The sequence below is a fragment of the Salmo salar genome, chromosome ssa20, assembly GCF_905237065.1.
Source record: "Salmo salar chromosome ssa20, Ssal_v3.1, whole genome shotgun sequence".
Lineage (NCBI taxonomy): Eukaryota > Metazoa > Chordata > Actinopteri > Salmoniformes > Salmonidae > Salmo > Salmo salar.
In genome coordinates, this window is record NC_059461.1 from 13,734,411 (window position 1) to 13,850,938 (window position 116,528).

General features: G+C 43.4%; 1 protein-coding gene across 7 annotated transcripts; it reads left to right on the forward strand.

Annotated features, from left to right (window-relative positions):
* Window positions 1-25,140: 25,140 nt before the first annotated feature.
* Window positions 25,141-76,498, forward strand: LOC106580123 (rap guanine nucleotide exchange factor 1). 7 transcript variants are annotated; one of them, XM_014160818.2, is made up of 26 exons: window positions 25,141-25,364; window positions 48,207-48,352; window positions 48,566-48,744; window positions 48,962-49,118; window positions 49,305-49,393; window positions 49,518-49,673; window positions 53,921-54,047; window positions 54,174-54,351; window positions 55,274-55,828; window positions 62,135-62,337; window positions 64,110-64,268; window positions 65,402-65,656; window positions 66,016-66,108; window positions 68,452-68,528; window positions 68,718-68,823; window positions 69,311-69,386; window positions 69,735-69,819; window positions 70,705-70,797; window positions 71,082-71,267; window positions 71,491-71,575; window positions 71,667-71,761; window positions 71,912-71,990; window positions 72,112-72,213; window positions 72,362-72,459; window positions 72,617-72,745; window positions 74,310-76,498. In XM_014160818.2, the coding sequence occupies exons 1-26, from the start codon at window positions 25,337-25,339 to the stop codon at window positions 74,458-74,460; spliced, it is 3,687 nt and encodes a 1,228-aa protein (XP_014016293.2). In that variant the 5' UTR covers window positions 25,141-25,336; the 3' UTR covers window positions 74,461-76,498. The 7 variants fall into 7 exon arrangements, with proteins under 7 accessions (XP_014016293.2, XP_014016295.2, XP_014016294.2 ...); XM_014160820.2 differs by having other exon boundaries at window positions 25,142-25,364; window positions 65,516-65,656; XM_014160819.2 differs by lacking the exon at window positions 66,016-66,108 and having other exon boundaries at window positions 25,142-25,364.
* The last annotated feature ends 40,030 nt before the right edge of the window (window positions 76,499-116,528 follow it).

The window sequence follows — 116,528 nt, forward strand, 5'->3', positions numbered from 1 at the left end:
TTCCTTTACTTTAGAATGTGTGTATTGTTAGATATTACTTGTTATATATTACTGCACTGTTGAAGCTAGAAACACAAGCATTTTGCTACACCCACAAAAACATCTGCTAAACACGTGTATGTGACAAATAAAATATGATTTTGATTTGATTTGTTGATGAGCCCATGGATGTGTAGCAAAAAGCAGGACCCACAGGGAAACCCACCCATTGGTCATTCCACACCCAGAAAACCTTCCCTATAAACCAGTCACCCGTTCCCTTTTCCCCTTCCTTAACTCCACCCACCCCCCTTCCCTAGCCCCCAGTCCACCCTGCAGGGTTGCAGCATAACGACAAGTGGCCTTACACTTGGAGTCTCTTAAGCAGCATATTTTTTAGGTCTTTAAGCTAGTAAAAAATTAAGTAAAACATAAAATAAGCAACCATTTCCAGACCATTTTCAGACCTTTACAGTTTAGTTAGCAGACTTGTTGAGTTAGGGTGGGTAGTGAATGAAGACATTTTTTTAAAGTAAATATAACAACAGATATGCAAGCCTAAAGAGTTGGATGGCTGTGTGAGCAATAGCTCTTGATTAATTATTATTAGCAATATGGTTTAATTGACCGTAAACGTAAATTGACCCTCAATTTGTATTCAGCATTTAAGTGCGCTTATACTATGTACAAAAAATAAGAAAAAAGAAGATAGTATGTGTAAGAAATGCAGTCTATAATCCAGATCTTCACAATAATTAATCATGGCCTGTAGGCCAAGTCCCTGGAATATAAATTCAGTATGGTAAATGGAGCGGGGCAGCCATCAAAATAAATTTAAAAAACAAACCAAAATAAATTGTGTGGTAGCCCATAAGGGACTGGCCATCTATCCTAATCAGTAATACTATAAAAAATAGTAGGGGAATAGCTTCCAATTTATATTGCCATATTTAGCCCACAAGGATGCAATGTGCTATAGCCTCACAAGGAAGCAACCCCAGTCTGTATAATGTGGCGTGGTGTCATCATTGTCTAAATTCCCTGGACCATAGGCAATACAATAAGTCCAATGTTCCCCAATAATAATAATAATAATAATAATAATAATAATAATAATAATAATAGTGTTCCTTTTACCCAATTGAGGTGGTGTCCTCATCATTGTCTTATGCTGAGGGCAGCATCATAGTCATAGGCCAGGCTGCGTTATTATGCATGGGTAGCATACCTGAACATTGAGCCAGTCAAATTGGAGTTAGTGTCACAGCATGATCTGTTTCACCAGTCTTTGTGCTTGTCTCCACACCCCTCCAGGTGTCACCAATCTTCCCCATTATCCTCAGTGTATTTATACCTGTGTTTGTCTGTTGCCAGTTCGCTTTGTTTCGTGAAACCGGCTAGAGTTTTTTCCCTTGCTCCTGTCTGTTCTAGTTCGTTTTCTAGTTTTTCCCAGTTTTGACCATTCTGCCTGACTCGACCCTGACCCTGACCCTGAGCCTGTATGCTGTTCTATACCTTGCCACACCACACTGGATTATTGACCCCTGCCTGCTCTGACCCTGAGATTGCCTGCCGTTCTGGATCTTTTGCACCCTATCTGGATTATCGACCTCTGCCTGCCCTTGACCTGTCGTTTTGCCTGCCCCTGTACCAGTAAACTTTTGTTACTTCGATACTGTCTGCATCTGGGTCTTATCCAGTCTGCATCACATCCGGTCGTGATGGGTAGTCCCATAGGGCGGTGCACAATTGGCCCAGCGTCATCCAGGTTTGGCCGGGGTAGGCCGTCATTGTAAATAAGAATTTGTTCTGACTTGCCTAGTTAAATGAAGGTTAAATTAAAAAAAAAAAAATACCTGAAACATGATAGTAGCAACTGGCCATGACTGACCCAGCAGACTCGGACCAGCTCCGCAACGCCATCTCCTCCCAAGGAGTCACTATTGGAAGGCACGAGGAGTTGTTTCTTGGTCTTACGGAAGGGTTCCAAACCTTGCCCGAACGCCATGACCAAGCATTGAACACATTGCTGGAGCAATTTCGAGGGTCGTCTGTTAGGCAGCCTACCACGACGGTAACCTCCCAGCCCCTCAGTAACCTGGCTGTTAGCAGCGCCGCCTCCCCGGTTTCCCGGGAACCTTGCTTACAACCCCGTACCTCATCACACTGATGTCCGGGAGGGCTCTCACCTGGGCTGGGCCAGTATGCTTCATTCTGAAGGAGATCGTGGCAGAGGTAAAGAACGTTTTCAATGCTCCATTGTCCAGGAGAGAGGCTGCCCGGAAGTTACTCCAGCTTCGGCAAGACTCTCTGTGTTGCAGACTATGCGATGGATTTCCGCACATTGGCAGCTGAGAGTGCCTGTAACCCGGAAGCCCCGTTCGACATGTTCCTGCACGGAGTATCGGAGGAAGTAAAGGACGAGCTTGCAGACCGGGAACTACCGACGGATCTCGATTTGCTCATTGCCTTGACCATTTGGATCGATGGGCGACTACAGGAATGAAGGAAGGAGAGGAGATTCGATTTCACACGCCCGTCCAAGGATTCCACCTCGCCTCCGCGGTATCCCGGAAGTCCCCGACGGCTCCATTGCCGAGAGAACCGGAGGCTACCCGAGTTCCCCCAAGAGTCTCCGAAGACTGCCGATTCACCTCTTCCCAAGCCTATGCAACTAGGCAGAGCTAGTCTCCAGCTGAATGGCTATACAGGCTTCACACTAAGAGCTGCCTGTATTTCAGGACTACTGGTCATTTCGTCTCCACCTGTCCACTGAAAGACCAGGCTCACTGTAGGAGTGAGTACTCTGATGGGCCATACGGAGAACTTATCTTCTCCACTTACTCGCACCCCTTTTCATGCCATTTTTCTGTGGGGGAGCCAGTCGAAATCTGTCCGGGTATTCATTGACTCTGGGGCTGATGAGAGCTTTATGGATGCTACCCTGGCTTCCGAGCTGGACATCCCCACTCAGCACCTCTCCATTCCCATGTTAGAGCACCGGTCGGGCGCTCTATAGGCCAGGTCACCCACAATACCACCCCCATCAACCTACCTGTGTCAGGGAACCACAGCGAGATGATCCAATTCCTGCTCATTAAGTCTTCTCAGGTTCCCATGGTATTGGGATTCTCCTGGCTCCAGCGACACAATCCCTTCATTGACTGGTCTGCTGGTGCTATCATGGGCTGGAGTCCGTTCTGCTACGCCCATTGCCTGAAGTTAGCACGGCCTGCCCGGGGATGTCTTCCTGGGGGCTTGGAAGTTGCCCCAGACCTCTCCTCCATTCCTGCGCAGTACCATGACCTCCGGGAGGTGTTCAGTAAGGCCCATGTGACTGCGGGATTGGCCTTCTCCCAGGCACCACTCCACCCCAGGGATGACTGTACTCTCTGTCGGGTCCGGATAACCAAATCAAATCAAATCAAATGTATTTATATAGCCCTTCTTACATCAGCTGATCTCTCAAAGTGCTGTACAGAAACCCAGCCTAAAACCCCAAACAGCAAGCAATGCAGGTGTAGAAGCACGGTGGCTAGGAAAAACTCCCTAGAAAGGCCAAAACCTAGGAAGAAACCTAGAGAGGAACCAGGCTATGAGGGGTGGCCAGTCCTCTTCTGGCTGTGCCGGGTGGAGATTCTAATAGCACATGGCCAAGATGTTCAAATGTTCATAAATGACCAGCATGGTCAAATAATAATAATCATAGTAGTTGTCGAGGTTGCAACAAGTCAGCAACTCAAGAATAAGTGTCAGTTGGCTTTTTCATAGCCGATCTTTGAGAGTATCTCTACCACTCCTGCTGTCTCTAGAGAGTTGAAAACAGCAGGTCTGGGACAGGTAGCACGTCCGGTGAACAGGTCAGGGTTCCAGCAGGTCTGGGACAGCAGGTCTGGAACAGGTAGCACGTCCGGTGAACAGGTCAGGGTTCCAGCAGGTCTGGGACAGCAGGTCTGGGACAGGTAGCACGTCCGGTGAACAGGTCAGGGTTCCATAGCTGCAGGCAGAACAGTTGGAACTGGAGCAGCAGCACGGCCAGGTGAACTGGGGACAGCAAGGAGTCATCAAGCCAGGTAGTCCTGAGGCATGGTCCTAAGGCTCAGGTCCTCCGAGAGAGAGAAAGAAAGAAAGAAAGAAAGAAAGAAAGAAAGAAAGAAAGAAAGAAAGAGAAAGAGAGAGAGAATTAGAGAGAGCATATTTAAATTCACACAAGACACAGGAAATGACAAGAGAAATACTCCAGATGTGACAGACTGACCCTAGCCCCCCGACACATAAACTACTGCAGCATAAATACTGGAGGCTTAGACAGGAGGGGTCAGGAGACACTGTGGCCCCATATATGTCACAAGTAAAAGACAACCTCAGATTTAGGAAGATGTAAAACGTTCCTTTTTATTCTGAGTTTTATTTGCACATATAAAGTCTTATGACTGTGTATACTTTTTATAAAGAATGTCTTTGGTGGGGTAATATTACCGAGAATAAGTATAAAAACTTTGTGAGCCATGCCATTTTGAGAGGTTTATTCTACCTGTTGGAACATAAATCTATTTAATTAGGTCTGCTTTCATATTGTTGAGTAATGGGATGAAGTTGTCTTTATATACTACTCAAAAAAATAAAGGAAACACTTAAACAACACATCCTAGATCTGAATGAAAGAAATAATCTTATTAAATACTTTTTTCTTTACATAGTTGAATCGGCTGACAACAAAATCACACAAAAATAATCAATGGAAATCCAATTTATCAACCCATGGAGGTCTGGATTTGGAGTCACACTCAAAATTAAAGTGGAAAACCACACTATAGGCTGATCCAACTTTGATGTAATGTCCTTAAAACAAGTCAAAATGAGGCTCAGTAGTGTGTGTGGCCTCCAGGTGCCTGTATGACCTCCCTACAACACCTGGGCATGCTCCTGATGAGGTGGTGGATGGTCTCCTGAGGGATCTCCTCCCAGACCTGGACTAAAGCATCCGCCAACTCCTGGACAGTCTGAGGTCTAGCATGAGGTCTAGCATTGTCTTGCATTAGGAGGAACCCAGGGCCAACCGCACCAGCATATGGTCTCACAAGGGGTCTGAGGATCTCATCTCGGTACCTAATGGCAGTCAGGCTACCTCTGGCGAGCACCTGGAGGGCTGTGCGGCCCCCCCAAAGAAATGCCACCCCACACCATGACTGACCCAACGCCAAACCGGTCATGCTGGAGGATGTTGCAGGCAGCAGAACGTTCTCCACGGAGTCTCCAGACTCTGTCACGTCTGTCACGTGCTCAGTGTGAACCTGCTTTCATCTGTGAAGAGCACAGGGCGCCAGTGGCGAATTTGCCAATCTTGATGTTCTCTGGCAAATGCCAAACGTCCTGCACGGTGTTGGGCTGTAAGCACAACCCCAACCTGTGGACGTCGGGCCCTCATACCACCCTCATGGAGTCTGTTTCTGACCGTTTGAGCAGACACATGCACATTTGTGGCCTGCTGGAGGTCATTTTGCAGGGCTCTGGCAGTGCTTCTCCTGCTCCTCCTTGCACAAAGGCAGAGGTAGCGGTCCTGCTGCTGGGTTATTGCCCTCCTACGGCCCCCTCCACGTCTCCTGATGTACTGGCCTGTCTCCTGGTAGCGCCTCCATGCTCTGGACACTACGCTGACAGACACAGCAAACCTTCTTGCCACAGCTCGCATTGATGTGCCATCCTAGATGAGCTGCACTACCTGAGCCACTTGTGTGGGTTGTAGACTCCGTCTCATGCTACCACTAGTGTGAAAGCACCGCCAGCATTCAAAAGTGACCAAAACATCAGCCAGGAAGCATAGGAACTGAGAAGTGGTCTGTGGTCCCCACCTGCAGAACCACTCCTTTATTGGGGGTGTCTTGCTAATTGCCTATAATTTCCACCTGTTGTCTATTCCATTTGCACAACAGCATGTGAAATTTATTGTCAATCAGTGTTGCTTCCTAAGTGGACAGTTTGATTTCACAGAAGTGTGATTGACTTGGAGTTACATTGTGTTGTTTAAGTGTTCCCTTTATTTTTTTGAGCAGTGTATATATACTGTACAGAAATATAAACACAACGTGTAAAGTGTTGGTCCAAAGTTTCATGAGCTGAAATAAAAGATCCCAGAAATGTTCCACATGCACAAAAAGCTAATTTGTCTAAAATGTTTTGCAAAATTTGTTTATATCCCTGTTTGTGTGTCACGGCTGTTTAAATGATCGGACCAAAATGCAGCATCTGTTTCGTTCCACATATTTATTAGACTGTGACACTTAATGCAATACCAAAATAAACTGAAGGACAAAACAACAAACCGTGACGCAGGAGGAACAAACACTACTCACAAAATATAATCACCCACAAAAACAGGTGGGACAAACATCAACTTAAATATGACCTCCAATTAGAGACAACAACAACCGGCTGCCTCTAATTGGAGGTCATGCCAAACAAAAACCAACATAGAAATACAAAACTAGAAACTGAATATAGAAATACAAAAACAGACAAACACCCCCTGTCACGCCCTGACCTACTCTACCATAGAAAATAACAACTTACTATGGTCAGGACATGACAGTACCCCCCCCCCAAAGGTGCGGACTCCGACCGAACCTACAAAAAACAACAACAGAACCCCCCCAAACAACCCCCCCCAAAAAAAAACACAAAGGGAGGGTAGGGTGGGTGACTAATGTCTATGGCGACGGCTCTGGTTCCGGGCGTAGTACCCCCACCGCCCGCTGATCCCCCCGCTTCTGTGTGTCTAGAGGAACCAGGCCATGGATTATCGCTGGAGGCTTCGGACCGCCAACCGCCACTGAAGACTCTGGGCTGCAGACCGCCGTTGAAGACTACGGGCTGCAGACCGCCGTTGATGACTCTGGGCTAAAGGCTGCCTTTGAAGACTCCGGGCTAAAGGCTGCCGTTGAAGACTCCGGGCTGCGGACCGCCGCTGGAGGCTCCGGGCTGCGGACCGTCGCTGGAGGCTCCGGGCTGAGGAGCGTCGCTGGAGGCTCCGGGCTGGGGAGCGTCGCTGGAGGCTCCGGACTGGGGAGCGTCGCTGGAGGCTCCGGACTGGGGAGCGTCGCTGGAGGCTCTGGACTGGGGAGCGTCGCTGGAGGCCTGATGTGTGGGACTGGCATAGGAGGCGCCAGACTAGTAACACGCACCTCAGGGCGAGTGCGGGGAGCAGGAACAGGACACCCCTGACTGGGTAGGCGCACTGGAGGCCTGATGCGTGGAGCTGGCATAGGAGGAGCTAGACTAGTAACACGCACCTCAGGGCGAGTGTGAGGAGGAGGCACAGGACGTACTGGGCTCCGGAGGCGCACTGGAGGTCTGGAGCTTAGAGCTGGCACACCCCGTCCTGGCTGGATGGTTATTTGAGCCAAGCAAGGGCGGAGCGCCGGCACAGGACGAACTGGGCTGTGCTGGTGAACAGGGGGGTACCGTGCGTAGAGCAGGCGCAGGATAACCTGGACCAAAGAGACGCACTGGAGACCAGATACGCTGAGCCGGCGCACTTCTTCCTGGCTAACAGCCAACTCTAGCATGGCAACGGTGAGGAGCTTGCACCGAGCGCACCGGGCTGTAAGTGCGCACTGGCGACACAGTGCGCATCACTGCATAACACGGTGCTTGCTCGGTCACTCGCTCCCCACGATAAGCACGGGGGGTTGGCTCAGGTCTTAAAACCGCCTCAGCCAATCTGCCCGTGTGCCCCCCCCTCAAAATTTATTTTTTTAGGGTGCTGCCTCTCGTCCTTGCCTCTTGGTGGATATAGCGCCTCATAGTATCGCCGCTCCGCTCTTGCTGCCTCGATCTCCTCCTTCGGACGGCGATACTCCCCAGCCTGCCTCCAGGGTCCTTTCTCATCCAATATCTCCTCCCAAGTCCATTTGTCCCGCTGCTCCATTCCACGCTGCTTGGTCCTTTGGCGGTGGGGGATTCTGTCACGGCTGTTTAAATGATCGGACCAAAATGCAGCGTCTGTTTCGTTCCACATATTTATTAGACTGTGAAACTTAATGCAATACCAAAATAAACTGAAGGACAAAACAACAATCCGTGACACAGGAAGAACAAACACTACTCACAAAATATAATCACCCACAAAAACAGGTGGGACAAACATCAACTTAAATATGACCTCCAATTAGAGACAACGACAACCGGCTGCCTCTAATTGGAGGTCATGCCAAACAAAAACCAACATAGAAATACAAAACTAGAAACTGAACATAGAAATACAAAAACAGACAAACACCCCCGTCACGCCATGACCTACTCTACCATAGAAAATAATAACTTACTATGGTCAGGATGTGACATTGTGAGCATTTCTCCTTTGCCAAGATAATCCATCCACCTAACAGGTGTGACATATCAAGAAGCTGATTAAACAGCATGATCATTACACATGTGCACCTTGTACTGGGAAAAATAAAGGCCACTCAAAAATGTGCAGTTTTGTCACCCACACAATGCCACAGATGTCTCAAGTTTTGAGGGCGTGTGCAATTGGCATGCTGACTGCAGGAATGTTAAATTCTTTACCACAAGCAGCCTCCAATGTCGTTTGAGAGAATTTGGCAGTATGTTCAACCGGCCTCACAACCACAGACCATGTGTTTGGCATCGTGTAGGCGAGCGGTTTGCTGATGTCGTTGTGAACAGAGTACCCCATGGAGGCGGTGGGGTTATGGTAAGCTATGGAAAATGAACACAATTGCATTTTATTAATGGCAATTTGAATGCACAGAGATACCTTGACGATATCCTAACGCCCATTGTCATGTCATTCATCCGCCGCCATCACCTCATATTTCAGCATGATAATGCACGGCCCCATGTCACAAGGATCTGTACACATTTCCTGGAAGCTGAAAATGTCCCAGTTCTTCTGTGGCCTGTATACTCACCAGACATGTCACCCATTGAGCATGTTTGGGATGCTCTGGATCAACGTGTACGACAGCATGTTCCAGTTCCCGCCAATATCCAGAAACTTCGCACAGCCATTGAAGAGGAGTGGGACAACATTCCACAAGCCACAATCAACAGCCTGATCAAAGGAGATGTGTCGCTCTGCATGAGGCAAATGGTGGTCACATCAATACTGATTGGTTTTCTAATCCACTCCCTTACCTTTTTTAAGGTATCTGTGACCAACAGATACATATCTGTATTCCCAGTCATGTGAAATCCATAGATTAGGGCCATTTGAATTTATTTAAATTGACTGCCCTCCTTATATGAACTGTAACTCTATGAAATTGTTGCATGTAGCCGCTGGGCCAGATGGATTACGAGGACGTGTACTCAAAGCATGCGCGGACCAACTGGCAAGTGTCTTCACTGACATTTTCAACCTCTCCCTGAACAAGTCTGTAATACCTACATGTTTCAGGCAGACCACCATAGTCCCTGTACCCAAGGAAGCGAAGGTAACTTGCCTAAATGATTACAGCCCCGTGGCACTCACGTCGGTAGCCATGAAGTGCTTTGAAAGGCTGGTCATGGCTCACATCAACAGAATTCTCCCGGACACCTTAGACCCACTCTTATTCGCATACCGCCGCAACAGATCCACAGATGACGCAATCTCAATCGCACTCCACATTGCCCTTTCTCACCTGGACAAAAGGAACACCTATGTGAGAATGATATTCATTGACTACAGCTCAGTGTTCAACACCATAGTGTCCACGAAGCTCATCACTAAGCTAAGGAACCTGGGACTAAACACCTCCCTCGACAACTGGATCCTGGACTTTTTGACAGGCCGCCCCCAGGTGGTAAGAGTAAGCAACAACATGTCTGCCACGCTGATCCTTAACACAGGGGCCCCTCAGGGGTGTGTGCTTAGTCCCCTCCTGTATTCCCTGTTCATTCTCGACTGAGCGACTAAACACGACTCCAACACCATCATTAAGTTTGCTGACGACACAACAGTGGTAGGCCTGATCACCAACAATGATGAGACAGCCTGTACGGAGGAGGTCAGAGAACTGTCAGTGTGGTGCCAGTAAAACAACCTCTCCCTCAATGTGAGCAAGACTAAGGAGCTGATCGTGGACTACAGGAAAAGGTGGGCCGTATGTGTTTGTAAGTGTTTATTTCTAATAAACCCTGTTTGATATTTATCAAGTCTGGTAAAACTTTTGCTATTCTATTGCTTATGTGCTTTGTTATTATTTTATTGTTGCAATTTATTAAACGTATGGGTCCGTAATCAGCAGGTGACTCTCCAGATTTTCCTGGTTTTAATATAACTGAAATAACTGTTTGATACATGCAACTAGGAAGCACTGAATTGAGTGACCTGTGTGTTGTCTTTTGTGTAAATAGGGGTGCTACTTTGTCTAAAAATGTTAAATAGAATTCTGTGGGAAAGCTGTCCATTCCTGGTGCTAGTCGTCTGTAGAAGAAGGGGACCAAAGCACAGTGAGTGTTCATATTAATGATTTAATAATAAGAAACACTTCAAACAAGAAAATGAACAACAGCCAACAGTTCTGTCAGGTCACAAAATGTACAAAACAGAAAATAAATACCCACAAACCCCAAAGGAAAACAGGCTGCCTAAGTATGACTCCCAATCAGCGACAACAATGTACAGCTGTCCCTGATTGAGAGCCATACCAGGCCAAAACAAATAAATACAAGGCATAGAAAAAAGGACATAGAATGCCCACCCAAATCACACCCTGACCAAACCTAAATAGAGACATAAAAAAGGCTCTCTCAGGTCAGGGCGTGACAGTGCTTTTCTCCCCGTGAATGTTTTAACAGTGTCTAATATTTATTTTTGGGAAATCTCAGTTTTAAGTGATAATTTTTTGTCTGCTGATAATTGCTTCAGAGTTCTTGGGTCTAGGAAGGCTGTAGGATCAGTCCCACTGTTGTTTAATTCAGATTTATATAGATTTTCATAGAAGCTTTTAAAATGATCATTAATCACATTGTTGTTTCTAATCAATGCATTTGTATCTTCTAAGATTATAACTGGTTTGGCGTGTATTCGTTTTGTGAGAGCTGAGAGCTGTTTACCAGGTAATTTGCCATTAAGTAGTGTAGTTTATTTCAGTTTAACCTGTAGTTGTTGGCTCTCTTCAAAAGTAAAAAATCATATTCCTGCTTAAGTTTAGAAATAAAATGTTCTTCTTTACCTTGTAAACATTTTTTGTTGCCTTTTACCAAGATAGTGATATATTTTTCTTACATTTTTATTTCTAACTCAGATTTAACTTTTGCAAAGTGTGAGATTATCATTCCGCTAATGCACACCTTAAAAGCATCCCAAATGGCACATTTCAAGTAATACGTTGGATTTTAAGGTCATTTCCTCACAAACAATCTCTTGGGTAGTAGCAGCCAACTCTTTCTGTTGTTGGGTGTTGAGAGGCTTCCCACAGGTGAATTGTGAACGGACAGATTATGCTAGCTACTGGAGAAAAATAGACCTGCTAGTTGTTCCTTGTAATACAGTGAATGTCACACACATTCATGTGGTGTTATATGATGACAATTATTTGAAGTCTGTTTCATAGCTATTTTGCCAAAGAAAGCCATGAGAAAGCCACGCGTTTCAATGCATGCCACCGGAACCAGAAGTTCTCCTGCAGTATTCATTTTTATATGCAATTGGTTTTGTGATACAGACACAATTTCAATCAATTAATCAATGTCTTCTTAAGAATGCTTGCTGTTTCTGAAACCAATCTAATATAAAGCATAATCACATGATCACACACTTGTTTGGATGTATTGGTAAATTATAATTCAACATTGTTGTAATACTATAATTTTAATATTTAGAAAACAGAGTCATTTATAAGAGGCGGCTATTTACTGAACAACAGATGGACAACCAATTATAAAGATGTGCTTTTAAACTGTTGCATTCTGCAATTTGAACTCAGAGCAGGGAACTTATGGCGTATCCTTGGTGCGATTTATTTCTGATCTAGGTCCTCTAACAGGAGCATAGCTTCTTTCATTTGCATGAAAGTCTAACCTTCATTAGAGATGAGCAGATCACTCCAGAAACCGTTCTTTAATGATGCCTAAATGTGTTTGATTTGAGATTTCTCCACTGTTTGAAGGCCCCATACCAAAAGTGGGGGAACGTGTCATAAAGTAGCCCAATGAATGTGCCTGTTCACAAAATAAATTGATTGACCTCGATTCAAAGAGGAGCAAGATTACCATGAAAGTTTCGATGTCCTGAAGGTTCGCGCATCATTAAGCATTAAGAAAAAGTTTATAACTTTGAATCATTATCAATTCATACCTTGGGGTATGAAACCATTTAAACTACAGCGATGAAATAAATGTCAACACTGCTAATTTCTGATACCACCCAGTTGATTTTAGTTTATGTAAGAACATATGCATCTAAATTCATTTGGAGGAAAATGCTTCATCATATTTTTTTAATGTGTGAATATTTATCCCGGCTTTTCTCATTAGTTTGGGAGCAATGTGCTAGCTGTCATATTCCCACAAAATATGTACGCAGAGAGAAAATACAGAGCACTACACCATGCATTCCAATGAGGTAGGAATAAAAATTCCTTTTGAAGGGAAATCTATTTGAATATCTTTCAAGCTGTTTTTCTTTAAAAGATACCTCATACAATATATTTTTAACATCAGTACTGCCGTATACTGCCAAAGGTAGTTTGGAACGTTCTAAATATTATTGTGAAATATTCCCAAGCATTTCTCTGTAAATAATCCTTTAACTGGAAATGTTTTAATTATCTTCAAGGAAAGGTTTACAAAATAATCAAAGTGCTAAAATAAGAAAAAAGGTGAATCGTCCACACAAGCTTTCAGTCATCTTGAAATGAATCAATTCATATAATTCTATGACTTTGAGCGCACACTCTTTCAGCCAGGTATGGCTGGTCGTTACTGCAAGTAGCCTACACTCGTAGTATCTCTCCTTTCATAAGTATGTTATCATAACTAGTTTGTTAACGTATTATTGTATTGTATTACTGATGAGAAAATTGACCAAGCCATTGACCATGGCTTTTCAGCCTCTAAATAGCTCCTTTATCCCTTGTTGCATAAGTATCTCCATCAGCCTCCACTACTTTTTAAATCACCTGCTGCCACTGCTGCACTGTAGACATCCCTCACCACTCATCAGATCATGTCTCGTCAAGTTCTTCATTCTTAAAATAAGTCTGCTCTACCATGACAGTGCAACAATCCAAATAATGTTTGATGTAAGGTATGTTTTTTAGTGTAGGGATACATTCTGCTTGTAATATGGACATGGATATATAATGGATGTTTGAGGGGCCTCTCTCAAAGGCCTTCATTATGATCAATTTATCAGGAGCCAAAAAATTAAAGAGCTGCCTTTGAACACCACGCCACACTCCAGCTCCACAGGCTCGCTCTAAATTGCAGACGTGCTACTCCCATGTCCCTGTCATACTGCTTCCATCTTTCTCCTGTATCGCTAAAAGGACCTGCTCCACTTTGCCTATCGAACACTATTTAATCACTGTTTAAGCACACTGTCTTTTATCTTTTCCTTTACCTCGGGGGGGAAAAGCCTGTTTAGAACCGTGGCCTCTGCTGTTTGCTTGGACAAGGTCACGGAGAGACTACCGCTGCACGTCCTTCCCTGCAGACTACAGTAATGAGTGATGTGTTCTTCTTGTTCCAGGATAGACTGCATTTCCTCAAGGGTACACAGTCAAAGTGCATACAGATTGAAGCATCAAGCGAGGGTAGGCAATAGGCAAAGAATAGTTTCGGGAATGGACCAGCAACCTGAAGAATCAAAACCCTGTAAATTTCACTGCACTGTTATACAATACACAATGTAAAAGGCGCGTGTGTGCATGTGTGTTGGGGGGGGGGTAGCAGCTCAGAGACCAGAGATGTAGAGGGGATAGGGGGTAGCAGCTCAGAGACCAGAGATGTAGAGAGGATAGTAGCTCAGAGACCAGAGATCGGAGATGTGGAGGGGATAGCAGCTCAGAGACCAGAGATCAGAGATGTGGAGGGGATAGCCGCTCAGAGACCAGAGATAAGAGATGTGGAGGGGATAGCCGCTCAGAGCCCAGAGATGTGGAGGGGATAGCCGCTCAGAGCCCAGAGATCAGAGATGTGGAGGGGATAGCAGCTCAGAGACCAGAGATCAGAGATGTGGAGGGGATAGCAGCTCAGAGACCAGAGATCAGAGATGTGGAGGGGATAGCCGCTCAGAGACCAGAGATCAGAGATGTGGAGGGGATAGCCGCTCAGAGCCCAGAGATGTGGAGGGGATAGCCGCTCAGAGCCCAGAGATGTGGAGGGGATAGCCGCTCAGAGCCCAGAGAGCAGACATGTGGAGGGGATAGCAGCTCAGAGACCAGAGATCAGAGATGTGGAGGGGATAGCAGCTCAGAGACCAGAGATCAGAGATGTGGAGGGGATAGCCGCTCAGAGCCCAGAGATGTGGAGGGGATAGCCGCTCAGAGTCCAGAGAGCAGACATGTGGAGGGGATAGCAGCTCAGAGACCAGAGATCAGAGATGTGGAGGGGATAGCAGCTCAGAGACCAGAGATCAGAGATGTGGAGGGGATAGCAGCTCAGAGACCAGAGATCAGAGATGTGGAGGGGATAGCAGCTCAGACACCAGAGATCAGAGATGTGGAGGGGATAGCCGCTCAGAGACCAGAGATCAGAGATGTGGAGGGGATAGTAGCTCAGAGACCAGAGATCACCATCAAGAAGTATTTATTTAAGTATTTATTTTATCACCTGGAATATAACAATGTGACTCTGCTAACAGGGGCCTGGGATGAGATGCCTTCTTCCTTCCTCTTCTCTTTTATGGAACACTTGTCAAGGCCTGTATTGATAATAGATGGGAACGGTGCATCTCTCAGGCCTGGGTGTGGTTTTACATTTTACAGAATTTTTTTAAGCAAAATTTGTCAGCAATCACCATGTGCACACAGAAAGTGTGAGAGTGTGTGTGTGGGGGCGAGGGGGGTGAGAGAACGAGAGACAGGGAAATAGAGAATGAGAGAGAGAGAGGAAGAGAAAGAGAAAAGGGGAAGAGGGGCAGAAAGAGAGACGGGTAAGCGAGAGTGAGACAGAGAATGAGAGAGAGAGGTGGGGGGATGGGGTGGGGGGGATACTCATTGATTTTCATCACTAATCTGCATGCTGCCTCCTAAATAATGTATTGATCTCTGGACTTGTCCTTAATTCCCCTGTTATTGGGGTGTGTGGCAGCTCGTGATGGATGAGTGGTTTGGCCCAGCTGTCTATGTACTTCGACAGCCATAGTCCCACTGCAGTGTGTTGGAAGTGACCTTTGCCGAGGATGGAAGAGTGGGCATCTTTTTCAAACCTCTTGCAGTAGCACAGCTAATGTCACTTTTCCATTGAACAACTACACTCTTAGAAAAAAAGGGTTCCAAAAGGGTCCTTTGGCTCTCCACATAGGAGAACCCTTTTTGGTTCCAGGGATAACCCTTTTTGGTTCCACAGAGAACTCTTTTGGAAAGGGTCCTACATGGAACCCAAAAGGGTTTCTTCAAAGGGTTCTCCTATTGAGACAGCCAAAGAACACTTTCTGGTTTCTAGATAGCTTGTTTTTTTCTAAGGGTGTTTTCACACTCTGTCCCTTTCAGACAATTTTTTCGAACTGAGTGCGGTTCGCTTAATTTTTTTGTGCAGTGTGAACACTCCAAAGGAACTCAGACCCCTCAATAGAGCCCCCAAAGCGAACCAAACTGAGACCATCTCAAGAAGTGGCCTGAGTTCAGTTCGCTTCAATTAAGCAGTCCGGTTCCCGTTTTTAGGGCAGTATGAACACAAAGCTCCCCAGGTTCACTTGTCGTTATTCCCGCACCACACACTAGACTACTGAAACACCGTTTCCCCTGCCATAACACCTCACACTGGTGCCACAAACGAGAGAAGACGATGATGTGCAGGTTCGGAGCAAAAAAGTTGTGCCGTTTTTGGATATTGAGTAGCGATTGCCAAGGATGCACAGAAATTCCAAAATATGTGTGGAGTTTTCAATTCAGATAGTTTGTTTTCATTATGTGGTCTTTTGGCTAAGAGAGTTTCATATATTCTTTAATAGATTGAGGGGTTTGAATAGTGTGAGAAGATAACAACATATTTGGTGAGAATCACAACATAAGGTACAAAATCTATTCTAGCTCAAAATGTAAGCACTGTAGGTACTTAGCTGTCTGATAACATGTTCTGATATAATGGATTGTCCTGCACTTTGTAAAAACCAAGAGTGCATTGAGTGAATGTTGGAAAAAGATCTTGTTACTTTTCTAAACATTGCAATGTTAATTCAAGGAGGACTCGGATCACAAAATAGACGAAGTAAACTGGCAAAAGAGTTGAGTCCTCGCTCAAAGGCAAGGGCGGTGTGAAAACAAAGAGAACTGGGTTATTTCTCTTTTTTTTACCCCAGAGTTCCCTTTAAAGAGGACTGAGATCAGTTATTTTAAAGAGGACTATATGTGAAAACACCCTAAGAGTGTACCACTGACAAAACTTGAATATAGTGACCCCAGCATAAATGATCCAACTGAGATCATTCATGTGGTATGATAGAGGATATTGGCGGGTAATGTGTCAATGTATAGGTAACATGAAGATGCATTACCTTCACAAAAAAAGTTGTGTTTGTGTAGAGCCGCAAAGACGCCGTTGTTGCACACACAACGGTGCAGCGGGTTGGGTTTACATGGCCCGTCAGAATGTGTTTATTGAGGAAGTCATTCTGGACAGAAAGTTCTGCATGTCACATTTTAAGCCACTCCTTATCCCCTCCCTCCCGCCCCTCTCTCTCAGGAATGTACATTTGGTCTTGGATAATAAATAGACTGAGGCGGTGAGAAGTGCATAGACTGAGTATACTACTATTTCATTTTCAGCTGAACACGTACAACAGATACTGAGTGCCTGATGCTGACTGTATTTGTTCACAGGGGATGATGGAGAGGGTACAACAGTGTTTATTATTCACAGAGCTAATAGAGAAACTGTTCATGAATTAGACCACTCGCTTAATGCTGGGTATAGCTTTTTGTGTGCCTTTTTTTACTATTAACTAATTGCCCATAGACGTAATGGTAACCAGGGGACTTTTCATAAAAAATATGGAAAAGAAAAAAGGAAAACAGCAGACAAAACTGCAACTGAAAAAAAATTATTGAGATGAATAATGAATTACTTATATCTTAGGTAACCTCCTGGGCTCCTAAACAAATTGTGATACTAGTGTGCTAAAATGTCAAAACTTTTGCTGTAGTTTTATTGATGAGATGGATATGGAGCCACGGCAAACCCACTTTGATGTGTGGGTCTTTAGGTTTTCTGTTTTACCCCGTCCAGTAACTCATTGCCAGCGGTTGGGCCTAATTAGCAACTACACCCTATGGCAGATACAGTGCCTCCCTCTAAAACAGATCAATACATTTAAACAAGCCTTCTCTGCACTATGTAGGAATGCTGTTCACAACCCATCAACCAAAATGTATAGTGAACAAAAATATAAACTCAACATGTAAAGTGTTGGTCCCATGTTTCATGTGCTGATATAAAAGAGCCCAGAAATGTTCAATACGCACAAAAAGCTTTTTTTCTCTCAAATGTTGTGCACAAATTTGTTTACATCCCTCTTAATGAGCATTTCTCTTTTGCCAAGATAATTAATCCACTGGACAGGTGTGACATATCAAGAAGCTGTTTAAACAGCATTATCATTACAGCACCTTGTGCTGGGGACAATAAAATGGCACTCTAAAATGTGCAGTTTTGTCACACAACACAATGCCACAGATGTCTGAAGTTTTGAAGGAGCGTGCAATTGGCATGCTGTGTGCAGGAATGTCCAACAGAGTTGTTGCCAGAGAATTGAATGTTCTTTTCTCTACCATAAGCCACGACCAATGTTGTTTTAGAGAATTTGGCAGTACGTCCAAACGGCCTCACAACCGCAGACACGTGCTACCATGCCAGCTCAGGACCTCCACATCCAGCTTCTTCACCTGAGGGAGGTCTGAGGAGTATTTATGTCTGTAATAAAACCCTTTTGTGGAGAAAAACTCATTCTGATTGGCTGGGCCTGGCTCTCCAGTGGGTGGACCTATGCCCTCCCAGGCCCACACCCCTGCCCATTCATGTGAAATCCATAGATTAGAGCCTAATTTATCTATTTACATTTTAGTCATTTAGCAGACACTCTTATCCAGAGCAACTTACAGTAGTGAATGCATACATTTCATACATTTTCTTTCTCCGTACTGGTCCCCCGTGGGAATCGAACCCACAACCCTGCCGTTGCAAACACCATGCTCTACCAACTGAGCTATTTAAATTGACAGATTTCCTTCTATGAACTGTAATTGCTGCATGTTGCATTTTTATTTTTGTTCAGTATAGTTGTAATCGTTACAGCAGAAATATAAGATAAACCAATGGGAAGGCTAGACTACTCATAACCAGAAGCAGCAGAGTTTTCATAAGTATTGTAATATTAATGATTGAAAAAGGAAAGTCCTCATCAATCTATTAAAACTGTTGTGCCACCCTTAGCCTATTAAGCCTACTGTGGAGGTGTGTATTTACTACAATAATGTACAGTAAGAGTCACATAATTAAAATATAAAATATTTTTGTCAAGTCAATGCATGATAAATGACCAATAAGTCATTATTGGTCACCTTTTAAGATGGACATAATGGAGTACAATCTATGGGCTTTAAATGCATTGTGTATTTATATGCTGCTTTTCTTGACAATGGTTCACTTAAAGAGAATGTCAATCTTGAAGTAACTTTCCTGGTTCAATAAAAGATAGATAAATATAATTAGGTTGCAGAAGAAAACTCACCTGCTCCTAAGCATTAAATCAATCACCTTGTTGAGCAACTAGTTGATGAAAGATGATAGAGATAGATGGCCATCTAGTGGCCACCAATAAACCAAGTGGATATAACAAAAGGAATATTCATAGGTTGTGGTAGAGTTGCTATGGAGATAACTTCAAATGGGTATAATAGATACAGTACATACAGTTGAAGTCAGAAGTTTACATACACTAAGTGGACTGTGCCTTTAAACAGCTTGGAAAATTCCAGAAAATTATGTCATGGCTTTAGAAGCTTCTGATAGGCTAATTGACATCATTTGAGTGAATTGGAGGTGTACCTGTGGATGTATTTCAAGGCCTACCTTCAAACTCAGTGCCTCTTTGCTTGACATCATGGGAAAATCAAAAGAAATCAGCCAAGACATCAGAAATTGTAGACCACAAGTCTGGTACATCCTTGGGAGAAATTTCCAAACGTCTGAAGGTACCATGTTCGTCTGTACAAACAATAGTACGCAAGTATAAACACCATGGGACCACGCAGCCGTCATACCGCTCAGGAAGGAGACGCGTTCTGTCTCCTAGAGATGAATGTACTTGGTGCGAAAAGTGCAAATCAATCCCAGAACAACAGCAAAGGACCTAGTGAAGATGCTGGAGGAAACAGGTACAAAAGTGTCTATATCCACAGTAAAACGAGTCCTATATTGACACAACCTGAAAGGCCGCTCAGCAAGGAAGAAGCCACTGCTCCAAAACCGCCATAAAAAACCCAGACTACGGTTTGCAACTGCGCATGGGGACAAAGACTGTACTTTTTGGAGAAATGTCCTCTGGTCTGATGAAACAAAAATAGAACTGTTTGGCCATAATGACCATCGTTATGTTTGGAGGAAAAAGGGGGAGGCTTGCAAGTTGAAGAACATCATCCCAACCGTGAAGCACAGGGGTGGCAGCATCATGTTGTGGGGGTGCTTTTCTGCAGGAGGGCCTGGTGCACTTCACAAAATAGATGGCATCATGAGGAATGGGAAATTATGTGGATATATTGAAGCAACATCTCAAGACATCAGTCAGGAAGTTAAAGCTTGGTCGCAAATGGGTCTTCCAAATGGACAATGACCCCAAGCATACTTCCAAAGTTGTGGCAAAATGGCTTAAGGACAATAATGTCAAGGTATTGGAGTGGCCATCTCAAAGCCCTGACCTCAATCCTATAGAAAATGTGTGGGCAGAACTGAAAAAGCGTGTGCGAGCAAGGAGGCCTACAAACCTGACTCAGTTACACCAGCTCTGTCAGGAGGACTGGGCCAAAATTCACCCAACTTATTGTGGGAAGCTTGTGGAAGGCTACACAAAACGTTTGACCCAAGTTAAACAATTTAAAGGCATGGTACCAAATACTAATTGAGTGTATGTAAACTTCTGACCCACTGGGAATGTGATGAAAGAAATAAAAGCTGAATTTTTTTTTTTTTTTTAAATCGTTTTTTTTTCTTCCTCTCTACTATTTTTCTCTCTACTATTTTTCTCTCTACTATTATTCTGACATTTCACATTCTTAAAATAAAGTGATGATCCTAACTGACCTAAGACAGGGAATTTTTACTAGGATTAAACGTCAGGAATTGTGACAAACTGAGTTTAAATGTATTTGGCTAAGGTGTATGTAAACCTCCGACTTCAACTGTATGTTTCCCTGAGCAGAAGTAGTGCATCCCTAGTCTGGCTAACACCTAACTCTTGAAGTCCTCCTGACTTCAGAGTCTGGTATGGCTCTTTGATGTTGTTGGCACAACACGTCGATAATGAAGCGGCTGTGCTTTTACTGGTTGATTCTCATCTGTATCTTTCTCACTCAAACACCCACATACATAGCCACACACTGCCCCCGAGCGCCACCCCCTTCCATTACAATGGTCGTTTTTCAAATCCAAACAATGAGAGGTCTCAACCCCCGAAGGAAAAAAAACATTTGAGAAACCAATCAAACGCGTCGCACAATTTCTGAGCGAATATTGCATTAACGAACAGCCTCCTTTCCAGATCAGTGTGGTCACAGCTCTCCCTGCGCTGTGAGGCACGTGGGTCGCGTCAGCCATGCTAGTGCATCTCTGCCCAACCATCCTGAAGTCTCTCTAAGAATTAATTTTATTGAAAGGCACAATCTGTCAGATTTCCTGCTGACTTCATTTTAAATCAAATCAAAACAAATTTTATTTGTCACATGCGCCGAATACAACAGCTGTAGACCCTACAGTGAAATGCTTACTTACAAGCCCTTAACCAGCAATGCCGTTTTAAGAAAATACCTATGAAAATGTAAAACAAAAATAAAAGTAAGAGATAAGAATAACAAATAATTAAAGAGCAGCAGTAAATAACAATAGCGGGGCTATATACAGGGGGCACCGGTGTCGAGGTAATTGAGGTAACGGCCTGATCTGTTTCACCTACCACGCCCTGATCTGTTTCACCTGTCCTTGTGCTTGTCTCCACCCCCTCCAGGTTTCACCCATCTTCCCTATTATTCCCCTGTGTTTTTATACCTGTGTTCTCTGTCTGTTTGTTGCCAGTTCGTCTTGTTCGTTCAACTAACCAGCGTTTTTTCCTGTCAGCTCCTATCGTTTCCCAGCTTCTCTTTCCTTGTCCTCCTGTTTTCTGACCTTTGCCTGTCTTGACCCTGTACCCACTCGCCTGACCTCTTTGCCTGACCCTGAGCCTGCCTGCCGTCCTGTATCTTTGCACCACCTCTGGATTACTGAACTCTGCCTGTCCCTGACCCTGAGTCTACCTGCCGTCCTGTACCTTTGCCTTACCCTGGCTTTTCGACCCCTGCCTGCCTTGACCTGTCTTTGCCTGCCCCTGTTGCCACAATAAACAGTGTTACTTTGACAGTCTGCATCTGGGTCTTACATTGATTCCTGATAGGAATATGTACATGTAGGTAGAGTTATATAGGTAGAGGGGTGCAATGCAAATAGACGCCAAAGAACTTGAAGCTCTCAACCTGCTCCACTACAGCCCCATCAATGAGAATGGGGGCATGCTCGGTTCTCCTTTTCCTGTAGTCCACAATCCTCTCCTTTGTCTTGATTGCGTTGAGGGAGAGGTTGTTGTCCTTGCACCACACGATCAGGTCTCTGACCTTCTCCCTATAGGCTGTCTTATCATTGTCTGTGATCAGGCCTAACACTTTTGTGTCATCAGCAAACTTAATGATGGTGTTGGAGTCGTGCCCAGCCGTGCAGTCATGAGTGAACAGGGAGAACAGGAGGGGACTGAGCACCCACCCCTGAGGGGCCCCCGTGTTGAGGATCAGGGTGGTGGATGTGTTGTCACCTACCTACTCATACCACCTGTGGGTGGCCTGTCAGGAAGTCCCGGATCCAGTTGCAGAGGGAGGTGTTTAGTTCAAGGGTCCTTAGCTTAGTGATGAGCTTTGAGGGTACTGTGGTGTTGAACGCTGAGCTGTAGTCAATGAATAGCGTTCTCACATAGGTGTTCCTTTTGTCCAGGTGTGAAAGGGCAGTGTGGAGTGCAATACAGATTGCATCATCTGTGGATCTGTTGGTGTGGTATGCAAATTGGAGTGGGTCTAGGGTTTCTGGGATAATGGTGTTGATGTGAGCCATGACCAGCCTTTCAAAGCATTTCATAGCTACAGACATGAGTGCTACGGGTCGGTAGTCATTTAAGCAGGTTACCTTAGTGTCCTTGAGCACAGGGACTATGGCGGCCTGCTTGAAACATGTTGGTATTACAGACTCAGACAGGTAGAGGTTGAAAATGTCAGTGAAGACACTTGCCAGTTGGTCAGCGCATTTCAATTAATAATGTGCTCTGTGATTTTTAAGGTTTTTATTTGATCACAAAAATGTATTAGTAATGTGTTTCCTTTTCTTATACCAAAATCTAAAGTTATGTAACCATGATTTCTAGATTTATTACTCACCTCTTCTGTAGGACCTGTAGGAATTCGATGATAAAGAATAGGGTTACAATGGAGTTCATTTTCTCATAGTTTAAGGCTACTAAAAAGCAGCAGCACAAGTAGGAGCGCAAATACAATACAATACTTTATTAATCCAAATGTATTATTAATCCAACTCTGGCTACAGTTGTATTAATCACTTTATTATTCCAAATGTATTATTAATCCAACTCTGGCTACAGTTGTATTCATCTGTATTAATTTTTTACTTCATATGTCCCTGTGGCTGTCAGTTAACCCAAGAGGTCATAACCTCTTGATGAGGTTGCTAGGTGTTGTACCAAGGTCACTGCTCTACCCCCTTCCATTGGAGAGTGCATCCCACACTCTTGAGACCCTCACACTCTCGATGGCCTCCCCAGGGTGCCATGCCACTTCAGGCACCAATGTAGCAAGTTTAGGGATAGCTCCGGCCTTGAGTTTGTTACTGCTGCTGTCAGCCCAACACCTTAACCATTACACCAAGAGGTCTGAACCTTTGGACAAGGTTGCTAGCTGTTGTACAAAGGTCGCAACAATATCATCAATTGAAATGACCATTGAAGAGCAGGACATACCCCAGATTTTGTCTTAACTAATTGCTCTTGTCTCTTAAATATCAATTCATATTTTCTGAATAATCATTTTTTCTATTATGGTCGACTTGCCTGACGACTCAAACGGAATACTTCTGCTGCTCTACACTGAGTGTACAAAACATTAGGAACACCTAATATAGAGTTGCACTCCCTTTTGCCCGTTTGTCTTGCCCATTCATAATCCATGTCTCAAGGCTTAAAAATTATTATTTAACCTGTCTCCTACCCTTCATCGACAATGATTGAAGTGGATTTAACAGGTGACGTCAATAAGGGATTCAATAAGGGATTCACCTGGTCAATCTACTATATGTCATGGGAAGATCATGTTTTGTAAACTCAGTGTATGTTCACTACATACTTTATTAAGGAGGCAAGGGGTTCACTGCAACATTTAGCCAGTAGCGGTGCATGGATAAAATCACTATTGTGATAATTGCTTTGTTTGCACTATAACCTGTTAGTTCATATGCCTTGCGACCATGATATACACCTTCGTTTCATCACAAAACCGGAGTGCAACGTCTGTCCGATGAAGTCCACAAACCATATTGCATGTAACAAACATTTACATGACCAACAGTCATGCAAGTTAATGGTTCCTACATTTTCAGACTACTAAAGAGTTACCGCAAGTCGCAAAGAAAACAGGAGCTGCCTCCAATATTCCAACACAATTTCAAATTCAACATTTCAACAGCATCAACTCACCTATGCTTAGTCTAATACAGTTACAACTAAAAGATACCAAAAACAATTTAGTCCAATCAACGTAAGCTACAGTGCCTTGCGAAAGTATTCGGCCCCCTTGAACTTTTCGACCTTTTGCCACATTTCAGGCTTCAAAGGGGCACAAAGTATGAATTTATGGTTGGATCAGAACCACCATTATAATCATTGGCCAGTACGGAGATAAGTAAAACCACAAGTCCAAATCCCTATCTCCATCCATGGCTAATTTAGGAAACAGACAATTTTAGCTTGCTAGTTAGCCACCGTAGGACAACAACACAACAAGATGCAACAATTCAAGTTGTTTCTGTCAATGACATATTCCTCTTGATGCGATGTGATGGAGTGAAGCCTAATCCAAACTGGCTTTCCTTAAACACAGTTGAGCTGAATCATTTTAGCTCAATGCTGATTGGGTATTACTTTATACTTTTTTTCTCAAGGGAGACCAAATGCTCGCTGGCTTCCCTTGCATTCAATGCTATTGGCGCAACAATGTCTGTTTATGACCAGACAGCATCAGGCCTACACATACAGAAACAGAGGAGCGCTGTTTCGCTCGGTTTGATGGTTTTTCCAGTGAGATACATTCAGCCTCATGCAAATTGAAGGAAACTTATGAAAACACAGAGACCAAAGATCAATTATTTAATACTTTTTTTCATTTGTTTTTGGGGGGAGGCCTGGCACCCCTTGGCATCCATGAATACATGCCACTGCAATTAGCTACTGTTTTTGATTTCCATTCGGAATAATATGAGCTGTATACTCCACTAAAACCATAATATGTACTATTTTATTTTCTCTCCTATTTCCTATACTGAACCATGTATAAGTAAAAAAGAGTCTATAACGTCTTTCCCTCTCTCTCTTGAATCTGATTAGTCTAGCTAAATCCATCACCTGAGGGCACACCTTTCCGTTCCGTGCGCTCACATTTCTTAATTCCAGCCGCAAGAGGGAGGTGTTGATTGTGATACAGAACCGAGTTGTCTGCTGCTAGTCTGCCCATCATCATCATCATCATCATCGGGGTCTGGCTGGCTGTTGTATTTGTGTCGGAACGGTCCGAGCTAAAGTGCTTTGGCTAAAGGATGTGGGATTAAAAGAGAATCAACGGACAACATACCTCCCTGGATTTCATTTGTTTAACGTTACCGTCTCTGCTTCGAAATGTCGGGGAAAATAGAGAGTAAGCAAGGTAAGCTCGTCTAGACTAGCTAGATAAATAGCTAACGTTAGCTAGCTGTTAGTCTGGGGTTTGTCTGACTCTTGTAGCCAGAAATGCGGCCAGCCAGTGTGGTTTGGTCTAGCTGTGGATCAAAGGCCGATTCTAACACCAAACTTCCACATTTTTGCCGTAACAGTAGCTAGCTGGCTATCTACTACATAGTCAACATTTGCTAAACATTCAATCACTGTTTAACCACCTAGCGAGTTGTTATTGTTGTTGTTAGTTAGCGAGCCAGATAATTCTTGATTTCTAGCTAGAGTGCGCTAGAATTGGATAGATTTGCTATCTACATGCTAGGCTAACTAGCTAACGTTATTGAAATGGAAAACATTAGGTAACTAACTGACGTCAGCTAGCGATTTTCCTAACTTGTGTTCTAGCTAGCTACAATGTATATTCGAGTAAAATCAGTCAAGTTAGCTAGCTAACGTTAGCTGCCTTTTTTTAATGAAAAGATGGTGACGAATTTAACGTTATAGAATATGACTAACTACTGTAGGTAGCCACAGTACAGTCAGCTGTAGTCCGAATAGAATGTTGTCTTGACCGTAACAGTACTAAACTATCGTTAAGTAGCTAACTACTTTAGCTACATCCTAACCTAGTTTGTGAATCCATGTTACTTTTAAGATGCACGGTGACAGTAGTCGTCATTCATTCTAGGATACGTGGTGGGGGTCTAGCTAGGTACTGTAAATTAGTAGGCTAACGTTAGTACAGTAACCTTAGTGTTTTTTTCCATCCCTATGATTTTTATAGGCAATAATGGTAACGTACTAATCTGGGTTGGTAATATTACAGTACCTCATGCACCACCTGCACTGACTTTACTAATCAGGCACCAGCTATTCGAGGAGAATGACAAGTACTTTGTCTAATTCACTGTGTTTGAGTTTCCCCCTTAGCTTGGGTTCTCGAACTATTCTGAGTCATGGCTAGTTCTCTATATCACGGAACACTGAAAACCTCCTTTGACTGGAGAGTCTCTTCCTCTTCAGTCAAGTGTCCCCATCTGTTGCCACTTGTACCATGTATGTGTTCTAGCTATGTATTTTGTGAGTTGTCACTAGAGAGCTAGTTGAGTCAAGCAAAGCCATCTTTTTTTGCGACCTTGGAATGAATTTGGTATGTTTGTTACTCATACCTGATTTGTCCAAGTACAGTGTATTCGAAAAGTATTCAGACCCCTTGACTTTTCCCCATATTTGTTACGTTATAGCCTTATTCTAAAATTGATTAAATTGTTTTTTCCCCCTCAATCTACACTCAATACCCCATAATGACAAAGACAAAACGGGTTATTAGACATTTTTGCACATTTATAAAAAATTTATGGAAATATCACATTCACATAAGTATTCAGACCCTTTACTCAGTACTTTGTTGAAGCACTTTTGGCAGTGATTACAGCCTTGAGTCTTCTTGGGTATGATGGTATAAGCTTGGCACACCTGTATTTGGGGAGTTTCTCCCATTCTTCTCTGCAGATCCTCTCAAGCGCTGTCATGTTTGAAAGGACAGCTATTTTCAGTTTTTTCCAGAGTTGTTTGATCGGGTTCAAGTCCGGGCTTTGGCTAGGCCATTCAAGGGCATTCAGAGACTTGTCCTGAAGTCACTCCTGCGTTGTCTTGGCTGTGTGCTTAGGGTTGTTGTCCTGTTAGGTGAACATTGGCCCAAGCTTTGGAGAAGGTTTTCATCAAGGATCTCTCTGTACTTTGCGCTGTTCATTTTCCCCTCTATCCTGACTAGTCTCCCAGCCCCTGCTGCTGAAAAACATCCCCACAGCATGATGCTGCCACCACAATGCTTCACAGTAGGGATGGTGCCAGGTTTCCTCCAGACGTGAAGCTTGGCATTCAGGCCAAAGAGTTTTGGCTCTGAGGTGCACAGTCAACTGTGGGACCTTATATAGACAGGTGTGTGCCTTTCCAAATCATGTCCAATCCATTGGATTTACCACAGGTGGAATCCAATCAAGTTGTAGGAACATCTCAAGGATGATCAATGGAAACAGGATGCACCTGAACTCAATTTCGAGTCTCATAGCAAAGGGTCTGAATACTTATGTAAATAAGGTATTTTTGTTTTGCAAACATTCCTAAAAACCTGTTTTCGCTTTGTCATTTTGGGGTATTGTGTGTTGATTGATGAGGGAAAACTTTAGAATAAGGCTAATGTAACAATGTGGAAAAAGTCAAGGGGTCTGAATACTTTACGAATGCACTGTATGTCCAACCCCTAAGTATGTCCAATTTACAGTATACCCTACTCAGTCTATTTCCCTGGTTTGTTTTTGCACTAAAATGTCTGTCTCTGGTTATGAATGGATTGAAAATATGCTCCTGGTGTATCTTTTCCGTAATGGTTTAGTAGTGAGACTGAGAAGCCTTCATGCAGCAATATGCCCAAGTCGAGCCATGGCCTCCCAATCAAAAGAGATTCTGCTACTACTCTCATTGGAAGCTCGGATTCCACACTATGCTATAATTTGTGGTTTTGTGGAAACAAGCAAGTAGCATTATGGAATTCTAGAGACGTTGTCCCAAAAAGAGTTTCAAAGGTGTTGTAGCCTAATTAAAACAAACTCTGTGGTGTAGCCTACAGATGGGGTCTGATTTAAAGAGCTGGGAGTTTGCCCAATGGCGGTTGTAACTCATGAGCCATGGGAAAAGGGTTAGGCTTGTGTAAGCAAGTGGAGCAGCAAGTGTCTTTTCTCCCCTACAAGTAGCCAGCAGATCCGACCCGCTTGCTTACAGCTCCAAAATGGCAGTAGCCATTTTGGAATGGCAGTGTGCGCCAATCAGCTTCTTTGTTGTTCAACGTGACATTCCATAATGGCTACTGCTAGCTAGCATGAGGATGAAAAGGATGAAAAATTAGAATGAAAAATTTACAAAAACTAATTTGGTGAAAGAACTGTGCAGATGCATACTTTGGTAACAGAATTACTGTAAAATCTCCCACAGATTTTTATGTGGCCACGTTTTCCAATAACTCTGTTAAATACACTACTTACAAAAAGTATGTGGACACCTGCTCGTCGAAAAAAAATCTCATTTCAAAATCATGGGCATTAATATGGAGTTGGTCCCCTGTTTGCTGCCACAACACCCTCCACTCTTCTGGGAAGGCTTCCATTCAGCGACGAGCATTAGTGAGGTCGGGCATTGATGTTGGGGGATTAGGCCTGGCTCGCAGTCGGTGTTCCAATTAATCCCAAAGGTGTTCAATGGGGTTGAGGTCAGGGCTCTGTGCAGGCCAGTCAAGTTCCACACCAATCTTGACAAATAATTTCTCTATGGACCTCGCTTTGAGCATAGGGGCATTGTCATGCTGAAGTACGAAATGGCCTTCCCCAAACTGTAGCCACAAAGTTGGAAGCACAGAATCATCTAGAATGTCATTGTATGCTGTGCCATGTTGAATGTCACTGAGCTCTTCAGTAAGGCCATTCTACTGCCAATGTTTTTATATGGAGATTGTGTGGCTGTGTGTTAGATTTTTTATACACCTGTCAGCAACGGGTGTGGCTGAAATAGCCGAATCCATTCATTTGAATGGGTGTCTACATTCTTTGTGTGTATCTGCTCCAAATTAAGATTCAAAGAAGCTTGTAGAAAGTATGGCTTGTCAACTATGACATGGCACCTTGAGTTTGGGAAAACAAATATTTGGGTTATTGAACTACAGCTAGTGAAGTGGATTTACACCCGGTGACGGAATTATGATAACTGAATTATATCATGGGTCCCTGATCTGTACTATACAGAAATGCATAATTATGAATCTAATGCACAGCAAAGAAGAGCAGAGTAGGGTAGCGTTTTGTACAGTCCAGTAGAGTATAGTACAATATACTGTATTGTACTCTACTGTGCTCTACTGATTGTATTGTACTGTGCTATCCAAACTTGTGAAACACACATCTATGATGGACCGGACCAAATCTGATCCCATCTTTGGACATTAACATCCAAGGCCAGGGTGGACTGACCAAATTTGAACTACTTTTCAACGTTCATGGACATCTGGTGTTGGTCGGTGCTCAGTGGGTGAGGATGGTGGTTAGAGTAAATGGAACAAGAGGGGGCTCATGGATAGGTGTCAGTAAGAGCTGGGAGAGGTGACATTAACTGGAGAGAGAGCGAGGCAGAGGGAGAGAAGGACAGAGAGGGAGGCATTGTCCAGACTCAGACTGTTTTAACACTCTTGGTTTGACAACCAGACAACAGAAAGACAAAGAAAACAGTTATGAGCTAAACAACAGTATGCCAGTGGAAGGGAGGCCCGTGTAACATATCCGTACCCGTTTGGTCGGCACTGTGAACCCGAATGAATAGATAAAAAATAAATATTTACATAATAAAAAAACTAGTCTATAGGTTATGCCTACGCCCCTTGAGTAAATCTATTTTCAGGCTATTCCGTGAAAACAATTAGAGTGCACATTATAATTAAAATCTTAATTGGTGCATTTCAAACCGTCCTTTTGTGAGGCACAGCCGGGAACTAGTTCTGTGTGATTGGGTCGATAAACCAGAATTGGAGTATCTCCCATCATTTGGGAACATTTTGGCTTCCCAGTAGATTACAACGGCGATGGACAGAGAGTTGTGGACAAAATGTTAACCGCATGTCACCATGCTCAATGAGAATAGCCTATGAGGCCGCCAACACTTCAAATATGTTGACACATTTACACCAACATCACCCCGGTATACTGGAGCAAGACGTAAACGCAAAGAAACAAGACGTCATCCTCTGCATTCAAGCAGAACTTGGCAGCTGATTTTATTATACACTGAACGTGGGTGACAATGGTTCTGACAGATAGGGCTGCTGTGCTTCTAGCTCTAAGGAAACTTTGAAGTATTTTGTTTTTCGTCTATTATTTCTTACTATTATTAGCCCAGAAATTGTTTTGTGCAATTACATACAGCCGGGAAGAACTTTTGGGTATCAGAGCTGCGGTACCTCACCAGCACTACCAGCATTACCACCAGGAATATGACTTTCCCGAAGCGGATCCTTTGTCCAGGGCAATTGAACTGATTCAGGGGCCGACCCAAAACACCGGCATCGGAGGAGAGGTACTCGGAGTGGTCTTCCGACGTAGGAGGCGTGCACCACCCACCGCTTCCGAGTAGATTACCCGCTAATGTTCAGTCTCTTGATAATAAAGTGGACGAGCTCAGGGCAAGGATTTCTTTCCAGAGAGACATCAGGGATTGTAACATACTCTGTTTCACGGACACATGGCTCTCTCGGGATATACTGTCTGCGTCCATCCAGCCAGCTGGGTTCTCAGTTCATCGTGCAGACAAGAATAAATATCTCTCCAGGAAGAAGAAGGGCGGGGGTGTATGTCTCATGATTAACGACTCATGGTGTGATTGTGATAACATAAAGGAACTCAAGTCCTTTTGTTCACCCAACCTAGAATACCCCACAATCAAATGCTGGTCGTATTAGCTAACTAGAGAATTCTCTTCGGTTATAGTCACTGCCGTGTATATCCCCCCCTCAAGCCGATACCACAATGGCCCTCAAAGAACTTCACTGGAATTTATGCAAACTGGAAACCACATCCTGAGGCCGCATTTATTGTAGCTGGGGATTTTAACAAAGCAAATTTGAGAAGAAGGCTACTGAAGTTCTATCAACACATCCACTGTAGTACTTACGCTGCTAAAACACTCGACCACTGCTACTCCAACTTCCGCGATGCTTACAAGGCCCTCTCCCGCCCTCCTTTCGGCAAATCTGACCACGACTCCATTTTGCTCCTCCCTTCCTATAGGCAGAAACTCTAACAGGAAGTACCCATTCTAAGGACTATTCAACGCTGGTCTAATCAATCGGAATCCATGCTTCATAATTTTTGTTGATCACACGGACTGGGATATGTTCCGGGTAGCTTCTGAGAATAACATTGACGAATATACTGATACGGTGAATGAGTTTATCAGGAAGTGTATAGGAGATGTTGTACCCACTGTGACTGTTAAAACCTACCCTAACCAGAAACTGTGGATAGATGGCAGCATTTGCGCAAAACTGAAAGCACGAACCTCTGCATTTAACCATGACAAGGTAATTGGGAATATGTCAGAATACAAACAGTGTAGTTACTCCTCTGTAAAGCAATCAAACAGACAAAACGTCAGTATAGAGACAAAGTAGAGTCGCAATTCAACGGCTCAGACACGACGTATGTGGCAAGGTCTACAGACAATCACGGACTACAAAGGGAAAACCAGCCACGTCGCAGGCACCGTCTTGCTTCCGGACAAGCTAAACACCTTCTTCGCCAGCTTTGAGGAGAACACAGTGCCACCGACACGGCACCGCTACCAGGACTGTGGGCTCTCCTTGTCCGTGGCCGACGTGAGTAAGACATTTTAAGGGTGTTAATCCTCGCAGGGCTGCCGGCCCAGACGGCATCCCTAACCGTGTCCTCAGATCAAGATGGCCACCATTGTTCCTGTACCCAAGAAAGCGAAGGTAACTGAAGTAAATGACTATTGCCCCGTAGCACTCATTTCTGTCATCATGAAGGGCTTTGAGAGACTAGTCAAGGATCACACGGACTGGGATACCTTACCTGTGACCCTTGACCCACTTTAATTTGCTTACTGCCCCAATAGATCCACAGACGATGCAATCGCATCGCACTGCTCACTGCCCTATCCCATCTGGACAAGAGGAATACCTACAGTTGAAGTCAGAAGTTTACATACAGCTTGGAAGATTCCAGAAAATTATGTCATGGCTTTAGAAGAGTCATTAAAACTTGTTGTTCAACCACTCCACAAATTTCTTGTTAACAAACTATAGTTTTGACAAGTCGGTTAGGACATCTACTTTCTGCACGACACAAGTCATTTTTCTAAAAGTTGTTTACAGACAGATTATTTCACTTATCATTCACTGTATCACAATTCCAGTGGGTCAGAAGTTTACATAGACTAAGTTGACTGCGCCTTAAACTGCTAGGAAAATTCCAGAAAATTATGTCATGGGTTTAGAAGCTTCTGATAGGCTAATTGACATCATTTGAGTAAATTGGCCTACCTTCAAACTCAGTGCCTCTTTGCTTGAAATCAAGGGAAAATCAAAAGAAATCAGCCAAGACCTCAGAAAAAAAATTGTAGACCTCCACAAGTCTGGTTCATCTTTGGGAGCAATTTCCAAACGCCTGAAGGTACCACGTTCATCTGTACCAACAATAGTACGCAAGTGTAAACACCATAGGTCCACGCAGCCATCATACCGCTCAGGAAGGAGACACGTTCTGTCTCCTAGAGGTGAACGTACTTTGGTGCAAAAAGTGAGAATCAATCCCAGAACAACAGCAAAGGACCTTGTGAAGATGCTGGAGGAAACGGGTACACAAGTATCTATATTCACAGTAAAACAAGTCCTATATTGACATAACCTGAAAGGCCGCTCAGCAAGGAAGAAGCCACTGCTCCAAAACCGCCATAAAAAAGCCAGACTACGGTTTGAAACTGCACATGGGACAAAGATTGTACTTTTTGGAGAAATGTCCTCTGGTCTGATGAAATAAAAATAGAACTGTTTGGTCATAATGACCATCGTTATGTTTGCAATCCGAAGAACACCATCCCAACCGTGAAGCACGGGGGTGGCAGCATCATGTTGTGGGGGTGCTTTTCTGCAGGAGGGACTGGTGCACTTCACAAAATAGATGGCATCATGAGGAAGTAAAATTATGTGGATTTATTGAAGCAACATCTCAAGACATCAGTCAGGAAGTTAAAGCTTGGTCGCAAATGGGTCTTCCAAATGGACAATGACCCCAAGCATACTTCCAAAGTTGTGGCAAAATGGCAACAAAGTCAAGGTATTGGAGTGGCCATCTCAAAGTCCTGACCTAAATCCTATAGAACATTTGTGGGCAGAACTGAAAAAGCGTGTGCGAGCAAGGAGGCCTACAAACCTGACTCAGTTACACCAGCTCTGTCAGGAGGAATGGGCCAAAATTCACCCAACTTATTGTGGGAAGCTTGTGGAAAGCTACCCAAAACGTGTGATCCAAGTTATACCATTTAAAGGCAATGCTACCAAATACTAATTGAGTGTATGTAAACTTCTGACCCACTGGGAATGTGATGAAAGAAATCGAATCTGAAAATGAATCATTCTCTCTACTATTATTCTGACATTTCGCATTCTTATAATAAAGTGGTGATCCTAACTGACCTAAGACAGGGAATTTTAACTAGGATTAAATGTCAAGAATTGTGAAAAAACGGAGTTTAAATGTATTTGACTAAGGTGTATGTTATCTTCCGACTTCAACTGTACATAGACTTGAAATCACTGGCCGCTTTAATAAATTGAACACTAGTCACTTTAATAATGTTTACAAATTTAGCATTACTGATCTCATATGTATATTCTGTATTCTATTCTACTATATCATAGTCTATGACGCTCTGAAATATAGTTTGTTTCTTACATCTGCAAACATCTAGTTTGTCTTTTAAATCATGTTCGCATTAATACTAATCGCTAGTTCATGTTATCCGCTAATGCTAATTAGCTGGCTAGCTAGCTAATAAGCAAACGTAGCTAGCTATACAGCCAGATACCAGTGATGGTATAGGCCTAAATGATCATGTTGTTTGTGCAACAGTATCTTCTAAATCAAAGAGGAATAGGCAAAGCATGAATAGGTTAGGTACATGAAGTAACGAAGAGAACATTTCATCTATTCAAGGATTATAGGGTCCCCAGGAAACACTGACCAACACTTTGTTTGAAAATAACTCCTCCCTGGCATTTCTTTAATTGTCATGTCAAATGCTGTATTCAAATAAGGCCTACATTTCTTTTTGCCCATATCGTGCAGCCATACGTGGTAGTGTGGAAATGATCTCAAATGAGTGCAGGAAAGGCAGAAATGAATGAAAATGTATACTTTTTGGGGGGGTTGAAGTTTTAATTGAACAGTATAAAATGATCAGAATGGAGAAAGACTTTTTGAAATCACTTAGAATGTGTGTTGCCAACCTAGGGTTATGCACTACTCATAAAGCAAATTTAGAACTTTTATTATTAATAAACATAAAATAATGTCAGACTGTCAAATTCAAAAAATATCGTAATGATATTTTGGCCATATTGCCCAGCCCTATACTTTACTGTGTTTTATTTTAAAGTAACGGTTCATTGTTTCCAGATTTCTATTAAATATGACCTATAATTACTTATGAGTTAAATAGTTTTCCTTCCAAAAAATGGCAATTAACTATGTTAAAAAGCAGGTTTTCTGTTTTGTAATGGTGTTGGGCATACACAACAACAGAATGGTGTGAGTGTATACCGGTCATTAAAAATATGCATGCGAGTAGAATGCTGATTGGCCAGCTCATATCATACTCCATGAGGAAATGGCAAGCATTTTTTAAAACCGTCTGTTTGAGATACAGGTCTGAAGTGTTTTTTTTTTTAAAGTGTTTCCCCCACCCAATTTATGCTTTGGCCACAAATACGAGTATAGGAAGTCAACAACATTATTTGGGTGTGAGTTCACAGCGTATGTGAGGTTTTCACTCAGTTACTTTAAGTATGTTTATGTTTTACAGACAAAATCTTACCAGAGCTGACAGATCAGTTGAACACAGTCTGAGGCCCTACATTTCATTGTGTGCTCTCTCTTGAAGTGATGTTGCTTAATACTAGCAGTAGGTGTATTTTAGGCAGACACTTCCTCCCACGGGGAGAGGGCTACAGAGGCTGTCTTTTTGTTGTGGCGGCATCTTTAAAATGAACCTTCATCTTCAGTAGTCCTCCCACTAGTTCTCTGCAGTTTCTCTTGGTTGAGAGACCAGATACGTTTTTATGCGTGACCTACTTCTATGGTTGTTTCGGGGTTTATTTAAATGTGGAGAGGCTGAGACCTACTAACATGGTGAGAACACTGCCTCAGTCATAGCTGTTCTGGCCTCTCCTTTGTTTACAACCATTGTGGAGAGCCTCCCTCTCGGTGAAGTGATTTCCACCCTCACACAGAGACCAAGTAAACAGGCGAGTTTACTGTACCCTCTTGCTTATGTTACTTTTCTTCTCAAGCTAGCTGGACTGGCTGTTGCAAATGGATGCATAGCAATCATGCCTTATTGTCAAAATAGTTAACTCCCAGTAGCACTGTGTTTCAGTTCAATTAGTTTTGAAATGGAATAGGAAGTAGTGAGGAGAACCATGACTTTCTAAAACAGGCTATTTAGGCTGTTGTCTGAATGTATCTATTACAGGAAGGGAAATGGTTTAGCCCTCACACAATGTTGGAGACCGATCCCTCAGCCATTTAGTTTATCTTTTGGTTTAATAGTCGGTGTGCATGTTGACCTGAGAGCAAAGTGACCCTTCATAGCTTGCAGAACAGTGGGAAATAGCCTGTCATCCACAGTAGCCAGCTGTTAACATCCTATTCAACGTCAACAGCCAGCTTTTGGCAAGGAGAGCAGTCAGAACACACACGCACACACACACAGACTCATTTATTGTTCAATGTCTAGGCCTAGGTGGATTCATTCTGTCGCACATGATCGATGTAGACTATACATTTTTCTCAACTTGAGCACTGCTCAATAGCGGCGGTGCTAAATTCCTTGTTTTGGTAAGTTCACCGTGTTGTACATTGCTCTCCATAACTATTTTCTTGTATGGTCATTAGCAAAGTATACACTCCCAATTTTAGCTTCAAGACACCAGAAATGTGAAAAACCTAAAAAGTAGATTGTACTGATTTTATTGGCACATTGAACCATATCGTGCGCCAAAGTATAAAAACGGTGTATACAGTGTTAAAGCAATGACGTCATATCTGGATTGTGCCATCTTTATGCACGTTCGCCATTGTTTTTGTGCCTTGCTTGCTGTTTATTGACTTGGTCTATTGAAATGTTTCTTACAACTCTTTGTAATGGCCTCTCTGTATTATTTGATCACTGGGTGTGCCGTGCCGTCAGCAATGCTGGCAGTAGCCTAGATACGAGCTCCAAACTAAGGCTTTTTTGTTTTTCTTCAACCTGTCTACACCGCTTAATTCACTGAGCAAGTCAATGTTTAGGCTAGGTGTATAAGCCTTTTTTTTTGAAGATATATTGTTTGAAAGTCTTGACTGAAATAATAGTGTACACTTTAGTGCTGAGTGATTTTGTGCTTTTTGAGGTTGGTTCGGTTTCAGGTTGGTTTATATTTTCAAAAATTATATAAATGCATTATGTAGGTTCAATGCGGTAACAACACAGAATGAAACATTTGATTGTAGTGACTGTCCTTTACTATCACTTATTAGGCTCTAACCATCGTTTATTCATATTACCTAAATCAAATATTTAGCCACACACACACAGTACCAGTGAAAAGTTTGGACACCTACTCATTCCAGGGTTTTTCTTTATGTTTACAATTTTCTACATTGTGGAATAATAGTAAAGACATCAACATATGAAATAACACATATGTAATCATGTAGTAACCAAAAAGGTGTTCAAATATTTTAGATTCTTTAAAGTAGCCAACCTTTGCCTTAATTACAGCTTTGCACACTCCTGGCATTCTCTAAACCAGCTTTATGAGGTAGTCACCTGGAATGCATTTTCAATTAACAGGTATGCCTTGTTAAAAGTTAATTTGTGGAATTCTTTCCTCCTTAATGCGTTTGAGCCAATCAGTTGTGTTGTGACAAGGTAGGAGTGCTATATAGAAGATAGCCCAAAAGACCAAGTCCATTTTATGGCAAATAAGCTCAAATAATCAAAGAGAAATGACAGTCCATCATTACTTGAAGACATGAAGGTCAGTCAATCTGCTAAATGTTAACAACTTTGAACGTTTCTTTAAGTGCAGTCGCAAAACCATCAAGCGCTATGATGAAACTGGCTCTCATGAGGACCACTAGAGGAAAGGAAGACCCAGAGTTACCTCTGCTGCAGAGGATAAGTTCATTACAGTTAACTGCACCTCAGATTGCAGCCCAAATAAATGCTTCACAGAGTTCAAGTAACAGACACATCTCAACATCAACTGTTCAGAGGAGACTGCGAGAATCAGGCCGTCATGGTTGAATTGCTGCAAAGAAACCACTACTAAAGGACACCAAAAAGAAGAAGACTTGCTTTGGCCAAGAAACACAAGCAATGGATAATTAGACCGGTGGAAATCTGCCCTTTGGTCTGAGTCCAAATGTGTGATTTTTGTTTCAAACCGGCGTGTCTTTGAGTCGTAGAGTAGGTGAATGGATGACCTCTGCATGTGTGGTTCCCACCGTGAAGCGTGGAGGTCTGATGGTTTGGGGGGGTGCTTTGTTGGTGACACTATCTGTGATTTTATTTAGAATTGAAGGCACACTTAACCAGCATGGCTACCACAGCATTCTGCAGGGATACGCCATCCCATCTGGTTTGGGCTTAGTGGGACTATCATTTGTTTTTCAACAGGACATTGACCCAACACACCTCCAGGCTGTGTAAGGGCTATTTCACCAAGAAGGAGAGTGATTGATTGCTGCGTCAGATGACCTGGTCTCCACAATCACCTGACCTCAACCCAATTGAGATGGTTTGGGATGAGTTGGACCGCAGAGTGAAGGAAAAGCAGCCAACAAGTGCTCAGCATATGTGGGAACTCCAAGACTGTTGAAAAAGCATTCCAGGTGAAGCTGGTTGAGAGAATGGCAAGAGTGTGCAAAGCTGTCCAGGCAAAGGGTGGCTACTTTGAAGAATCTAAAATATTTGTTTTGCACTTTTTTTGGTTACTACATGATTCCTTAGGTGTTATTTCATAGTTTTGATGTCTTCACTATTATTCTACAATGTAGAAAATAGTTCAAGAAAAACCCTAGTACATTTATTGTTAATACCCATAATTTCTAATCTACAATGTTTGTTGCTTTGGTTATGGTCATTTTTGTTAATGCATTCAATATATTATTCCTGTCTTTTACCGTTCTTCGGAGTGGACATGTTGTTTGCAAAGTGCACAACCAATGCTACACTTGAGAGAAACAAGTTTTGATTTATTTCATTCCATTTACGAGTTTTGTAAATTTAGTCATTGCCTTTTGTTTGGAGCGCTCCTGTCAATGCTGCTTACACACACAGTGTATTCGGAAGGTATTCAGACCCCTTCATGTATATCTGAGCTAAATTCCAAACATTCATTGATAAAGGTAACCCAATTTAACAAATCACACACCAGAAAAAGATATTTGAAAATGTTATGCAATTCAAATAAACAAAAATGCTATTTCCTTATGCAGAAAACATTTGTTCACCCCTACCTTTTACCATCACCTGATCAAATGATTAGGAAATCGTTAGTGCCTTGGGAGGGTCCAGCCTTCCATAAAGATGAGAAACTTGGTATGGTTTGGTCTTAACCATATGGGTGTGTGGTAACACATCATGCAAAGATTGAAATACCTACCCGAGGCCCTCAGAAGAAAGATTATTGATGCCTGTGAGTCTGGGAGGGGTTACAAATCCATTTCCAAGAAATTCGAAGTACATCGTTCCGCTGTTCGATGGATCATCTACAAATGCAGAAAATTCCAGACCACTGGCAATCTACCTAGGACAGGTCGTCCCACCAAATTCAGCCCAAGAGCTGACCGAAAGATGCTCATAGAAGTAGGGTTGCACATTTTGGGGAATATTCAGAGGTGGAAACTTTCTGTGGGAATTAACAGGAATATATGCACATTTATATTAATACTATGTGTGTGTATATATATATATATATATATATATATATAATGTGTGTGTGTATATATGGGGCTGTCTATATCGGCAGACTGTGATATGGCCATTTCTTGGAGAGACTCCTTTCCCTCCAGGAGACTGTCAAACATGATGACAACACCACCCCACCGGGTGTTGCTGGGCAGCTTCAATGTGGTGCTCTTATTCTTCTCACTTTGCTTGGTGAGGTAGATTGCATCTACAACTTGATGACCATGTACATACCTGACCATTTCCTTGGCTCTCTTGTATAGTGTATCCATTGTTTTCAGTGCCATGATGTCTTTGAGGAGCAGATTCAATGCATGAGCAGCACAGAAAATGGGTGTGATGTGAGGGTAGGATTCCTCCACTTTAGACCAAGCAGCCTTCATGTTCGCAGCACTGTCACCAGTGCAAATACCTTCTGTGGTCCAAGGTCATTGATCACTGCCTTCAGCTCATCTGCAATGTAGAGACTGGTGTGTCTGTTGTCCCTTGTGTCTGTGCTCTTGTAGAATACTGGTTGAGGGGCGGAGATGATGTAGTTAATTATTCCTTGCCCACGAACATTCAACCATCCATCAGAGATTATTGCAATACAGTCAGCTTTCTCTATGATTTGCTTGACCTTCACTTGAACTCTGTTGAACTCTGCATCCAGCAAACAAGTAGATAAAGCATGTCTGGTTGGAGGGGTGTATGCTGGGCGAAGAACATTCAGAAATCTCTTCCATTACACATTGCCTGTGAGCATCAGAGGTGAACCAGTTGCATACACAGCTCGAGCAAGAAATTCATCAGCATTTCTCTGACTACGTGCCTCTATTGAGTCACAAACTTCTGATTCCAGGAGGACCATGAGCTGTTGCTATCGATAAGGTGTCTGATTCATCATTTTCACCTCGAATAGGAGTAGAGGGACTTTTGTCAGAGGTTGCTTGTTCTGAGTAAACTTTATGCACTTGGCCAGATGATTCTGCATCTTTTTTGCATTCTTCACATATGATTTGGCACGGTATTTGCAAATATACACAGCTTTTCCTTCTACATTAGCTGCAATGAAATGTCTCCACACATCAGATAGTGCCCGTGGCATTTTCTAGTAAATTAGTAAACAAAACCCAAATACAATTTAATGTACAGATAAATAGTTAAGTGTTGTAATTCCATTGAATTGGGGATAGTTGCCACAGAATTGCCTTATGTGTATCCCACAAAAAAGGTTCAAACTTTTATTGATGAATTTAAGCCAAATTCCCCAAATTCCAAGGCTTAACTTCTCTTTGAAAATTTCCGGAAAAGTTCTGGAAAATTACCGGAAGTTTCTGACCCTTTGTAAACCCTACGTAGAAGTCTCTAAGAACCCCAGGGTAACATCAAGAGATCTACAGGCCTCTCTTACCACAATCAATATCGAAGTGCATGAGTCACTGTCAGAAAGAGACTGCACAAGCTTGGCCTACATGGTAAGTCGGGAAGCCTCTGCTCTCAGAAAAGAATATCAAGAGAAGACTGACGTTTGCCAGACAACACCTGGCTAAAAAAACAAAACTACTGGAACAATGTGCTCTGGGAAGATGAGTCAAAGGTGGAGTTGTTTGGCCGCAATGCTAGATGCCATTTTGGCGAGAATGAAACACTACCTTTGAACAGAAAACATCATACCAACCGTAAAGCATGGAGGCGGTGGCATTATGGTTTGGGGCTGCTTTGCTGCCTGAGGGCCTGACCAACTTGCAATCATTTAGTCAACCATGAATTCCATATTGTACCAGAGAATTCTTGAGGAGAATGTAAGGCCATCTGTCAAAAAGCTGAAGCTGAACAGAACATGGATCTTGCAGCAGGACAATGATCCAAAACACACAAGCAAAGCCACAACAGAATGGCTCGAAAAGAAGAAATGGAGGGTAATGGAATGGCAGAGTCAAAGCCAAGATCTCAATCCTGTCAATGCTGTGGGGGGAATTGAAGTGGGCCGTACATGCAAGAAATCCCTCTGACATGACACCGTTGAAGCCGTACTGTAAAGAAGAGTGGGGGGAAAAAGTCCTCCCAGTTGATATAAGAGACTGGTAGACAGTTACAAGAAAGGCTACATTAAGTTATTTCAGCCAAAGGGGGCAACACCAGCTATTGAAGCTAGGGGTGTGCTTTTTTGTTGTGGACTATGGAATTGCATAGCATAATCTTTCAGTTTATTTTGTCTCTCCAGAGATGTTAGCTCGGGTTCAAGTCCGGGCTCTGGCTGGGCCACTCAAGTACATTGAGAGACTGAAGCCACTCCTGCATTGTTGGCTGTGTGCTTAGGATCGTTGTCCTGTTGGAAGGTGAACCTTCGCCCCAGTCTGAGGTCCTGAGCACTATGGAGCAGGTTTTCATCAAGGATCTTTCTGTACTTTGCTCTGTTAATCGTTTCCTCGATCCTGGCTAGTCTCCGAGTCCCTGGGAGCAAAGGGTCTGAATACCTATGCAAATAAGGTATTTCTGTTTTTATTTTTAAACATTTCTTAACCTGTTTTCACTTTGTCATTATGGGGTATTGTGTGTAGATTGCTGATTTTTTAAAAATGTATTTAACCAATTTAAAATAAGGCTTTAACGTAACAAAATGTGGAAAAAGTCAAGGTCTGAATACTTTCCGAATGCACTGTAGAAGTAGGCCTATAGGCCAACTGGCCTGCGTGCAAATGTAGGCATCTAAATGTGTCCACTTCTGATGGGCTTAAACGCACCACCACTAATGAGCTGTGGAGCTTCTCAAAGTAGTCGTTTCTTCACCTCAAACGGCAAGCAAACAAAGTATGTTTTTACATCCTTTTTAGCATAACCATAGTTTCTCCATGTATTTGAAAAATCTTTCCAGTTCTCTCCCTTTCGATATCCCTTTTTTATCAGGATATTTTCTACCTGCAGGCTGAAATGTTTTTATTTGCTGGCTTCTTGTTGGCGTTTTACTTAGGCCCTAGTTGACAATGGCAGTAGAAGTTACTTCTTATGTTTGTATCATTTTCATTTAGATTTGGATCGAATTTTGATTAACCACATGACAATGATTTTGAGATACGAAGACAATATTATAAATTAATTGAAACTGTTCCATGAAAATGTGCATATGACAACCATAACTGGCACGCAGATTGGTAGAAATGGTAAGATAATATAGCATTCCACATGAGAAAGGTTGCTGACTCCTCACGTAGCCTATTACCGGCAACTTCAGGAGAGTAATGGCAGAATCTGCAAAGCCAGCAAGAGTGGGAGGAGGATGGTCGGATCAGGTTAAGGTTTTTGTCTTCTGGTTATCTTGATCTCTGGCTCCCTCTTGAGTCATTTGTGTCTTATTTCATCAAACAGTGCGCTTCAAGCATCAGACAAGCTCAATGTACATAGTTGATTTTATTAAAACACATCTGTGTCTATATATGGAAAAATACATGTTTTAAAATTTAGACCAATCGACTCTGCTCGGGCAGCAGAAGCCAGCCAGCCATCTATCTCTGTGCTCCCCAAAGAGTCATCCTTCAGGCTAGTAGGCTAGCCTAGCTGTTCTTCAAAGTAGATAAGGCATACCTTTTTAAGACTGCTAAATAACAACCATCGATCAATTATATGTATTGTCAGGTACCTAAGAAACCGTTCTCTACCATGTTGTGTTGCTGCCGTGTTGTGTTGTCTTAGGTCTCTCTTTATATAGTGTTGTGGTGTCGCTCTTGTCATGATGTGTGCTTTGTCCTTTTTGCCCCTTGGTAGGCCATCTTTGTAAATAAGATTGTTCTTAATGGACTTGCCTAGTTAAATAAAAATACCTTTTCATGTCTATCGCCCTTCCTCTCCGTGTCTACCGGCCCTACAGGCTTGCCCGGCAAGAACCAATGAGAACAGGCAGCTGTAGGCACAATGGATTCTGGTTATTGTAGTTAATTATCACGTTTTCTGCACTTAACTATTATGAGTTGGACAACATGTCCCAGAAGAGATCTCTCTAGAGAAATGTTGACGGACAGAAAATCCGCCGAACTAAATGGAATTCAAATATACTAATTGAACCGATGTGGTCAATTAGTTATTTAAAAACTGAAATCACTCAGCACTAGTAAAATTATTTTAGTGGGACTGGGAGTAGCCTTTATTCACACCCACTCTTGTGTCCTGAATACTGAGGATGAATACTCTTTATCACTGAATGCAGTGCTAGATTCAGAAATCATGACACCAATGTATTTCATTGATTTGTTTTGGTGTCCCAGTGTCCATTTGCAAGGTTCACTATGTGTCGTCCTTAACGCATGATGCCTGGCTACCATTGGACACGTGTCCGGACTCCGGTGTATGTAAGGCCACTGCTGCTCAGGCAAGACTGTATTGAGCAGACAAGCTGTTGCCATGGGCGTCTCCAGGGGCAGACTGTAGCGGTGTGTGGTGTGCAGCTCTCCACACGATCTGCCCTCAGGTCTGCACTGAGGTGGAACTAATAGAGCTTTAGTGGAAACCACCGCACATTGGGAAGCACTGCACAGGGAAAGGGAATCATAAAATGCATATGCCTAGTTTTTATATTGCTACGTGACAAGTGTCTATGAAATTAGCCGGAGACAACACACCCAGTGACAGTCAACCTCTCCTTGTCCCAGTCTGTAATCCCCACATGGTTTAAGATGGCCACCGTCATTCCTGTTCCCAATAATTCTAAGGCTTCATGCTCCAATGACTACCGCCCTGTAGCATTCACATCTGTAATCATGAAGTGCTTTGAGAGGCTGGTTATGGCAGACAGCAACTCTATCATCCCAGACACTTCAATTTGCATTCCCCCCAACAGAACCATAGATGACACCATCTCAATTGCATTCCACACTGCCCTCACCTACCTAGATAAGGGGAATATCTATGTGAGTATGTTGTTCATTGACTACAGACAGCTCAGCAATCAACACCATTGTCCTCTCCAAGCTCATCACCAAGCTTTGGACCCTGGGACTGAACACCTCCCTCTGCAACTGGATCCTGGACTTCCTGACGGGCCAACCCCAGGTGGTGAGGGTAGGCAACATCACCTCCGCCACGCTGACCCTCAACACGGGGGCCCCACAGGGGTGTGTGCTTAGTCACCTCCTGTACTCCCTGTTCACCAACGACTGCGTGGCCATGCACGACCCCAACACCATCATCAAGTTTGCTGACGACACAATGGTGATTGGCCTGATCACCTGTGACAATGAGACAGCCTACAGGGCGGAGGTCAGTGACCTGGCAGTGTGGGGCTGGAACAACAACCTCAACGTAACTAAGACCAAGGAACTGATTTTGGACTACAGGAAACGGGTGGGGGGGGGCGAGCACACCCCAATCCACTTTGATGGGGCTGCAGTGGAGCGGGTCGAGAGCTTCAAGTTCCTTGGCTTTGTTCTTCTGTTTATATCTCGTGTGTTTTTGTTCTACCTTGTTATTTTTAGTATTACATTGTTATTGATTACTGCATTATTGGGGTTAGAGCTTGCAAGAAATTCAAATCACTAAGAACTTCAAATGTTCCACACACCCGGATACAGTCGTGAAGGCGCATCAGCTGTACCGTTGAGAGCATCTTGACTGGCTGCATCACTGCTTGGTATTGCAATAGCACCACCCTTTATCGAATGGCACTACAGAGGGTGGTGCGGACATCCCAGTACATCACTGAGGCCGAGCTCCCTGCCATCCAGGACCTCTATGTCAGGCGGTGTTAAATGAAGGCCCGGAAAATAGTTAGACTCCAACCACCCAAGCCGTAGACTGTTCTCTCTGCTTCCGCACGTTAAGCTGTTACTGGCGCATCAAGTCTGAACAGCTTCTATCCCCATGCCGTAAGACTGCTAAATAGCTAACTAAATAGCTAACTAAATGGCTGCACAGACTATCAGAGTTGACCTTTGTATTTTATTCATATTTCTGTCTATACTCACAGGGCCCTACACACTATGCACACTGATACTTCAACACACATACACTCACTCCGCCATTTGATCACACACGCATAATATTCACGTACATTTTATACTAACTCTATATACACACACACTCGCATACAATCATCATATGTGCTTCTGCTACTCTGTTTATCATATATCCTGATGCCTAGTTACCTTACCCCTATGCATATCTACCTATATCGATCCAGTATCCCTGTACATTGTAGATATGGTACTGGAACTGACCCTGTATATAGTATGTTTACTTACGTTATCATATTCTGCTTTTTATATCTCGTGTGTTTTTGTTCTACCTTGTTGTTTTTAGTATTACATGGTTATTGATTACTGCATTGTTGGTTAGAGCTTGCAAGAAAGGCATTTCACTGTACGTGTGCATGTGACGTTAACTTGAAACTTAAGTCCCCCTGTTCAATTTAGTCTGTAGTCAAACAAGATTTTACTTCTGTTTAAATAGTCTGGTTCTAAAGGGAAATATTATCAAAGCTACCAGAGAGCCTATTCTGTAAATGTGACATGTTTGAAGAGTATATTGTTACAGTCAATGTCTAAAAATAAGCTAAATCAAAAAGGTTTTGAAATATTAATGTGTTGAATGGTCCCGTGTGGCTCAGTTGGTAGAGCATGGTGTTTGCAACGCCAGGGTTGTGGGTTCGATTCCCACGGGGGACCAGTACGGAGAAGAAAAAAAAATAATAAATGTATGCATTCACTACTGTAAGTCGCTGTGGATAAGAGCATCTGCTAAATAACTCAAATGTAAATGAATGTTTTTATTTTATTTCAGATTCTTGACTTTTTCTAAATTTTGTTAGATTACAGCCTTATTCGAAAATGTATATAAAAAAAAAAATGTAAAGTCAAATCTAAAAACAATACCCCATAATGACAAAGCAAAGACAGGTTTTTAGAAATTAACAAAAAAAACTGAAATACCTTATTTAAATAAGTATTCAGATCCTTTGCTATGAGACTTGAAATTGAGCTCAGGTGCATCCTGTTTCCATTGATCATCCTTTATCTTTCTATAACTTGATTGGAGTCCACCTGTGGTAAATTCTATTGACTGGACATGATATGGAAAGGCACGCACTTGTCTATATAAGGTCCCACAGTTGACAGTGCATGTCAGAGAAAATACCAAGCTGTGAGGTCGAAGGAATTGTCCGTAGAGCTCCGAGACAGGATTGTGTCGAGGCACAGATCTGGGGAAGGGTACCAAAACATTGCTGCTGCAGCATTGAAGGTCTCCAAGAACACAGTGGTTCCATCATTCTTAAATGGAAGAAGTTTGGAACAACCAAGAGCTGGTCGCCTGGCCAAACTGAACAATCCGGGGAGAAGGGCCTTGGTCAGGGAGGTGACCAAGAACCCAATGGTCACTCTGACAGAGCTCTAGAGTTCCTCTGTGGAGATGGGAGAACTTTCCAGAAGGACAACATCTCTGCAGCACTCCACCAATCAGGCCTTTTATGGTACAGTGGCCAGATGTAAGCCACTCCTCAGTAAAAGGCACATGCCAGCCGGCTTGGAGTTTGCCAAAAGGCACCTGAAGGACTCTCAGACCATGAGAAACAAGATTCTCTGGTCTGATGAAACCAAGATTGAACTCTTTGGCCTGAATGCCAAGCGTCACATCTGGAGGAAACCTGTCACCATCCCTACGGTGAAGCATGGTGGTGGTAGCATCATGCTGTGGTTATGGGTGCAGGGATTGGGAGACTAGTCAGGATCGAGGCAAAGGTGAACGGAGCAATACTTACAGTGCCAGTCAAAAGTTTGGACACCTACTCATTCAAGGGTTGTTCTTTATTTTACTATTTTCTACATTATAGAATAATAGTGAAGACATCAAAGCTATTAAATAACACCTATGGAATCATGTAGTAACCAAAAAAGTGTTAAACAAATCAAAATACATTTTATTTTAAATTCTTCAAAGTAGCCAGCTTTGCACGCTCTTGGAATTCTCTCAAACATCTCTGCATGTGTGGTTCCCACCGTGAAGCATGGAGGAGGAGGTATGGGGGTGCTTTGCTAGTGACACTGTCAGTATTTTATTTAGAATTCAATGCACACTTAACCAGCATGACTACCACATCATTCTGCAGCCATACGCCATCCCATCTTGTTTGCGCTTAGTGAGACTATAATTTTGTTTTTAAACAGGGCAATGACCCAACACAACTCCAGGCTGTGTATGGGTTATTTGACCAAGAAGGAGAGTGATGGAGTGCTGCATCAGATGAACTGGCCGCCACAATCACCAGACCTCAACTCAAATGAGATGGTTTGGGATGAGTTGGACCGCAGAGTGAAGGAAAAGCAGCCAACAAGGGCTCAGCATATGTGGGAACTCCAAGACTTTTGGAAAAGCATTCCAGGTGAAGCTGGTTGAGAGAATGCCAAGAGTGTGCAACGCTGTCATCAAGGCAAAGAGTGGCTGCTTTGAATGATCTGAAATAGAAATAATAATAATATAGAAAGTTCGACAAAAGAAAAATGCACCCCTGTTGAACAGATAACATTTCTCCTGAAGTTGCTGTTTGCATTACCCATGTCGCAATGTTGTTGCAATATTGCTTTTGTTGAATAAACCTGGGTCAATGGAAACCTGCCTAGTGTCCCAGCGCCTGTGTCTGTACGAGTTGCTAAAGGAGTTCATTTGGGCCTTTTGATGCAGTTAACTTGGAAAAACGGTCAATTCAACCTAAAATTCATTTCAGGTTTTGTGGGTAACCATTTTTCATTCAGTTGAAGAACAATACATGGTTTTTGAAATGAAGACCGATCTACAATGCTCTCATTCGTATAATGCGGTTTAGACTAATTAGTGTTCATGAGTTTTCTATTATCTCACTCTGACAACACATTTTTACTAGCTTATTTCTTATATCTGAGCAATTGTGAGAGGTTGTGCTTAAGTCTGAAATCATGTAACATTTAGTTGAAACTTCCGTATGTGTGATGTATCCGAAAGTGAATTTCTAACAAGGGTTCTCTCAATTCACACTCTCTGTAGATAATGGAAGTTAGGTTATTCTCTTAATTCCACCTCTCGCTTTCCCTCTCCTCCTCAGACTCCCAACGCTCCCATTTGTCTTCCTTCACCATGAAGCTTATGGACAAGTTCCACTCTCCCAAAATCAAAAGGACGCCCTCAAAGAAAGTCAGTAAGCCACCTTTAGAACATAGCATCAAGACTGCGGAGAAACCTGCTAACAAGGTTTGTTAAATGTCTGTTTCTCCCTCTACATAGGCCTCAAGCTTTTGCTCTGTCCATATCATAAATGCAATTAGTTGTTCATTTATATCCTACAAGAAACCAGAGAATGAGACTGTGACTGCAGAGTGATATAGCCTCACATTGTGCAATAATCACATAACCAAGATGCACCACCATGTTCACGATTGCTCTCGCGTTGGCTTCCTTTTGCAGGGTCTGAGTCGGTTAGAGGAGCATGAGAAAGACGTGGTCAGTGCCTTGCGTTACTTCAAGACCATCATTGACAAGATGGTGGTGGACAAGAAGGTGCTGGAGATGTTACCAGGGTCTGCCAGTAAGGTCCTGGAGGCCATCCTGCCTTTAGTTCAAGTGGAACCAAGGATCCAGCACAGGTGAGTCTGGCCCACGAGGATGTATATCTGGCGCTCGCCCATTGTGTGTTTTAAGACAACGCTTCAATTGACATGAGACGAGGTGCAGCCAAATTTCATTTAAGGTTGACGATTTATTTGTTTTATAGGGTTGCAATCATAAGAAACCTTCAAAGCCTAATACAGAATCAGTTTTTGTACGTCTGTTAGCCTAATCTTTCCTCTTGGTTGTTCCCAGTTCAGCGGTGTCATCTTGTCTTAACCGTGTGTACCAGAGCCTGGGCAATCTCATTCGCTGGTCCGACCAAGTCATGCTGGAGGGGGTCAACCTGGAAGATAAAGAAACCATCGTTACCGTCACCACTGTGATCAAGGCAGTGCTCGACGGTGTTAAGGTAAAGTTGGCAAACCAAACGAACATGAAATATGAGACGTCACAAATGATTTGTAACAATTAATACATGTTATGTTTTTTGGGGAAACAGTAGCTAGTCGAGTACTTGTTACTCTTTGGGGAAGAGATGTTGAAAGGGGTTGAAGTTGGCTCGCGTTTAATAACTGCACACGGTGATTGTCCACAGGAGCTGGTGAAACTGACCATAGAGAAACAGGAGCATCCCTCCCCTACGTCTCCTGTCAAACCAGTGCCACCTGCCGCCCTGACTGAGAGGTGAGTGAGCCACAGAGGATATCAATCACACTCCTCCACTTTAACCCGCACTGAACACGTCTTACACTGTAAGGAAATTGTACACCATGTAAACAACACCTGTATACAACTCGTATACCCACAGCGCTGCAGAGCCACCTGCCAAAGAGAAGGAGAGTCTGGACAAGAGTTCAGCCGCAACCCAATCTACGGAAGTCCTGACTGAACCCACTGAGGAAGAAGCAGAGGAGGTGGCCCCTCCGAAACCCCCTCTCCCTGGTGTAAAGATGGCTGAACACCAGTAAGAGCTCAGAGATGGTGTCCCTTTCATAGCTCTAACAAACAGTAGTTCAGTGGATCCCAAACTGGTGTGCGCCTGGGTCGGTGGGGGGGAGTAAGTTGAAAGCCCTTTATTTTGTATTTTTAGGAACTCGGTTGGCCTTACAACTTACTCTTGAAACGTTGTAATAGAATGCATAAGGTGCAATTTGGAAATTGGGTGGTGCATCAGCATGAGGTTACACGGGTCGTGAGGTGGGGGTCGTTAATACGCCGATAAATTACTATTCATCCAGACCTTTGCCACCAAGGAAATTTGTGTTGGGGGGGGTTTAACCCTTCCTAAGATCAGTTTGTGATAATAACTACCTTTTCATTCAGTCATTGATAACTCTCAGAACATTTGATGTCACAGCACAAGTCAGAGTCAAGTCTGAACTGAAGTAAATGCAGAGTTCTAGCCACGTCACAATTCACTGTTTAGCCACTGACTCAAGTCCCCATCTGTATACTTGTTAGGCCTGCAGAGAGCTGAGCACACAGCTCTCTTGTAGCCTCCGCCAACGTCACAAAAGAATGTTCAGTGCCTTCAGGAAGTATTCACACCCCTTTACTTTTTCCAAATGTTGTTGTGTTACAGAGTGGGATTTAAAATTGGTTTGTTATTTTTGGTCAACGATCAACACAAAATACTCTGTCAAATATGAAGAAAAATGCGAACTTTTTTTAATGTAAAATAAAACACTAATATATTTAGATAAGTATTCAACCCCCGGAGTCATGTTGGATTCCCTTTAGGCAGCAATTACAGCTGCGAATCTTTTTTGGGTAAGTCTCTAAGACGGGTCTCCAACCCTCTTCCTGGAGAGCTACCTTCCTGTAGGTTTTCACTCCGACCCCAGTTGTAACTAACCTGGTTCAGCTTATCAATCAGCTAATTATTAGTCAGGTGTGCTAGATTAGGTTGGAGTGAAAACCAACAGGACGGTAGCTCTCCAGGAACAGGGTTGGAGAGCCCTGCTCTGAGGTTCGCAAACCTGGATTGTACAATATTTGCCCATTTATTTTATTTTATTTTATTTTTTTAAATTCTTCAAGCTCTGTGTAGTTGGTTGTTGATCATTGTTAGACAGCCATTTTCTAGTCTTGCTATAAATGGGCTCCTGAGTGGAGCAGCGGTCTAAGGCACTGCTTCTCAGTGCAAGAGGCATCAATACAGTCCCCGGTTCGAATCCAGGCTTTATCACATCCGGCCATGATTGGGAGTCCCATAGGGCGGCGCACAATTTGGCCCGGTGTCGTCCGGGTTTGGCCGGAGTAGGCCGTCATTGTAAATATGAATTTGTTCTTAACTGACTTGCCTAGTTAAATAAAAAATGTAAATGTTCAAGCCGATTTAAGTTAATTGTAACTAGGCCAGTCAGAGAACATTCAATGTCATCTTAATAAGTAACTCCAGTCTATACATTTACATTTACGTCATTTAGCAGACGCTCTTATCCAGAGCGACTTACAAATTGGTGCATTCACCTTATGATATCCAGTGGAACAACCACTTTACAATAGTACATCTATATCTTTTTTTTGGGGGGGTAGAAGGATTACTTTATCCTATCCCAGGTATTCCTTAAAGCGGTGGGGTTTCAGGTGTCTCCGGAAGGTGGTGATTGACTCCGCTGTCCTGGCGTCGTGAGGGAGCTTGTTCCACCATTGGAGTGCCAGAGCAGCGAACAGTTTTGACTGGGCTGAGCGGGAACTGTGCTTCCGCAGAGGTAGGGAGGCGAGCAGGCCAGAGGTGGATGAATGCAGTGCCCTTCTTTGGGTGTAAGGACTGATCAGAGCCTGAAGGTACGGAGGTGCCGTTCCCCTCACAGCTCCGTAGGCAAGCACCATGGTCTTGTAGCAGATGCGAGCTTCAACTGGAAGCCAGTGGAGTGTGCGGAGGAGCGGGGTGACGTGAGAGAACTTGGGAAGGTTGAACACCAGATGGGCTGCAGCGTTCTGGATGAGTTGTAGGGATTTAATGGCACAGGCAGGGAGCCCCGCCAGCAGCGAGTTGCAGTAATCCAGACGGGAGATGACAAGTGCCTGGATTAGGACCTGCGCCGCTTCCTGTGTAAGGCAGGGTCGTACTCTGCGAATGTTGTAGAGCATGAACCTACAGGATCGGGTCACCGCCTTGATGTTAGCCTTGTGTTTTAGGTTATTGTCCTGCTGAAAGGTGGATTTGTCTCCCAGTGTCTGTTGGAAAGCAGACTGAACCAGGTTTTCCTTCAGGACCTAGCCTGTGCTTAGCTCTATGCCTTTTCTTTTGATCAAATAGAACTCCCTAGTTCTTGCCAATGACAAGCATACCCATAACATGATGCAGCCACCGCCATGTTTGAAAATATGAAGAGTGGTATTCAGTGATGTGTTGGATTTGCCCCAAACATAATGCTTGTCCAGTATTACTTTAGTTCCTTATTGCAAACAGGTTGCATGTTTTGGAATATATTTATTCTGTACAGGCTTTCTTCTTTTCACTCTGGCATTTAGGTTAGTGTTGTGGAGTAACTACAATGTTCTTGATCCATCCTCAGTTTTCTCCTGTCACAGCCAATAAACTTTGTAACTGTTTTAAAATCACCATTGGCCTCATGGTGAAATCCCTGGGCGGTTTCCTTCCTCTCCAGCAACTGAATTAGGAAGGACGCCTGTATCTTTGTAATGACTGGGTCTATTGATACACCATCCAAAAGTGTAAATAATAACTTTACCATGCTCAAAAGGATACTTAATGTCTGCTTCTTTTCTTCTTCTTTTTATCATCCAATAAGTACCCTATTGGCATTTGAAAACAACCCTGGTCTTTGTGGTTGAACCTGGTTTTGAAATTCACTGTTTGACTGAGGGACTTTCCAGATAATTGTGTGGAGGGGGGGTACATATTTGGTGTAGTCATAACAACAATCATATTAAACACCATTATTGCACACAATTAGTCCATGCAACTTATTATGTGACTTGTTAGGCACATTTTTAATCCTGAAGTAATTTAGGCTTGCCCATAACAAAGGGGTTGAATACTTATTGACTCAAGATATTTCAGCTTTTCATTTTTTATTTGTAAAAGAGTCGACAAACATAATTCCACTTTTACGTTATAGGGTATTGTGTGTAGATCAGTGACACGAAATCTCAATGTAATCAAATTTAAATTCAGGCTGTAACACAACAAAATGTGGAAAAAGTCAAGGGGTGTGAATACTTTCTGAAGGCACTGTTTACCGCTCATAACGTTGAATGCGCTTTGATTACAGGCCAACGTGCTTGTCGCTCATCTCTTTACAAGAAGGCAAGAGTGGTAGCTGGGTAACTGTGGGCTATAAATAGTCTTAATTCTTTAGAAGGCATTATGGTCTTTGAAGGGTGTAGTAAAAAGAGGTGTCAGAAATTAAACTTCCGCTTTCTGCTGCACTGTCTGAGGCAAATGTATTTTCTGAGAAACTGGGCTCGGCAGAGGCTGGTGAGCTCACAGCCAGAGAGAGACGACAACGGATGGAAAGGGCCACATTAGTTTCTAGAGCCCAATACCCACAGCAGCACATCCAGACGCTTATAAATTTGGGGTTGGGCTAAATGCGGAAGACGCATTTCAGTTGAATGCTTTGTTGTACAACTGACTAGGCATCCCCCTCTCCCTAAATACCAAAGGCTCTCTGCCTTTCCTTGTGCTCCGATCATACAAACACTAACTCTCTGAATTTCACCTTGCCAGCAGAAGGTGCTCTGCACCAGTCTCTGTGTCTTACGCAGCGCCACACTGCAGATTACAATTTTTTTTTTTTTGTGTCATAATTTATTTTTGTCCTATTTCCTGGGGGCTGTCATTGACCCTTGCCTTACTGGCAGAGAGGATATCCTCCTCCTTTTCCACCTCCTCACCACCACAGCTGCCTGCCTGCATTCTCCACATGCCCTCTTGTCATTGGGCCATCTGTGTGCACTGCGGTGTGGAAACAGTTCAGTAGCTGCTGCTCTCTCCACCGCTATCTGTTTGCGGAGGGGGAAAAGCAGCCAGGCAGTGACACGTGCACTACACACTTTTCCATTGTGTCAGTCTTTTCCCCACCTCCCTTCACCATACATGCAGTACATACACACAGAAGAAGATAATCAGTCACTGTACTGTGGTTCGAGCTGCGTGCTTGGCTTTTGGATACTGGACAGTGGGGAACGCTGCACACTGCCTCATTGAAATGATGCCCCCTTCTCCTCCCCCTCCAGTCCTCCAGCTCTTCCTCCAAAGAAGCGCCAGTCGGCGCCCTCCCCCACCCGGGTGGCAGTGGTGGCCCCCATGAGCCACGCCACCAGTGGCTCCGGTCTTCCCATGGGCACCGGCCTCCACAAACAGGTAGAGTAGATTTGTTGCACTGTTAACTTCTTTTGTGCCATTGTGTCTTTTCATCAAATGCTCTGACAAACATGTTGACAAACGCCGAGGCTAATAACGGGTCTGGTCCCGCTCTCTGGTCGGCAGGAGTACGAGGTGGACGCGTTGCAGCGGCGCTTCTCAGGGGGCAGCCATTCGTACGGAGGGGAGTCGCCGCGCCTGTCGCCCTGCAACAGCATGGGCAAGCTGAGCAAGTCGGACGAGCAGCTGTCCTGGACAGTGGACAGTGGACAGTGCTCACGCAACACCAGCTGTGAGACCCTGGGTGAGAGCCTGACACACACACACAAAACCCACACACGGACACACGAAACAACAAACACACAAAAGTTACAGTATGTGTTTCAGCACTGACTTCACAGATGGTTAGAGAGGAGCCACCATGAGCCCAGCATGAGAGGGCTGTCTCTTGATAAGGTGTGTGTGCACCTCGGTCGCCACAGGGTCACCACAGGTTGTCTTAATGTGGCTCACAAACCACTACGACAGTGGAAACAAGCTGCTGCGGATGCGTGAACCAAATCGACACATGCAGTTCAGGGGGCTTCCTGTTCCTGCCGCCTCCAGCAGCACAGAGCGAGGCTAACGAGCTGTGACCGCCATCCGGTGAACAAAGAGACAAGACACAGAGGCTGCATCTCAATAGTCTTTAAGCGGCCTCCTCTCCTTCATCTCCACTGGTCTGAAAACATAGGATAGCAGAAGGGAAAGCAATATGGTGGATGCCCTCTGAGAATTTGCTTAGTTTTAGCCGTCCAGAGACGATGAGAGGTGACGCTATTGAGGCGTAGCCTCAAAAAGTCTTAAGCTGTAAAACCATGGCTGTCACATTGTGGAACCAGGGACAAGCAGTGAGGGTTGGGAATACCAACGTTGCACCAAGTCATCCAGTGGCACTTTTCTCAGACGAAGGAGAGCGAGCCGTGTTGTGCCTTCTCCATTGTGATCAACTGACATGTGCCATGGATCTATTTCACACACGGTGCTCGCACCTCAAAACCTTTCGTGAAATCCTAACTCTCCCTCCAATGAAATTGGTTTTCGCCAATGTCTTAGTTGTGTTCTTGTTGTTTAGAGTGGGGTTTGTAGAGAAAAGTGTTTTTTATGCCGAAATGACTGTGAGGTTTGTTTTCAGTGCTCTAACCGGTGACTCACCTGTCCCGCCCTGTCTTTTCTCCCCCCACCAGACACCACAGACCACTACGACCCGGACTACGACTTCCTGCACCAGGACCTGTCCAGCCTGGAACAGATGCCTCCCCTGCCGGTGGGGGGGTGCCTCAGCCCCCTGCCCGAGTCCCACAGCGAGTCCTCCTCTCCTTCCCCGTGCCCTGGCCCCGGCCCACCCATGGCCCAACCCCACTTCACCCCTGCCTACCCCTCCCCCCAACCGTCCCTCCAGGGCTCCTCCACGTCCCCCCTCTACTCCCGCATGACTCCCGCATTGCCGCCCCCCGCCCTGCCAGAAAAGAAGCGTCGCAGCGGTGCCAGCTCGGGCATCTCCGACGGCTCCTACTCGGGCTCCTCCTGGCGCATCTCCTTCGAGCGTCATCCGTCCCAGTATGACAACCTCATGGAGGAGGACATGCCGCCTGTGCCCCCCTTCCCCCTGTTCACGCCTGGCGTCTCACCCATGATCATGTGCCACGCCGGCGATGGGTTTGTGTCTGAGTTCTGTGCCAGCGAGACGGCAGACGTCCCCCAGAGTCCACCCCCACTCCCCGAGAAGAAGAGCCGCCACAGTGAGTATCTGACTCCAAGGGGAGGGAGCGAGGACATAGCAAGTATTACACACACTCTGATATCAGAGTTTAGAAATCCAGGGTGTAGCCCCAAATACACCGGACTAGGTCCCTTAGTTATGTCTGAAATACACATGCGTGCCTCCTGCTGTAATGGAATTATAAAACCATAGTATTAAACAAAACATATATTTTCTCTCTCTCTGTAACATATAAGGTGTGCCTGGGTTCAGACTAGGGACCTTATTTGCCTGGTGTGTCTGTCTGATACATGCTCGTAAAACCTGGCAGGTCTGCCATACTTATGTCCCAGTAGGATTTGGTTGTTCCACCTTGCTCTCAACCCTCTGTCTGCTGCTAGCCAGACCATCACAATGGGTCAGCCATGTTGGACAGGACATGCTGCTAGCTAGACCATCACAATAGGTCAGCCATGTTGGACAGGACATGCTACTGCTGCTAGCTAGACCATCACAATGGGTCAGCCATGTTGGACAGGACATGCTACTGCTGCTAGCTAGACCATCACAATGGGTCAGCCATGTTGGACAGGACATGCTACTGCTGCTAGCTAGACCATCACAATGGGTCAGCCATGTTGGACAGGACATGCTGCTGCTGCTGCTAGCTAGACCATCACAATGGGTCAGCCATGTTGGACAGGACATGCTGCTAGCTAGACCATCACAATGGGTCAGCCATGTTGGACAGGACATGCTACTGCTGCTAGCTAGACCATCACAATGAGTCAGCCATGTTGGACAGGACATGCTGCTAGCTAGACCATCACAATGGGTCAGCCATGTTGGACAGGACATGCTACTGCTGCTAGCTAGACCATCACAATGGGTCAGCCATGTTGGACAGGACATGCTGCTGCTGCTGCTGCTAGCTAGACCATCACAATGGGTCAGCCATGTTGGACAGGACATGCTACTGCTGCTAGCTAGACCATCACAATGGGTCAGCCATGTTGGACAGGACATGCTGCTGCTGCTAGCTAGACCATCACAATGGGTCAGCCATGTTGGACAGGACATGCTACTGCTGCTAGCTAGACCATCACAATGGGTCAGCCATGTTGGACAGGACATGCTGCTGCTAGCTAGACCATCACAATGGGTCAGCCATGTTGGACAGGACATGCTGCTAGCTAGACCATCACAATGGGTCAGCCATGTTGGACAGGACATGCTACTGCTGCTAGCTAGACCATCACAATGGGTCAGCCATGTTGGACAGGACATGCTGCTGCTAGCTAGACCATCACAATGGGTCAGCCATGTTGGACAGGACATGCTGCTAGCTAGACCATCACAATGGGTCAGCCATGTTGGACAGGACATGCTGCTGCTGCTGCTGCTAGCTAGACCATCACAATGAGTCAGCCATGTTGGACAGGACATGCTGCTAGCTAGACCATCACAATAGGTCAGCCATGTTGGACAGGACATGCTGCTGCTGCTGCTAGCTAGACCATCACAATGGGTCAGCCATGTTGGACAGGACATGCTGCTAGCTAGACCATCACAATGGGTCAGCCATGTTGGACAGGACATGCTACTGCTGCTAGCTAGACCATCACAATGGGTCAGCCATGTTGGACAGGACATGCTGCTAGCTAGACCATCACAATGGGTCAGCCATGTTGGACAGGACATGCTACTGCTGCTAGCTAGACCATCACAATGGGTCAGCCATGTTGGACAGGACATGCTGCTAGCTAGACCATCACAATGGGTCAGCCATGTTGGACAGGACATGCTGCTGCTGCTGCTTGCTAGACCATCACAACGGGTCAGCCATGTTGGACAGGACCTGCTGCTGCTGCTAGCTAGACCATCACAATGGGTCAGCCATGCTGGACAGGACATGCTGCTAGCTAGACCATCACAATGGGTCAGCCATGCTGGACAGGACATGCTACTGCTGCTAGCTAGACCATCACAATGGGTCATCCGTGTTGGACAGGACATGCTACTGTTGCTGCTGCTACATGACAGTCCTGCTGCTACAGGACATGCTACTGCTACTGCTGCTGCTGCTGCTGCTAGCTAGACCATCACAATGGGCCAGCCATGTTGGACAGGACATGCTACTGCTGCTAGCTAGACCATCACAATGGGTCAGCCATGTTGGACAGGACATGCTGCTAGCTAGACCATCACAATGGGTCAGCCATGTTGGACAGGACATGCTGCTGCTGCTGCTAGCTAGACCATCACAATGGGTCAGCCATGTTGGACAGGACCTGCTGCTGCTGCTAGCTAGACCATCACAATGGGTCAGCCATGCTGGACAGGACATGCTGCTAGCTAGACCATCACAATGGGTCAGCCATGCTGGACAGGACATGCTACTGCTGCTAGCTAGACCATCACAATGGGTCATCCGTGTTGGACAGGACATGCTGCTGAATGTAGATCTGTTGGGAGTTCTATGCTCTTCATGTTTGTGCTGCAGGCTGGCCCTCGGGCTCTGTGCATGTGTGTGGATGAGTCCTCATCTGAGACTCCTGCCATCAGTGTGTATACACACACACACACACACACACACACACACACACACACACACACCAGGCCTGGAGGGAAACACTGATGTCAGCCCTGTGAGCTCACATTGAATAATACATTTGTTGAATGATTGTGTGGGTGAATAGAGGAGTGGACTCTCCTGGCCGTGCAGAAAATGAGCATGTGCTGATTGACCCTCTCAGCGGCGGTGTTGAGGGGTGGCCATTATGATAATCAGCCCATTCCCCATATGGAGCATCACTACAAAGAGCTTACAGCCAGGACCAGCATGATTGTGCTGCACTTGTGCCTCTCCTGTTTTATTTAGATTTCCAACAGCTGAGCACTATTCTAATAACTAAATGGTCAGGGTTTCTGCTAGGGCTGACCCCATTTAGTCGACTGGTCGATTGTTTGGTCGATAGGCTGTTGGTCGACCAAGATATCTTTAGTTGGGCAGTTGCAACTTATTAAAAAAATTTCATGGTGCACAAGACACCAGTCTGATTCGCGTCTGTCTCAGTGGATTAATCCATTGCGGCAGCCACTGGGATGGCACAGTCCATCACTCTAAGACCTGATACTGAAATTGTATATGGTTATATTTTATGTAAAAAATAGTGATGCAACACTAATAAATCAAATCTTTTATAACATATGGGCTTTCTCCCGTGTTGGATACGGTCGCTGTCTGTGGTTCTGAAACGTAATCTGAAATGCGCTGTAGAAATAGCCGCCTTTCCCTATGTTGCTATGTGCATATCAGCAAAGTTAACTAGCATATTGGGATTGAGAACAATGTGGCGGAGGCGAGGAAACAGCCCTTGCCTAAATGTCTAAGGAAATTGAGGTGAGAGGAAACCTCAACTTAATTAGGTCTATAATCAATAGTCTAACTGTTAAATGTGCCTGGCTTTATACATCATCCACATACAGCGCCTTCGGAAAGTATTCAGACCCCTTGACTTTTTCCACATTGTTACGTTACAGCCGTATTCTAAAATTGATTAAATCGTTTTTTTCCCTCATCTATTTACAGACATTACCCCGTAATGACAAAGCAAAAACAGGTTTTTAGAAATTGTTGCTAATTTATACAAAAATAACTGAAATATATAATGTACATAACTATTCAGAGCCTTTACTCAGTACTTTGTTGAAGCACCTTTGGCAGCGATTACAGCATCGATTCGGTATGACACTACAAGCATGGCACCTCTGTATTTGGGGAGTGTCTCCCATTCTTCTCTGCAGATCCTCTCAAGCTCTGTCAGGTTGGATGGGGAGTGTTGCTGCACAGGTATTTTCAGGTTTCTCCAGAGATGTCCGGGCTCTGGCTGGGCCACTCATGGACATTGAGACTTGTCGCGAAGCCACTCCTGCATTGTCTTGGCTGTGTGCTTAGGGTTGTTGTCCTGTTGGAAGGTGAACCTTCTCCCCAGTCTGAGGTCCTGAGCGCTCTGGAGCAGGTTTTCACCAAGGATCTCTCTGTACTTTGCTCTGTTCATGTTTGCCTCGATCCTTACTAGTCTCCCAGTCCCTGTCACTGAAAAATATCCCCACAGCATGATTCTGCCACCATGCTTCATCGTAGGGATGGTGCCAGGTTTCTTCCAGATGTTATGCTTGGCATTCAGGCCAAATAGTTCAATCTTGGTTTCATCAGAGAGTCTCTGGGTGCCTTTTGGCAAACTCCAAGCGGGCTGTCATGTGCCTTTTACTGAGAAGTGGCTTCCATCTGGGCACTGTACCATAAAGGCCTGATTGGTGGAGTGCTGCAGAGATGGTTTTCCTTCTAGAAGGTTCTCCCATCGCCACAGAGGAACTCCAGAGCTCTGTCAGAGTGACCATCAGGTTGTTGGTCACCTCCCTGACCAAGGCCCTTCTCCCATGATTGCTCAGTTTGGCCAAGCGGCCAGCTCTAGGAAAAGTCTTTGTGGTTTCAAACTTCTTCCATTTAAGAATGATGTATGCCACTGTGTTCTTGGGGACCTTCAATGATGCAGACATTTTTTGTAACCCTTCCCCAGATCTGTGCCTCGACACAATGCTGTCTCGGAGCTCTACAGACAATTCATTCGACCTCATGGCTTGGTTTTTGTTCTGACATGCACAGTGAACTGTGGGACCTTAAATAGACTTGCCTAGTTAAAGGTCAAATAAAAATAAATAGACAGGTAATAAATAAATAGACAGCCTTTCCAAATCATGTCCAATCAATTGAATGTACCACAGGTTGACTCCAATCAAGTTGTAGATCCATCTCGAGGATGATCAATGGGAACAGGAGGGTCTGAATACTTATGTAAATTAGGTATTTCTGTTTTTAAATGTCCCCCAATTTTATTTTTATGTTTTCTCTTTGTCGTTATGGGGTATTGTGTGTAGATTGCTGAGGATTTTTTTTGTATTTAATCCATTTTAGAATAAGGCTGTAACGTAACGTAACAAAATGTGGAAAAAGTAAAGGGCTGAATACTTTCCGAAAGGCACTGTATATCTACAGAAGTAAGGCAGATCTTGCTTCTGTTGCTTGAGTGTTTGTTTAATAGCCTACTGATTCCGTTAGCACCAAGCCGCATGCAACGGCAAAATGTCGGATAAAGCAATTTCACAGATTTGTCTGCTGAAATAAAGGCTTTACAAACATATTTTTGTTAAAGTCTGTTATTACTTTTAATTAGTGTTTACATTGTTCCAAACAGGCAGAAAAATTATATTGTAATCTAACAGCACCTGTTTGTCACATGTAATATGCACGCAGCTCTCGCTCCTGTACCCTCCTTTTTCTGGATCTCCAGTAGCTTCCACAACTAAGTCAAATGTCTTCCACAGATCTGACTTCCCCTTTCCCTCCTGAGCAACCAGTAAACATTCGCCAGTTTCTTTTTCACGTCCTCCGCATCCATTTTGCTGTCAGGTGTTACTGTGTTCCAAATTTGTTAGAACCAATTTATTGATGTGATTATGATGGGCTATAGGTCAGGCCCTATTGGTCACATATAAAGAGAGCAAGGGTTGAGGGAATAGGGAAAGTTTTTCCTAAACAAATTAGGGATTTCGGTAACAGAACTTTCCAGTCAGAAACAAGTAAGAAACTAAATGGCTGACATGATGTTGCAGCTTCAGCATGGACAGCGCAATAAACACTTGCTGTGCTGTGGTGCCTTTTCAGTAGGCAGGTGAGTGAGACAACATGCGCCAGTCACACGGGCCCTTGCTGTCATTTTTTTAACACAGTGTGACCAACGTGGTCTTTCTAAGGTAATTTTTTGTGTCTTAATTATTTAATAAAACAGTGTGCTTAAAACATCAGACAAGCTCAATGCATATGTAGTTGATTTTATTCATACACATAGGGTTTGTTTGTCTGTGTATGGAAAACGAAGTTTCAACATTTCGGCAATCTATTGGTCGAAAGAACAGGGCGACTCTCGGTCGACCAAGATTTCTTTGGGGTCGGGGACTGCCCTCATTTCCCCAAAAATATGCTTTTCTTGTTTTTAAGTGGAGCTGGTTTGAATTGAATTCACTTAATGAACATTCTTCATTCAACTTTCATTTCCCAATGTTAGAGTTTACGGGATAGAGAGAAGTTCTCAGTTTTAAACCAACGATTGACGTGTAGATTTAAAAAACACTGCTCGCCTAGGCCCTTAAACAATATTACACGGTTTGAGATACTCAGAAGGACACTGTCATTATCATCTGCTAACGCATTGTCATGATTGTTGTTGTTTTTTTGTGTGTGTGTGTGTGTGTTTGTGTGTGTGTGCACATCTCGCCCCCACAGTACTGAAGTACATGCAGTTTGTGGAGGACTACTCGGAGCCCCAGCCCTCACTCTTCTACCAGACACCGCAGAGCGAGAGCATCTACGAGCAACGCAACAAGCGCTTCCAGGAAGTCTACAGCTTCAACGACTCGTATAGCAGCAATGACTCTGTTCATGAGCCCGTCCCACCCCCGGCACTGCCACCCAAACAGAGGCAGCTGGTGAGCTACAGCCCAACGGCTCACCTCACACACTGAAGCCACACCGAGGCCTCACACCCACCAGTAGCACAGCGTACAGTACACCAGCCCACCCTGTACATGCACATCCATCGCTTACTATGCCTTTTGGCCCAATGCATATACATTTAAAGTAACTAATTTTCTCATGATATATTGTTCCAAGTCTGTAAGATTGAGTGGCGAGTGAGTCCAGAATGTTTTCTCCCATGCATATATAATGGAGGAAGAAAAGCAGGGTGAATTGAAAGTCCTGAACATCCAAATGACAAGCGATGCTGCAGAGCCCTTGGTAGTGGTAACACATCTCCCAACACTACTTCTATACATAAAAATCAATTTAAATGCTTTTTCGGCATCAGATTTACAATCGGTTCTATGGTAGAAGTGAAATTGCTACGATATCTGTCACAGGGGGGAAAAAGTACCCGATGGCACAAGACGATTTGGCCTTTTGTACAGACTAGTTCATCACCCTCCATGACGTCCCATCTTACATCCCACCACAAGGCTTGTCTTCGATTTCATCATTTTTGCTATTGTTGTGATCGTTTGAGACCACTGCAAGGCTGTAGTAGTTCACTTCCCATGTTCATTTTAATGCCACTATCTCCGTACCAGACATTCATGGTTTGAAAAAGTAATTGATATAAATGAGGAAATCCGTGCTCAAGGTTTATCCACGATTTACAAATCTTTTTTTTACACACCGTATCTAAAGCAGATCAAAATGTGAGAAACATTTCTGCACGTTCTTTTGTTTGGTCTTCGGGATTACTGCAGCCGAGTACATATTGGGTGTAGATTAAGACTGGTCACATCCCAGAAATCTCTCTGTAGCAGGGAAAGAAAACAAGGATTGGTTTGAAGCTATAGATGTAGGGAGGGCGAGGAAAGGGTGTTTTGTGTTTCATGTAATGAAAAAGTTGTTTCTGGGCTGGCTGTTAAATCATGTCCACTGGGTGTACTTTCTGATTGCCGGAATGAATAGACTTCTCCCTGAGCAGAAAGTCCACCTACAACTGGTCCAAAAGCTGAGAAAGTAGCTAGTTATGTACGTTTAGGCCAGTCACCTGCTTTGCACAGTATGTAGGCATAGCTTGAATTGCAACAGTAGTTTGTAAATTATATACACAATATATAGGATATGGAATCCGAGCTAAAGTATTTTAAATTGCTGTCGAGTACCCAGCCGAGCCAAAATTGTGTGGTGGATGAATCTCATTCAGGCCTAGCTCTCTCTGGTAAAGCATGTGGTGTTGCTCACTGTCGACTACATGTGGTCTCGGGTCTGAAATGTCCATTCCCTCCCTAACTCACAGCAATTGTCATGTATGAGATGGAGAACTTTTCTACGTTTTCCCTTTTGCCATGACGTTGTGTTCAAATTTTGCATTTGATTTACTGTCCAATCTCTTCCGTTTTCTGTTGTTGCTTATTTTCCATTGCACTCATCAAATCTCATTCCTTTTTTTTTCTTTCTGGAAAGCCCACTCTCCATCAGAGCGATTCGTAATACTGAGGTAACCGTAGAATATTAGCGAACGCTTAGGACTAGTGTGACTCTACTTTAACGCTTTGTCTGCTGTAACAGTATTTTAGTCCATCAAGCCTCTTCTTTCCTGCTGCTTCTATTGTGTGCTTAACTATCTGCGTAAACCTATGTCTTCTTCCGCTAACTAACATCTCCCACTGCACTTTATCTCTGCTCCTCTCTCTCTCTCTACTTTCTCCCCCCCCCCCCTCCCTTCCAGGCCTCCCACTCTGCGTCTCCCTCTTCCTCGTCCTCATCCTCTCTCTCCTGCCACCTCCAGCAGTCGCAGGCTGCGGTGGTGGAGGAGGTGGGGTCTGCGCTCAGCATGTCCGTCTCTAACTCCTTCCTGAGCCGCCAGGCCTCCCTGACCACCCCCGTGGTGAGTGACACTCAATGGGCCTGTCTGCCTGTCTGTCTCTCTATATCTGCTTCTCTGCTCACTCTCTACAGCAGACTTGACTTCAAATAGTATTTTTCTTTCTATGACTTTCTATATTTGAACTTTATTTAACCAGGCAAGTCAGGGCTAAAGTGCGATGCTAAATAAGAAGAAAGGGGAAGTTTCATTGAACCTGTCTAGTGTAGAGATGGGACTATCTCTCTACATGATCTGGCTCTATGCTGCCTGGAGAGTGGTGTACTCCACTCGTCCCACTGCGCCAGGCAACCTGGATCGAGTGCAGAAAAACCAATACTAGTTGAACCCTGGTCTGCTCCGCTTCAGACTCCGCTCCTGCTTTAGAACTAATAATCCAGCGAGTTCATTTATTAGCCTTTGTACACGACGTGTTCGGCTGCTAATAAGGGAGTATCTTGGCCCAAAAAAATACGCGCACACTGACAAACCAACTTTCATTCTTCACTCTCTGCCAGACCTCTCAATGTTTACACACTCCTAATGACAATCGTTGTCAGAGAGAAAGGATGCACTTAACATGTGTTTTTTCATCCAGCGTTTGTGAAATGTGGCACATGCAAAGCATACAGATCAAAGATGATTCAGACCAGTATGAGTATTACAGTTATTTGAATCAACTGATGTCATTCCTTTTTAAAACTGGCTCGTGAACCCAATCCGTGATTATTAAAGTATACAAGCCTATCAAAATGCATGTTCACTACTTTTCTGCCTAATGATGTAATTTTGGCGCAATGATGAGGATGATTGACTTGTTCTTCCTGAAGAACGGTATATCCTTGTTGCAATTAAACCCATATGCATGGGATATTCAACAGATATTACAACAGACTTACAACAAGCACATTTTGTGAAAATGTCATTTTGAAGAGACTGAGTTGGAATAGGAATTCTAGCCACTGACTAACCAGTCATATACACAATATAGCCTACAGTCATATTGTTTTCAAATGGCAAGAATGCCAATGCTTCTTTCTTCAATTATTCCTTTTTTTTTCTTCACATTTTTACACTCTAACCTTTTACATCTCTCGAATAGGTTTGAACTTAATCTCTCTTTCTCTTTCCCTCTTTTCTCGCCCTCGCTCACTCAGCATAAGACAATTCTCCGGTCCTATTCTCAGGACTTTGCGCCTCTCTGCCAGTCTTCCATTCCATATCTCCTCTCATCTGTCTCTTCCCACTCTCCCATTGTCCACCAATCGCAGAGCATGGACCTAGCTGCCCCGGGCACTGGCAGCCCTGACCCTGTGCTGGTGGCCAACGGCTCACTGGACAGCTCTGGTGGCTCTCTTGCAGTCTGCCTTCCCACTGACTCTTCTTTCTCTGACACTCGTCAAACCTCTTTGGTGAGCCCTAGCTGTGTGTTGTGACAAGTGTTTGACAATGTGATTGTCTATGAAGCATTCGATTGGGGGGGGCAGATCTGGAGTAGGTTCTAAACATTGTTTCAATGTCAGGAACGTGATGTTCTTGTCCTTGAAAATAGGCCAAGCCTTAAGTTAAAAAACAGGCTGTAGCCCTATGTATGCTGTGGTGATTTGGAACTATTGGTTCTTAGTGGTTTCACTTGAGATGATATAGCTACTTGTTTGTTTTGTCCGGTTTTGTCCAGCTTTCGCATTCGTAGTACCTTTTTTTTTTTAAACACATTTGCTTTTTCCTGGCATCTGTCATTCTCTTTGCTGTCCTCCTTTTTCCTCCGTAGAGTGAAAGCGCTAATGAGGAAGTCGGGGAGGGAGAGTACGTCAATCTGTACTCATCCAGCCAAGCCAAAGGAGACGGGCCGCTCTCCCGCCGAGTAAGTAGCGTAGCCTTAGAAGAGAGAGGCGGCATGAGAAAAAGAAGAGAGCGGAGAGAGCGGGGTGCTTTCACCAACACAGTGCACCATGACTGACAACGGACCTCACAATCTAACCCCATTTTGAACTCGACTTTGACTTCTCAGGGTTCACCGTCTCTTCGACCGCTTGACATGCCCTGCTTCGCTGACTGTCATTACATTACCATGGGTTGTCCTCCTTTTCCAAAACCCCCTCTGCCACTGGACTGTCCCCATGTCCTACTATAACCTCAAAGGACACCAAAGTCACCTCCTGTCATTGTCTGAATGAGGGTTTGTCTCCAAGTCACAGTGAGACATTTTATCACGTTCACAGACTTGACATTTGGCCGTTAAAGCCCCCGGGGGTTGTCCCCGACCGTTGGGTCAGGTCCAGATCGCATTAATGCCTTTGTGTTTAGTCCCTGTACTTAACTTCTTCCATCAGGCTTTTTATCAGGGATGATATAATCCAATAAAATGACTAATCACCCAGTTTATTTCTTAAGTCATTCTCACTCAGTTCTCCCCACATAAAAAAAAATACTGGCCTCTTAGAGCATCTCCTTTTGGGTTGGAGATGGGTGTACGTACAGTGCCTTCAGGAATGATTCACACCCCTTGACTTTTTCCACATTTTGTTGTGTTACAGCCTGAATTTAAAATTGATTAAATTCAGATTTTATCACTGGCCTACACACAATTACCCATAATGTCAGAGTGGAATCATGTTTTTTCCAAAAGTCATTAAAAAAGAAAAGCTGAAATGTCTTGAGTCAATAAGTATTCAACCCCTTATTGTTATGGCAAGGCTAAATAAATTCTGGAGTAAAAATGTTCTTAACAAGTCTCAATACACAACATAATAGACCGTCACTCCAAAGATACAGGCGTCCTTCCTAACTCAGTTGCCAGAGAGGAAAGAAACCCCTCAGGGATTTCACCATGAGGCCAATTGTGACTTTAAAACGGTTAGAGTTTAATGGCTGTAATAGGAGAACTGAGGATGGATCAACAACATTGTAGTTACTCCACAATATTAACCTAATTGACAGAGTGAAAAGAAGGAAGCCTGTACAGAAGAAAAAATATTTCAACAAGTTTATAACAAGACACTAAAGTAATACTGCAAAGAATGTGGCAAAGTAATTCACTTTTTGTCCTGAATACAAAGTGTTTTATGTTTAGGGCAAATCCAATACAACACATTACTGAGTACCACTCTCCATATTTTAAAACATAGAGGTTGCTCCATCATGTTATGGGTATGCTTGTAATTGTTAAGGACTGGGGAGTTTTTCAGGATAAAAATAAATGGAATGGAGCTACTCTAACATATTGACTCGGGGTTGAATACTTATCTAACAAAGATATATTAGTGGTTTTATTTTTCATAAATTCTAACATTTGTAAAAAATAAAAAAATAAAAAAAATCTTCCACTTTGACATTACAGAGTATTTTGTATAGCTCATTGACAAACAAATGCAATTTAAATCTATTTTAATCCCACTTTGTAACACAACAAAATTTGGAATAAGTCTAGGGCTGTGAATGCTTTCTGAAGGCACTGTATAGAGCCCCACGGTGGAGGTGTCATAATACCCATAAAACCTAGCAGTCAAACTAGGAAATCGTTCCAATTGTTTTTCCACCATTCATTTTTCCCATAGGGAATTTAAGAAACACTTAAAATAAGGGCTGTGTTTCGTGTAGGCTTACCCTGGCGTGACGTTCCAATAACCATGTCAATCTCTCTTAGAATTTCATTTTTGTGTGGTAAATACAGGTGAATATATTGATAAAAGTCACCTTGTCCTAGAGAGATTTACACAAAAAATATATTTTAGGGGATTTTAGAAACACTTATCAGAAAAATAAAAGGTGGAAAAAAACGATTCGAACCATTGCTCTTACCTGTATATTTACTGTTGCACTATAGAAGTAAGGCTGGAGTTATGCATACAGTATTTGATAATGATAGTGTGTGTGAACTACCATTGCCTGTTTTACTCAAACCTGACTGAACAACTCACTGAATACTAAGTTGCTTAAACAGCGTAACGTACGATCACATCTACCTAACTAAGAAAGCTTTTTCACCTTTTAACATGACCTCAGGGTCATGTTCATTAGGCACCAAACAGAAGACCATGTACTGAAACAGGGATAGAAATGTCCAATGAGAATCTCACATTTTAGTTTTCCACTTCAAAACATTTCCAAATGTTTTCCATTGCATGCCCTAATGAACAAGAACTCAGGCTGCTGGATTCGGTGCGAGACCTGTCCCTGTCCTAACTACGTTGTGTGTCATTGTCAGGACTCATCCGCCATAGATGACTCACTGGAGGACACTGCCTCAGAGAACCCACTGTGCAAGGACACGTGCAATGACAGGTAAGTGCCCATGCCATGACGGACTGTCTCTTCTGTTAGTTCATCATTCTCCATTGTTCCTACTCTCAATTGACAATAGGAAGGATTTGGCAATTTAACAAGTGAACCTATAATGATTTTGATATTGCATCTTAAATCACCCTCCACCCCCTCCCCCTTTTCGTTATAATCTTTTTTTCTCTCTCTCAGCCGAAGGCAAAAGTCCTCAGAAGAAGGGCCGAGTAGCGAGGAGACAGATGAACTTTCCCTCGTCGATCACATGGAGATCATGTCCCGGATAACACTAAAGCAGGAGGTAAACGTGCTTCTTAGTTTCTACTATTGAGGGTCAGTCCATTTTACCTCGAGGCTCTTTCAGCTCCATCCGTTTATAATCACAGGAAAGGCCTCTTTCTACGAGATACTTCATAGGAATCTACAAGAAGGATACTCATAATACTAAATAAGCCTCCACCCCAAAGCTGCTTACAGAGAGCTTGTCCTCTGCTACCCCATGCCTCTGTAACTCAATGTTACAATCTCACAGTAGATGATAAGTATGTGATTATCGGCGAAAAGCTAGAGTTGGCAAGGTCAGACCAGCTTTAGTAGAGCATATCTCCTTATAGATAACCCTCTCACGGCTAACAAGTCTGGCTTTTCAAAACATATTTTTCTATATTGTCGGTACGGTTTAATCAGGATAGTCACTCGTAGGGCTACACTGGGACTCATCACGGAGTCAACGCTTAGGCTAATCCTCTCTCCCCGTACAACTTTTTCATCTGTCCGTGTGATACCAGAGCGACGACGGTCCAGATGTCCGAGCCGGATCGGGGGATATTTTATTAGTCCACGCCACAGAAACAGACCGCAAAGGTATGTATGACCTCCGTAGCGTACACGCACAAACACACGCACACACACATCCCCCAGAGGAGACTAGTACATGTGGTCTGTGTCCACTCAGTAGGGCGGGTCTCTCCCCACCCTCCTACTTCTATACCTCATAATTACTGGATTCAACAGAACTGTATGTCGTGCTTCTGTATGCCAATGTTTTTTGATGTTTTGATGTTTATTTTGTGATGACCTACCGAAGTTGAATGTGTTACTGTCAATAATACGTATTTTTCCGTAATAGACCCAGACTTTCCTTCCTTCGGATGGGAGCTCTTGACAAACGAGAGGATATTTAGTGATCTCCTGTGGGGTCTTCTTTTCCAGATCTTGTCTTGTACTGTGAGGCTTTCCTGACGACGTACAGAACGTTTATAACCCCCGAGGACCTCATCAAAAAGCTGCACTGCAGATATCCTTTCCATACTTCACATTCACATGTCGTCCAAGGGTCACCCACCAAAAAAAGGCTTCAGAAAAAGTGTTCTGTGACCCAGGAAACGAAACTGCCTCGTTTCAACATCATTACGTACATCATTTTATGAATATGAACACTGTGTGGGTTAAAAGTTGCACATTAATTACATATTATAAATAAAAGGTACAGTTTTGAAATCATAGCGCATTTTGGGTAATTTCCCCTAGTTGAGGTTGCCATGTTACACCTTGGTTACAATTGTTGCACATGTTCCGTTGTCCATGCTTGCAGAAAGCAACTTATGTACTGGACCGGAGAAATTCCGAAATAATACGAGATAAGAAGCTGTTCGACGGTGATAGATTTTTCTCAGATGTCAGAACAACGCTTTATGTAGCTGTCAGGACCTTGAATGTTTTGAGAGCTGTGTTACCTAGCAAACGTTGTGCGGCCTTTAGTTTAGCTAGCAGTCATAAGCAATGATGGCCCTTGTTATGCTAAGTACAGCTGCTAAAACATCTTATATTAACTAAGAACCACTGTACATGCTTAATACATATTTCCTCATTTCGAGGGTTCACCTGGATCAGTGATGGACCGGTAACGTGTAGCTTGACCTTATGCAAGGATGAACACACAAATGAATGTGCAACTTTGACACGTTTTGAACCACAGCATTCATATTCATAACATTATCTATGTAGAGAAGAAACAGATTTTTGGTGGCTTGCCCTTGACTAATGTGGACAGAGAGAGCTTCCTTCAACAAAGCCTGCTTGGTTGAGATAATAGGGAATGGGAAGCAAAATCCTTACGATAGACATAAACACTGAATACTGTAAGATTGGAGACTGTTTGTTTCGCTTAACCCCTCCACACATACACCAGATTTAGTCACAGCCCAGACACCTTCAAGAAGAGAGTCAGCAAAAACACCTTCTTCGTTCTGGTCCGTGTGGTGGACGAGCTGTGGTGAGTTCCCTAGGCTGTCATTTGACTAGAAAACTGTCTATCAAAAACCTACACTCTGCAAAGACCATTTTTCATGTCCTACAATGTCGGTGCAGACTTAAATGATTCTTATTCGCATTTCCTTTTGCAAAAGGGGGGAGGGCTTAACTGGTCATGATTCACTTTCAATTAAACGCCTCGTGTCTTTTTCCTGTCTTTTTTTTCTCCTTCACCACCACTCTCATTCCCCTCTCTCATCCGTCCGTTCCCTCGGCTTTGGAACTGTGTGTATGTGTGTGTGTCAGTCTGGTGGAGATGACGGAGGACATCCTGAAGCAGCTGATGGACCTGGTGTTCAGGCTGGTGTGTAACGGCGAGCTGAGCCTGGCCCGCGTGCTCCGCAAGAACATCCTGGACAAGGTGGAGCAGAGGAAGTTGCTACGCTACACCAACTCCCTTAAACCACTGGCCGCGCGAGGTGTCGCTGCCAGGTAGGCCCGCCCGCCCACAATTAGTGAAGGAGAATACTGTGACAGCTAAAACCTAGCATTTTGTATTGTTTCAGAGAAAGTTACCATTTACAAATGTTCAGCTCCGCAACAGTAACAGAATTCTGTGGTGTTTTCTGAACATCAATGTATCACAGTGTCTAGTTCTAACTCTGGCCATATTTACTTTTTTGTTGTCGTCGTCGTCCCCCGTGTACGACTTCAGACCAGGGACCCTGCATGATTTCCGCAGTCACGAGATTGCTGACCAGCTAACTCTCCTGGACGCGGAGCTCTTCTACAAAATTGAGGTAACGCATCCAAGCATGTCCTTCTCCTCCTGCATATGATTCCCCGCTCTAAAAAGTCCTTATTCGTGTGACTCTGTCTCCCTCTACACAGATCCCTGAGGTGTTGCTTTGGGCTAAGGAGCAGAACGAGGAAAAGAGTCCCAACCTCACACAATTCACAGAGCACTTTAACAACATGTCATACTGGTAAGCCTGAGCCCCAAATCTTAACTTAGTCACCACAGTGCTTCTCTTCGTCCCTGCAGCACTTCACTGCCCTCTCCGATAGGAAAGCAGCCAGGTCTGGAGAACGTGATGACAAACTGATGCATCTCTACTCCTTCGTATCTCCCTCAGGGTCCGCTCCATAATCATTCTGCAGGAGAAAGCCCAGGACCGAGAAAAGCTCCTCCTTAAATTCATCAAAATAATGAAGGTATACCTGTTTGAAATGTGGATACTTAAGAATGGGCAAACAGTGGTATTGGGAGGGTTTGTTGAAAAAGCAACAAATTCTCAAGTGCATTTTAAGATGGTTTCCCTTCACTGTCTTGCAGCACTTACGGAAGCTAAATAATTTCAACTCGTATTTGGCAATATTATCTGCCTTGGATTCAGCTCCCATCCGAAGACTGGAATGGCAGAAAACAACCTCAGAGGTGAGTTGGACTGTGTTGTCTAATAGATGTCCAAAGATTGCTCTGGAACATTTGGTTTATTGTTAATCTTTCCTTCCTCTAAGATTAAATCTCTACATGTGTTGTGTTTGAGGTTAACATGGCTGTCACTGTTCTGTTCTGTTTGCAGGGCCTAGAGGAATACTGCACGTTGATAGACAGTTCCTCGTCGTTCCGGGCCTACCGAGCGGCACTGGCAGACGTGGAGCCCCCATGTATACCATATCTGTAAGTCAAACTGCCGGGTTGCAAGATGTATGCAATTTGTTGTCGCAAGTGACACAAATGTATTTGCACGTCTCCGATATGTATTGCTTACTGTGTATTTCTCGTCTTTATTGTACTGACTGTTTCTTGTTTTGTTTATTTCCCACACGACACATAGGGGACTTATCCTCCAGGACTTAACCTTTGTCCATCTGGGCAACCCTGACCTCATCAACGGGAAGGTCAACTTCTCAAAGCGCTGGCAGCAGTTCAATATCCTGGACAGCATGAGGCGCTTCCAGCAAGTGTACGTATATAGTGGCCAACAGATCTGGGAGAACTCTATTTTCAACTATTCCTTGTGGAAAGTAACTATTTTTCCAGGGGAACAAATATTTACTTTGGAGGTGACTACAACTATTTGAATACAGATCCCAAAAAAGTACTACATTTTCAAACTATTTGAAGCTCAGGAAGTAACTACTTTTCAAAACTATTTGAATACAGATCTCAGGAAGTAACTACTTTTCAAAACTATTTGAATACAGATCTCAGGAAGTGACTACTTTTCAAAACTATTTGAATACAGATCTCAGGAGGTAACTACTTTTCTGAAACTGTTGGATTGGCTGCTTTCAACTAATGACAGGGCTGTATCTGGAACTGCATGCTAAAGAAAGAAATAGAATGAAGAGAGGACACAATCCCCTATACTATTCCAGTTTATCTGACAGTCATATTTCATCTGCACAATACATTTTCTAAATGTCCATTCTCCTGAATGTCCATTGCCCAATGTGTACATAATCAAGTCAAACCAATTGACCAATTATATTTTATACAGGTAAGTATAAATGCGTTGTGACGCTCAACTACTACATGACTCTTTGAACATGCCACTGAAAAGGTTGAAAGCAGCAATTAATTTTATAATTACAAGCCATTTGCAAACAGCAAGTTGGATGCTTAGCAAAAAAAAATGTGAACCTTTTTGTCCATCTGAGGGTAAGTGTTCTTGTTTCAAACACACACACACACACTACACCATCTTTAAAGGGATTTTCCATCTACCTTGACTGTAGTTGATTCAATAAGGCAGTTTTTGAGCAACATTTTATTAGCATGTTACATGATACTTTGGTAATTGCATTTTAATTGCATAGCAATGAGCTGAGTTTTTGTTTCTTCTGTACACAGGAAAAGTAGCTGTTCCTTATTCCACTTATTCCACTGCATTATTATGCAATTATAGAGCAATTTCCAAAATCCTATGTAATAACAATGTTGCTATTATAATAATCACAAAGTTACTACACATGTATTATAACTTGATAACAAGTGCTACTTATGTATCACTCATTAGGAAAATATATTTGTTAGTAATTTTGAAGCTGTAAAGGTTATCTACTCTATTGTTGAGATTATTTTAATTCTAGGCTATAGAGCCCTCAAACTATGTGCTTATGATCATATATTTACACTAATTCAACTAACTTGTAGTTTTTTTGTTGTTCATCGAATATTTGGCAGCCATCAAATAAATATATATTCAAATACCTTCAAATATTATTTAGTTTTCTGAGACCTGTATTTATTTGAAAATCCAAGAAAATAGTTGCCTTTTAGTTGAAACTCTATATAAACTATATTTGACTACCGTAAGTATTTGAAAAGTTGGTATTTTCAAATAAACTTCAAAATATAACTATTTTCTGCCCAGGTCTGGTGGCCAATCTGTCCGTTGCTGTCATACAGCTTTATGTTCAATGCACTTTTCTTTCTCCCCCGAAAAATGTTTTGGAATTTTAGGATATTTTCCTTGGAATTTCCCACCTTTGCAATGTTTAGATGGTGTTCTCCCTCTCTCCCAGGCATTATGATCTGAAACACAACGACGACATCGTCTCCTTTTTCAATGACTTCAGCGACCACCTGGCAGAGGAGGCTCTGTGGGAGCTGTCTCTAAAGATCAAACCTCGGAACATTACGCGGCGCAAAACAGAGCGCGAAGAGAAGACATAGGAACTTGTCCCGCTGTATTGCACCTTTGGTCATTTTACAAAATCATGGAATTACAAGAGACTACAAACAAGTAGAACTGTGAAGGCAGCTAAAAGACTGTGGATGATTTTTTTATTTTTTTTCTGGACCTCTCAGACTTGGGATTCTCTGTTTGGGATTGCACTCAGTCCGTGTGTGAGTAAAGCCAGTGAGAGAGACACTGTGCAGTGTTGGAAGGCTCGCAAAAAGATTCCTCATGTTCACCTTTGTCACCAACCTCATCCACCCAATGCCATATTATGGGTATGGTCCAAGCATTACAGGATACGCTAGGGGTTGTCCTCTCACAACCCAAGACATTGTCCTGACTAAAACCTTATCATACTGATGTGGGCCATGGGAAACACTGCCCAATGTCACTCAGTTTGGACTTTTTTTATACGGGACTCCAGACCCTTTTTTTGCTGCCACAAACTGTGACGCCGTATCGCCTGACATGGCAGAGAACTGCTATGGGCGGTGCAGAACTTTGAGCAAAGACACTCATCACCTGGGTCTGCTTCTAGACTGGTGGAAAAATTATATATTACTGGTGCACATAAGACATCATTTTGTCATTAAAAAACATGTTTTTTTTTCAAGGAAGTGTTGTATGTATGATACTGTCTGACTGATGCAATGCAGTTTTTGTTTTGTTCTTTAAAAGGATGTGAAAATTATACTTCAGAAATGCGGAGAAGTGATACATGAAGTTCATATACAGTGGGGTCCGGAATTATTGGATCGCTTGATAAAGATGAGCAAAGAAGACTGTATAAAATAAACAACACAAATGCTGAACTATATTGTATATAAATATATTGTGTATAAATTGTCCTGGTACTTGGTAAAGTTCATGATGCCATTGACCTTTAACAAGGGCTCCAGGACCAGTGGAAGCAAAATAGCCCCATAACATCAACGATCTACCACCATATTTTACAGTAGGAATGAGGTATTTTCTGCCTATGCATTTTTCTTTTGAAAGCCAAACTCACTATTGATGTGCATGGCAAATGAGCTCTATTTTCATGTCATCTGACCATAGCAGCGCCTGGACTTTGCTAAACGACATTGGCACTTGGGTTGGAGCCAGTGCTATGGTCATAAGACACGAAAAAGCTCCTTTGGTTTGGCTTTAAAAAGAGCAATGCATATGCAGAAAAGACCTCATCCCTACTGTAGGATATGGCAGTGTATTTTGAAATGATATGGGGCTATTCTGCTTCCACTAGTCGTGACGCCCTTGTTAAGGTCAACGGCGTCATTAACTTTACCAAGTACCAGGACATTTTAGCCAAAAACCTGGTTGCCTTTGCCAGAAGGCTGAAACTTTTCCACAAGTGAATCTTCCAGCAAAACAATAACCCCAAGCACGTTTTAAAAATAATCCAAAAAGAAATGGTTAATTGACCACAAAATCAACATTTTGAACCTCATTGAAAACCTGTGGTTTGAATTGAAGAGGACCGTCTATTAGCGCAGATGAACGATATCAAGCAACTGGAAACATTCTGTATGGAGGAATTATCTAAGATCCCTCCGAATGTGTTCTCCAATTTCATAAAACATTTTAGAACAAGGCTTTGTCGTTATCCTGGCTAGGGGAGGGTTGCTGGAGAATTGAAAACAGGATCCAATACATTTTACCCTTTTTTATTTATTTTATTTATTTTAAACAATCTCTTTCTCTGAAAAATTGTATTAGTATAAAATAATATTTATTTTAGCATTTTTACAGTCTTTTTTGCATATCTTTATCAAGGGATCCAATAATTCCAGACCCCACTGTACTTGCACTTAAAAATCTAATGAACAAAAAAGTGATGTATGTGTCAAGGGAGCTGTACATAGCAGTGAACATTAGAAACATTACAGCAATCAGAAGTGGACCTGGTCGCCATCCCTCTACTGTTTAATCTGGATGGTGAATGAAGGCCTTTTATACAGAACAAAAATATTAACGCAACATGTAAAGTGTTGGTTTCATGAGCTGAAATAAAAGATCCCAGAAATTTTCCATACGCACAAAAAGCTTATTTCTCTCAAATTTTGTGCACACATTTGTTTACATCCCTTTTAGTGAGCATTTCTCCTTTGCCAAGATGATCCATCTACCTGATTGTGTGGTAAATCAAGAAGCTGATTAAACAGCATGATCATTACACAGGTGTACCTTGTGCTAGGGACAATAAAAGGCCACTCTAAAATGTACAGTTTTGTCACCACAGATGGCTCAAGATTGAGGAAGCGTGCAATTGGCATGCTGACTGCAGGAATGTCCACCAGAGCTGTTGCCAGAGAATTTAATATTAATTTCTCTACCACAAGCCGGCTCCAACGTTGTTTTAGAGAATTTGGCAGTACTTCCAACCAGACTCACAACCGCAGACCCTGTGTAACCACGTCATCCCAGGACCTCCACCTGCGGGATCGTCTGAGACCAACCAGTGGACAGCTGATGAAACTGTGGGTTTGCACAACCATGAACCGTCTCAGGGAAGCTCATCTGTGTGCTCGTCATCCTCACCAGGGTCTTGTCCTGACTGCAGTTTGGCGTCATAACCAACTTCAGTAGACAAATGCTCACCTTCAATGGCCATTAGCATGCTGGAGAAGTGTGCTCTTCACGGATACATCCCGGTTTCAACTGTACCGGGCAGATGTGTGGGCGAGTGGTTTGCTGATCTCAACATTGTGAACAGAGTGCCCCATGGTGGGGTTATGGTATGGGCAGGTATAAGCTACGGACAATGAACACAATTGCATTTTATCAATGGCAATTTCAATGCACAGAGATACCGTGACGAGACCCTGAGGTCCATTGTCGTGCCTTTCATCCGCCGCCATCACCTCATGTTTCAACATAACGCACGGCCACATGTCGCAAGGATCTGTACACAATTCCTGGAAGCTGAAAATGTCCCAGTTCTTCCATGGCCTGCATACTCACTAAATGTCACCCGTTGAGCATGTTTGAGATGCTCTGGATCAGTGTATGACAGCGTTTTCCAGTTCCCGCCAATATCCAGTAACTTCGCACAGCCATTGAGTGGGACAACATTCCACAGGCCACAAGCAACAGCCTGATCAACTCTATGCAAAGGAGATGTGTCGCGCTGCACACCAGGTATTGACTGGTTTTCTGATCAACGCCCCTACATATTATGTTAAGGTATCTGAGACCAACAGATGCATATCTGCATTCCCAGTCGTGAAATCCATAGATTAAGGCCTATTGTCTGCTTTCCTTATTTGAACTGTAACTCAGTAAAATCTTTGAAGTTGTTTCATGTTGCGTTTATGTTTTTCTTCAGTGTATATCGCAAATACAAGATGGCACATTAGCTCCATTATCCCTTGACATAATCAACCCTACCAGACCACACAGATCCCTGTGCAAATAAATAAAACTTGCAGTATTTCTTCATGTTCTGTTGGCATTATTTCTTCTCCCCGCCATAGTCATACCATGCATGTTATCAAGTAAGCATAGAATGAATGGAGGGTCAATGGAGGTTTTCCTTATGAATAAAACATACAGTCCCAGTCAAAAGTTTGGACACACTTAATCATTCAAGAGTTTTTCTTTATTTTACTATTTTCTACATTGTAGAATAATAGTGAAGACGTCAAAACTATGAAATAACACACATGGAATCATGTAGTAACCAAAAAAGTGTTAAACAAATCAACATATATATTGAGATTATTCAAAGTAGCCACCCTTTGCCTTAATGACAGCTTTGCACACACTTGGCATTCTCTCAACCAGCTTCATCAGGAATGCTTTTCCAACAGTCTTGGCTGCTTTTCCTTTACTCTGCGGTCCAACTCATCCCAAACCATCTCAATTGGGTTGAGGTTGGGTGATTGTGTAGGCCATGTCATCTGATGCAGTGCTCCATCACTCTCCTTTTTGGGCAAATAGCCCTGACACAGCCTGGAGGTGTGTTGGGTCATTGTCCTGTTGAAAAACAAAATGATAGTCCCGCTAAGCACAAACCAGATGGGATGGCGTATCCCTGCAGAATACTGTGGTAGCCATGCTGGTTAAGTATGCCTTGAATTCTAAATAAATCACAGACAGTGTCACCAGTAAAGCACCATCACACCTCCATTCTTCACGGTGGGAACCACGCATGCGGAGATCATCCATTCACCTACTCTGCATCTCACAAAGACATCAGTTGGAACCAAACATCTCAAATTTGGATTTATCAGACCAAAGGACAGATTTCCACCGATCTGTCCATTGCTCGTGTTTCTTGGCCCAAGCAAGTCTCTTTCTTCTTATTAGTGTCCTTTTAGTAGTGGTTTCTTTGCAGAAATTCAACCACGAAGGCCTGATTCACGCAGTCTCCTCTGAACAGTTGGTGTTGAGATGCCTGTTACATGAACTCTGTGAAGCATTTATTTGGGCTGCAATCTGAGGTGCAGTTAGCTAATGAACTTATCCTCTGCAGCAGAGCTAACTCTAGGTCTTCCTTTCCTGTGTCGGTCCTTATGAGAGAGCCAGTTTCATCATAGCACTTGATGGTTTTTGCGACTGCACTTGAAGAAACTTTAAAAGTTCTTGAAATTGTCCCGATTGACTGACCTTCATGTCTTCTTAACCAGAATGGCGACCACAGCATTCTGCAGGGATACGCCATCCCATCTGGTTTGCACTTAATGGGACTATCATTTTGTTTTTCAACTGGACATTGACCCAACACACCTCATGCCAACAGTCTTCTCTTTGCTTATTTGAGCTGTTCTTGCCATAATATGGACTTGGTATTTTACCAAATAGGGCTATCTTCTGTATACCACCCTTACCTTGTCACAACACAACTGATTGTCTCAAACGCATTAAGAAGGAAAGAAATTCCACAAATGAACAAGGCACACCTGTTAATTGAAATGCATTCCAGGTGACTACCTCATGAAGCTGGTTGAGAGAATGCCAACTGTGTGCAAAGATGTCATCAAGGCAAAGGGTAGCTACTTTGAAAATCTCAAATATAAAATATATTTTGATTTGTTTAACACTTTTTTTTGGTTGCTACATAATTCCATATGTGTAATTTCATAGTTTTGATGTCTTAACTATTATTTTACAATGTAGATGTAGAAAATATAAAAAATAAAGAAAATCCCTGGAATGAGTAGGTGTGTCCAAACTTTGACTGGTACTGTATTTCTAATCAGGCCTTAAATATGACAGTCAGAAGCTCAGTCGGAACATCGGGGGAAAAAATCAGTTCTGCTACATTGGACCATTTTCTCCTCACTTCATTGAAGTGAGCTTTTTGAGTCTTGAATTGATTGCACCCTCTAGCGCTGGCAGTAGCGTTAGAGATTCGGGGTGTCAAATATTGTTGCTATTTTCACAACTGAAATTATGGGTACAGTAGCTAGCGGTGGGGCAAAAGGGCTGGGTTTCGATGAATAAACAAGTTGTGGGTTTGTCGAGGCTTGGCCAATCAGAACGTGCTCCATGGCTAAATATGTGGTTGCTTCAATTTGTGTATTTACGGTATTTTAGGTATTGTGTCGTCATCAACTTCAATTTCAATGTTATTCAGTTTATAGACTAGTTCATTATGTAGTCTGCCCCATATTTGGTAAATATGTTGAACATGTTTGCAGTTCACATTTGTTCTAATTGCATTGCTTCAATACAGAAATACATTGTTAAACACAGGCTATAGCATTCACACTGATATAGCGGCTAGGCCTGCTGTAAATTGCAGTCTAGACATGGACATGCCAAACAGTCAATAATCAAGATTAAATCCAGTAGGCTATTGATAAGGCCTAAAAAATATATTATATAATAATAATTTATCTTGTTCCATTGCACTGTGTGCATACGCAGGCCTGGAGCGTGTCTTTGGTAGTGGGACGAAGGGCGATCTTTAAAAATGGGGATGGATAGCCTACTTGAAAAAATCTAATTTGATTTGTCACATGCGCCGAATACAACAGGTGCAGACCAACAATGCAGTTCAAGAAATAGAGTTAACAAAATATTTACTAAATAAACTAAAGTGAAAAAAATATATACTGTGTATATATGTCAAAAAGTAACATAATAAAATTGAATATATACAATATATACATATATACATATAATATACAGGGGGTACCGAGTCGATATGCGGGGGTACAGGTTAGTCAAGGTAATTTGTAAAGTGACTATGCATAGATAATAAACAGTGAGTAGCAGCAGTGTAAAAACAAAGGAAGGGGTCAATGTAAATAGTCCAGGTGGCCATTTGATTTAATTGTTGAGTAGTCTAATGGCTTGGGGTTGAAGCTGTTAAAGAGCCTCTTGGTCCTAGACTTGGCACTCCGGTACCGCTTGCCGAGCGGTAGCAGAGAGAACAGTCTATGACTTGGGTGACTGGAGTCTTTGACAATTTTTTGGGCCTACCTCTGACACCGCCTAGTATATAGGTCCTGGATGTCAGGAAGCTTGGCCCCAGTGATGTACTGGGCTGTACGCACTACCCTCTGTAGCGCCTTACGGTCAGATGCCGAGCTAACTCAACGGCTAGGAAGTAGCACTTCTGTAGTGAATAAGCTCAAAGTTCATACCAGTTCATACCAGAGCTCACGCCGAGGTTGGCTTAGTTCTGTACTTGACATGTGTGTCCTTCTAACGTAGAGGCTGCAGGCCTCCCGTACTGGAACAACCTGGTTATCTTTTCGTCAAAGGATTATATAGTGGAGAGGGGGAGGGAGGTGTTTCATCGTTTATAACCCCTGTCTCTTCACAGGGTTGGGTTACTGATCGAGCAGGGCACTTTCCTTATGAAAACCCAAATCTCTCATTCGGAAGCTAAAATTACATTTCCGAACTGACATACATCCTCATTACGTTCCCAAGCATATTTCCAACTGGTTTTATTAACAAAATATGTGGTACCTTTCCACATTTGTTTGATGTTCCCAGACTCTATATTTAACACAGGCTATTCAAGTCCTTCAGTAGACTCAGAGAGGGGAAGTGGTAAAAGGTATTTATTGGGGGGGGGTCATAAACCTTACCCACAGGCCAACGTCATGACAGTCCCCCCATGTTGGGTTCAATCTTGCGATTAACCTGCATGTTATAACCCAACATAAAAATGAACGTGGGTTGTCCTAGTTGTGGATCATCGTTGTGGTCCCCATCTGGCGGTCGACCCGGGTAGGGTGTCTGCAAATGAAGAAATCCGCTCCAAGGCTGGGCAGCAGATGTCCAGTTGGTGGTTGCTATTGCAATCCCCCCTCTGGTGGTCAACCAGGGTTGGGTCTCTGCAAATGAAGAAGTCCTTTCCATCGCTCGGCAGCGGATGTCCGGATTGGGATCGCCGTTCCGGACCCGTCGTCTGGTCGTCCAGACTGGAATATCTGGGCAGTAACTTAGGCAGATGTTAACAACGCACACACACTCATGAAATATATCATTACATTCCCCCCCAAATGAGCGGCGTTGTGGCACTAACTGATGGTTGTATGGGGGAGTTGTTTATGGCTCTATCACTTTCTATGTGCCGAAGAAAATGAAACAAAATGAATGAAAGCATAAACAAAACAAAATATAGTTATGCCACCTTAATCATCTAATTGGACTGTATTCTATCTACGTCCATGGTCTTGGCAAAATGACCCTATCATGGCATTGTCTAATGTCATATCTAGGGCTTTCCTAATTTGCGGGGTGGCGCTTCGGGTACTATCCTAAGTTGACAACTATATGATAAGTCTACAGCTGTAAGGCACTAGTTTTGGGCAGTCTACAGGATGACCTATGGACTTCTGGTTAGAAAACTGGTGAGTGCTGTAGAGTCAAAGGCCTAGAAGTAAATGTTCAACTTTACTAAGGCTGGTATTTTGCTTGGACCCTTAAGTGATCCTAGCATAAATCCTAATTGGATGTTCCGTTGTGCATGTGCGCTTACACAATCGCGCATGTCAAGGGAAGAAAACCAAGTATCCTGGCAGATTACAACTTGTTCAGAATGAGTCTGACGTAGTCAGGTAATTTTCAGGTCAATGCCTGGAGGTCAGTCAGAATTGGTGTCAAGGGAGTCTGTAGTAGTTTTCTACAAGTCACTGTGTCTTCCACTATTGTAGCGGCAGTAGGTATGAAGTCAATTTCATAGCTATGTTATCCCCGGAGGAGCTAACCTCACGACAGAAGTACTCTAAGTATTAGACCAGTCGTACGTGGTGTGATCATGGTTCATGACTTCTAATAATTTTCTCCTGGACGGAGGGTTCTATTTATTAGTGGCATGTGTTAACCATTGGAAGAGTGCAATGGAGATTCCCTTCCCCGTGTTGCACTCTGAGTGACTCCTATGTCGCTATTATCAATAGCAATTTAACTTGTGAGGTTACTAATCCTCTTACTGAGTGTTGCTGGACTGACTGTGGTATTGGTACTGGTACTCAAGGGGACCAGTTATCCTACCGATTTATTCTGAAATATTATCTACCGGAACACATGATTGGAGCATATTACTAGTTGTATTGTAGTTGAACCTACACATGGCAAGGAATGATTATTGTTGCCATTTGTTTTGGAGGTGGACAAGTCCATTGGACTTCCTTTACGACCAGTGTGGTACACCTCAGTACTATCTTAGACGTGTTCTAAGATAATCCCCGTCTAGGGGCCTGTCTGCTCCTCACTGTTCTCATAGGGGAGTTTACAACTAGATTTGATTTATGCTCTGGCGGCCTCGTACGGTGTTGTCCGTAGTCTCGACCCCCCCCCACCGGCCTCGATGAGGCTCATCATGGGTCTGGGCTACTATTCCCCCCCTTTGTGTCTCGGGACCCCCCCACCAGCGGGTGGTGTTGGTGTCCGAGGCGCAAACGAAAAGGTCGGACCCTATGTACGAGTTGTCCGTGGCCGCGTTATTATGAGAATGGCTGTAACCTTTCAACCAAATCTCCTGGTGTTTGTGCTTCAACCCCCTCAGTGGCTGTCGAGGTCTGTCAGTCACCACCGCGTCCGCGTGTGGCAACCTCTTCAGTACCTGCAAACTGAGACGAGGATATCGGTCTGCGATATCGCAAAGTGTTTCACCAGTGGGAGTCATCGGGTCAGTTGCTGGACTGACGCCATTAGTGTCATTGTAGGGGGTGACAGTCCCCAACAAAGCAGAAGGTGTATCATCGGAAGCAAAGTGTACTCTGCACATCAATGTTTTTCTTGCTGAGACGGCCGCAGTGCTTGCGGAAGTGTCCGAAGGGCAAGAGAAATTCATCTCAACTACCGTATTGCACGACTGCAAGGAGGAGGGAAGTTGCTCATTCACAGAGACAGCTGGCTCGAAATCATGAAAAGAATGGTCAATCAGATTGGCTGATGGAATGTGTCGAGATATCGTAATATCTCCTTGGATCGGATTCTGCACCAAGATGTTTCTAAACGTCTTTTTCCCAAGGGGTGCTTTCGACAGATACCCCTCGTGAATGACTGCATTGCAGCTAGCGTTAGGGGAAGACAGTGTGGTCAGTGGAGAAGGCACTGTGGCCTGTGACCATACCTGGTTGGTTTTCCAATCCATCAATGGGAGTAACCGATCCATCAAGTCTGCTCCAAGTAGCAGGGTTACAGTTTCGAGGCTGGTAACATACACAGGGTGAACGAGCGATACGTCCTGGAAGTGTAGTTTCAGCATGACTCTCAATGTGAGAGGCGAGGTAGTCTGAGTGACCCCTCGAAGTTTAGTGTCGCATCGTTCCACTTTTAACCAACGTTTAGTTGGCTTCAAAGCCCTTTTGAGATCATCAAACAATGTTTGAGAGATGAGTGATATTGTCGCACCCGAATCAATTAGCGCATGACAAGTTAAGCAGTCCTCCAGGACTGTTTCCAGGTATGGCCGTTTAGATTCGTGGTTAGTGGACATATTCCCCACAAAGTGGAGTGGTCGTTCGCAACGATGTGATTTGCCATTTCTGTTCAAGGTGGAAGCAGATTGACTTTTCCGATTTTGAGTGGGCTTGGCTTTAACGAAGCGTTTGACCTTTTTCTTCTTAACTTTTGTATCAGAGTCTATAGACAGAGCCCGGGGGCTTGTTTCTTGATCAAGCGGGCCCTGGATAGGGTCTTGAATGAGAGCGGGAGAAATTTGAACTTTAACGTCCTTGCTATGGGTGTTAATTCCTGCGGACCTGGTGTCCGGTAATTCCCCGTCTAGTCCTTGTGACTTATCTTTTACCCTTTTCTCAAATTGTTCTCGCTTAAGTTCTTCCCGTAGTGGGACTTCTGGAGAACATTGGTCTACGTTTTGATCGTCCTTCAACCCTTTGTTACCCTTGTGCTCTGACACTTTTTGTGGGTTGGGTGCAGGAACGTAGCGAACGGGTCGTTTGTAGCGGTAGTCATGTTGATGGCTACGTACTTTACAGTTATTTCGACCGCGGAGGTTATTGGAATCATGGTTTCGTGGTAGAAACTGTTGTTGTGCGTCATCTCTCGACGCTCCAATACCTGATAATGCACCCTCTAACTGGAGTGAGTGCTCCTGGTTAAACTTCAAAACCGAGTGGTCAGGGCTCTTAGCGTTGTGAACTTTTGATGCCTCAAAAGCTGTGCTTGCAAGCTCTCTGAGTTGTAAGATAGGCAAGCCAACGTGGGCTGCAGGGCCCAAGTAGGTAATGAAGGTGGGATACATGTTCGACAGAAACATTTGTTTGAATGGTAACAGCTCTTCCATTCCTGTTTCCGTGAGTAGGCCAAAGTAAGCTGAACGAAGCCTATGATAGAAAGCTTGTGGGTGTTTGTTCCGAGCTTGTTTGACGGTGTTAGCCAGTGAGCTATCGTGTTTGCAAGTCGCAGAACCACTGAATTCTAATATCAAAGCTGTGGCAAGTTTAGCGTGTGTTGCTGTTGTAGGCGAATGAACCTCGTCACGTGTCTATTCGACGTTCGCTTCAACAGGTAAACCCTGTCAGAACCCGTAGCATTCGGGTAGCCACCCAACGCGTCCTCTATGTCAGCTAGGAACGTCTCAGTATCGTTTGGCTGACCTGGAACGGGGTCAAAGGTGGGGAAATTCTTGACGAGTTTGTCAAGGTATTCCGCGCCAAGCGGGCGGAGAGGGTTGGCTTCATCCTGTGGAGAAATTGGGGCCGACAGACCAAGAGGAGAAGCCAAGCTTTGGCTTTGTTGGCCAAGAGGCTCCATATTACTCAGTGCCGAATGGCCAAGAGGAGAAGACTGAGGGACACATGATGGAGGCAATGTCTGAAACCTATCGTCTTCACTCCTTTGAGTACCGGACTCCGGTTGCTTGGATGGGTAGTCATGCTGTAGAGCGTGACCATTCTGGACTTCCTCCAGATGGTACCTAAGGGTGGTCTTCTGCTGCATTGCAGAGTCCACTTGAGCGCTTAGAGTACCAATTTTGGACACGTGAGTGTCACACCTGCTCCTTTCGGTCTCAAACTTATCTGTCATGGTTTGCAGATAGAGGTCTCGAGTACGGAGCGAGAGATTCAGTGATGAGATTTCCTTTGCTTGCTTAGAAATCAATATTTCCATCCTCATCACCTGAGTTCTCTCATCATTCATTTGGTCAGCGACTTCAATAAGTTCTGCTGATTTGTCATCCAACTTTGTCATTGTGTTCATCAACTGATCGTCTTTGGTCTGCAGAATTTGGAGTAGAACATTGTTACCTTGAGTAACGTTCAACAAAACTGCCTGCATGTTATCAAATTGCGGCGTTCCTGTTTGTAGATAACTCGACAGATTTATCTAGTTTGGCGTGGACTACATCGCATTTAGTTTTGGCTAAATCGAGTTGTTCCTGCAGATGACGATTTTGTTGGAGAGTTTGTGCTCGTTCATCGTCATAAGTATTTGCAATTACTTTTAATTGTTCCGATTTCAAACGCAGTTCCTCGACTAGCAGAATGTTTTCATTTCCTGCTTTTGTCAATAGTTGCTCAGTTCTCTCCACCTGTGCCCTCATGTTAGCCATGTCTTGCACGTGCTTCAGCTGTGCACTGTGGTATTGGACCGATGCCAACCTTTGATGGCGATACATAAGTGCTAAAGTGGAGAGAACAGTCACAAAGCCCGTATTTGATGGTTGATTTTGGAGAGCGTTCGCAATTTCGGCTGTTGTTTTTCTAATGGCATAATTAGGGTTGGTATCACTGCTGAGGTCAGAGATCAATCCTTTTATGGGTGGAGGTTCACTAATTAGCGGAGGAGTGGTGACCACCTCCTTTGGTAGCTTGCACATTATTAGAATTTTTTTTTCAATGTTTGGGTTTGGAATTCATTGGAAGCTGCAAAGACAAGTTTAATCTATTTATAGATGTTGACGAACCATCAGTACTGTACCAGTAATGTGGAAGTTGGACGTGAATGAATTTGCAAAAGCAAATTGAATTAATTAATCAATGCCAATGATTAATCCTACCTGGGTAGGCTATCTGGGTATTAAACTTGAATTAACCTGAGGTGTTGCTTCATCCAGGTTAATATGGGAAGTTTAAAAGTGTCTCCTTTGATTGCAAGAACATTAAGGTATGTTCAACAATTTAATTTATTAAATTGAATGAGATGATATGATATCCAATCAATGGAGATTGTATGGATTAAGTGTAAACAGTAGATTAAATGTTGGGAACACTCCCCACTATGGTACACTTCTTCCTTGGGCCGAAGCCACATGGGATTCTCGCTGGGGCGGGACTTCTGTCAGTACTGGATTACTGAATGGGTTTTGCAAAAACCAAATTTTACTGATTGATCAATTTTAATGATAAATCAAACCTGTATAGGCTATATGGGATTTAAACTTTAATTAACCTGAGAGGTTTATTGGTGACTTCTTCAGAGGGCACACACTGAAATCAAATGGAAGTACCCAGGGCTGACTTACAATGTGACACAAAACAAAATGGCTGTTTTACCTTTTGTTAGCTTAGCATCTCGAGCAAGCTAATGCTACTTTATGCCTGAAAAATGCTCAACATAGGATTCCCTTGGCAAGGGAAAGGTTTTACTTATAACGTATTATGTTCAAACCCTTTTCGGCGATATTTGACGATGTTTTAACCGGAACTCGCGGGAAACAACGAACTGCACCGTGGTCTACTCGCATCGAAACACGAGAGACAGAGAGATACTTATCGCTGGTCAATCTAATCTCTCCTTAATTTCAATCGGCTGGCTCTTTGTCCTCGCTCGAGAAATTAATAATGACCTAGCCAACACGCGTCTGAAACGCGAAAGGCAGAAATACTTAGCGTTTGGCCAAACGCGCTATTTCTCAGATAGCTTTATCAGCCATCATACATACATGTTTAGTTTATGCTACCCACTGACTACGTCAGAGCACAACACGGAGGCTATTCTCCGGAACACACACGCACCAATAATTCCAGTCTACAATTCCCATAATGTATATAATCAACTTGGTATATTATGTAATCTGCTTTTCAATTTTATATATGCTGAATCAAAATAAAAGCTTCATCCTATTTTAGATTCCTCGCACGGGGGCTCCAATATGTTATCAAAATTACCCAAACGTGCGGCCTAGTTTTAGAGGCCTCACACGGGGCACCATATATGTTGTGTCTTTGGCTATGCCGGATTAAGTGATATGACATGCTATCTTATAAAATGATTTCTCTGTAATTAATATTACCTGATTAAGCTAATCATGTAAATGTAATTAACTAGAAAGTCGGGGCACCACGGAAGAATGTTTATAGAGCTGTTATCTTCCGAATAAACTCTTAAAATACTTAGTAATATTTTACCTCGATAGCAGTCAATATTAATCCTTGTCTTATTTTCAGTCTCATAATGAAAGTTGTAAATTCTTGGCTATCTTCACGAACCCTGGCTAACAAGTTGAATCAGCAATACAAAATTGGGTTTAATTATTTATTTACTAAATACCTAACTAATCACACAGAATTACAAATACACAGAATACAATGATGTCATACAGAAAACGTCCTGGTGGACGGAACCTGTATGAAAGCTAGTTACACAAAGGAAAGGGGGTTGGGCTTGAATGAAAGAGCGGGAAGATTTAGGAACACCGAAACAGCAGCTATGCTATCGTAAATACATTATCTTATGCATTCTAAATTACCGCCCATTTGGAAAAGGAAAATGCAATAAATATTTACTCTGAGCTGCGCTTCGGTAGATTGGTCGTAGATGCTGGACGGGTTGGCCAACAGATCTCCCTGTTTTCGGAAGAATGTCAATGGTGGTCCATTGGATACGTGGTGGTGGTATCTTCGTCTGGTTGTTAGACTGGATCCGTCGTCCGTCCTTTCCTAACCCACGTTAGCAGCAGCCGCTGCTAACTCAACGGCTAGGAAGTAGCACTTCTGTAGTGAATAAGCTCAAAGTTCATACCAGTTATTACCAGAGCTCACGCCAAGGTTGGCTTAGTTCTGTACTTGACATGTGTGTCCTTCTAACGTAGAGGCTGCAGGCCTCCCGTACTGGAACAACCTGGTTATCTTTTCGTCAAAGGATTATATAGTGGAGAGGGGGAGGGAGGTGTTTCATCGTTTATAACCCCTGTCTCTTCACATGGTTGGGTTACTGATCGAGCAGGGCACTTTCCTTATGAAAACCCAAATCTCTCATTCGGAAGCTAAAATTACATTTCATCTCCTAACAAACATTTTCAATATCAAACATTTCAATTGCATAACAATTCCATGTGACTCTGATAACTAGAGGGTGTATACTTTCTCAGATACAGTTTATGTCGTCCTGTCATCAGTCATAATGTCTCAGATGACAACCGAACTGACATACATACTCATTACGTTCCCAAGCATATTTCCAACTGGTTTTATTAACAAAATATGTGGTACCTTTCCACATTTGTTTGATGTTCCCAGACTCTATATCTAACACAGGCTATTCAAGTCCTTCAGTAGACTCAGAGAGGGGAAGTGGTAAAAGGTATTTATGGGGGGGCCCAACGTCATGACAGCTTAGTGGGTCCTTAGCTTAGTGATGAGCTTTGTGGGCACTATTGGATTGAACGCTGAGCTGTAGTCAATGAACAGCACTCTCACATAGGTTGTCCAGGTGGGAGTGCGATTGAAATTGCGTCATCTGTGGCGGTATGCAAATTGGAGTAGGTCTAGGGTTTACGGCATGATGGTGTTGCTGTGAGCCATGACCAGCATTTCAAAGCACTTCATGGCAAGCAACGTGAGTGCTACGGGGCGGTAATCATTTAGGCAGGTTACCTTCGCTTTCTTGGGCACAGGGACTATGGTGATCTGTTTGAAACATGTAGGTATTAGACTCGGTCAGGGAGAGAAAATGTCAGTGCCAGTTGGTCCGTGCATGCCCTGCCACGTCTGACGAGCGTCAGAGCCGGTGTAGTAGGATTCAATCTTAGCCCAGTATTGACGCTTTGCCTGTTTTGATGGTTCGTCTGAGGGCATAGCGGGATTTACCCAGCGAAATGCAGGTATGTGAATTACGAGTAATGAAAAAGCAGGGCAAAAACCTAAATATTTCAAAGTACTCTCAGTATACCATTTAAAACCCCTTTATTAAGAGGCTACTTGGCTATTGGCCAGGATAAAAAGACGCACCTATGCGATGCTGCTAAACTAGCCTTGATTTAGGGTAGCTACAGTGCCTTTGAAAAGTATTCAGACCGCTTGGCTTTTTCCACATTTGTTACGTTACAGCCTTATTCTTAAATTGATTTAAAAAACAATATAAATTCCCCTCATAAATCTACACACAATACCCCATAATGACAAAGATTTTTTTTTTTTAAAGGTATAAAAAAATGCTAACTGAAATATCACATTTACATAAGTATTCATAACCTTTACTCAGTAGTTTGTTGAAACAACTTTGGCAGTGATTACAGCCTCGAGTCTTCTTGGGTATGACGCTACAAGCTTGGCACACCTGTATTTGGGGAGTTTCTCCCATTCTTCTCTGCAGATCCTCTCAAACTCTGTCAGGATGGATGGGGAGCGTTGCTGCACAGCTATTTTCAGGTCTCTCCAGAGATGTTCGATTGGGTTCAAGTCCAGGCTCTGGCTGGGCCAGCCACTCAAGGACATTCAGAGACTTGTCCCAAAGCCACTCCTGCGTTGTCATGGCTGTGCTTAGGGTCGTTGTCCTGTTGGAAGGTGAACCTTCGCCGCAGTCTAAGGTCCTCTGCGCTCTGGAGCAGGTTTTCATCAAAGATCTCTCTGTACTTTACTCCGTTCATCTTTGACCTCGATCCTGACTAGTCTCCCAGTAACTGCAGCTGAACAAAAATCCCAACAGCATGATGCTGCCACCATCATGCTTCACCGTAGGGATGGTGCCAGGTTTCCTCCAGATGTGACGCTTGTCATTCAGGCCAAAATCTTGGTTTCATCAGACCAGAGATTCTTGTTTCTCATCATCTGAGAGTCTTTAGGTGCCTTTTGGCAAACTCCAAGCGGGCTATCATATGCCTATTACTGAGAAGTGGCTTCCGTCTGGCCACTCTACCATAAAGGCTTGATTTGGTGGAGTGCTGCAGAGATGGTTGTACTTCTGGAAGGTTCTCCCTTCTCCACAAAGGAACTCTGGAGCTCTGTCAGAGTGACCATCGGGTTCTTAGTCACCTCCCTGACCAAGGCCCTTCTCCCCCGATTGTTCAGTTTGGCTGGGCAACTAGCTCTAGGAAGAGTCTTGGGGGTTCCAAACTTCTTCCATTTTTAAGAATGATGGAGGCCACTGTGTTCTTGGTGACCTTCAATGCTGCAGAAATATTTTGGTACCCTTCCCCAGATCTGTACCTCAACACAATAATGTCTCGGAGCTCTACCGACAATTCCTTCGACCTCATGGCTTAGTTTTTGCTCTGACATGAGGACGAACATTTATTTGATAAATTTTAGAATAAGGCTGTAACGTAACAAAATGTGGAAAAAGGGAAAGGGTCTGAATACTTTCCGAATGCACCGTATGCTTGGTTTTTAATCACATTTTATGAAATGGGGGGGAATTGTTTGTAATGTTTCAAAATATGTGATTCATCAGCACAAAAGGCACATCTAACCTTTCATGGGCACTGTGGGTCATGGCTGGACTTCCATTCTCAAACTCCATGCCATTATCAACTGCGTTACAGTTAAGACCTGCTTTTTCTGGGTCTTAAAACTTCCCATTAGCACTGCATGAAATTGTCACTTTTGCGCTTGTTTTGAAGGACACACCTCAAATATTGCCACCCACCTCAGCACAAGCGAGCTGATGTTAGACAAGTAAATTGCCTTACCTGGCTTTAGAGCTGGAAAATGCCAGTACGCTAGTTTTTGCATGACGAAATTGCAAACTAACGTGCGTTTGACACTTGCACCTCCGTCTCCGTAGCGTATAAATCGGCCTTTAGCGGCACCCGAAAATAGAGCCCTTTGGGAGAATCTCAATTGCATACTCTTCGCGTCCACTCTCCTCATTGGAGAAGGTCCAGGGCAGGGACCTATGGCATTCTCATCCAATGGGTTTTGAGAAGGAGGCGAGGAGAGAGGACGCGAGGCGTATGCAGTTGAGATTCTCTCCTTGATTGCAAAGTGCTCTGATGTATTCCAGTCTAGCCAATCACAGGGCATCTTCACTGCAACAGTCCCTCAAATTGACTACAGAGAGAGTCAGTGCTATCCGGGATCCATGGGACTTCCCTACCCTAAGCCCAGTGGCAGACTTAGAGGGAATCACTATCTTACTATATGTAGCCCATGTATCTGATGCTGTCTGGACAAAAAAAGAGTATGACATGCCATACTCTTTTTAGCCAGACAGCATTAGACACATGGGCTACATATATATATGTCCTCTGTCTCGACGACATTGGCAGTATTATCAGCAGCACATGTCTTTTTACTAAAGAAATGCGTATTGTATTAAACAGACAGGTTTTGATGGTGATTTTTTTCTATTTATTATTATTCCTCAAGCAAAGCATATTTAAACAATTTTTTGTTTATTTTGTATAATTTTTTTCTGCATAGCTCATTAGGCACCTTGATCAAAAGAGCAGAACGACTATGTAAAGAGGCTGCTTGATATCACCCTTCTCCCTGAGATATAAAGTTACATAGAGCAGTTTTGTACTGTTTATGTCGTTCCATTCAACATTCATTTTATAAACGTTGGTCATTTATTGTTCAGTAGCGTCTGCCAATGAGAGGCTTGTAGTTGTAAAAAAACAGAAATGATTTACCTCTGGTTCGTCAGGCATTCCTATGGGCAAAATTAATGGGGAAAGAATAGGGGTTTGGAATAAACACCAAAAATAAGGCCTGAGGTTAACACAGGCTGAGATTGGCTATATCGTAATAATTGATGAAAACAACAATTTGCTTTTGGTCTTAATTTAAGGTTATGGTTAGGCACAAGGTTCGCACTGTGGTTAGGTTTAAAATCAGACTGGTGGTTATTTTTCAAAAGCAACAAAATATCCTTCTCTGCTAAAATCTAGGTAAAAGACTGAAAGGAGAATGTAGGTTTTATTCAGTACATTGCGTTTATTGCTTACTTTTTCTAAAGTCTACGAACCTTGCCAGCAGGCATACCGGCTAATATAGTAAAGCACTGTTCACATTGTCAGTTTGAAGTGACTCAAAGCAAATTTTTTGCATATCCGATTTGAATCTTTTATTTTTCCTGCAGTCTGAACAGCCAAAAAGGACATGGAGTCTGATATTTCAACCCACATTTCAAACCACCTTCGGAGGTGGTATGAAATCAGATACAAATCTAATTCGTGGCCATGAGCCTTGACTGAACTGTCAAATCTGATTTATTTGCTCTAAGGTTTTTAGACTGTTATTTGGCATATCTTGTTGCTTGCAAGCTACTCTGTTGGCAGTTTTACAAGAACATGTGGTAGCTAAGTAGCTTGTTAATTGCTTTAAAAAAAAATGTGAATGTGCTAGAAAGCTAAACGGCTAACTAGTTGACCGCTGTGGCTAGCCAAAAAGGACTTATTTTGAAAGTTGTATCATCTTATCCTTTGGGGCTTTAAAATTGTTCTTACACTGATTTTGAACATTCAAAGCAACTTGGAAACGTCCATGGCAGGCATTGTCACCTTCTGAGTGATAGGAAGCACGAGCACCACCACCAATCAGCCTACACCACCGCGCACACACCCATCATTACTATGACAACTAGCTGAGTAAACGGTTTGTTGCAAAACGTTTTGCTACTGCTTCGCTGTGCACTAATGAATATGACCAGGGCACAACGTGAAAACTTGAATAGAATGGAAACGATGCTGTTCGGAACAACCAGTTAAAAACTTAGTGATTATTATGGTGGCTCAGAGGGTAACTGTTTACGTAAACCTTGGGATCATTCCATACCATTTGAAATTCAATTACTTTTGCAAACAACAAAGTAACATGAATGGTCCAAATAAGCATACAAAGCGTTTCATGTGCGTTCTAATGCTAACTGTGTTGTTTGCAGCACTTATGGAACTGGAACTGTTTCAATGTTTAATGTCCGTGTTTGACTTCAAATACACATTATTTATCCTAACCGTCAGACCTCCAGCAAACCACAGATTCTTAAGAGGTTCCCCTTGAGCAGCAGCATTGTGAGCAGCCGTGGAGCCTCGGTCTGGGGCACGAGGACTCGAAGCTAACACAGATTTAAGAGGAACTCCGCACCAGCCAGGGGGAAGAGCCACTTTAAAAGCTGAAGTATGATAATTAAGACTCTGTATTTCACCCTGAAAAGTGAGTATGATGAGTATCCAAGTCAGTCCTCATCTTAACATAACCCAAAGTGAAGAATACAAAGACCACTCCACATCAAAACAGAACCTGCAGAAGAGGAATCCTTAGAACTAGCCAGTGACTTTAAGCCCATCTTTGCAGTAAATGAAGGCTGTTTTGCATCTTCAGGCTGAAAACAGTGAAAGTATTGACAGGAAGGACCCCTGTCAGCTTTGAATATGCGGAAATCAAAGAGGATCCGGAAAGAAAAAGGACAACGCTCCATTATCAACTCTATGGGCAGGGAATCCATGTAGGTGTCCCATCTGAAATCACCTGTCCGATGAATCAGTGTTATGATGGTGGAAAAATGTTTCGCTCGACGTGGAGATCTGAATATGCGTATGAGGACCCACACGCTGTTATCATTGTGGCATGTTTCACTGCCATTGGAAATCTGATTAACCATATGTTGATCCACACAGGGGAGAAAACATATAGCTGCAGTGATTGTAGCAAAGAATTCAGTCGGAGCACATACCTGACAAATCATATGAGGATTCTGTATTACAGTCCTGAATATGGCAAATGTTTTACTCTGAACAATCGTCATTAGAATGTATGCAGGTGAAAAACCCATATAATTGTAGTTTGTAGCTAGGTTTCCATCCAATTGGCGACAGATTTTCATGCAAATATTCTAAAATCCTCATTAAAAAAACAGTATGCAAATCTTCTCACCAAAGGTGTGTTTCCATCAAACTGACTTGTTGCGGATAAAAGGCTGTGCGTGATGACGTAGTGCAAATAATACAAATAAAACAACTTTGTGGTTAAATTCCCCAAATGTAAGTTAAATTGGTTTCCGTCGCATTTTCAACTCTATGGATGGTTTTGTTAGAAAAACTGTTGCGATTATAGCAAACTTGCCCAATCTGGTTTTTGGCGCATGCTAGACAAAAGTTTGCTAATGAAGTGTACAGGGTAGGTTGTATGATGAGTTATGGATGAGAACAAGATCATTTTTATTTGATAATTGGCAGGCAAGCATCGATCATCATGTCACCAGCATTCAAATAATACCCTCGATATTTATGGAAGATTTGTATCAAGCTTATCACCGTCCAATACTTAACCATCATGAAGTTCATCATAATTTATTTCATCTGCCTGTGAAACTCTTGTTTTCCCACGTCGTAGTGGTAGTACAACGTATCTTATTGTAATGACCTGACTAGATCATAAAGGAACAATTGTCCAGACAGAGGATGGAGTTAACGAATTGACGGTTTATTAACCCAACTTAACACAGGCTACTGTTTGGCCGTAGCCCACGCCAAATAAATGAAAGGTACCCTACAAACCAACCGTGATCTTCTCTTGTGAAACCCAGACGTAAGAGAGAGAACAATGGCTAAACCCGGTCTTAACTTCCAATGCTCCATCCCCCTGCCCAACCCCCCTTCACGCCACTCCGCCAACCACCAGGCTGCCCGGTATCAGAACATTCCAGGCATTCCCGTGATTGGCAGATAGCAGGTTGATTGGCATGACCCCGCGAACACTGGTAAGTACTACACAACCCACTAATAGCCTAACACATAACCCACAGCTGTCTGTGCGGGTCGCTACACAATCATCGCGTGACTCCCAAGTTTACGTCAATATGATGGTTATTATATCAATATTTGCATATAAAGTTGTTTTCACTGCCATTTCTCGCATAATACATTTTACCGACACAAAAATATCCCACCAAGTCGAACGAACAAATTCTGTTGACATTTATAAAATGTTACCGCCAGTTCTTGTTTCCATCAGCCCTGTCGTAAATGTTTTTATGCGTCAGGTAATTCATCCACATTAAACGGTTGGATGGAAACCTGGGTATTGTAACAAATCTTTCAGTTTAAGAGGTTATCTGAAAAGCCATATGAAGGTTCACAATGACACGAGGGATAGGAATATTCACACAGGGGAGAAATCATATTCCTGTCATGAATGTGGCTAGTGTTTCCCTCATAGCAGGCCTCTGCTTTGGCATATGGGGATCCACACAGGAGACAAGCTACATCATTGACGTCTTTGCAGCAAACGTTTCTACAATAGCTGTAATCTGACAATTCGTATGAAGATTCACACGAATGATAAACGGATCATTGCGACAAATATTTTAACTAAAAAAAACATTCTGAAAGTAGACACAAAATGACTCTCCAATCGCGTGTCATCAGTCAAATTACGTTTACAGGGTGGAATCCCAAAATAAATATATAAAGTGATAAAAACAAATGTGGCTAGTTATGCAAGACAATTAATAGATACAAATATAAGTACTGTAGCATATTCAAAAGGGTTGAGACAGATTTCAAAACTCTCCCGTGGAGGACCCGGGTGGGATACAGTTGTGCTTCCTCTCCAAATGGAGGCTATCGAGGAGGGAACGACCGTCTTCCGTTAGCCTTCTAACGAATTGACACTCCTCAACAACTTAGCGGTTTCCGGGACACGGTGGAGAGAGGGCAGAGCATAGACTTTTCTCAAATGAGAAAAGGCCTAAATCAAGCCAATCCACCCTCAAACATCCCATGTTCAGAGGAAAAGGAAAAGTTAGTGCTATCCTGAAACCTTGGGACGTCCCTACCCTAGTAACCCCTAACCTTAACCCCAACCACAACCCTTACCTAACCCTTACCTTATCCATTTTAAATGTAAACTTCAATGGGTTAGGGACCGAAAAGGAGGAGAGCCTGTGACATGACTTCCACTTTTGGTTATGTGCGTCGCTGTCCCCGGTGAAATGGTGATATAGACTCGCTTCATCTTACCATCCAAAGGGAAGGTATCTAGTCGGCATTCCCCCGTGGTACGGTTCGTAAATAAAATATTCTCCAACTCGATTTAATGGGAGAAGGAGGAAAAAACTGGGAAAATATAAAACAAAATTTGACTAAAGTGGCCAATGCTAGTCCCTATGTTGCATATCACATTCAGCCAATCAGACCAGGGGTGAAGGGTTAGGGTTAACCCAAACCCAATTCGCTAATAGGAGTGGAACCCAGTGTGGTCGTCTGCTGCAATAGCCCATCAGTGACAAGGACCAACGAGTTGTGCGTTTTTTTACTAAGCCGTTATTTGAATGTTTGCAACCCGCCTGCTAGCTTGCACGATTCTTGCCATTCTCCTTCGACCTTTCTTATCAACAAGCTGGTTTTGCCCACAGGACTGCCGCTGACTGGATGTTTTTTGTTTGTCGCGTCATTCTCGGTATACCCTAGACACTTGTGAGTGAAAAGCCCAGGAGGCCGGCTGTTTCTGGGATACTGGACCTGGCACGCCTGGCACCGATGATCATACCACTCTCAACGTTACTTAGGTCACTCATTTTACCCATTCTATTGTTCAATCGAACAGTAACTGAATGCCTCGATGCCTGTCTGCCTGCCTGAAAATGGTGCATTCCTACAGACATTGAGTCATGTGGCCATGGTTTGCAAAAAAAAATATAAATATAAATATTGCAAACCATGGCCACATGACTCAATGTCTGTAGGAATGCACCATTTTCATGAACAGGATGGTGTAGCTAACAAATCGAGAAGGCTTTAATTGCAATTCGGGTAGTTTTCTGATATGGGTGTTTCTTGATATCAAGTTATACCCATTGATGCTCACTATTGAACCGTGATCGTTTCTTTTAAGTGCATCTTTTTAACGACGATCAAAGCTGCAGTCATTCGATTTTGACATTGTCGGTAAGTTCTTCCACATAAGAAACCTTTATCTTTGTTACTTCTCAAAGTGTTCAACTGGACACTTTACCGACTCAATTCTGTATTTATTTGAAGGTGACATAATTGGATAGCTACAGATAACTGGGAAGCTGTTATGTTAGAAGATGTCTAGCTAGCTAGCTAATTAATATTGTCGTTAACATTGCCTCAGAGTACAAGTCAAATGCCACGAGGCTGTAGTGGTTGCTAGCCAGCACCAGTCAGTCAACTGAAGTACGTTTGAACTGATTTTAACTGTAGCTAATTACTCTGAACAAAAATATAAACGCAACATGTAAAGTGTTGGTCCCATGTTAACTAGCTGAAATAAAAGATCCTAGAAGTTTTCCATACCCACAAAAAGCTTATTTCTCTCAAATTGAGGCACAAATGTATTTACATCCCTGTTGGTGAGTTTTTCTCTTTTGCCAAGATAATTCATCCATGTCTGCCATATATTAAAAGACAAAATTTGGCTGAAAAAGATTGTCATAAATAGAAAAATATACCAGTTTCATTTGAGGACAAAAATGTTGCCAGCTGTGCCATACAGGTTGCAAAGTAGCTGGGAAGACATTTTCGATGTACCAATTCCATGGCACATGGTATTTGAACTGATACAAAAAACAACACTTGATTAAATACTTACGATTTAAATTGTTATACAAAATTCTTTCCAGCAATAGAATGTTATATACACAGTTGAAGTCTGAAGTTTACATACACCTTAGACAAATACATTTAAACTCAGTTTTTCACAATCCCTGTCTTAGGTCAGTTAGGATCACCACTTTATTTGAAGAATGTGAAAAGTTGGAATAATAGTAGAGAGAATTCTTTATTTCAGCTTTTATTTATTTCATCACATACATTCCCAGTGGGTCAGAAGTTTACATACACTCAATTAGTATTTGGTAGCATTGCCTTTAAATTGTTTAACTTGGGTCAAACGTTTCGGGTAGCCTTCCACAAGCTTCCCACAATAAGTTGGGTGAATTTTGGCCCATTCCTCCTGACAGAGCTGGTGTGACTGAGTCAGGTTTGTAGGCCTCCTTGCTCTCACACCTTTTTCAGTTCTGCCAACAAATCTTCTATGGGATTGAGGACAGAGCTTTGTGATGGCCACTCCAATACCTTGACTTTGTTGTCCTTAAGCCATTTAGCCACAACTTTGGAAGTATGCTTGGGGTCATTGTCCATTTGGAAGACCCATTTGCGACCAAGCTTTAACTTCCTGACTAATGTCTTGAGATGTTCCTTCATTATATCCACATAATTTTTCTTCCTCATGATGCCATCCATTTTGTGAAGTACACCAGTCCCTCCTGCAGCAAAGCACCCCCGTGCTTCACGGTTGGGATGGTGTTCTTCGGGTTTCATCAGACCAGAGGACGTTTCACCAGAAAGTACAATCTTTGTCCCTATGTGCAGTTGCAAACCATAGTCTGTTTTTTTATGGTGGTTTTGGAGCAGTGGCTTCTTCCTTTCTGAGCGGCCTTTCAAGTTATGTCGATATAGGACTTGTTTTCCTGTGACTATAGATACTTTTGTACCTGTTTGCTCCAGCATCTTCACAAGGTCCTTTGCTGTTGTTCTGGGATTGATTTGCACTTTTCGTACCGAAGTGCGTTCATGTCTAGGAGACAGAATGCGTCTCCTTCCTGAGCGGTATGATGGCTGCGTGGTCCCATAGTGTTTCTACTTGCGTACTATTGTTTGTACAAATGAACGTGGTACCTTCAGGCGTTTGGAAATTGCCCCCAAGGATGAACCAGACTTGTGGAGGTATACCATTTTTTTCTGAGGTTTTGGTTGATTTATTTTGATTTTCCCATGATGTCAAGCAAAGAGGCACTGAGTTTGAAGGTAGGCCTTGAAATACATCCACAGGTACACACACCTCCAATTGACTCAAATGATGTCAATTAGCCTATCAGAAGCTTCTAAAGCCATGACATCATTTTCTGGAATTTTCCAAGCTGTTTGAAGGCACAGTCAACTTAGTGTATGTGCACGTCTGACCCACTGGAATTGTGATACAGTGAAATAATCTGTCTGTAAACAATTGTTGAAAAAATTACTTGTGTCATGCACAAAGTAAATGTCCTAACCGACTTGCCAAAACTATAGTTTGTTAACAAGAAATGTATGGAGTGGTTGAAAAACGAGTTTTAATGACTCCAACCTAAGTGCATGTAAACTTCCGACTTCAACTGTATAACACAGTGTTAAGTACCTCAATGGACCGTAAAGGTATCACTCTTTCTTGCCTCTCTCAAAGGTTAAAAAAAGATTTAATAGGAGATAGAATGCGATCGGCTCATCATCTAATTGGCATTCACATAACTATTTTATAGATTTTCCACGTGGACGGGGATATTGGAAATTTAATCAAAGTTTACTGGAGTACAACTTATTTTTAACTAAGACAAAATAATTTATAACAGAATTTTTCCAGTATAATATAGGTTCAGCATATCCCCTTATTGTTTTGGATACCTTTAAATGTACCTTCAGAGGTCATTCAATTCAATATTCACCAATAATAAAAAAGCAGTTTCTGGCTAGAGACAAGACTTACAAGGGAAATCCATGAACTAATAGTACAGGCAGATAGCAATAAAAACGATACTACAGAGATACAAAATAAGTTAGAGGAAAAACAAAAATAACTTGAGGAACTTATTCAAGAACGATCTAATGTAAGCTATTTAAAAAATAAAGCAAACTGGATGGAATATGGAGAAAAATGCACAAAATTCGACCTGAATCTCCAATACAGGAACGCTAACAAAAATAATTTGCAGAAAGTCGTTACTGAAGATGGAGTCATCTATGATTCTCCGAATTATATTTTAAAAGAGGAAGCTAATTATTTTAGGCAGATGTTCTCTTTTCCGTCTCATCCTCTCCCACTGAATGAAGATTATGGTAAGGAATTCTTTCCAAATAATATGGAAAATTAACAAATGTGCAGAAAGATCATTGCGAAGGCCAAATTACAGAGGAAGAATGTTTTGAGGCTATTCAATCCTTTCAGACTGGAAAAACCCCTGGGCTTGATGGCTTACCGGTAGAGGGACATAAAGCCTTTTTTGATACACTAAAAGCTCCATTGTTACATTGCTTTAACTACTTCTATAGAGATGGTAGTCTCAGGTACTCAGCAGGAAGGTCTGATTTCTCTATTAAAACAAGACCCAGATGGCAAATATTTATTTTATTTATTTATTTCACCTTTATTTAAACAGGTAGGCAAGTTGAGAACAAGTTCTCATTTACAATTGCGACCTGGCCAAGATATAGCAAAGCAGTTCGACACATACAACAACACAGAGTTACACATGGAGTAAAACAAACATACAGTCAATAATACAGTAGAAAAATAAGTCTATATACAATGTGAGCAAATGGGGTGAGATAAGGGAGGTAAAGGCAAAAAAGGCCATGGTGGCAAAGTAAATACAATATAGCAAGTAAAACACTGGAATGGTAGATTTGTAGTGGAAGAAATTGAAAAGTAGAAATAGAAATAATGGGGTGCAAAGGAGCAAAATAAATAAATACAGTAGGGGAAGGGGTAGTTGTTTGGGCTAAGTAATAGATGGGCTATGTACAGGTGCAGTGAACTGTGAGCTGCTCTGACAGCTGGTGCTTAAAGCTAGTGAGGGAGATAAGTGTTTCCAGTTTCAGAGATTTTTGTAGTTCGTTCCAGTCATTGGCAGCAGAGAACTGGAAGGAGAGACGGCCAAAGGAGGAATTGTCTTTGGGGGTAACCAGAGAGATATATCTGCTGGAGCGCGTGCTACAGGTGGGTGCTGCTATGGTGACCAGTGAGCTGAGATAAGGGGGGACTTTACCTAGCAGGGTCTTGTAGATGACCTGGAGCCAGTGGGTTTGGCAACGAGTATGAAGCGAGGGCCAGCCAACGAGAGTGTACAGGTCGCAGTGGTGGGTAGTATATGGGGATTTGGTGACAAAACGGATGGCACTGTGATAGACTGCATCCAGTTTATTGAGTAGGGTATTGGAGGCTATTTTGTAAATGACATCGCTGAAGTCGAGGATCGGTTGTATGGTCAGTTTTACGAGGGTATGTTTGGCAGCATGAGTGAAGGATGCTTTGTTGCGAAATAGGAAGCCAATTCTAGATTTAACTTTAGATTGGAGATGTTTGATGTGAGTCTGGAAGGAGAGCTTACAGTCTAACCAGACACCTAGGTATTTGTAGTTGTCCACATATTCTAAGTAAGAACCATCCAGAGTAGTGATGCTGGATGGGCGGGCAGGTGCGGGCAGCGATCGGTTGAAGAGCATGCATTTAGTTTTACTTGTATTTAAGAGCAGTTGGAGGCTACGGAAGGAGAGTTGTATGGCATTGAAGCTCGTCTGGAGGGTTGTTAACACAGTGTCCAAAGAAGAGCCAGAAGTATACAGAATGGAGTTGTCTGCATAGAGGATCAGAGACTCACCAGCAGCAAGTGCGACATCATTGATGAATACAGAGAAAAGAGTTGGCCCAAGAATTGAACCCTGTGGCACCCCCATAGAGACTGCCAGAGGCCCGGACAACAGGCCCTCCGATTTGACACGTTGAACTCTATCAGAGAAGTAGTTGGTGAACCAGGCGAGGCAATCATTTGAGAAACCGAGGCTATTGAGTCTGCCGATGAGGATGTGGTGATTGACAGAGTCGAAAGCCTTGGCCAGGTCAATGAATACGGCAGCACAGTATTGTTTCTTATCGATGGCGGTTACGATATCGTTTAGGACCTTGAGCGTGGCTGAGGTGCACCCATGACCAGCTCTGAAACCAGATTGCATAGCGGAGAAGGTGTGGTGGGATTCGAAATGGTCGGTTATTTGTTTGTTGACTTGACTTTCGAAGACCTTAGAAAGACAGGGTAGGATAGATATAGGTCTGAAGCAGTTTGGGTCAAGAGTGTCCCCTCCTTTGAAGAGGGGGATGACAGCAGCTGCTTTCCAATCTTTTGGAATCTCAGACGACACGAAAGAGAGGTTGAACAGGCTAGTAATAGGGGTTGCAACAATTTCGGCAGATAATTTTAGAAAGAAAGGGTCCAGATTGTCTAGCCCGGCTGATTTGTAGGGGGCAAGATTTTGCAGCTCTTTCAGAACATCAGCTGACTGGATTTGGGAGAAGGAGAAATGGGGAAGGCTTGGGCAAGTAGCTGTGGGGGGTGCAGTGCTATTGACCGCGGTAGGGGTAGCCAGGTGGAAAGCATGGCCAGCCGTAGAAAAATGCTTATTGAAATTCTCAATTATAGTGGATTTATCGGAGGTGACAGAGTTTCTTATCCTCAGTGCAGTGGGCAGCTGGGCGGAGGTGTATAAATATAAAGATCCAGTCGATCTAAAAAAAACTTGAGGCCCCTTACACGTCAATGTTGTGTGGCAAAAATACTAGCAAAATGCCAAGCACTCAGAATTAAAAGGGTTTTACCAGGAATTGTTCATCCTGATCAGACAGGTTTTTTACATGGACGATACATTGGAGATAATATATGACAACTACTAGAAATAATAGAACATCATGAAATATCTAAGAAGCAAGGCCTGGTATTTACAGCGGATTTTGAAAAGGCATTTGATAAAGACAGACTGGATTTTATTTATAAATGCCAGGATTTTTAAAATTTTGGTGATTCTCTTATAAAATGGGTAAAAATAATGTATAGCATCCCCAGGTGTAAAATAGTCAATAATGGCTACTTCTCAGAGAGTTTTGAATTGTCAAGAGGAGTTAAACAAGGGTGTCCGCTGTCACCATATCTATTCATTATGGCCATCGAAATGCTAGCTATTAAAATCAGATCCAATAACAACATTAGAGGATTAGAAATCCAAGGCTTAAAAACAAAGGTGTTCATGCATGCCGATGACTCAAATGTTATATTAAGTCTGCAAGCTAGATCGCTGCAATGTCTCATTGAAGACGTAGATAATTTATCTGTACTCTTTGGACTAAAACCTAATTGTGATAAGTGTACAGTATTACGTATTGGATCTTTAAAAAATACAACTTTTACATTACCCTGCAGTTTACCTATAAAATGGGCTGATGGTGAAGTCGACATCCTTGGTATTCATATCACAAAAGATATAAGTTCTCCACACTGAATTTCAATAGAAAACTTGTAAAAATAGACAAGATCCTGCAACCATGGAGAGGTAAATACCTGCCTATTTATGGAAAAATTGCCCTGATTAACTCCTTAGTCATCTCAGTTTACTCACTTATGGAGCTGCCTACTCTTGATGATTTGTTTTTAAAATCATATGAGCAAAAAATATTTCCCTTTATGTGGGACTGTAAACCAGACAAAATAAAGCGTGCCTATCTATATAATGAATATGAATTGGGTGGGTTGAGATTATTAAATATAAAAGCACTAAACCTCTCTCTATAAAAGCTTCACGTATTCAAAAGTTTTACTTGAACCCGAATTGGTTCTCAAGTAGATTACTAAGAAAAGCTCATCTAGTGTTTAAAAATGGCCTTTTTGCCTTTGTGCAGATTGCCATGTCTCATTTTCCATTAATTGAAAATGATACTTTTTTTCAAAGTATCTCTCTTTTTCAAACAAGCATTGCAGAGCTGGCTACTATTTCAATTTCATCCCCCTGAAAAGATACAACAAATATTAGGGCTGAACTCAAATGTGCTGGTTGATAAAATACCTGTATTTTTGGGAAAGATGTTTGGAAAGGGTATTTTGTTCTTAAAAGATATTGTAAATTGGAATGGTAGAGTTATGTCCTTCATGGAGTTATCAGAATTGTACGAGAAGGTCTGCTCAATCCAAGAGTACAACCAATTGATTACAGCATTACCCCAAAAATGGAGGAGGCAGGGAACTGGTCTGTCTGTCCAATATAAAAGGATCAAAACCGGCAGAGGAATAAAATTGCATAAATAGGAAAGTATACCAGTTTCATTTGAGGACCAGGATGTTGACGACTGTGTCATACAGATTGCAAAATAGATGGAAAGAGGTTTTCTATGTACCGATTCCATGGTACAGGGTGTGAGTTGATATATAAAACAAGATTTAAGACTGTGCTTTTTAGCTAAAATTATTATATAGAATTCTTGCCACCAACAAAATGTTGAATATTTGGAGCATAAAATCAAAGCTCTGCAGATTTTGTTGTGAGGATACAGAATAAATAGACAATTTATTTTGGTCTTGCCCTCAGGTAGCCTGTTTCTGCATTGATCTAAAATTGACCCTAGAAATAGTACTGTTAGGAGATCTGGAGAGACCGGGTCAGTCAATTACAAATACTCTTAGAATCCACAGATTGCGAGTTGAAGATCACAGCATAGTTGAAAGATATACAGTGGGGAGAACAAGTATTTGATACACTGCCGATTTTGCAGGTTTTCCTACTTACAAAGCATGTACAGGTCGGTAATTTTTATCATAGGTACACTTCAACTGTGAGAGACGGAATCTAAAACAACAATCCAGAAAATCACATTGTATGATTTTTAAGTAATTAATTTGCATTTTATTGCATGACATAAGTATTTGATACATCAGAAAAGCAGAACTTAATATTTGGTACAAAAACCTTTGTTTGCAATTACAGAGATCATACGTTTCCTGTAGTTCTTGACCAGGTTTGCACACACTGCAGCAAGGATTTTGGCCCACTCCTCCATACAGACCTTCTCCAGATCCTTCAGGTTTCGGGGCTGTTACTGGGCAATACGGACTTTCAGCTCCCTCCAAAGATTTTCTATTGGGTTCAGGTCTGGAGACTCGCTAGGCCACTCCATGACCTTGAGATGCTTCTTACGGAGCCACTCCTTAGTTGCCCTGGCTGTGTGTTTCGGGTCGTTGTCATGCTGGAAGACCCAGCCACGACTCATCTTCAATGCTCTTACTGAGGGAAGGAGGTTGTTGGCCAAGATCTCGCGATACATGGCCCCATCCATCCTCCCCTCAATACGGTGCAGTCGTCCTGTCCCCTTTGCAGAAAAGCATCCCCAAAGAATGATGTTTCCACCTCCATGCTTCACGGTTGGGATGGTGTTCTTGGGGTTGTACTCATCCTTCTTCTTCCTCCAAACACGGCAAGTGGAGTTTAGACCAAAAAGCTAAATTTTTGTCTCATCAGACCACATGACCTTCTCCCATTCCTCCTCTGGATCATCCAGATGGTCATTGGCAAACTTCAAACGGGCCTGGACATGCGCTGGCTTGAGCAGGGGGACCTTGCGTGCGCTGCAGGATTTTAATCCATGACGGCGTAGTGTGTTACTAACGGTTTTCTTTGAGACTGTGGTCCCAGCTCTCTTCAGGTCATTGACCAGGTCCTGCCGTGTAGTTCTGGACTGATCCCTCACCTTCCTCATGATCAATGATGCCCCACGAGGTGAGATCTTGCATGGAGCCCCAGACCGAGGGTGATTGACCGTCATCTTGAACTCCTTCCATTTTCTAATAATTGCGTCAACAGTTGTTGCCTTCTCACCAAGCTGCTTGCCTGTTGTCCTGTAGCCCATCCCAGCCTTGTGCAGGTCTACAATTTTATCCCTGATGTCCTTACACGGCTCTCTGGTCTTGGCCATTGTGGAGAGGTTGGAGTCTGTTTGATTGAGTGTGTGGACAGGTGTCTTTTATACAGGTAACGAGTTCAAACAGGTGCGGTTAATACAGGTAATGAGTGGAGAGCAGGATGGCTTCTTAAAGAAAAACTAACAGGTCTGTGAGAGCTGGAATTCTTACTGGTTGGTAGGTGATCAAATACTTATGTCATGCAATAAAATGCAAATTAATGACTTAAAAATCATACAAGTTTGGTGGAGGAGGAATAATAGTCTGGGGTTGATTTTCATATTTCGGGCTAGGCTCCTTAGTTCCAGTGAAGGTAAATCTTAATGTTACAGCATACAATGACATTCTAGACAATTCTGTGCTTCCAACTTTGTGGGAACAGTTTGGGGGAGGCCATTTCCTGTTTCACCATGACAATGCCCCGTGCGCAAAGCGAGGTCCATACAGAAATGGTTTGTCGAGATCGGTGTGGAAGAACTTGGCTGGCCTGCACAGAGCCCTGACCTCAACCCCATCGAACACCTTTGGGATGAATTGGAACACCAACTTCGAGCCAGGCCTAATCGCCCAACATAAGTGCCCGACCTCACTAATGTTTTTGTGGCTGAATGGAAGCAAGCCCCTGCAGCAATGTTCCAAGATCTAGTGGAAAGCCTTCCCAGAAGAGTGGAGGCTGTTATAGCAGCAACGGGGGGGACCAACTCCATATTAATGTCCTTGATTTTGGAATGAGATGTTCGACGAGCAGGTGTGCGCATACTGTAGTGTATGTATGTATGTACTGTATCTACTGCTGTACACACCTTTTTAATATTCATATGCTGCCCATAGTGCCTATTCACACCATCATATAAACTCAGCAAAAAAAGAAACGTCCTCTCACTGTCGACTGCGTTTATTTTCAGCAAACTTAACATGTGTAAATATTTGTATGAACATAACAAGATTCAACTACTGAGACATAAACTGAACAAGTTCCACAGACATGTGACTAACAGAAATGGAATATGGAATATGTCTCCCTCAAAAACAAAAGTAACAGTCAGTATCTGTTGTGGCCACCAGCTGCATTAAGTACTGCAGTGCATCTCCTCCTCATGGACTGCACCAGATTTGCCAGTTCTTGCTGTGAGATGTTACCCCACTCTTCCACCAAGGCACCTGCAAGTCCCCGGACATTTCTGGGGGGAATGGCCCTAGCCCTCACCCTTCGATCCAATAGGTCCCAGATGTGCTCAATGGGATTGAGATCTGGGCTCTTCGCTGGCCATGGCAGAACACTGACATTCCTGTCTTACAGGAAATCACGCACAGAATGAGCAGTATGGCTGGTGGCATTGTCATGCTAGAGGGTCATGTCAGGATGAGCCTGCAGGAAGGGTACCACATGAGGGAGGAGGATGTCTTCTCTGTAACGTATAGTGTTGAGATTGCCTGCAATGACAACAAGCTCAGTCCGATGATGCTGTGACAGACCGCCCCAGACCATGACAGACCGTCCACCTCCAAATCAAACCTTCTCCAGAGTACAGGCCTCGGTGTAACGCTCATTCCTTCGACGATAAACATGAATCCGACCATCACCCCTGGTGAGACAAAACCACGACTCGTCAGTGAAGAGCACTTTTTGCCAGTCCTGTCTGGTCTAGCGACGGTGGCTTTGTCCCCATAGGCGACGTTGTTGCCGGTGATGTCTGGTGAGGACCTGCCTTACAACAGGCCTACAAGCCTTCAGTCCAGCCTCTCAGCCTATTGCGGACAGTCTGAGCACTGATGGAGGGATTGTGCGTTCCTGGTGTAACTCGGGCAGTTGTTGTTGCCATCCTGTACCTGTCCCGCAGGTGTAATGTTTGGATGTACCGATCCTGTGCAGGTGTTGTTACACGTGGTCTGCCACTGCGAGGACGATCAGCTGTCCATCCTGTCTCCCTGTAGCGTTGTCTTAGGCATCTTACAGTACGGACATTGCAATTTATTGCCCTGGCCACATCTGCATTCCTCATGCCTCCTTGCAGCATGCCTAAGGCACGTTCACGCAGATGAGCAGGGACCCTGGGAATCTTTCTTTTGGTGTTTTTCAGAGTCAGTAGAAAGGCCTCTTTAGTGTCCTAAGTTTCCATAACTGTGACCTTAATTGCCTATCGTCTGTAAGCTGTTAGTGTCTTAACGACCATTCCACAGGTGCATGTTCATTCATTGTTGGGAAACAGTGTTTAAACCCTTTAGAATGAAGATCTGTGAAGTTATTTGGATTTTTACAAATGATCTTTGAAAGACGGGGTCCTGAAAAAGGGACGTTTCTTTTTTTGCTGAGTTTACATATATGTTCCGGACTGACATTGCTCGTTCTAATTTCAATGTTTCTTCATTCCTTTCTTTACATTTGTGGGATTTGCGTGTATTATTTTGCATTGTCAGGTATTACTGAACTGCTGGTGCTACGAACATAAGCATTTCGTTAGACCCGCAATAACATCTGCTAAATATGTGTAGGCGACCAATCAAATTTGAGCTGAAATATCATTTTTTATAGTTGAACAAATTGATTTAGCAAGCAGATATTTACATTTTTATTTTCAGTACAGGTTTTTAGAAATGTTTGCAAATGTATAAAAAATAAATAGCTTATTTACATTAGTATTCAGACCCTTAGCTATGATATTCACTCATTGAGCATGTTTGGGATGCTCTGGTTTCTGATCCACAACCCTACTTAAAAAAAAAAAGGTATCTGTGACCAACAGATGCATATCCGTATTCCCAGTCATGTGAAATCAATAGATTAGGGCCTAATGAATTGACAGATTTCCTTATATGAACTGTAACTCAGTAAAATCTTTGAAATTGTTGCATTTATATTTTTATTCAGTGTAGATTAAATTGTACACTTATCAGCGTTTTGTGCCGACTGTATTTTGTATTTGCTACAAGATAAACTTATGGAATACTAAGGCATTGGTTGTATGCATAATTCTGACAGTGCTTTGATAGGTGCGTATAGTGATAATGTAAATTTACAAACGATTGCACACCCTATAGCTCTCCAGGATCAGGGTTGGCGAGTGTGTGGGGGGGTCTGGATTAAACCAAGTACATCTCTCTGTTTTTAAGGTTTATGACTGTTTGTATGTATTACGTTCCTCTGACCCAGATGCTATTGTTGCACTTTGATTTGAGACACCAGACTGAAAGTAATGTCATCATAGGAAAATGGAATGGAAATGTTTGTCTATTTGTCTCCTGCTCTTTTCATGAGGAGAGGATACTGATCCAAGCACTATGAAACTGAAACTTCTGTGTGAATTGAAAGATTGTAATACAGTTTGACGTGATTTGACTGAAGCAATGAAGTTGGTTGAGACTTTGGGCGTCTTGAAAAGCGCTGAAAATAAAATGTATTATTTATTATTAGAATAATAATGTATTTGTTTTCTGATGACTCTGAAGAGGTCTGTGTGCATGAGAGCTAATAATGTACCATCTAGGTAGGTGAGTGCATTTTCCTGCTCCCTGCGTCACCACAAATCTCAGTATTAGTCATAGTGTTTATATATGTATACAGTAGAGATCAGTGGTGTAGTGGAGGGTAAAACGCCGTTTACGCACCTTTTTTCTATTTTGTGAGAGGGTTTACCCACCTTTTGTGGAAAAATGCATTGAAAGTTTTGGGAGAGTTACTTTGTTCACCATGTACTGCGATCAGAGTTTACCACGACATCACTGGTAGAGATCATGTTTCAAGATTGTGATGTTTCTTGCTGAGGATAGCTGAAGGCACCAGAGTTATAACCTTTCACTTTGCCAGAAATTCACACAGTCTAATTTTTGTTTAGTTTTGTCAGTGTCAGACTGTGGTAATGTTTTCAACTTTATTACTGTTTACTATTTTTACAGTCTAATATGTTTTGTGGGCTATACAATTTGATTTTGAAGTGTTGGACAAGAGTAGGCCTAAATGTCAAGTTTATTAGTGCTGTTTCATGATGGTACAAATGCTCATTCTGATAGTTTTGCATCACCTGCCACATAAGCATTCCTTTAAAACGAGTGCTTTTTCATCATATGCGGACTAGAGGAGAAAGAAGGGAGAGCACCATTGTGTGTTTTATTCCTCTCATGTTACTATTTTAAACTGCATCATTGGGAAAGGCTCAGAAGCAAGCAATTCATGTAAAGCCTACACCAGTTGTATTTGGCGCAAATGACAAATAAAATGCAATTTTATTCGAAATCCTTAAGCTCGTTGATATAAACAGCCTTGAACTGACCAATGTCAGGTATCAAATTTTATTGGTCACATACACGTGGTTAGCCGAGGTTAATGCGAGTGTAGCGAAATGCTTCTAGTTCCGACCGTGCAGTAATTTCACAACTACCTTATACACACAAGTGTAAAGGAATGAATAAGAATATGTACATATAAATATATGGATGAGCGATGGCCGTGCGACATAGGCAAGATGCAGTAGATGGTATAGAGTACAGTATATACATATGAGATTTGTAATGTAGGGTATGTAAACATTATTAAAGTGGCATTGTTTAAAATGACTAGTGATACATTTATTACATCCAATTTTGAATTATGAAAGTGGCTAGAGATTTGAGCCAGTATGTTGGCAGCAGCCACTCAATGTTAGTGATGGCTGTTTAACAGTCTGATGGCCTTGATAGAAGCTGTTTTTCAGTCTCTCAGTCCCAGCTTTGATGCACCTGTACTGACCTTGCCTTCTGGATGATAGAGGGGTGAACAGGCAGTGGCTCGGGTGGTTGTTGTCCTTGATAATCGTTTTGGCCTTCCTGTGACATCGGGTGGTGTAGGTGTCCTGTAGGGCAGGTAGTTTGCCCCCGGTGATGCGTTGTGCAGACCTCACTACCATCTGGAGAGCCTTACGGTTGTGGGTGGAGCAGTTGCCATACCAGGCCATACAGCCCGACAGGATGCTCTCAATTGTGCATCTGTAAAAGTTTGAGATGACAAGCCAAATTTCTTCAGCCTCCTGAGGTTGTTGCACCTTCTTCACCACGCTGTCTGTGTGGGTGGAACATTTCAGTTTGTCCGTGATATGTACGCAGAGGAACTTAAACCGTTCCACCCTCTCCACTGTGGTCCTGTCGATGTGAATAGGGGGGTGCTCCCTCTGCTGTTTCCTGAAGTCCACGATCATCTCCTTTGTTTTGTTGATGTTGAGTGAGGTTATTTTCCTGACACCACACTCCGATGGCCTTCACCTCCTTCTTGTAGGCTGTCTCGTTGTTGTTGGTAATCAAGCCTACCACTGTAGTGCCGTCTGCAAACTTGATGATTGGGTTGGAGGCATGAATGGCCATGCAGTCATGGGTGAACAGAGAATACAGGAGAGGGCTGAGAACGCACCCTTTTTGGGGCCCCAGTGTTGAGGATCAGCGGGGTGGAGATGTTGTTTCCTACCCTCACCACCTGGGGGCGGCCCGTCAGAAAGTCCAGGACCCAGTTGCACAGGGTGGGGTCGAGACCCAGGGTCTCGAGCTTAATGACGAGTTTGGAGGGTACTATGGTGTTAAATGCTGAGCTGTAATCGATGAACAGCATTTTTACATAGGTATTCCTCTTGTCCAGATGGGTTACAGCAGTGTGCAGTGTAATTGCGTAGTCTGTGGACCTATTGGGGCGGTAAGCAAATTGGAGTGGGTCTAGGGTGTCAGGTAGGGTGGAGGTGATATGATCCTTGACTAGTCTCTCAAAGCACTTCATGATGACGGAAGTGAGTGCTATGGGGCGATAGTCGTTTAGCTCAGTTACCTTAGCTTTCTTGGGAACAGGAACAATGGTGGCCCTCTTGAAGCATATGGGAACAGCAGACTGGGATAGGGATTGATTGAATATGTCTGTAAACACACCAGCCAGTTAGAAGAAATCAATGGACGCACCAATGAGCCTTACCTGACATCAAACACCCATGTAAAGAAATGCCCCGAATTGCTGTCTGCAATTATACCATATTGAACAAACTGGCCATTCGTGATGGGCTTTCCAGCTCTTTTCAGTGAGCCGGCTCGTTCGGCTCAGCTCACCAAAAAGAGCCAGCTAGGATTGGTGTTAAAACATTTCTAATTAAATTATACTCAACCTTAACCACAATGTATTGGTTTGTTATGAAAAAGAATGCTAATAAACATTTGCATTTAAAGTATAACTTTTTAATGTATATAAACGAAGTTCATATATCTAACCATTCAAAACAAATTCAATCTGAACAGCATAATAGAATATTGCACCATATCAAAGAAAAATAAATAATTTGCAAAACTGCAGCATCCCACAAATTGAATTAAATGTAAAAAATAAGGATGCTATTACACGTGCATTTAAAGTAAACCTTTTAAAGTGCATATAAATGTAACAATTCAAAATGAATACAATCTGTTCATAATATAATATTGCACCATATCAAAGAAAAATAAGTAACAGTGCAAAACTGCAGCATCCCACTTAAAACATTAAACTGGTCCCTCTTTTCTGTCACATGTCCTGTGGTTACATCATTTAGCAGACGCTCTTATCCAGAGCGACTTACAAATTGGTGCATTCACCTTATGATATCCAGTGGAACAACCATTTTACAATAGTACATCTATATCTTTTTTTGGGGGGGGGGGGGTTAGAATCTCTTATCTCAGGTATTCCTTAAAGAGGTGGGGTTTCAGGTGTCGATTGACTCCGCTGTCCTGGCGTCGTGAGGGAGCTTGTTCCACCATTGGGGTGCCAGAGCAGCGAACAGTTTTGACTGGGCTGAGTGGGAACTGTGCTTCCGCAGAGGTAGGGGGGCCAGCAGGCCAGAGGTGGATGAACGCAGTGCTCTTGTTTGGGTGTAGGGCCTGATCAGAGCCTGAGGTACGGAGGTGCCGTTCCCATCACAGCTCCGTAGGCAAGCACCATGGTCTTGTAGCAGATGCGAGCTTCAACTGGAAGCCAATGGAGTGTGCGGAGGAGCGGGGTGACGTGAGAGAACTTCGGAAGGTTGAACACCAGACGGGCTGCAGCGTTCTGGATGAGCTGTAGGGGTTTAATGGCACAGGCAGGGAGCCCCGCCAACAGGGAGTTGCAGTAATCCAGACGGGAGATGACAAGTGCCTGGATTAGGACCTGCGCCGCTTCCTGTGTAAGGCAGGGTCGTACTCTGCGAATGTTGTATAGCATGAACCTACAGGATCGGGTCACCGCCTTGATGTTAGCGGAGAACGACAGGGTGTTGTCCAGGGTCACGCCGAGGCTCTTAGCACTCTGGGAGGAGGACACAATGGAGTTGCCCACCGTGATGGCGAGATCATGGAAAGGGCAGTCCTTCCCCGGGAGGAAGAGCAGCTCCGTCTTGCTGAGGTTCAGCTTGAGGTGGTGATCCGTCATCCACACTGATATGTTTGCCAGACATGCAGAGATGCGATTCGCCACCTGGTTATCAGAAGGGGGAAAGGAGAAGATTAATTGTGTGTCGTCTGCGTAGCAATGACAGGAGAGACCATGTGAGGATATGACAGAGCCAAGTGACTTGGTGTATAGCGAGAATAGGAGAGGGCCTAGAACTGAGCCCTGGGGGACACCAGTGGTGAGAGCACGTGGTGCGGAGACGGATTCTCGCCACGCCACCTGGTAAGAGCGACCTGTCAGGTAGGACGCAATCCAAGAGTGAGCCGCGCCGGAGATACCCAGCTCGGAGAGGGTGGAGAGGAGGATCTGATGGTTCACAGTATCAAAGGCAGCAGATAGGTCTAGAAGGATGAGAGCAGAGGAGAGAGAGTTAGCTTTAGCAGTGCAGAGAGCCTCCGTGACACAGAGAAGAGCAGTCTCAGTTGAATGACCAGCCTTAACCTGACTGATTTGGATCGAGAAGGTCATTCTGAGAGAGATAGCAGGAGAGCTGGCCAAGGACGGCACGTTCAAGAGTTTGAGAGAAAAGAAAGAAGGGATACTGGTCTGTAGTTGTTGACATCGGAGGGATCGAGTGTAGGTTTTTTGAGAAGAGGTGCAACTCTCGCTCTCTTGAAGACGGAAGGGACGTAGCCAGCTGTCAAGGATGAGTTGATGAGCGAGGTGAGGTAAGGGAGAAGGTCTCCGGAAATGGTCTGGAGAAGAGAGGAGGGGATAGGGTCAAGCGGGCAGGTTGTTGGGCGGCCGGCCGTCACAAGACGCAAGATTTCATCTGGAGAGAGAGGGGAGAAAGAGGTCAAAGCATAGGGTAGGGCAGTGTGAGCAGGACCAGCGGTGTCGTTTGACTTAAACGAGGATCGGATGTCGTCGACCTTCTTTTCAAAATGGTTGACGAAGTCATCCGCAGAGAGGGAGGAGGGGGGGGATGATTCAGGAGGGAGGAGAAGGTGGCAAAGAGCTTCCTAGGGTTAGAGGCAGATGCTTGGAAGTTAGTGGTAGAGAGTGGCTTTAGCAGCAGAAACAGAGGAGGAAAATGTAGAGAGGAGGGAGTGAAAAGATGCCAGGTCCACAGGGAGGCTAGTTTTCCTCCATTTCCGCTCGGCTGCCCGGAGCCCTGTTCTGTGAGCTCACAATGAGTCGTCAAGCCACGGAGCAGGAGGGGAGGACCGAGCCGGTCGGGAGGATAGGGGACATAGGGAGTCAAAGGATGCAGAAAGAGAGGAGAGGAGGGTTGAGGAGGCAGAATCAGGAGATTGGTTGGAGAAGGCTTGAACAGAGGGAAGAGATGATAGGATGGAAGAGGAGAGAGTAGCAGGAGAGAGAGAGCGAAGGTTGCGACGGCGCAATGCCATCTGTGTAGGGGCAGAGTGAGTAGTTGGAGAAGAGCGAGAGGGAAAAGGATACAAGGTAGTGATCGGAGACTTGGAGGGGAGTTGCAGTGAGATTAGTAGAAGAACAGCATCTAGTGAAGATGAGGTCAAGCGTATTGCCTGCCTTGTGAGTAGGGGGGGACGGTGAGAGGGTGAGGTCAAAAGAGGAGAGGAGTGGAAAGAATGAGGCAGAGAGAAATGAGTCAAAGGTAGATGTAGGGAGGTTAAAGTCACCCAGAACTGTGAGGGGTGAGCCATCCTCAGGAAAGGAACTTATCAAGGCGTCAAGCTCATTGATGAACTCTCCAAGTGAACCTGGAGGGCGATAAATGGTAAGGATGTTAAGCTTGAATGGGCTAGTGACTGTGACAGCATGGAATTCAAATGAGGAGATAGACAGATGGGTCAGGGGAGAAAGAGAGAATGTCCACTTTGGAGAGATGAGGATTCCAGTGCCACCACCCCGCTGGCCAGATGCTCTCAGGGTGTGCGAGAACACGTGGTCAGACGAGGAGAGAGCAGTAGGAGTAGCAGTGTTTTCTGTGGTAATCCATGTTTGCGCCAAGAAGTCGAGGGACTGGAGGGTAGCATAGGCTGATATGAACTCTGCCTTGTTGGCCGCAGACCGGCAGTTCCAGAGGCTGGCTCTGATTCGCTGCAGACCCTTACACAGGGGTATCATTTTTGAGGCTGTCACATAGCTGAAAAGAGAGAACAGTAACTTATTAGTTCAGGTTCATGTTTTGTCTACTGATACTACATTCTCATCTACTGCTCATATATATATATATATGATTAAATAATGATCTCCACAGTGACCTGCTCAAAGGGTTCCAGGTGCACACCTTCTCCACCACCTCCCAAGTATTCCACAGCTGTTTTCACTTTGTCCACAGTGGGCTTCATCACCTTCAGAGAATCTCTTACAATCAGGTTGATTATGTGGGCAAGACATGGATGATGGGTCCATTTAAAAATGTTCATTGCTTTGGTTATGTTAGCTGCATTGTCGCTAACACAACAGACCACTCTTCCATCTACTTGCCATTCTCTGGCCACTCTCAACAGTTCCTCTGCCAAGTTCTCTGAGGTATGTCTGTCGCTGAACTCAAAGCAGTCCAGAAGACAGCTCGACATCGAAAAATCTTCATGTAACCATCTTCAATGAAGTGGCATGTAACCGACATGT

Excerpts from the sequence above, each read along its gene's own strand:
- LOC106580123 (XM_014160818.2), top strand. The coding sequence starts at position 25,337 with ATGTCGGGGAAAATAGAGAGTAAGCAAG. Across the intron at positions 64,269-65,401 it reads CCTCCCTGACCACCCCCGTG|CATAAGACAATTCTCCGGTC; the intron begins GTGAGTGACACT and ends TCGCTCACTCAG. Across the intron at positions 72,214-72,361 it reads GGCAGAAAACAACCTCAGAG|GGCCTAGAGGAATACTGCAC; the intron begins GTGAGTTGGACT and ends TTCTGTTTGCAG.